The sequence below is a fragment of the Pomacea canaliculata genome, linkage group LG2, assembly GCF_003073045.1.
Source record: "Pomacea canaliculata isolate SZHN2017 linkage group LG2, ASM307304v1, whole genome shotgun sequence".
Lineage (NCBI taxonomy): Eukaryota > Metazoa > Mollusca > Gastropoda > Architaenioglossa > Ampullariidae > Pomacea > Pomacea canaliculata.
Genome location: NC_037591.1, coordinates 27,402,004 through 27,522,252, shown reverse-complemented (window position 1 = coordinate 27,522,252; position 120,249 = coordinate 27,402,004). Strand labels below are relative to the sequence as shown.

General features: G+C 41.6%; 5 protein-coding genes and 3 long non-coding RNA genes across 19 annotated transcripts; 4 read left to right on the top strand and 4 right to left on the bottom strand.

Moving 5' to 3' along the window:
• Positions 1 to 16,928: 16,928 nt before the first annotated feature.
• LOC112556919 (paired box protein Pax-3-B-like) lies at positions 16,929 to 43,007 on the bottom strand. Of its 4 annotated transcripts, none has more exons than XM_025226368.1 (9): positions 42,499 to 43,007; positions 29,305 to 29,446; positions 28,581 to 28,752; positions 28,056 to 28,290; positions 20,589 to 20,773; positions 20,064 to 20,232; positions 19,347 to 19,477; positions 18,332 to 18,482; positions 16,929 to 17,988 (listed from the first exon to the last, which is right to left on the bottom strand). In XM_025226368.1, the coding sequence occupies exons 1-9, from the start codon at positions 42,563 to 42,565 to the stop codon at positions 17,843 to 17,845; spliced, it is 1,398 nt and encodes a 465-aa protein (XP_025082153.1). In that variant the 5' UTR covers positions 42,566 to 43,007; the 3' UTR covers positions 16,929 to 17,842. The 4 variants fall into 4 exon arrangements, with proteins under 4 accessions (XP_025082153.1, XP_025082155.1, XP_025082154.1 ...); XM_025226370.1 differs by lacking the exon at positions 42,499 to 43,007 and adding an exon at positions 34,522 to 34,782; XM_025226369.1 differs by lacking the exon at positions 42,499 to 43,007 and adding an exon at positions 34,009 to 34,280 and having other exon boundaries at positions 28,056 to 28,269.
• Positions 38,935 to 40,785, top strand: LOC112556921. The gene is made up of 3 exons (XR_003097859.1): positions 38,935 to 39,693; positions 40,054 to 40,192; positions 40,626 to 40,785. It is a non-coding gene; the product is annotated as an uncharacterized LOC112556921 (long non-coding RNA).
• Positions 43,008 to 54,317: 11,310 nt separating the features above from the next.
• Positions 54,318 to 59,600, top strand: LOC112556920 (signal recognition particle receptor subunit beta-like). The gene is made up of 7 exons (XM_025226371.1): positions 54,318 to 54,475; positions 55,075 to 55,169; positions 55,639 to 55,716; positions 56,255 to 56,334; positions 56,890 to 56,949; positions 57,175 to 57,306; positions 57,609 to 59,600. Exons 1-7 carry the CDS (start codon positions 54,337 to 54,339, stop codon positions 57,820 to 57,822), a joined length of 798 nt encoding a protein of 265 aa, XP_025082156.1. The 5' UTR covers positions 54,318 to 54,336; the 3' UTR covers positions 57,823 to 59,600.
• Positions 59,601 to 61,963: 2,363 nt separating this feature from the next.
• Positions 61,964 to 73,583, top strand: LOC112558018 (transmembrane protein 163-like). 5 transcript variants are annotated; one of them, XM_025228200.1, is made up of 11 exons: positions 61,964 to 62,216; positions 62,821 to 63,048; positions 66,253 to 66,358; positions 66,772 to 66,897; positions 67,206 to 67,249; positions 67,581 to 67,675; positions 68,019 to 68,115; positions 70,637 to 70,705; positions 70,907 to 71,021; positions 71,414 to 71,555; positions 72,175 to 73,583. In XM_025228200.1, the coding sequence occupies exons 2-11, from the start codon at positions 63,037 to 63,039 to the stop codon at positions 72,233 to 72,235; spliced, it is 867 nt and encodes a 288-aa protein (XP_025083985.1). In that variant the 5' UTR covers positions 61,964 to 62,216; positions 62,821 to 63,036; the 3' UTR covers positions 72,236 to 73,583. The 5 variants fall into 5 exon arrangements, with proteins under 5 accessions (XP_025083985.1, XP_025083984.1, XP_025083988.1 ...); XM_025228199.1 differs by having other exon boundaries at positions 62,772 to 63,048; XM_025228201.1 differs by lacking the exons at positions 61,964 to 62,216; positions 62,821 to 63,048 and adding exons at positions 65,214 to 65,306; positions 66,053 to 66,057 and having other exon boundaries at positions 66,251 to 66,358.
• Positions 73,584 to 73,861: 278 nt separating this feature from the next.
• Positions 73,862 to 75,571, bottom strand: LOC112558020. The gene is made up of 3 exons (XM_025228204.1): positions 75,312 to 75,571; positions 74,566 to 74,841; positions 73,862 to 74,238 (listed from the first exon to the last, which is right to left on the bottom strand). Exons 1-3 carry the CDS (start codon positions 75,370 to 75,372, stop codon positions 73,964 to 73,966), a joined length of 612 nt encoding a protein of 203 aa, XP_025083989.1. The 5' UTR covers positions 75,373 to 75,571; the 3' UTR covers positions 73,862 to 73,963.
• A 1,457-nt stretch (positions 75,572 to 77,028) lies between these two features.
• On the bottom strand, positions 77,029 to 80,466 carry LOC112557969. Its single transcript, XR_003098036.1, has 3 exons — positions 80,205 to 80,466; positions 78,534 to 78,754; positions 77,029 to 78,174 (listed from the first exon to the last, which is right to left on the bottom strand). It is a non-coding gene; the product is annotated as an uncharacterized LOC112557969 (long non-coding RNA).
• A 198-nt stretch (positions 80,467 to 80,664) lies between these two features.
• LOC112557970 lies at positions 80,665 to 86,162 on the top strand. Of its 2 annotated transcripts, XR_003098038.1 has the most exons (4): positions 80,665 to 80,767; positions 82,055 to 82,072; positions 84,212 to 84,422; positions 86,038 to 86,162. It is a non-coding gene; the product is annotated as an uncharacterized LOC112557970 (long non-coding RNA). The 2 variants fall into 2 exon arrangements; XR_003098037.1 differs by lacking the exon at positions 86,038 to 86,162 and having other exon boundaries at positions 84,212 to 84,558.
• Positions 83,340 to 98,490, bottom strand: LOC112557967. 4 transcript variants are annotated; one of them, XR_003098035.1, is made up of 4 exons: positions 94,034 to 94,139; positions 84,204 to 84,272; positions 83,800 to 83,889; positions 83,340 to 83,615 (listed from the first exon to the last, which is right to left on the bottom strand). XR_003098035.1 is itself a non-coding variant. In XM_025228143.1 (4 exons), the coding sequence occupies exons 1-4, from the start codon at positions 98,365 to 98,367 to the stop codon at positions 83,562 to 83,564; spliced, it is 243 nt and encodes an 80-aa protein (XP_025083928.1). In that variant the 5' UTR covers positions 98,368 to 98,490; the 3' UTR covers positions 83,340 to 83,561. The 4 variants fall into 4 exon arrangements, 3 of the variants coding, with proteins under 3 accessions (XP_025083928.1, XP_025083927.1, XP_025083926.1); XM_025228143.1 differs by lacking the exon at positions 94,034 to 94,139 and adding an exon at positions 98,338 to 98,490; XM_025228142.1 differs by lacking the exon at positions 94,034 to 94,139 and adding an exon at positions 91,827 to 92,370.
• Between the last annotated feature and the right edge of the window lie 21,759 nt (positions 98,491 to 120,249).

Sequence of the window (120,249 nt, the reverse complement as noted above, 5' to 3'; positions counted from 1 at the left end):
ACCCAGAGGAATGGGAATCACTTTTGGCCACGTGCTAAGGCAAAAACCGTGTTTGGAATGTCTGCACGCAGGATTCAGGATGGGCTTCCAACATGCAAACTGGCGTCTCCACGAGTTCCCCGCGAAAGCATCACAGTAATGGGCGGTGGCTTGCGGATCAAGACAGGCTTGGTGTATACTTGTTCTCCGGTAACGTTGGATTTCATACATTTCCATTTAGAACCACCTGTCAATCCCTGTTTTCGCAAGCATTTCCATTCTCTCTGTCCCCGACAGTCATCCGTTAAGTATCGGCGGTCATCAAGCAAATCTGACCCAGTAGAGTCCTCAGGCGTAGTTTCCGGTCCTAGGTCCTCACCGCGGGTTCTTTCCACAGCCTTCGCGATGGCCGAAGGAATTGTTGTATTTGAAAAGTTGAGTGGAGCATACTATTGTCGTGAATCGCACCACTTGTTGTCCCGAGTTGATAATACTGTCATCGTGAGTCTTTTCATCTAGAACACCAAAGGATGGCCAGGTGCCTAGTACACAGCGACTTCAAACATGTTGGTCCGATGACGGTCGATGAGTCTATCTCTGTCGATTCACACGAAACGTTTAGGAACGTGCCACGTGCTTCTAAGAATTAACCGTTGGAGGCTGATGCGGCCTGGACTGTAGGCGACCTTCAATACTCGCAACCCAACTCTCACCAGAAGCGTTATGTCTTGTTCTTCACCTTTCTGGAATGCGCTAATAGAATCCCGTCCACTTTTGATGTTTGCCCCATTTTCGTTCTTTTTTTTTTTTCTCATGGCTTCATGCTTGCTGCCGTCCCGCTAGCTTCTTTCCCTGTCATCATCTTTGCAGCACCGTTGAGATGGCCTGCGCAATGGCTAACGCAATACGCAATTTCAGCTTTGCTGAAGGAGGTCCTTTATGGGCACAATTATCTGCGTATTCGATTTCGTTCCTTCGTTGGTGAGATTGATGACGAGGTGTGACGTGGGTTTCGAATGGGCTGGCGCCATCTAGTGATAGAGATGCTTTGGCCTACGATCGATCAGCAGCATCTCGTTCATGGAGGACTGTAACAGTCGTCTCTCTGACCAGTTCACGTGCACAGGGATGGTAGTAACGAGAGATGCATAGCCTGTGTTAGAGAGAGACTATCTTCGTCCCAGATGTCATTTGATCGCCACCTACGTTAGAGGTTTGTCGTCACAGCATCTATCTAGGTCTTCTCTCCACCCTCCCAATGACCGTACTAACGGACGAACACACCGTTCTTCCACTTTGTACCATCAAGACTACTATGTATCCAGATAGGATTTCTGGTGAAATGTTATCTGGTTAATTAAAGACCTCCGGATCAATGTAGTCTCGATATCTGACTGACGGTATAAGCATCAAAGTCGAGATTTGAAATACATGACACAGGAACTCTGACGTCGTCCTCTCTATCCTACCAAAACAAGCTCATCCCTTTAATTGTCGGCTTGTGTCTGTGGTGATGATTGTTAGTGTCTGTTCGGTAGTGCATCAACCATAATTCTCCTACACGCATCTCCCTAACAGCCCACTGTGTATTACCCTATCTACGGTCGTTTCAAAAGATCCGCAACAAGTCTTATTCTTTTCTAGTTTCTGTATGGGCATTGTTCAGACTGCAATTTGATGCTGTCCCTCATCTCCAGTTTCTGGCAATACGCTCTTCTACTGCCACTCTGCAATATTTTTAATGCAAATCTTGAATAATGTATGTAGATCCTTGACAAAAATATTTTCTTTAAATATTATTCATGCTTTGACAGAAATGTTATTTAAATGTACTGGCATTGACTTCTTAGAGTTATGCTTTCCCCCCTCTCCTCTCTCCCTCTGGTGTCATATCACTGTGTAAAATGCTTGCAGTTCGCTGAGAAAAATCGATGCAGTTACGATGGCTGTCATTTTTTTTCACAAATACACATAGAATTGTAACAACAAGCATCAAAACGGATTTAATGCTACCAGGCCATGCACATTGATATATAAATATAGAATCCTGTGTCAAAACAGAAATCCACGCCCTTTCAAGGTCTGATGTTCCAAAGGACAAATAAACAAATTTATTTTGCTGTTGCCTCTGTGTCCCGTCTGTTTTCTGTCTTCGAATCTCTTGCTTCCTGCTCCATTTGGTCGTTTGTGGTGTGTGTGTGTCCGTCGTGTGTCGTGCGTTGTGTCTGTGTGTGTGGGCGCCGTGCATGTGTAAATGCGCAGGTGCTGCAATGATGAACAAATTACTGGAAGAAAACTATCAACACTAGTAGAACAAAACATGGGATACCTAATACCTTGTTTGACTTGAAATTGTGAACACCCTGTAACCTAATAACAGACTATATCTGTTGTTTTGAACCATACAATCCATTCTTTATATTCATGTTCGGTGTTGCACCGGATTAGTTAATGTCGTGATGACGCAAACCATTTTGCTAATCATGCTAGGCTAGGGACGATAAATATCATGTCAAAATACTGCCTCTCTCTCCCTATTCTTTTCTCTTCTCTCTCGATCTGGTATTTCTCCCCAATCTGAAAGTATAATATGCACACAAGCTCTTAGCAATTTCTCTTTCTTTGTTCCTTTTTTAAAGTCTGTCCGTGCAGTTGTAATTCCCTTTTTCCTCTTTGTGCGTTGATTGTCTTATGCGCTGAGTGCTTGCTGCAGAATTGCGCTGGGGTCACTCGTGTCTTTTTACCAGCTGCAAGACACATCACTTTTCACACTCATTGCGGGCACAGGCCAGAGTTGCGTGCCTGCCTGTGGGACCATCCTCCTCAATGGTTTGTGTGTGTCACTGCACCCACCCATGCGCCGCGCCCCGCCACATAAATATTATTCTTTATATCGGAGCAAGGGTGCTCTGTGGATCCGTCAATCTTGAGTCTGTTCTTAGTCTTCTTTGCTTTCTCTCCATTCTCTCTTGTTCCCCACTTTCTTCCCTCTCGACACTCCTCTCTTTTATCACATTTGCCATCACATGCAGCTGTCACGCTGCACCGGAGCGTTTTTGCTCAGAAAAAAATGTATGAAATGTTAATTACACCATGACAATAGTTACATGTTATATTATGCTGATAAGTTTTCTTTACAAATACACCGTTTGGTTTTGTGGGATGGTAAATGAATTGGAATGTCAATGTTTTTGAAGTTTTAATATTAAGATTGACAGATTGTTTTCACCCAGACTGGGCAGATTAAAGTCAACTCAATTGACCTTATCCTAGTAAGTAAGGTTTTTACAACACATAAATCACATAGCATGATAGGACATTTTTTTTACAAATTAAGACTAGAGGTTTCTATTTAAACTCTCACAGGATTTCGCTATTGCACAACAGTAACAACTTACTAGTGTGATTTTTGTATGGAAGACAAAATTGAAATATCGTGTGTGGGTTTTTTTTTTCTTATTTATCTGTCAAGATATTTCAATTTGACAAGAAGATACATTTCTCAGAAAATTTTACAGAATAATTTCACTTTCGATTCTGCTTTTTAATGTCAAGATAACCGTACTAAAATAACCACAGTTTAGCGCATTAGAGCAAGGGGTGGATTTGAGAGAAAAACTTCTAAATAGTCCGACTTCACTTTTGTTTATTCTTGGGGCGCTAGTGTTTGTTCAACTGCTTATATTAATAATGTCTTTACATTGTTTATTTCTTTGTTTGGATTGCTTGAATTGTATGTATAGCATTTTTAAGATGTGTAGCCATCTTTGATAGATGTTCACACCCTGGCTGGAGCTCTGTAACAAAGATTCAATCAATCTTGGATACACTACTGAAATATCTACTTTTTAATCAGAAATCTTACATTTTTGAGAAAGAATTGTACATTACCTTTTTAATTTTCTTATTTAATTATTTGGCTATGTATTTAATATAACCATCAACGGCTTGTAGACAGTGTTTAGTACAATCTCACTTACTGATAATTGTTTGATTGGGTAAGATAATCATATGTTGTTGATGTAATCTTACATAACTGTTACCACTGAAAGTTTATTTTTTTCAAATATTATTCCAGACTCGAGTCTATGAAGATTAATGATGACAATAATGATAATAATTTTCCCTTTGCAAATAATCTCAGTCTACTCAATAAAAATTTTAGTTCGAGATTCTCTCTCATCAACATCCTCACTGCAATGCTTTTGAATTACAAATGGGACTGAGTGTACACTGCATTTACCTCTTGTCAACGACAAAGGAGTTTGTTAAAGAGTCTGTTTGTGTTTCTATGCTAAGTAATTTGAACTGTAGGAATTGATTATGCTAAACCTACGTGCTTTGAGTCAACTCAATGTGCTCGTGAAACAGTAATCCAACGAGTCCCTCTGAATACAGGGACAGTACTCGTTTGAGTGACATTTCAGTTGTTCACTCATTCACTTGCTGGGCCAGATAGTCCTGCTGGTCTCTCTCTCCGCTCTCCTTTATTTCTCTATTTCTATCTCTTCGTTGTGGTGTAATTTCTCCTATATCTGCGGATTGTTACTTCATTGTTTGTGCTTCATATATTTTGCTTTTTCTTCATTTGTTTTTCAATGTTCTAACGCTAACCCTCAGGAAGCCGCAGTGGACAGTAAGTCCATTCATTCATTAATTCAGTCAGTTTTATTTCCTTATTTACTTTTAACTCTTCGTTCAGTGGTTCTTTCACTCTCTCTTAGCCTGTCTGACTCTTTCAAACTCCACAGAAGACACGAAGCATTATTATGTATGTCACAAGCGCACTCCGGAATTGCAAAATATTTTTTTTTTCCTTTATTGCTTTATTTTGGTAAACAACGGGCTGCGCGTGGGTCGGGGTCACGGCAGGCGATGGAGGAGGAGGCCCCGGGTCCGTCAGGCTGCAACTGTTACATTCCTCACAAGGTGAGGGCCATGGCTGTGCGCAGCTAAGCTCTTACAACTGATGATTTAGTTGCTGACACTTCAAGTGTTGTCAGATCGTGACTAATGTCTCGATGGGTCTCTGAGGCTGTTTCTCACCAAAGTTACTGATTCGCTCTCCAGATAACACACACACACTTCTCAAATGTGTTCTGTTGTTTTTGTCAGCCACTCTAGTCATGATGTCATCGCGTAGAGAATGTCTCACTGTCTCAGAGCAGTCTCATTTAAAGATGTCGGGTACTTCACAAGTTTGCCGCTCATCTTCGGCCTCCTTACACTGCTGTTCATGCCAGAATTTGTTTAGCAAATAGAAGTTTACATGGGAGAATTTATCCTGACACTAAACAGTATTTTCACCTTGCGCTTAAAAGTAGTAGAACAAGGTCTTGCATGTGAAGCTTGTCTGGCAGTGGGTCTTTAACTCCAGTCCTGACTAGGCAGCAACCCGTCAGGCTGTATTTCTCGTCTACTGGCGCTAGAAACGTTTCCTCGCTGTTTTCATCGTCTTCGAGAATATTTCATGTCATCAATCTTCACCACCTTTCGTCTGATCAATACATTTACAACGTCAAGCATGTTCTGAAACTGGCCATACTCGATATGACTGTTCACTAAGTTACTCATCGGGGAATGAAGTGCTGATAGTTCATTTGTTGTTTGTGCTAGATTTGCATACATATGTGTCTAACCCTTAGGTGCAACCATTATGTCTACTCATCTCTCTACTATTAGCAGCCCCGACATTCCTTCATACATTTATTCATTGTATTAAGTTCTACTCTTGTACTTCCCCTTTATGTTCTGCAGTGTGCCTATGCCTATCTCACCGTCCATTGTCTGTTACCTAATGCTCATATGTTCATTGTTATCATTACTGGTCAGCACAGTGATGGTCGTGATGCTGTGCAATACAAGTGCATAAATTATTATTATTTGTTGGGAAACTCAGCCACCTCCAACCCGTGATGCTACTGGAGATATCTCTATGATTAATACTCTTTGGGAAAACATTTTAAGGTCCATAACTCTACTACATGAGGTGAGTGCGTGTGAAGACAAGCGGCAGACGCGCCGCTCGTGTAGACGAAGTCTGATAGTATTTGTACGCTTGCCGCTTGCCGCGCTGCCGCTTCCCACCGCCGCGGCTCCTGCCACTCACAAAGTCTGTTTAAACACTCATTGACTGGAAAGAAGGACATTTAATTAATCTGCTATATTGATACCGGAGGGTGTGAAGCACAAAATCCAAAGGAAATTGAATACTACCTTGAAGCATTCCGTGTCATGTTTTATTCAATCTGAACATCTTATACAGAAAGAAAAACATAATTTAAGTTCGCAAACATCTTTGTTCATGCCTAAGACATTTTATGTGCCATCCGTGATTCGGATCACGGATTTTAGTCTGTGGCAATTCGCATGCTGCAGATGCTGCAGACAGGATGCCTTTCATTACACAGCGGGCCGCGGAGAGAAAAGGTATAAAACAAAAACTACGTGTGGTGTATATAGATAAACAACATAGTTGGTGGCTCAGAATCTTAGACTGGTTCTCGGGTGGTGGGTTGGGGTGTAGTTCTCTACCTTCAGGTGCCTTCTGACGGCTTCCTAAGCCTGTCAAGAGCTGGTACTGAGCATCCTGCCCTGACTCCATGCCGCTGTCAGACAGGTACCCGCGGGCTTCACGCCCTGTGTTGCCTGTGATTGCCTTCGCATGTCTTCAACTCCACAGCTTTCTCTTTGCACATTGTCCTGGTGTGTCATGAAGACAATCAAGGCCTGCCTTTGTCACACCAGTAAATAGCTTTGTCACCCAAGCTCACCATGATGTATACAATAGAGGGCTTTGAGCTGCTGAGGCTGCTAGAAGGGATGTGGGAAGCAGGGAAATGTCAGATGTTGGGGGGAACTTTTGGAAAGGTCCATGTCCATTACAGACCAATTGTCTACTAGTCAAAAATTATTGTAAAAAAATTTTTTTTTAATAATATATTCTTTCAGAAATATAGTTCTATCAATAGCACTGTGCTTACAAGAAAATAAAATCAGTTTGTCTCAGTACACGACACTGAGCATCAGCATGAACATTGTAAGCTCAGCAGATGCCACTTGCTGTTGTTTTCCCTCCTCGTGTATGAGCACACCGGACATTCTCTCTCTTTCTCTCTCTCTCACACATAGAGGAAGAAAAACTTGCACGCACGCTTTAAAAGGCAGAAAGATTTATTCAGGAGAGATGAAAGAAATTTTCTAGGAATAACTTCATTAATCTGGGTTGGGTGGCACGCGACATCATCAACCTCACCGTCCTGACCCAATTACAAGCGATGCGAGGAAAGCTAACCTGCCCTATGACCTGCACATTACAGGCAGTTCATTCACGTGACTCAGCTCCATTCCCATTTTCCTCTCTTTTCATTGTGTTCAGCTCCACTCCCCTGTGTTCAGTGGAATCGCCCCTGATACCACTGCTCAAGTACCTTTACCTGGCTGAGAAAGTTTAGTTGTCACCTTCTTTACCTGTAACAGGTAAACAGTTTACAAAACATACTGACTGTGGTTGTTTACCATGTGATACGCGTGGGTAAGTATGGTGTCCACCGGACAGATGAGTCGACATCATCAGCACGGAATGTAAGAGTCACCATCCACCACTACCAGGTGACCACACAGTATCATCTGTCTCTGGCTTGTAGTTGTCGACTTCATAGTGGTGTCGTGAGCAGAGCTCAACCTCAGCAAAGGTAAAGAGATGTTGCACGCACTCTGACTGCTCTCCATGGCGCAATAACTTTCGGTTAGCGCCTGCTTACAGTGAAGTTGGCTGTCATTTCTCATTGTCTGCAGTGGCATCTTGCGCCCAAGTTGCTACAGCGGCGTAAAACACAGAATGCACCCCACCCCCCCCGCGAGAGTCGACGAGGTCTTTCCAGATGGAGCGGCGACCCTGCTGGTGAAAAACGTGTTGAAGCGATCGCCGCCATATAGGTTTTTTTCCCCCCCTTGTTGATACATCTGCACCAGTCCGGAATTATCTGTTATCAGGCGTAACTAATTTCCTCAGCCGACGAGGGGAGTTCATTACTTCCTAATCAACATTTTTCTTGTTCATTTTCTCCTAGTCCATCATCACCCTCATTCCATCGCCGCTAATATCCTCCGCGTCATTATAAGCACCCTGCTGTCAAGATTCCAGATATTTGCCCCCATAAAGGAGCGTTGAGAATAAAATAAAAAATAAATGAAAAAAAAATACTAGATCATATATCTGTAATCTCACCCACTCTTCTACTCTCATTTTTTGTTATCTCTCACACACTCTGCTCTCATTTCAAATCGTCACCACTTTGCAGACATCGTCACCATCATTTGAATAGATAATACACGATATATATAGAGAGAGTAAACGAATGGAGGGTATCTTTTATGAAACATATATTCATTTTCTCACTTTCTCCTCTCATTTCACATTAACATCACTGAATGTAAACATCGTTTTCATATCAGAATAGATAACAATATAATACAATGTCAGGCGCTCAGAGAAAATCTTTGGAAAAGAGCTCTACAAATCCTCATTATTACTAACATAATAAAATGTATATACAGTAAAACTTCATTCAGACCTTTTGTATTGCGATCCCTCTAAGTTACGACCAAAAAAACTGACGGACGTATTTCGCTTTATAAAAGCCATCTCTACTTCGACTACCTCCCAGTGCGACTTCCACCAACAGTTTTGTGGTCTGTGCAGATGTCGAGTATTAAAAACATATTAAGTACATACTTCTGACTGACACCTAACCCTGTATCATGACCTGCTTGTTCACTGCCGATCGTTGTCGACCCAAAGCATCCACATCTACCACCTGCTTCAGTCGAATCATATGCTAGGACCACATCGTCCCACGGAGGTATACAAGACATCGTCCCAGCATAAATGGACGGACCCAGGCCCGAAGGACCACTCGATCACCGTTGACACAAAAGCCAGCTATTAACGTCAACTATTGCCAACGTCATGCGTTGTGCGAAGAAGCTCAGCCACCATCTTGCTAAACCAACATGGCCGCCTGTCAATACACATTTAAAGAACAAAGCTCATAATGGCGCACAAACTCGATTTCTCTTGAATACTTCTTTTTAAAAAACGCCTTTGTTATCATTATTCTTGAGTTTGGAGTTTCTTATGTGTTTGCAGACGATCGGTTGCTATCAGTCGTCGTTACTCGGGCGTTCATTCAGCCAGGGCCTGAGTCGATGCTACTCTCGGTGTTGGGACGATGAGGTCTTACGTGGGACGATTTGGTCATAGCAGGGTCGACTCGACCGAGGAGGTAGGTTGATAGTGCTGGGGTGGAATGGCTTTTAGTCAAAATGACTGGTCCCCGTTCATTGATGTCTGTGTTTCCCAGCACACATCAGATGACTGTTCTACACTTGTTTTGGCAGAAGTCACGTGATTATAAAAAATTAGGGTTTTTGTGAGTTACTGTTTGTGCTCCTCTATTGCGCCATATTGTAGCTATCACGTTTAAAAATGCATTTTAAGAAAGCATCTTTGTCCACCATGGCACCCTTGTATTGATCAACCGCTCTTACCTGGAGAATTAATTCCCCTGGAAATCTTCAATCAAATGCGACAAAGGCGGATTAAGTGAGCAAGATCAAACGAAAGCGAAAAGCACGAAGAAAATCCATGTGACATGATTTCTAATAGCTTTATGCTCAATACTTAGAGATATAAGCTTTGGATTCATATGTGTTCGATGTCATGTTCCGTGGAATGAAAGAAGAATGGTTTATTTCCCTGCATTGTCACCATTCAGTCAAGACCTGATTTTGGTGGATTTTAGTGACGTTTGATGAAATACTTTTATTTAGTAATGAAAGGCAGTTGGCTTGTTTAAACACTTTTCCTCTTATTTAGGGGGAGAGAAAAGCTCTTGGAAATCACAGGCATTAGCATGTTGGGGGCGTGAGTGTTTTGGTTTGAGAGGTTATTTGAGTTCTGTAGTGTCTAATCTCATGGCCATGAACTCTTCAACACGAAAGCACGCGCGAACTCTCACACCACCACACACACACATTCACACTGCCTATCAACTGAATTTCCATTGCAACTCAGCCGAGATGTCCAATATGCTAATTCAAAGGTCATCCCGAACGTTCCACTCTCCGCCAGACCAACAACCAAACCTCTCTGGAGAACTCAGAGGAGACTTCCTGCGTCCCCCCGTTTCCCAATCAAACACAACCCCCACAGATAGACTCGATGGCCAAGTCCAGAGAGAGGTGCAAAACATGGAAAACACACTAGCACTTGCTAATCTTGCCCATTGTCCACAAAAGACAGGAGGGATGGCTGGGAATGAATAATATTAAAACTTCCGGTGTTCTGATCTTTGTGTCAGGCTGCAAGAGAAGAAAAACAACTTCGTAATTCATTCTTTATGCCGACATGATGGATGTTAACGTGTCAGAAAGAAGAATAAGTATTTAATTTCAGTGGAGATTTCTTTTCTGTGTTTTGTAGAACCTATCGGAGAATCTAGTGATGTTGATCACCAGCAATAATCGTGGGCTTCATAACAGGTTTCTTGTCATTTATAAAAATTAAAAATGAGTTATTCGGTTATTTATTGTTATTTTTATATTATTATTTGTTTTTTAAGCTGGTATCCTGATAAATTATCGACGACTAAGTTTAAAGAGGAAACCAAAGAAACGCCACTAAGTGTTCAAGATAATATTATCAGTCATCTTTAATTTACTTGAGATATTCTGTATTTTGATATTTCCGATTGCTTCTTTGTTTCGCACTTTATCTTTTTCTTAGTTCTTTGTTTCTCTGTCTCTCGCTCCTGCCACTGTTATTGTTTGTGATCCTACCTTACCGTATATTTGCAATTGTTTACCTGTTGTATACTTCATAGCGTCTTACAGTCTCTCTCGTCCTACCTCAATTGTGGACATGGCAGTGTAAATACCTGGATTTTAAAAAACAAGACTCTACGATGTTGACATAATTTATGTACCAAACGATGACTTCTTAATGATGTTGCTGTTTTTTAATGAAGATCGTTTAACGCTTGTTTCCTGCTCGACAAATGTTTGCGATGCGTTCTTTTTACTTCATTTATTTATTTTAGTCCAAGCATCACTGGTTAACGAAGGCTTGATGATGTTTGCTTCCACTCCATCGTCACGCCATCCTGCGAAGAATGTTGCGAGGAAAGGTTTACAAAGGTTGTGTAGGTTTTCATTGGCCTCGTGCAGAGTGAGTGGCTGTAGAGCTGCGGTAAATTCTCTCGGCAAGCCTTTGATGTTCCCAGCATCCCGCCAGCTGACATAGTTTGGGTTTTTAATAATCTCCTGGCGCTGGCTCTTATTTCTCCCTTGCGCATCATCACCGACAGAAGCTCAGCATTCTCTCTACGTCCTCGCAAGCTGGCGGAAACGCTGAGCACACACAGGCGTTGTCTTTCGGTCACCAAGCGAAGCCAGACTTACCAGCGGATAGAGAGAGAGAAAAAAATCTGTTCAATATATTCATTCATCTGTGACATTAAGTGAAATTTTTGTTAAATGTAAAAATGTTTTATTAATAACAGATCAGTTGTAGTTTTTCGACTACCAACTCGTATTTTATCAATCTATTCATGAATCAGGCAAGCAAGCAAAATATAAATGTAGGTCAGTTTGCCCGCTGTTTATTGCTGTCTGTAGACTATTCCCCATGCTCTCTTTTGTTTGCAATTAAAAACACATTCCAGCCTCCACACTGCGCTTTCATGTCCCCTGCCTCTTCTTTTGCCGTTAGTTTCCTGTTGTCCAGTATTGCAGAGCAGACATGTCCACGAGCTGGTCTATGTTCTGTTAGTTGTGTCAGCACATTTGTATTTGTGTTTGTTCATGTACAATCTTGTGCCTTGTGATGTGTTTGTGTACGTTAGTGTATCGTTGTGAATGTTCCTTTAAGTGGTGAGAAATCATCATGTGTGTGTGTTGTGTGTGCGCGCGCGCGCTTTTCTTTCTTAGTGACTTTTTTTGTCCCTCTAACCAGCTAACCCTAGATGTTGCAGAAACAGATATGAAAAGCATATCATATCCTAAATGCGTGGTCATCAATACGTTTAATTATTGAACATAAATTTACAGCGTGGTCACGAAATGTTACACCAGTCATGGCCACTTCTCTGCACGCGCCTGATGGAGAACAGCAAGTGGACTACAACCCATCAACCAGCTCCAGAAGCAGCAGTCTGTATCGCAGCGCTGCCTCTCAGGCCAAGGTAAACAGTAATTTAACCTCCATTAGTGTCATTTACTGAAGTCAGATTTACTAGTTTGCACTTGATTAGCTGGAACTACATCGATGTAGACATTGGGAGACAAGGCCTCGGGATTGAGCCACACGTAATCCAGCTTTGGACAATGGAAATGTCTGAGGAAGCTGGTTGAGTGAGTGTGTGGCGATGCAGACGTCTTTGTTGTGATGACAAATAAAAACAAATACAAACTGGTGGGACTGGACATCGTTGAAAACTTCTGTTGCCGTTTTTTAATTGATTACTAGCTTGGGTTGGGCACCTAGGATCATCGTGGACTGGGTAAGGCCAAGAAAGAGAAGAAAGAGCAACTTCCTCACAAACGGTGACCCCGAAATAAGCGATAGCTCTCACACCTCCCTCCCTTACATTAGATCACGTGACTTCTTTTCAAACTAACTGCTCAGACACTTAAGCTAGTCAGACCCTGCAGCCATGCGACGAGGACGACAAGACGGATGGAGGCTGAGCTACACTGCCAATATATCAAGGCATCGTGCATCACGCTGCTGTTGATGCCAACGACTGCGACAATGTACCAGACTCCGTGTGAGACAAGTTGTTTGTGTTTGGTAGACACAACACACCACGAGGATTGAATTAAAGTTTTCCTTTGGTCGCGACCATAGATTAGCTTGCCAGTCTACAGTTATTGTTACAAAAGCTCCTTGTGGGCGACAATAACAAGATAAACATCATCGAACGCTTTACCAAGGTTTGACCAAAGGTGAGTATGAAGCAAATCAGTGGCTTTGGGGCATTGGTCAACATTGTGAGCTGACCAGTTTTGTTTGCCAATACATTGCCAATATATTTGCTGTATGCAAAAGATACATATATATTTATACATAGAGAGAAAATAAACAAACAATTGTTAGAAAGAACATAAAAACGACAGAAATAAAGAAAAAAAGGAAACAGCAAAACAAACTAAAGAAAACAAACGAAAAGTCACTCCACACGACAACTAAACGTCTATCATACTGAGTGACCTCGTTGCGGGCTCAAATATCCGAGATGTTCACAGATTGTCTCAGACACTCCCATTCGCTTTAAAAGCCTTCATCCTCCCCTCCCCACACACACCCCATCTTTCTGCACCCCCCCCCCCCTTGCTGTGATGCTACAGAGAGATAAGGGAAGGAAATTGCCTTGCAGAATCATAAGAAGGAAACGAGAGAAGGGAGTCAATCGCCGCCTCGACCTTAACTGGGCAGGTTGATGTTGTTTAGTTCCAAGAGACACCTCGCCCTTGCGAGCAGTAATCGTGAGGTGCTGCGCTCTCTCTCTCTCTGTGCGAGTCCAATGAAGCGGCAATCCTGTCTGAGGCCGGAGGGCACAAATTCAACTAAACACCGCCGCACTTTATTGGATCCCAGCTCTTGGCCTGTTTGGTAAAAGAAGGATCAACAACAAATCGCTTTCCAAGCTTTTAGGCCAACGTGAGCTGCAGATCGTGCATCTCCAGAGCTCGTCCACAGCCCGCGTGCGGATTCCAGACCTTTCACTAAGCCCGAGTGGGCACGAAAACAAACAGAGTGGGAGTAAAGGAAGAGAGAATTCTGGAAGAAAAGAGAAACAAATTAGTCTTTTTGCGGAATGTACTACGGTCTTGTTTTAAACAGATCACGTATGTCGTGTCCTGGAGGGTCACCTAATGTCTTGATTAGTCACTGGAGTCTTGTCCCGAGTCCTGACTTGTCCTGTACTGTTCTAGAAGATTCACTTATTTCTTATCCTCGAGCTGAAAAAGTCACTGAAGTTTGATTCTGGAGAAGCCACTAAAGTCTTGTCCTGAAGTCTTGTCTTAGCCTGTTCTGTTCATAGTGGACGATCCCCTTATTTCTTGTCCTGGATTTCGAAAGCGATTTGATTAGTTAGGAAGGAGGCAGACAACTGTATCAAAAGAAACAATTTTCCTATCCTCTCCTTTATTGTTATCTCCCTTCCGAGTTTAAATATCTTAACAGTTTTGTTCTCCATTACTTGCTGTAAGATTCGATACTGCTTCCTCCTGTTATTGATGCACAGCTAGCGACTAACACCCATTCTGCAGCCTCTGTACCACAAGGCAAGAACACGATGCCGTAAAATCTCTCTTGACAAGGGCAGGTCACTGCGATGGGTAGTTAGTTGTCCTAGCGATTTCCGATGCTGCTGCCAGGCGGATGGACTGAGAAGAACGCCTGAGCCGCGTTCACTGAGAGTAAGGATGGAGAGGATTACCCTGTCACAGCCTCCCTACCCAAGACTGGGTCAAAGGTTCACTCATCTCTGTCACAACCTTTCAGTCTAAGTGTCCATGGAATCGTGTTTTCGTCAGACTAACAAGAATGCCTATAAAATATAAACATTTTTTTTTATTCCTTCCTCCTCTTATTTTAATTTCTCTCTTTCTTGTTCTCTCCGTGTCTGTACGTTTATCCTCCCTTTTCCCGTTTGTCTGTCTGAAAACTTGACTCGCTAGTTGTGAATCCATTTCTGACTGAAGACAGAAATAGTCAGGACATTCAGAGTCATTGCCTTCATTGTGACAGGTGCTTTAACACCTAATGACCTGAAGACCATCTGTCGATTCGTGATTAATTAAAGTTTTTACAACACGAGTTTCTCCATGAAGTCGTAGCATCAGATATCCTTATCCTTTCTCAATATCTAATTAGCTATCAGTCACCTTTTGGATTGCTTATTTGATAAGCATTTCTCGAGTGTCTGGTACAATGCCTGTTTTTATATTTATCTACTCTACCACGTCCACTAATTGTGAAATGTGGCCTTTGTAATGGAAACTTCTTCTCTGTGCACATTGACCATAATTCTTTTGTTGATTTCTTTGCTCAGAATTTGTTTGTCAAAGGACATCCTTTATGTATTGTCCTGCCATTGCAAGGTAAGTGTACGATTTTGCTTTTCGAAAGAGTATGTCTGGTTAATGATTAAAATTTCCTTTTCTCTCTGTTTTCTAATTTCCTGGAGTTTTCTTATCAGTATTCATTCCTTTGGGGAAATGTGAGAATGTCGAGTTGGAAGCAATAGCAATCTGTTTACGAGTGTTTTCGGAATGCGTGTGACGGTGTTTATTCACTCACACCAGCGCGAAGAATCCCGTATGACATGGCAGCTGTAAGCACAACCTACAGATATCCCAGGATAATATCACCTCAGCGTGAGGTAAGGGTTTAGCGATCACCTTCATGTCTAGAAGTCCTACTCCCAAGACCCTGAACCAACCGCTATCGCGTAAAAGAGAGATGTTAGAATGATGGCATACCGCATCAACGTGAATACACTTTCCCTTCCCTTGTTTTGTGGTTTTTACGGGGTGGGGAGACTTTTTTGTTTTGCTTTATAGTTTTTATGATAAAGATTGCCTTTCAGCTTGCTAAATAATACACATCTTTGCGCGAGAGTCGTAATCTACCGGAACATGACTTTTGCTATCAGTTTCTACGCAGACTCCAACCGATGCTTGGAATTCGTTTTTGGTGTCCTGCTTGGCGAACCATAACGGAGGAGACTCCTGCCAACACAAACAGGCCTGTTTTTGCGGGGATGCTGCGTTTCTGACTGCATGATATGTACTGGTGTGAGAAACAGAGGCAAGTTTGGCTGATTAGACTAGACAGACATATCTTGCTTGCAGAGTTCAACAAGGATTGTCACTCACCTCTTCGCGATCGCATTAATCATACCGACTTTGCGTGATACTATTACACTAGTTGCCGCAACCTGTGCGCAATCGTCTCCCTTTTGGAACTACCGCCTAAGTATGCCATGAACATCGTCCAAGGCGATGAAGAGAACGGAGAGCACTGCTTTGTGTTATTAAAGGCGTGATGTTCTCTCCCCTGAAGAGACGAACGCTTGAAGCTTTCTTCATCGCCACCAGTAGTGTGCGGCTTCGTCTTCGCCACTAGCTGAAAATGATTTCGTGTAGGATTTGTATTGTTCCCACAAGATGAAACAGATAAACGTTTCACACACTCTGAAAGGGAAAGAGTTCGCTGACGCGGCATTGACAAAGGGAGACAATCTCTCCAAGGCTTTTTCATGCTTTATGCTCATTTTTCGCAAGTAGCCTCCCTTAGGTGACGCGTGTATTCTTCCACTATTATTTCCCTCCACCACTCCCTAAATTCTACAGGAGAATGGCATTGTTTCCCGAAGACCTTTATTCCTTTCCCTCGATGTAATATTTCAGGCTTATAAAATTCTACAGCTAATTTTCTAGTGGCCATTCTGCAAATGCTACTATAGCCTAATGAGCGTTTCCGATAAGTCCAATCAATGTTATCGATAACTCATTCGTCCTGTAATATTATTGTTATAAAAACTTATTTTTGCATTGTCGGTGTTAGTTCACAAACCCTGCATCCCACTTCCGCCGTTCGTCTTATTAGTTCATTACGAATTACTGTGGTAAATCTATCTGTGCATTACCTTCCATACAGCAAAATGCGAGGGCTCTTACAGAAATAAAAATATTTAGCACATACCACATGTGATTTTATGACCTTAAGTTTGTATGAGAAATATCAAGGATTTATACTAGCAAGCCTTTTCTGAGTCTTACTGTCCCAGTCCTGCTGTAAAAGTAAAAATATAGCACGACATGTATGAGTATTTTTAGCCAGTTGGAAACTAAAGAACAATAACTGCACAGTGAAGGAACGAATACAAAATGTTTAATATTTACGAATACAGTTGTACAAATGTTAAAATTAGAAAAAGGAATAATGCGTTGAAAAGGTAGGCGCTGAAGGCACATATTCATCTTCTGCTGAAAATTGTCACATAGAGTGACTTTTTTTTAAAATCATGATCTCCCCCGGTATTAAACGGTTTGTAGGAAACCTCCCAAGGCTTTGTTAGGAAAACATACTGCGTACGAGAGCTTTCACACACACGGACACACACACACACAATGACAGAACCGGACGTGCTCTATCCCATGAACACGTCTGTCTTCACGATCTGTTCGACTGTTATTATATGGGAGGCAACTAACATACACTTCTTTTGAAGCTTGAGTTACCTCTCTTAACAGCTACTCACTGTCGTACAAACCACAATAAAATATTCCCGTGCCTTCATCAAGAAGAGCTTCAAGTACATATACAGGTATAATAGCTCCAGCTATAGTAGACGCAGGTGTGTAGGCTCAACTATTTAGCATGTAACTAACTCAGCTATTAGACTGGACTTTGATTATCCATTCAAATATTCTACAAAATCAAATTTCATGAGTATTGCAAAGTTGCACAGGTTTCACAAACCAGCAAACAAACCAAATGAAAAACAAAACAAATGAACCCAAAGTTATGATGATGTCAGTGTCAATTGAAGATTTTAAAAAGCATAAATTCTGAGGATGTTCCCGTCATATCTTCAGAAAAATGTCATTAGCCAGTCCTCGAAATAAGAGTTTTCTGATACTAGCGCAGTTTTACAAACTACGAGCGGTGCTGAACACATGGTCGTTTGTAACGACACACGCTCACAGTCCGTCCCGCCCTTCTAAGGCACCTGCGTGTTGACGAGTCCCTCGACCTCATTGTGTCTTCTGACCTCCCCAAGGGACATCAGAGAGGTTGGTAGACGTTGCCGGATCGCAGCGGGTCTGACTGCAGCAGGTTCAGCATGGCGGTGTGTTCCCGTGACCTCATACGCAAGGTGGCTAATGTATCGTCCTGCGGGCAGGGCTTGTCCATCTGCAACGGGCCTGTCACTGAAAACCATATCATAGATGTACGAGATAATTAAACAAAAGGTATAAATAACTAAATATAGGGACAAAACGAGAGAAAGCTAAAACAAATTATCACAAACTAAACTTCATTAGGAAAATAGTACAACAAACAGAAGCATAACAAATACTTAGTATTAAAGTCAGATGACTAAGAAAATTTTTCATGAGCCATCCTAGCACGAAATCATAAAAAAAAGCTAGATGTTTTTTTTTTGTTTTTTTTTTTGTTGTTGTTAAAAGAGCAACCGCAAAATTATAAACATCATAAATCTTGCAACACTTGAGGTGGGCACGCCAACCATTATGTCGGTTTGAAACAAACCTTGCGCTGCTAGCGAAGCCGGTTTGGTGACGTCATGAGAGTACGGCGCGGGGGGCGGGTGGTAGGTTGAAAGTGGGGTGAGTGAGGACGTTGTAGGGGTACTCCAGGCGCTGCTGAAATGTGTGGTGGAAAGGTTGGTGTATGTTGGCACCTGCATAAACAAAACAGATCAATTATTGAAGGCCACATCAAGCCAATCTTCAGAGCAAAAGCCTATTTTATAAAATTAATTCAAAATTTTGAGTTCTCTCTTCAGTGCTCTCCCTTATACCTGAGTTTGTACGGTGGACCCCAGAGGCCACATTACAGCCACTGACTGTGGAAATGGAGGGTAGGTGGGGAGATCGGGTGGATAATGGGCGGGGTGGATGCACACGTGAAATGAAATCACACTGCCTATGGTTTCACTGACGAAATGGATCGACAACAGCAGGAGACGGAGGAGTATGTTGCCAAACGTTCACTGTCTAGCAGCCGTTGAAATACAGTCGATCAGGAGACATAACAGCTCTAAGAGGCAAGGGGGTAAAGAAAGCTGTAAAAACAGAAGCCTATCACAACATAGTTCATAACAGTATCTGGGCTTCGGCCATTAGCTTAAGAAAAAATAACAAAATTGTTGGCAACAGTAGGGAGTTAACACGTGTCGACACGGGGATGTCACGAGAACTTGGCAGTGCACTTGGTTGATTTGTACTTTTCTTGTTTTATTTTGTGTTATTTTATTGGAGGGGGGGGGATTGTGCACATGAGAGACGAGTGAGATTTTTTCCTTATGGAGGGGGAGGGGTAGGAATTACCATCGTAATGCCGCATTGTGTGTGGGAGGGAGTGGAAGGAGATGGGCAAGTATAATCCCTTTTTTTTTTTTGATCCCAAGTTTCACTGTCTCTAAAGACGTTACTCAAAAACGTGTGGCTTTATACGTTGACACACATACACGATGAAAATGCAAGAATCTAGCTGTAAGCCCAGTGAGTTGTTTCAGGTATACGCTGTTTTCTTTTGCTTTTACCTGAGACGAATGCGAAAGGTAAGAGTCCATCAACGTAGCGTACGTTACTTCCGGTTTGTACGCAGGCGGGTGTGAAAATGCCTGATGCAGAGAAGCTGCGGACAGCTGTGGTCGGTGATGCCAAAAGCCTTCTGAATCAAAGATATTGTAATAATTAGTCAAATAAAGTATTCCACAACAAAAAACAATAGAAAGGACAAGACAGTGTAATGAGGACCAGCCTTAACGTAAATAGAAGAGACGAGAAATTATGTTTCTGCATGATTGCGTGCTTACATTAGTGTGCGCCTTACATCAGAGGGTATACAGACGATGATGATTAGTAATAAATTATGCAGTAACTAAGTATATACCAGAGGAAGCGATGCTCATTTAGCGTTGCAGACTTCCCCCTCTCCCCCCACCCTATATAACCCAGCTGTTGACCCATCACAGGGTTGTGGAAGGGAAGACAGTGAGGGACAGGAGATGTGCACCTGTCCTAGAGAAGATGCGGACTCTAACACCTTACTCTCCAACGACCACCAGGTAAGGCAGACTATCTTAACCTTTACATGTAAATTGAGAAGGTCATGACGCCTTTAGGTAGGGACTGCATGAATTAGTATTATTATTGTTATATTTTGCATATTTGAAACTATCTTTAAAAGATTCTGCGAACGTTATTTGCCTCTTGTCATCTTCCTACAGCAATCCCATATGGCTATTTCATCTTACCTGGAGCAGAAGGCAGGTGATATCCAGACTCTGGAAACATGTACTGCGCAGGAGCGGGTGCAGGCGCTGTGCTGGTGTTCTGTGGCAGCTGCAGGAACGTGTTGATGGCGGACAGCTGGGTGCTGCCCACTTGTTTCCGCCACCTGGCTCGCCGATTGCTGAACCATACCTGTGAAGCAAAACAAACATCAAACACGAGTGCTAAAACAGGGCAGAAATACTGACAGTAACTGGCGATGCGTGTGAAACGTGAGATTAATGTGGCCGTCAATGTGCACGACTCGGCTGGCTGGCTGATAAATATTTCTTTTGGGTTAAAACGTGAACGACGATTGCTTTACTCAAGTCAGCCATGATGCTCTCCGTACTCTTAGAAAGCAAATGAAAAGCAATGACAAACTGTTTTACTTCTCTCCTTCGTTTTTTCTGTCTGTCTACCAAATAGTCTAGCTGTCTGGCTGGCTGGCTGGCTATTTGACTGTCAAAGATTTGTGTTGAAATAATTACTGGATAAAATCACGTCACCTGTACTCTGGCCTCTGTCAGTTTGGTCCGCTGGGCCAGTTCCTCTCGTGTGTAGATGTCCGGGTAGTGTGTCCGCTCGAAGGCGCGCTCTAGCTCCTCCAGCTGCTCCGCCGTGAAAGTAGTCCGACTTCTGCGCTGCTTTCGTTTCACTTCCAACCCTGGCTCCGAGTCACAGTCAGAGAGATCTGAAAACAGACAACACAAACTCTAGTTTATTAGAAGCCCGGTCTTCCCAAATACCAGTTTCATTTTTCTTAACGAGCGGTCATTCGTAATCGTAGCTGCAATGCTAAATGACCTCATCATCGTCACATTCTTTCCAGTTGCAGAAATTCATTTCTTTTCTTTCTTTTTATCTTCCTTTTTTTTTTTTTTTTTTGCATCTGTCTGTATATGAGAGAGAGAGATTGAGAGAGAAAGTCTGTGTGTGGGTTTCGGCTGTGAGCGCGCGCATGCATGTAAACTTGCCATCATATAATTCTATATTCTCGGAAGAAGATGAATGAGAGGAGTGGATGGAGGTATTAGTAGGAGTGGGGATAGTGGAGGAGTAGGAGTATTGGTACGAGGACTCGGGTGAGTAGGAGGATGTGATGATGTGAGAATACTAGAAATGAAGTTAAGCAGAGTTACACCGAAGATGGGTAATTAAACACTATTCCGCAATTTGTTTGTATACCCCTCTCTTCCTTTTCGTACTAGAACGAAAACTACACAACACATATCTCATATGGCATCTCCGATGTATAGCACACTGCCCACCATAACCCTATACCTGCCTACACAATTTCACCATCAAACGTGCGCAGCCGAGTACATGATACTTGACAAACATTAAAAACGAAAGGAAATTAATTCCTCAGACACAACACGACCGCCTTGCTGGCCAGCCAAGCGATACACTAACGACGTTTCCATGACAACGCCATTGATGACTCACGGAAAAAGAATGGCGGGCAACTTGGAAAGTCTTTCAAGACGTCGTTGTCACTGTAAGGGTTAACAACAACAAAAGTCCACAGAGTCAAAGAGCAAATCTGTTTCTCGTGTTGGGGAGTGGGGAGAGTGGGGAGTGGGGAGGGCTGCTGCAAGCACTATAGATCGTGCAAGAACTTTCATCGCCAATCTATTCACGTGATGTACACCTCCATTTCGCTCGCCGAAAAAAAAAGACTCGGTAGGGGAGAAATAATTTCTGTGCTCGTCAGAATGTCTCGTCAGTTTATCGTGCATGAAATCTGCGGGCTGTGAGGAAGGTTCCCCCCACGACACACACACATTCACTCATCCACTCACCCAAAATGAAAGAAATCACTTCTCAAGCCATGGAGCCAAGTACGACAGAGCAGAAACCGAAGTGTGCAAGGCGACGCGTACCAAAAACCATTTTACAGTCAGGGCCCCCATGCTGAGGCGAAGCGGCAGAGGAATCAAACCTGGAGCTCTGCCCTTTTGGGGGGTGACTCGGAGATCCGGTTTCAAAGCGAGGCTCTCGCGCTGGGAGACGCCGCCTTGAATGCGCTCCCCTGCCGGCCGCGAACGGCGAGCCGAAATGGCGTGAGACACTTTGCGATCGCGGGCGAACGCTCGGGGTAAGTCAGCCCTGGAGGCCCACCGCTCTCCTGCCGTTCCTTTCAGCGGGGGCCGGGCGATGGTGATGGCTCGCCTGACGAGGAAAATGACAAATTTATGATGAAAATGTCCCCGTAAAGCCCGCGCCTGCGCACTTGCGTTTTGATATGGCTGCTAAATCGCCTGACTGTTTTTGTGTCGGCGCTGAAGTCGGAGAGGCGACCGCGAAGAGGTACGTGATTTATCATTCGCGTTCCATTCTCCTCTCCCATCGCGCGGAAAATGCGAAGAGAAATTAAGCGGCTTGGTGAGAGGCTGCCACAAACATGCCAACAATATCGGAAGTGTCCTGCTGTTTCGGTAATAAACTTCACTGTTAAGATTAAGCCAGCGTGTTTTTGAAGGTTTCTTGGTTATGGAAAGAAAAATGAAATGGCTTAGAAACGGATCTCTTTCGATCTTATTCTGTAGTTCTGGGTTCAAAAGAGAGAAAAAGGGAGAGAGAAAAATATAATGTGACAAGGAAGATAACGTCATAACTTGAACTTGATCTCCGATTAAATCATAATAATAAACTGAATGACACAGAAGATAAATTAGCAAAACAATAAAACATTGGAAATGTACTAACAGGATAATGAGGTTACAAGTTTCTAAAGTAAATTAAAGTAAATTAACCGGAAAAGGTTTATAACATGACTTGAAGAACAACAAAAAAAATCTTCTTGACATAATTTCTTCTCTACTTGTAAGAATCTTAAATAGAAAGAAAGGAAGACATATTGACAGCAGTTAATATTCGCTGTATACAATACAAAGATCCGCCCCTCCCCGACTTGGGTTCATTATAACTGTTGCGGCGCCTCACACTCACAGCCATACAGCCAGCCAGACACAGAAGAAGAGATCCAGGGTCCCGCACTTCAATCTAAATGCAAATAATTGGCTCGCCTCCTTCTTGACATCTCCAAAGTGCATGCGCCTGCATAAATTACCGGATTGACCGTCCCCCTCTGGCGTGACACGAGCCCCACATTACGCGCGAGTTAATTTTCGCCAGAGCTCGCGACCTTTCTGTGCGCATGTGCGGGAGGGATGGAACGGATACCAAGCGCAAGCTGGGAAATGCAATGTCTGGATTTTACGGTAGCTGAACGTCTCGGTGCGCTGAAGGAAGGGAAGAGAGTGGACGTGGTTAGAGGGAGGAGGGGTTCTGAAGCTTCTTGTTATGTTTGCCGAGCGGAAAATTTTATTTGTGGATGTCCGTACTTAAAGCAGCGAGCTTATTGTCTTATCGAGTGTCCTCGCTAACGAGCCTGTGACGACAATGACGTTCTTCCGCAGCAGGAAACATCGCCCAGCGTTTTGATTGGTTCAGCTCACGCATGCGTTGTTTCTGCTCCGCGGTTGCCGTCGGAGGAGTTCTTGCCCATGCACATTTGCTCTGTCTTGAGTGGCTGTAGCGGAAAATTTGCATGAAACTGGGAGTCATTTGCTACCACTGCAACCATGGAGTAGGCGGAGTTTACATCAGTGGCGGCGGGCATTACTGTGTGCAGTCAGTCCTCTGGGAGCCATGCAGTGCCAGCCACAACTGCAGCGGCCTCGCTTGCGCCTTTTAATGTCGTCTTTTAATTAATTTCCCTTCAACCACACTCCTCACATGAGAACAAATCTATACTAATCTTTCCTTTTAATTCTTCACCACGAATGACTTCCAACTCTTCCGTTTGGTTGAAGTAACCTGGTGTTTTGTTGAAGCTTTATTTATTGTTTATTTGTTTGCAAAGACCAAAATTTCTGGGGTGCAAATCTATACTTCCCCCTTCCTAGAAGCCATAGTCTCTAAATTCCCTTTAACAACTTGCCGATGTCACAAAGGATTGTCATGAATTGTATATATTTCCTGGAAATGATTTCTGTTCCACATTTCCCGGCTATTTTCAAGTGGACGCATAAAAAACTCAAACCAACACTCGCTCCATTAAATCTGACCTCCCTCCTCAGATGACCCCCAGATCCTGACCGTTCAAACCGAACGTCGTATCTGTCAGCTTACAGCACCAGTTGGCTTTATTGCTAATCAATAGGATCATATCCACCCAGCAATAGTAACATATCCACCCAGCACGACTGCTGTCGCGTGAAACGAGTCACGGCCACTGATAGCGTGACGTCATTGATTAGCCAAACAAAACATCCGGGCACCAAGGTCCGAACACGGTACAGGTGACAGGAGGATATTGTTTCATTTTATCATATGGCCAAGATATGTATAGGCCTTTGGATATATATATATATCTTTCCTGCTCTGTAATTTTACACTTGGCTCTTGTTCTTTGTCGCAATTTCACGCTGTACTGCTCTTGTCATGGCTTTTATTAATGGCTTCTTATTTTTAAGTATGAGTCACAGGTGCTTCTAAGAAATTCCGAAGCCAACTCGACAGGTAGCATCCTGGGCTTCAGGTGGGCGATGAAAGAGAGACGACACCTGGACGCCGACCGGCCTTTCTGCTGCATGACGACGTTCGCTGGCTGTCGCAGCAAGGGGGATGGTGCTGGCTGAGCGGACCGCTGCCAGTAGCCGTTTGATGTCTGTCGGGGTGCCATGAGGATAGCGGCTGGGGGCCGATGGGAAGGGTGACTTTCGAGATGTGTCGGCGTTTTTAACGATGTTTTCTTTTGGCACCTGTGGGCTATAAAACCACCCCAAGACTCCGCTCGTCTGAACAAACCACATCCTTGATACGTTTGCTTCCATTTGCGAAAATAGAGACTGGGTGTCCTGGACAGAATTTGTCCTTTTGCCAGCACACCTTTCTGGTCTCTCTCTCCTTACTCTGTAATCCATCAATATTTCAGCATGATCCATTATTTGTTACCTGCTACAGTACTACCGCGTGTGTCATCTGCATTCGGAGAAATGCCCCACGTGCCTCTGAAGAACCAGTATCGTGGGTGTGGCTCCCTGTCAGCGATTATTTGTCGTTGTCACTGCCAGTACAAGTATTACTAACTAGAACTGTCTTTCCTTTATTCCCTCCTACACAGCTGGGTTAACAGCCTCACTAGCATCGCACATTTCAATACATTCATTTCGTACTAGGAAGGGCTACTCAATAAGCAGATAATACATTCTCAGTGTGTGCGGTGATTCAAAAACATCTCAGTAAACCTGCCAAACTGGATGCGTGTTTTGTGGACTTAAAAAGGGCTTATGACTCTGTCCAACATGCGACATTACTGACAGCCCTTATTAATTCTAGAACATCTTGCCTATTTACTAAAGCAGTAATGTCAATGTATGATTCTCTAAAAGCATGTATTCGAACGAATAACGGAATCACTGATTTTTGTCAGTACCTCCGAGGCCTTCGACAAGGATGTAGAAAAGGTTGTTTCCTAAGGCGAAGGGAAAAATGGTCTATTGGAGAGAATCCGCTGTAGGTGGTTAATAGCTATATACAGGGGGTCCAAAAAGTTTCACCCGATTTTATATTGATAACGAATGTAGATTTTTCTGACATTCGACCTGTGTATTGGCTACAGCTACAGAGAAAAAGTCTGTCATGTGTTATAAAATGACCATGATAATTTTTCCATATCCTTGCTGGAGATATGCTGTTGTAGCACAAAGCTTCAATCAATGTATTTCTCTCTCTCTCAGTTTGGTGTTAGCTGTTTTGGTCCGTTAACTTTGTTCAGCACTGATCTTGAATTATGTGTGTCTTGTGCATGTGTTTATTACAGTCAATTTTAAATAGTTGTTGTTTATAATTGGATTATGTTGTAAGATGTGTAATGATAGTGGCAGATGCTAAAAATCAATCAATTCCGCCCCTCCCCCCTACACCGATGTTAGAATAATGGTCGACAGAGGTCCAGTCGTTACAGTAAGATGAAGGAGGCGATCATCACTGTGGCTTAAAATTGCTACAGAATAATTGTGAATGTGTCTCCTCCCTTTATCGAAATCCCAATGCCCTTTTCATCAATTCCATCCTTCTTGTTTGTTGAGACCGAGTGTGCGAATACAGGTATGTCTCTTTCCACTCGCCCTCCCCTCCGTTCCGCCTGTGCCTCCCTAGCCGAGGAATCCCCTAGCCACTAACCCAGTTGCTCCCATTTCCGACATCTCCTGTCGTTTTTTGTCTGTATTTGTTTGCCCACTCTCACCACCTTTGAGATATCCGTGCTGTTTCTGGGGGTAATCTGATTGATGGTGCTGTATAAGCGACTGTACCCAGGCGAACGATGTTCCGCTTCTCTCATGCTGATGAGGCAAGCGGAGCGCAGCGCCTTGCTCCGTCCCTGTTACTTGTTGCCGTTGGCCCCTCTTTTCTTTTGTACCAACAATCGCAAGTATGATTTGATGAAGATGGATTTCGCCTCGCAGGCCCACCTGAGTTTGTCGACGGCTAGCACGCGGGTTTTGCATGCGTCACGCATCGCTGAGTGGGTAACGAGACGCGTCGAGGTGTTCGTTTTCTAAGCGGTCGGCGTGGGGGGGAGCTGACAAGAAGACAAATTGGCGCGCGGTGAGCCCCACAACGGGTGTCCGAGGTGAGAGCAGCCCACGCTGAAGCTCGCGAGTTCGTGATAGGCTTGTTTCCCACCATCCCCTAACCCCCCGTGCTCAGGTACAGCTTGTCTGTAACAGGTGATGGCTCAAGTGCCCGTATGCCGCCCCTCATCCTGATGCCGAACTTTAATGAAGTCTTGAAGGTGTTCATCTCTGTGCGCGGCGGCCAAACGGAGTCTGTCTTCCGTCATGACAATGAAAAGGCAGTCAATCTGCCTCACTCCCCTTCCCACCTGATCACTTCTCGTGATGTGCTTCGGAATCTCACCGCATCCAGCATAGTGCGAAATCACCAATGGTGGAAGCATTTCCCTCAACACGAACAACTACCACCATCTTTGGAGTTTGTAAGCACTGTTATAGACCTAAAGTAAATCAAATTCTTCTGGTAGACAGGTCTTTTTTTTAAAATTAAAGAGACAATGGACAATTACAAGAACTATGGGGGTAAAAACTAGTAGCTGACAGGTCGTACAAAACACATTCACCGATAATGTTGGATATGTGTATAGTGCTATTCATCATTCTGCAATCAATCAACCAATCAATATTTTATCGCACTGATCAACGATTTAGAATATTTATAAGACTTATTTAGATAACAATAATAACCCACACGTGCAGACCAGGAAGCTTGTAAAGGGAATGTATAACAGACTGTCTTCATATTTGCTTTTCTCTCCCTCTCCTCGCTTTTTCAGGAAAGAGTATTACGGGGTTTCTTCCTCAAACCACTTTCTAACCCCATTTTATTGCAGTCAAATCGCTATGATCTAAATTTTAGTCGGTATAGCAGCCTTTTGCAGGCCCTAGAAACCGCTCATGTAACCTTTTTTTAATTCTCGTGAAAAAAAAGTTCAAGGTCCTGGGCGCTTTCACAGCCACCCGAGTGAAGTAAGGCCTGTCAACTACACTTTGTCACTGTAAGCGGAGGCGTACTCTTACCAAAGCGTCGACGTAGGGTATATATTTCTTTAAACTATCAACCATAATATATCTCTCCTCTCTGCCTTGTACTCTTAGTATTCTTTGAGTGATGTTGTTTACATATAAACACTTGGTATACATATACACATGTATTAATGTATTGTGAATACATGGCCGGCCTATTATTGCCCGAGTCTAATTTCAATAACGTCGTTGATAGGAGGAAATCTTGTTGCACGGCAAACCTTCTAATGTACTTTTAATGTCTGCCCTAGTATACTTTCTTTATATTAGATCGTATGCTGGCCAACAGATCCTTTCCTTCTGTCGTTCTTTCAAAGTGTCTCATTCCTAGTCTCGTGTTAGCCGTTGAGTACTACTCACCATCCCCGTCGTCATCATCATGAAGGCTGCTCGACTCGTCCCCTCGCTCTCCCCCCTCCCTGCTCAGCACGTCAGGACCGGACCTGCGATGGACTTCCGGCTCCCCGCCTCCACTGTAGTCCGAAGTCTCACCCTCCGCGCCTTTGAAGCGTGACCGGAGGACACGGCTGATGGAACTGACGCTGGGCACAGTACTGCGGTCGCACATCCCTTCCTGGGAAGGAACAGCATCGCCCTACGGGGTGTTAGCGCCATGGTTAGTGTTTGACAGGATTGCAGCTTGTAAGTTTTTTTTTTTTTTTTTTTTTTTTTTTTTTTCTAAACACAGCGACAATATCTTGTGAAATAGTAAGTTACTTCCTCGTTGATAGAAAGCTGATTTTTTTTTAAAGGATCCAGATCCTTGATGATGATGAGGAGGAGGAGGGGGATCATTCTCTGATACTATGGAAATAATTAAGGTTGCCATGAAAACCGAACATTCTGACAGCCGATTAGCTCAAAACGCCTCGAAGAAACAATCACCTTCAGCAGCTTGTCGCGAATCTCCCAGCTAAAGACGCCAGGGTTGTCTTTCTTGTACTCCTCAATGCGCTTCTCCACCTCGGGTGTCGCCACACGCGGCTTGCTTCCGCCGATGACACCTGGCCTAATGCTGCCTGTCTCTTGATAGCGTTGCAAAATCTTTGAAACACACCTGTGTGATGTGAATAAACACAGCAAACTAGTAGTGCTTACACTAAATTATCACCTAACTACATTCTCCGATTGTGAATGAATAATTAGAACTAATTTCTAGGCAAGATCATCTCCAGGGCCTGTATTAATTATTATGACCCAAAATACCTCTCAAATGAAAATGAAGCATTCAGTAATTAAAGAGAAGTAACATTCACTGACAGAAACAGATTAAACTGATCAAGTTCTTGTCGAGTCTTCATTAATTCATCAACTGCCAATGTTTTACTTAAAAATAAAGTCGAATCTCTGCTCCGTATGTAAAAGGCCTAAAGAGAGGGAAGGGTTCATATAGTTAGTATTATGAAGTGTAAATAAGGTAGATGAAAACACTTGTGCAGTCAAGATGTCTTGCACATTGCATTCCCGCTCCAAACTTTTGTACAAGTAGCTCCTCAAAATCCAGTTCACTGTATTATGTCAAAACTTCGTATGTCAATTCCTACTGACCATGCCGCAATTAAAAATGAGACAAATAATTATGTTAAGTAATCATGAACATGATACTTACCCATGTGAGACTCGGAGCTGTCTGCTGATGACACATGGTCGGATTCCCTGGGCAGCCATCTCGACAATCTTCAGCCGAATGTGATTTGGCAAGGGCCGGCCATTGATGAAGACTCCCCCCAGCTGGTTGACACGGCCCTGACCTAGTGTTGTCCAAACACAGAATCAAAAGAGTTGTTTGTTAAACGATACAAACATGCAGCATACAACTATCACATACATACAGGCGAAGTACACGTGTGCCAACAGACAGGCGAATTGTGACACAAAGCAGGGTAGGAACCTCTTACAGTAGCCCTATAAGGTAGAGCTTACCTGTACAATGCCTTGCAAAGCTTGCTACAGCTAGGGATTTACACATCTAAGAAAAAAACGTTAGAATCGATTGACAAGCTGATATACAATACATTGTTATTAATCCTTTTCAGGCAATTGTTTTGTCTGCCAACAGTAGCATTAGAACAGCACATTCCAATAAACATCGACACAAATTCTAAAAGAACATAAAATGCCTACATCCAATCCTAGTTCTTCACTTGTAAGAAATGACAGTGGCGTTTGAAGATGTTTATCTTTGTGGTGGTAGTGGTGGTGGTGTTTGTTTGGGGAGGGGGGGTTTAGCAATCTCCATGCTGACAGTGAACAATGTTCACGTTCTTGCCTCCTCCTCAATATCTTTTTTTAATACCCGTTCCCCCATTTCACATTATGCCGGTTCCTGCGCCACTAATTCATATTGCCACTCAGAACAAAAAACATCCATCAAATATGAATAAGCAAACGCTCCGGAATAGAAACAAGCAGTATGTCATCTGAATTTATGTGCGTGTCCTGCAGCCCACAGTCACCGATGTCACTGTTACATGTCTCGGTAATTTGTAGCTTTCTCCTCTTTGGGTGCCTGTATTCAGCTGAAGCAGGATGGGTTTTTTTCTTTTAAAAAATAAACATCAAAACTCCAGGAACACGCTTTTGACGCTGACAAACCTACTGCGCTATTGCAGGCCCAACAATTGTTCCCGTGTCAGTTTTAAATACTAAATGTCTGCGTACATCACAACTTCAAATTACATACAGCGTGAAGAGTGACAAATTTATGTCACAATTTACGGAAAAGTTACCGTTTGTGTGTGTCTGTCTGTGTGTGTTTGTGAGAGAGAGAGAGAGAAGAAGACAGTTAAAAAGAAAAAGAACTGAATCGTACACTACTGTTTAGGCCTTTGGCCCTTGACAAGGGACGTAATAAAGAAATCGAAAAAAAACAAAAAAAAACATGGTTAGTAAAAGTTTTTGAATAATTAATTATTTAAGTTTTAAAAAATACAAGAGAAAGGGAGGGGGAGCTGAACTGTTGTCCGTTTAAGTGCACAAAAAATTAGAACGACAGAAAAGGAAATATATATATATGTGATGTGTGTGTAGGCTGCAGGAGTTTCCGTTCTGTAAATGGAAGAAGAGGACCTACTGAGCTAATAAGCGAAATTCTGTCACTGAAGTATTCTGTGACTGCCTCACTCCTGACAAACACTGTGACAAAGCATGGACTCAGCACTAAGCTAACGGTGAGAAACGCTCTAGATATCACTGCAGAAATTAATCAAATAATATTTAAAATCATTAAAATTACCAATCTGCCACTAAATGTCCTACTTTGACTGGTACCACCTGAGCATGGTGCATGGTCACATTTATTTATCTTCGGCGACGTGAATGCACATCAGACCAAACTTGCTACTGATAACAAATATTTTAAATTAGATGTCAAGAGTTAATCACGCAAGAGAAGCACATTGAAATAGTTGTGGTTTTTGAAAATACCTTTGCAAATTATAGACAGCACAAGAATAATTTCTCTATTTATAGAATACAAATGTGAATTATTTAATAACATGGTGCGCACATTGCTGGAGTATTTTATGTAAACTGATCAAAACACTTATACAAAGCAAGAACTGAGATTTAAAGAAAATGTTTACAATTTATGAAATACATTTTATGTAAGGCAAAAATGAAATTAAAAATTGTACACTAGGACTGTAAATTAAACTAGTAAAACAAACATTTTACTTTATTTATAGCCAAATCATATCAGAAATCACGCCCTTAACGTGACATTTTTTTTTCTTACGTTAGACAATATGAGAGCCGCGGAGAGCAGTCGGGTGGTGGTGGGAGAGGAAAAGAGCTAACATTTTAAACACGCACAAATAAACAGAACTACTCATGTGTACTGTATAATCTACATGGTGACATATTTTTAAACTTAGTGTCTCGCAGAAATAAATAACTAAGAAAGAAGTGACTTATAGCCAATAGACTAACACGGGTGGCTGTTAGCAATATTCTCTTGAGTCAATAGTATGAAGAGGCAGCAAAGTCTTTATTGCCCTCTTGGGACATGGAACTGCTGAATGGTTTGAACTGAGAATGGCAGTGGGTTCCGTAGCTTGGATCCGGCATAAATAAGGATCGCTCACCAAGCCCTTCGGTGCGAACTTTGCTCAAGAGCGACAGTCGCTTTATGTTAGTGTGCGATGATGAAAGACGACAAAAACTTTCATTGCCATTAGTTCCGCTACGATGTGAAGGCAGCAGGCGTCTTGACTCTCAGCATTGTTCTCGCGACAGAAAGTCGCCCGTTATCGTCTGCCAAAGTCAGTTATCACCCCTCCCCATCCCATCCACCCCTTCCCTCTTTGCCACAAGACCCAAACGAGTTTGGTGGCGATCCGCCAGGTGTCGCGCCGGTCAGCGGAAACCAACGAAGCGGAACGCGGCGCCGTGGGTGCAGTGCACGGCTGCACTCGAACAAGGAGTCGATGGACAGGCCGCGAGGGACAGGCAGTGTGGGAAGTGAGAGAGTGGGTGGCGGAGAGATTGAAAACGTAAACATCAAAGGTGTTCAGGTAGACGTAGAGGCATGCCCCTCCCCCCTCTCTCTCTCTCACCACAGTCATCAGATGATGGGATCGAGTGTTGCGCTCTGTCAAGGCGTATAGAGGTGTAAGAGTACCTACTTCCCTTCCTAAACGAGTTTCGTTCATTACAAGGTACTCTTGATACAGGCCAGGCAAAAACTTACATGAAAATGCTGTCAAGACTATTATAAATGGTGAGCGTAATTTCACGATCATACACTCTAAAAATAGATTGTGCCTTTTTACCGCTTTTGTTTAAATAAAATTGGATTTATTTATCTACATCATAATTTTATTATCCCACAAAACGCAGTATCTTCCAAATCTTTACATGACGGACTGTCTAGTGTGTACACCTGTGTCCGTGTGTGTGTGTATTTGAGTTTGAGAGAAAGAGAAATAGCAAAAGATTTATGAATATATAAATGCGTGAATGATGGTGAATAAATTGTAAGACACGTTTGATGCCCACGTTTCATTTTTACACAACATTGCTTGTACAGATACCATGGCAAGCACTTTATGAAAACCCAACAGAGAAGGAGCCTACCATAGTTTCCCATTTGTAAAGCAGGTTTGTGTTGTTTACAAAACCAGCTTCAAAATAGAAGGTGTCCATAAAGTACGCGTGCAATTTGAAATAACTGTAACTTTGTAAGTATATCTGAGAAAAATAAACTGCAAAAAGGATTAGAAAGATGATGCGTCTAGTTTTTAGTCATTAAAAGTTTAATTTTTAAAATGAAACTTAAAAGTTATTTTTCATAATCACTGGTGATTCATGACTTCACTAGGAGAGAAAGTACATTGTGTTTTATGCTTGGCTGTACTAAGATATGTTAATGTTGTCTAAAGGTCTAGAATCAAGTACAAGAAAGAAGCACCACACAAGAACTTCATATCAAAGTGGATATAAAAATTTGAAGAAACAGGTTCTGTCGATGATGACCCACGTTTGGTGAACAAACTATAGCATCCGTAAAAGAAACCTTTGAGGCAAGTCCAAAAAAGTTATTAAAATCATTACAGATGGGGGCGGGGGACATGGTAAAATTAATGTTTATTAAAAACAAACCTCCATCTTTAGATGACTTTGGATGTGATTGCTGATAGTACTGAAAATCAGATTGAAAATGTTTTTCGAGAACTACAGAACCCTTTGTATGAGTAGTGATGGTGGATATGTTGAAAATTAACAAAAACAATAAAAGTTTTAAGTATTTATTCTTTCTAGTCCTTTTTACAGATAATGTCACATTTACTTACAAAGTTACAACTATTTTAAACTGCACACGGACTTTATGTATTTATAGACAGGGCATCCTGCTTTTTAGGAAATAAGTATAGCATGGAACCATATTGGTCCCAGAAGAGCAATTCTTTGTCATGACAATGTAAACCTTTAAAAATTCTTTTTTGAATGTAAATATGTATAAAATGTTAATAGTTAATGGTTTTGCATTATAATTTATACAGTTCATTATAACAGTTCATTTGGTACATAGGAAATGTACTACGCGATGTCTATCCATTTTATGTCATTCACTATCATACATTTGTCGTTTATCAAAGAATGTATAGCCTCCTAAGATTTGAATTATTTTCTCCGATCGGCAATGCAAGTACAAGTTTGTCCAACCAATTAAACCTTCACATAGACTCGGACGAGCACTAGCTGTAAAGTTATGGTGACAGACGTGTTTATGTTTACCGCTCTGGAAAATCGTCCTTCTTTGTGACAACAAATAAGTTGTAGGGGAAACAAACATTTGATTTCTATCGCCCACCTTTCAATAAAGCTTCTTGCTCCATTCGTGAATACTCCATCCCGCCTTGTTCTACGATGGTTGGCTGGTACATTGCTGCAGCTTCCAACTTTACCAATTTTTGTTTTCTTTGCTAGAAGATGAAAGAGACAGTTGAGTATCCGCCAGCCGCTGTTGCTACAGTCATATGGAGAGGCCTCTTCCCGATACGCAGGCCCGACCGCCTGACAAGTCTTTGAGCGACTTTCAAATGACGGAACACGACCCGTGACACCAGCTTTGTCTCAGTTCGTTCAGCCAATCTGCTATGCACCGCCCCCCATCCTCCAGCCCACCCCACCCGGCCCAACTCCCACCCCGATCCCACCCCAACCCCTCCAGCTCGGTTACGTGACGTTTCTCGTACTTTCCTTTGAGGTCATCAGTCACTTTCTACCTCTATCCGTACCCCTAGCCCCCTGCTGCTTTTTGCATTGGACAGTTTGTTCCTCGACGTAGAACCTCGTGACCTTTACCAGCCTTGACCCTACTAACCTTTTTCTCGACAAGATCATTGCATCCGACCCGCGAGGGTCATGAGATTCGAACAGGCGCAACTCCGCACGGCCAGACTCAGAAGGCTTCAAGGCTCACTTGCAACTGAAGTCAGTCTAGAGCTCAAAATAATACCCTGCCAGTAGTTTATCAGCTTAATGTACCCGACGCTCCTTTCATCAAATCAGATCTAATCACAGACACCGTCCAGTTGCAGGGTCCCCCTCCACTCTCCTTCCCTCCCCGCTGCTCCTCCTCGCTCAGATCCCAGACGGTTTCTCACAAGCGGCACCCAGACTGGACCCCGCCGTCTTGACCCCTACCTGCCTATCGACCCCGAGGGATGTGAGCTGCCATCTCAAAACGTCTCCTCAAATGCAAATGAGGTCTTAAACAATGTGAGGAGTGCTGTAAGACAATGCCTGTCTGGAGCGACGCATGTGTCGAGCTGAAAGATGAGTCAAGTGTTGTGAATTTGTCAGCATTTGATACCCACTACTGTACCCTACCCGGACGTTATAAACAGTGATTGTTTTAGTGAGATTGACGAATGGACGAAAAGACGAACAGTCAGAACGTCAGGCTAAAAGATAGGAAGATAATGCTTTTGATTTGTTCCTCTTTCCATGGAAAAAATAATCTCTTCCTTTTTTTTTCCTTTTTTTTTTTTCCTTTGTTTGGTTGTTGTTTTGTTGGGGTTTTTTTTTTTTTTGGGGGGGGGGTTATTCCTTTAATTTAATTTTCTTTCTGTTTCTCTCTCTCTCTTTTTCATTGCTATTCTTTTTTCATACCTCAAGATCAAGAAAGACAAACAGGAGGTTGCTGCATAAGACGCGGCAGGAGAGGGAGGCAGACCGAGGTGTGTGAAGGGACCAGTGAGTATTTTGAGAACGTGAAATCGTCCTTCATTGCGTCAAGCCTCTTGTAATTCAGTAGACCCTGAAGAAAATGCCGATGTTCCAGGATAATTGTTGCGAGAGAGAGTTATCAACTCGTGAAATCACACTAATGACCAAGACACCGTAAGTAGGCGGCCGCCGCCATTTTGACAAAGAGGACTGTCAGAGCAGTTGTACACTTCTGCTTCATGTAAGCCTCCTCAACGAGAATTCTGTCCCTTTCTTTTCTTTCCTCCGTTCGTTCAGTCCCCCTATTTACATTTTCAGCTTCTTTTCTTTAAGTTAAAATACCTTCCGAACTTTTCTAATGTTAATTTTCATTTACAATATGCTGTATTTGTCAGCCAGCGACAGTTCAATCCTCTTTGTCAGGAAGTCCGTCTATAAAATCATCCCTCCCAGCTGCTATATCACATATTGCATTTATTCCTTCAATTTCTGTCGATTATGAAATATGAATATACCAGTAGCAGCAACATTTACCAATGACAACAACAGTGCCCGTTAATTCTCAGGTTTGTCAATGTATAACTGTACGGATGTCATGGCTAGATTAATCTCTTTCCGCTTCCAGAACAATTTTTTGAGTTTGAAAAGTCGGGTACAACAATCTGTTACCGCTGGCTCAGGTCTCTTGAAGCTGTCACAAATAGTGTTAGATGTAACACGCCCTACGCAACATGTCGTCTGAGAAGCAAACATTTTTTTCTGAAGGGATTGGGGTAGGTGGCTGGCAGCTTAGGAACATTTTATTCTTAGTTTGGAGTCATAAATGCACAGCCATGTAGTCACAAATTAACTTCAGCCATTCAAAATATATTATGCATGTACAGATCTGACGGCCATCATAGAAGGGTGCAGAAAGTACACGCATTCACCGACTAAAGTTCATGACCATAAAGCTCGTGGACACAGAATTGTAGCAGCTTTTCACTTATAGCGCTGTGAAAAATATTGCAGGAGTAATATCTTGCTGTGTGGTCTGCTGCACGGTGATGCTCTAACAACTTCTACAAGAGTTCGGCTACAAGAGTTGTCACTCTAAAGACCAGACAGGTGTAGCGCCCCCTTATTACTCGAAGGACTATATAGGTGTAGTATCTCGCTTTATCGCTCTAAAACAGTGGTTCTTAACCGGGATTCGATCGAACCCTAGGGGTTCGGTGAGTGGGTTTCAGGGGTTCGGCGGAGCCTCCGCCACGGAGGTCAAGACACACCCGCAATTCGTGATGACACTAAAGAAGGGTTCGGTGAATGTGGATATGAAACTTGTGGGTCGGTACCTCAAGCAAGGTTAAGAACCAGTGCTCTAAAAACTACTACATTATGGTTACTGAATCATGTTATAATGGCACCTGGGCGAGCTCAAAGCCTGCAACGTGAGTAGCTCCATACATATCTATAGTAAGTAAAAATGAATTTGTCAAGCAGAAAATGTGTTTTCTGGCTGGTGAAGAAATGGTCTTTGGCCATCTTTCCTTTGTAGTTGCCATCCAGGGGACACCCCTTAGTGTGCGTCACAAGGCCAAGATGCCGGTAACTATTTTTCTTGACGGCTGTAACTCACCCTCGTTCAAACGAAAATGTTTCTGGTACACAGGGTGTGCTATTCTGAGGCCGCTCTCTGAAATGATCCATGTCGAGTTTCTCGTCATTCCTGCAGATGGTGGATTATTACTGCATATGCGCTCTTGTCTCTCCTTTCTCTGTCTTTGTCTCTGTCTCTCGATAACATTCATTCCCCAATCCACTCACACAAAATTTAATATGTAAGCTGCTCTTGTTGGCAGATGCTGACACCAGACGCGTCCTTCGAATTACCTAAAGAGCATACAGCCTACTCCAGAAGCCGTCTGTCTGTGAAAGCTTCTCACGACATACAAAATGTGCGGAACGCATATTTTCTGTTAGACTTGGAGCAAACTCTTTCCGCTACATTTTGATTTGAAGCCATTAAAATTGAAACTTATGTAACTTTGATTGTAGCAGAAATAAAATAATCCATAAACTACATTGGTGGAAAAATACAAATTCAGTTTTCCCTTTTTATTTTCTCAAGAGAGAAAAAGACACTTAGACCAAAGGTGACCGACTACCAACGATAAATATTAACTGGAGTCTAAAAAAAACGAGAGGCTGATAGCAAGTTTATTTATCATATTTCATATAAAAATCAAACATTAAGTCAAACATGCTTGGCTAGATATAAATTCTAATTACAGACATTAAAGTAGGTGTTTTAGGGAATACTGATTGGGATGCAGGAGGTCAGACAACAGTCTTGTGAAATATCACCATGGACTAGCCTGTTTACCCATTGAGTAGGTCCGGACAGTATGCTCGCACCAGTCTACCTCGCCGCCACCTGTGCCGACTGGACATCAAAAGACCGGCCGTTAACGGTCTCCAGCTCGGTGTCCGAAGGGACGTGCAGCGATCAGTGAGGCAAATCGCAGAAGGGTCCTTGTAGTGTGACATGAACACAAGGGGTCAAGGGTTCGTCTAGTAACGCGCTCCTCTGAAGTTGCCACCTTTGACGACTGAGTCGGCATCGTTAATTGATTCCTAACGAAGGGGTATCATCTTCATGGTGGACAGTTTTCGGCAAACCCTTCTGACAAATGTCGAACGATGCTGGATGTCCAGCGCTATCTTGATTCGTGCTTGTTTGCAGTCTGCATAAATCACGAAAAGCTTGCAATCATAGGAAAAGGTATAGCTTACGAGAAATATAAACAGATTTGTTTTAGTTGCGTCTTACTTTTCAACAGCAAGGTGTTTATTTGTGTGCGAGGCTCTGTAAAAACTCTACTGTACAATACCTCTCAACGCAAAGTCACACCGAAGGTGGTTTGTACAGCTTTGCGATGGCCGTCCTCTACCGTTGACAGATCCAACCCGACAACTTCTTTTACAGCGACTACCTAATCGAAGCTTGCAGTGGCAAACGTTGAAAGGCCATTTTACTGTTTGTAATATTATCCATGCCAGTATTTACCAGTTCAACTTTATATCACTGCACTACCTCCAAATCGAGGATGACGACTCATGCTCCGGGACTCGATAGTCAGCTCTCGCCTTCGACGATTCAGAGATGACACTCGACAACACAATACAGAGGCCTAACCTACTTAAACAACCTCAAATATATATATACACACACATCGAAACTACTAATCATTTTCTTATTACCACCTTCACCAACAATGGCGCTAACGACAACGAATATGTCGCAGGAGAATCTGGAAAAAGTACTGCCTTTAATTTTTATGTTGTTCCTCCTAATCAGTTGATCTCGCTGTCGTGGCCCAGTGAGTCAAGGTTCACCTAGGTCTGAGACTAAAATCACCCCGCCCCCTTCCCACCTTACCAACTATTCAGTGTGAAATCATCATCGGGGAAGGTAAATCTCAACAGAAGTGTGCTTAAGCCATTGGAGGGTAAAACTGAACAGTGTGTGAAGGGAAGGTAAACATCAATAGTAGTGCTTGAAATTAAGTCAACGGAAGGAGAAACAATTGTTTTATCATGGCATAGACATGTGAGCCACTTTCAGTTCCCCCTGACAGGTATCGAGATTTTAGATGAACGGGTGACATCGGGATGTCTGACTCATTAACTCTCTCGTTGGCAAGCTCACACACACGCACACGTATACACGTCTGCACAGACACCATAAACCCACCCTACACACACAGATTTACCTTATCATTTCTTACATGAGTTCTGACTTACTTAAGAGCATATTAAACTTTGCTGTTGGGTTACAATGACCATCCTGTGGCAGGTCACTAACATATAATCGGACCCTCACGTTTCACGCGGCTTTTTCTGCTCTTCTCTTCCTCCCACCTATCCTCTCTCTCTCACCCTCACCCATATCCACTTTCAGAACACACTTGCAAGCACGCCACAAAAAAACTTATTTTGCATCCTGCCATGTGTGGAGAGGAAACGTCTCCTGGCGGAATGTCCGCTATTCAGATGAGGTGGGCCGAGTTAATTTTTGAAATTAAGGGAACGCACACACGGGAATAATGAGATGTGGGTTGTGCATTTATGAATATCTATTGCGCTAGCTTCTCAGCATACATTAAAACGGTTGCCCGCCCCTTGTTTGGTGCAGCGCTCTTCGTGCGTACATGATAAAACGGATTGCCTCCTCCTGGCTCGCCTGCAACCCTTTGATCCCCGCCAGCAGCCCGTGAACTTTCCAACACAAACGGATACGACCGCTGCTCTTTTTCTGCCATGGTGTTCTGATGTTAGACTGGTAAGGTCCTAATTACAATGTAGGGGCATTAGACGACGATGGTTTGTGAGGGTACAGGCCACGTTTAATGATTTCAAAAACGATTCTTACTTCAAAATCTGCAGACAGGCTGAAATGATCAGTGAATGGTGATGAGCTGTGGGATTACTGAGGATAAAATACAATCTCTTGTGGTTTGTTTATAAGACTGGAAGGAAAAGGGAGTAGTTTGTAAATTCAAAGTTTAAATGTTTGTTGTTCATTTTTAAGACGTATAAAAGGAGGAAATTCTGTTGTCACAATTTATAACTGACATTGCTAAGACTAAACATAAATTATGTGTAATTGAGTGCATAGGGGCGTTTATTACTCCACTAACAGAGAGACAGAGATAAGGACAATTCTTTACTTAAGAGGCTTTACGAGAAGCACAACCTGAACTCTTGCCTTGAAGAAGGAAAAGTATGCTAAGATGCTACACAGCTACGACAACAAAAGATCTGATATTAAAAGAGAACAGGTTGGTGAAGTATTAACTCATATTAACAGGAAGCTTAGACAGTCATGAAGTGGTGAACAAAAGCTTTCTGACCATGAATTTATTTCTTATGCAGTTCCAATGCGAAGCATATTTCCAGGCTTATAGTGAACGTGTGTGTGTGTGCGTGCGCGTGACAGAGGGACAGAGGATGCCAATAGCATCAGGTTTTCTAAAGCTTAAGTTCCAAACTGCCAACAGTTTGTTAAAAGGAAAAACAAATTTAATTCCGGCTATGTTTAAGGTAGGAGGGGGACAGGTACAGGGGAACCACAGATCTGAACTGATGTAGAAATGTTTTGTTTTCTCGCACACACATCACACAATAGCTGGCACATTATCAAAATGTTGTTAGTCCTGAAATGCTCTTAACATTAATAGCCCTAAAACTGCAGAACATCTCTGTGTGTGACAGGCAGGCAGGTAGGCAGGCACACAAATATACAGACTGAAGGGTGGGAATTCGAGACTCCTGTCAGCAAGAATAATCGACTTTTGAGCGATGCCCTTGTGTCGGCGGATAAAGGAGGAAATGGAACGTGAAAGAGAAAAATATTTGCACATAAAATACACGTGTAAGCTAAACGCGAACGCCCGCGCACGCAAGCCACAATCATCTTCATCTTCATTATCCTCATTATTGTTCTTATACATGTTTTTGAAATAATTGGTTTTTCGAATATTGGCTTCTTCTGCTTGTTTTTGTCACAACTGTACTCACCAAACAGGTTTATTTTACAAAAAAAAAAAAAAAAAATGATTTTTTTTAATTGTCGGCAGATCAAATTATGTTAGACCAATGTGCTTTGTAAATGTTGTCTTCACTGTTCATAAATAACTTGTTAATTGTATTATTATGACAGAGTAAATTGTGGATATTTATTTTATGCCAGAACCTTAATAAGTTTAAGGTTCCCATTGTTAACGAGATAAAAGCATAGATTTTGATAACTTAATTTATGCCAGAAATAAAATGATCTGTGGGAAACTGCCTATTGTCGGCATGTGCACCTCTGCTTGTTTTAATGGCTACATTTTTAGTGGAAATAACTTCGCCATGGGCCTGACACATGTTACACTTAGCCTAGCAGACCTCATTCAGTGATTGTCATCCAGGTGCAGGGAAAGTCTGCTATCACTCACATATTTCATGTTTCTTTCATGAATTATTTATCATCTCGGTAGAAAATAAGCCGCAGTTCTCTTGGATTGCTCCCCAAAATAGAGAGGACAACGGAAATGATTGGAGATGTCTAAACGAGCAACAGCAAGACTTCATTACCATCAATCAACAAATAAACTTCTAGATGAAGCGTGAGTAATAGGATTTTAAAAATATTTTAACTACCTAACAATTTCAATCGGATACCAAAATGCGCGAATACATAAAAACGTGACACATGATACTAATAAGATGTTTTTTTTTTTTTTTTTTTGTAACCGGGGTCACCAAACTACAAAAGCCACTTGAAAATATGTATAAATAAAGGAAATTTGTGTGCATGCATATGTGTGTGTGTGTGATAGAGAGAGAGACACAGAGAGAGAGAGAAACACTGATTGAGGGAGTGAGGTGGTGAGAACAAAGAAAAAAAGGAAAGATAATAAGTGTCAGCAATATACATTGGTTTAACAGTTAACGATTACCACAACCAACACTAGTAGTCGCAATATTCTGTGTAAACAATCACCCCCTTTGCTAGTTGTATCATATTTCAATCCGCGCATACATTTACATAAAAATAGATTATTTTCAACGTTTTTATGGTAGCTTAGCCATGATTCCATTTAACGACAATGAAAATGTGAATTTAAATTCCTGGCTTCTACTTAAAAAGTGTCAGTGGAAAAAATCGGCAGACTTCGCACACAAATTGCTGAAAGCTATGTAATGAGATGAACCAAGTATATCTTTGAGACCGCCTGAGAACTATCGAGGTCACGCAACTAGTTTATACACACTGGTGATTTTTATTATAATGTAAAGATTATTATAATGTAAAGAAACATTTGACATCCTCTTAACTTTAAAGTACTTGTACTCTGTTTTAAGAGGAGATGAATAAAATTGATGACTTGATATTTTAAAAGATAGCTTACAAAATACTTTGCCAAATATTTACCAGATACTTATAAAGATATTTTACAAACATGCCCACTATTTGGCAACCAGACTGCGGAAAGAACGTGTGCATGTATGGTGGGTAGCTAGTAGAAGTATGGATACAGAAAGAAGTAAGATGGACAGACAGACAGATAAACAAACAAACAGACAGACAGGCAGGTACCTTCCATGCTGAGTGGGCGAAGGAAGCCAAGCCCTGCCAGGTGATAAGGCAGCACAGGCCCCAGCATTTTGAGTTTTTCACCCTGTTTAAACTCAACTGTCCCTGATTCTAGTGAACACCCACGACGAGCAGACGACCACAGCACGCAAGCTGCAGACGATTGGCACAATTGTATCCTCTTGTCCAAAAATGTCGAGTGCTTTTTTTCGGAAAAACAGCGTCAGGCTCTCAGTCCACCCTTGACAAACAGGTCTGGGTCCGGACAAGTAGAGATCCAAAGCAGCATCGTCTGCTCTCGGCGACCACAGAGAACGCAGACTGCGCTGGCAGAGTTTGACTATTGGTTAACTTCACAATGCATCAAAATAGTGGTGCATGGATGATCATGATGATAATGATAATTCAAGCATTATATATCTAGTCCAGCTTGGTTCTCATTGGTTAGGCATAGAGTTAAGGACTGAGGGTCTTTCGTTCAAACGGCACCTCTGTTCTTGCTTTGTTTTGTTTTGTTTTTTTTTTTTGCAAGCGAGCCCGTCAACAATTCTTACTTGCAATCGTGTCTAATGGTGGGTTAGTCATCCTGCTAGCAAACACCATTCATGTGTAAAGTGAAATGTATACAAACACACACTAGCTGCACACACACGCTGCACTCGCGTGGATCATCTCCCACTCACAGTATCTCTTCTACCAGCTTTCGCCACCTTCTGCTACGACCCGGGTAGACGCACACGGTGGGAGATCGTTAGTCTGAAGCTCAGAAAAGTAGTAAGAATTTATACGCACGACGAGTGCCGATACGCCGATTTAAAACAAGCAATTCTGCTCCTTCACTGATGCAACTCGGGACCAAAACACCGATGCTGACGGTCGCTGCACAGTGCACCCGGCGTTGTCGTGTGAGCGATGTCTATCCGCCTGTGTCGAAGCGACAGCGTCAGAACTGCTCGACGAGAACGCCAGCGATTTCTCGCACTTCTTCCGCGGTCCTGTGCATGTCGTTGGCTTGTCGGCCTCCCTCTTTCTCCGCCTCCCTTCCCCCTCCCTTCACCGGTACCCACCCACCACTCCAGCCACAACACAGCGGTCCTTTCTTCGCCACGGTTCGTCCTCCCCTCTCCTCTACCCTTGTCCCCACTTTGTCGCACGCAGCTTAGTTGCTCACTGTGACGGCAGACGGGGCGGAGGGGACGAAGGAGGCATGAAAGCTGACGGTTGGCTAAGCGTCACGTGTTTGTCGTAGCCTTGTCGTTGCGCATGAATGATTTCAACAGCCTGGCGACACAACTGCGGCCTCACCTACCTCGTGTTGTCATTATCCTGGAGGCAAAGAGAAAGTGGACTAGCTGGACTTTGATTAGAACAAGAAGAAGATGATGATCGTGTGTTCCATTGCCAGATGATGATGATGATGAGTTTATGTAAAATCATCCCTGTCGGTTGCGGCAGCTGCGACGGATGCTGACCGTTCAAGCTGACCACGCACTTTTGTTTTGAGGATGTAAAAACAGCTTATTAAAACAGTTTCCTTGCAGAAGACGAATTGCTTTAATGACTCTTGGCTCTCTCGACCCAACCATTCCTGTTGATCCCTCCCCACTTTGTTTTTCAGGCCATTACAAGAAGATAGACGAATGTTAAGTGACAGGAAGACCAACTTGTCACGACCAGCAAAATGTTCGTCATGGAATCTACTTTATGCTTAACCTGTTTACATGGGTATGTTACACATGATAAAGGAGTGTCGGATACGGCTGTAGGAGGGCGAGGTGTTAAATCACTTATCAAATTTTATTTGTGAAGGTGGTGCCTGTCTAATCTCATCGCTGTCTTACTTTTACCAAACCTCTACGGTCATGTGCCCCCTCCACAGTCCAGTCAATTCAGGGTAGTATGCAGCAGCACAAGGGTACCAAACTGACTGTTGTTTGTATAACGAAGCCAGTGGTTAACTCCCCCAATATAACCTGTGGGACCGCAGTCATGAAGCAGCGACAACTGGAATAGTTGCAGGAAATGGAGATAGATTGGTATTTTACCCCAAGCCAGAAATTAAGATACTCAAAACGCCCGATCATGTAAACAGAAGAGTTGTAGCAAAGCAAACACGGTGGAAAATAATTGCACCTATTGTTTCTAACTACGGCCTATAGTGATGTATCCTTCTGAAGAGTTTTTACAGTAAAGTCCATTAGTTTTCAAATAAAAAAAATGAAAACTCATCACACAGGTTGTCAAGTCTAAAATGTTTACCGAATTTTCCTATGGTGATAAAACTGTCAAAGCACTCGTTATAGTAATTTTCTTCAGATTTCTTTCATCGACAGATGAGAAAAAGTGGCCCAACACCTAGTCCACCTTGTTTGCCAGATTATTTTTGGTAGCTTTTTTGGCTTGTGAGGTCACGTGTTACGTAAAACTGTTGTTTTAAGCAAAAGGTGTTGTGGAAAAGTTCATATGACAAAAAATATAACCAGTACCTTAACGCTCGACAGCCTCCAGGTCAAAGTTACTTGGTTACCCGACAATTTATGAACCAGACGAGTTCAGTGCAAAGAGTTAAGATTAAGCTCGATGAGTTTCACAATAGCTTCACTATGTTTTGCATCAAAAGTGATAGCTGAAAGTCCAGCACTACAATTACAAATTAATAAAATAAGAACAGAAACCTGAAAATCTTACAACTGCAATCAATAAAAGATGAACAGAAAAATAAAAGTCTTATGTTTCCAAGTTTTGAACAAAAAACAGACTAACTTTTTGTTGTACCCACCCACTATTTCTAATTTAGATGTTACAAATTTACATTTAAATCTAAGGTGCTGACAGAGTTCACCGAGTATTAACAGCTCACACGTTTTGTTTTATTTTGCCTATAAATGTTTTAAGCTGCATGATCGAGGTTTTTTTTTTTTTTTTCTTAGCAGTATTCTGACTCATTCCATTATTAACTTTGAAAAGTAAAGCTTATATAGCAGATAAACAGCAGATGAAAATATGATTAAAGGCATTGCGGTGCTCTCGTGTGATTTTGCGTGTATGTGCTGGGTGACCTTCGGGGTCAAGGCTCGTTTGTTTGCAGCGACCTTTGCTTCCTATTGTTCCAGGTAAGGGATGTGAGGCACGATGCTTTGTTAGCGCCACCTATTGTCTCGGGTTTATAGAGAGTGAGAGCAAAAGCCATCCATTGCAATGATAAATATAATTCTTATATTATTCTTATTTCCCGCAACCATTCTTCTTTCGCCAATTGTAATTAAATAGTCATACAGTTCCTTTATATTCATTAATTGTAACTGACATATCGTTTACAATATAAATTCGTAGAAATATAATAGCATACATATGATATAAATATGATAGCATCAAAGTGTAACTTTATTCTAATTTTTAGATTTGAAAATTGTGTTTTATTTATCTGGACATCTTCAATACAGATGCGAGTTTCTTCCCTCAAAGATACAATGTGTGGGGCAACTGTTACAAATTAAAAATCAAACCTATTAACCAAATGCGACGAGTGAATATTGTACAGATGATTTTTAGGTGTAATATTCTTATGCAATAAATATATTGCTTACATAAAGATAATAAACACTGCTAACTGATAGTAGATCGACTTGCCATTCATACCGTGCCCTCTAAGAGTGTCTCCGTTCACTCGCTGGCATGAGCGCATGTATTTAATAAAGATAAGAGGAAATGAGTGACAGAGAACATGTTAATTTCTTAACCAAATTTATTACTTATAAAATTAAGAAGATTAATTACTTATAATGTTAGGATTATTAATTATTTTGACATACCAAAACGATCTGATAAAACTGTTTCGAGAAAATTAAGTCAATACTAATCACTTTGTCAAATTATAGTTCCTACTGGATAATCACTGTTCACGTTTTTAGTTAAAGTATTTAAATGTGCTGCAACTTAAAAAAAACTAATATATAATAGGCATGAGAATATAGCTTTAAGACAGCCCTAAAAATGTTAAATTAAATAAAATGATGGCGAACTGACCACAAAGTACATTTAATACTCTTTTTCGTATGTGTCAAGGTATTTTCTAATATTCACTATTTCTATGTTAATGTGCTGTTGAATACAAAACAAACCTTTCAAAATATTTTATAAATTAAGTGATTTAATCTGTTTTGTTTTGAGACATCGCGGATGTTTTTCTCTAGCGATATTTTCAGTATTGATACTAAGTACGAATATTTCAGATAACTTCTAGCATCGAGATTGGCAGCACTCATAAAAATATTTGTTAAAAAAATGTAATCGTAAAAATATTTCATACACTTGGCATGTCATTGCTCAGCAGTACAGTAACTTAGGCCGACTCGTCCACAGTGACATGGTCAGATATGATTAGAGTTTTATTGTTGTCGCCAGTGAGGTATTCGCTTTGACCTGAGCGAGCAGCCGACTAATCAAACTTTTCCACATAGTGTCGTATCTCGTTGTGGGGGGAAAGGTTCTCTGAATTCCATTAAATCATGCAGAGAGTAAATCTGCACTGTTTAAATCGGTCTGACTGAACACACTCGTCAGACACCTTGGCACCTACTTGCACGGACGGCAACAAAACCAAAGCTTAGAAAACCGCCATAGCAATGCAAAATGGAAAGTATGCCTTCTCTTGTCCGACAAGAAAAAAATATAAAAATGAATGTACCATTTGAGCATGAGCTCAAGAATATAATCAATTTACACCGCCTTCCCGAGTTAAATGGTTTCTTAGTTTCCATTTCGACTCCTTCCTAAGACACGCCCGAACAAGTCAGCGTGGCGCCAAAAACAAAATGGCGGCCGACGGTCGACAGGGAGCATCTATTGTGCCCCATTGTTGGGGAGTCTCCTCTGCGTCATCACTGGGCTCAGCATGAGTACTCCTGCAGACGACCTGCGGACAAAGCACCTATATTTTGAAGGCCCAAGGACAGGAAGAAAGCCAAGTTAATAACGACATCCAGAAGAAATTACATTTGTAGAGCTGATTTTTTTTTCACCGGCGTGAGCAGCAGTCGGGCGGGAGTAATCCCTCCTGTCGCCGACAAAGCCGCTTATGTCGTCGCCCAGAATGGCTGCCTAAGCATGTAGTGTCATTTTCTAGCGGAATCACAAATTTCACGGTAAGTTAAGGGCCGCAGTTGAGGATATAATGCGTCTTTTCAAATGCCTTACTAGGCTAAGCACAGCGCACACATTCATACAGAAAGCTGGCAATTGACTCGACGAGAGACTGAAGTGGCGCGCTGACGACACTGGCAACCACTGGCAAAGGTTGCTGAACATTGCCAACGACGTTGGCAAAGGATGGTGAGCGTTGGCATAGGCTGGGAAGAGAACGGTATATGCTGATGAAGGCTGACAAAGACTGGCGAAGCTTGGTAACATTTAGGCAGTACAAGAAAAACGTTTAAATCGGCGATAAGTTTTATTCTTATTTGCTGGTGTCATGCATGGCAATGCGACAGTCTCGGTGCATGCTGTCCTTTGGCTGGGACAGCAACATACTTTGGCACTCTTTGAACAATGGCGTTATATTTTAATCTGAAGCACAGATGTGCACAAGGGTAACGCGATTCCTAGCATCAATAAATCTCTTCACACTACATGACCAGCACGAAATATAATATTAAAAAAATAAAAAGCAACATGTAGACAGCTGTCGTTCCTCAATGAAAAGCGTGTTCGTTGGCATTTGCGTTTCAGTTGAATATGGTTAGCGGTGTGAGTGGTGAAGTAAGGTAAAGGTAAATAATTATCATGTTTAGGTCCTCAGGAGGTGAGGTGTTAAAGACCACTTTCTCGCATTAACCCTTTAGTGAGGGCGGTATCTGTCTCCTCTACCTCGCTGCTTTAGCTTTTCCAAGCCTCTATAGAGTCAGTTTCACATTTCCGCCAGCTAGTTCGACAGGGGAAACTTCGCTGCGCGATACGGGTATCGAATCGGCGCGCCACAAGGTTCGAACGGCAGTGCTCTCTTCACTCAGCATGATTATCGTCTGGACAAACAAGACTATATCTTCGGCATTAAAGATTTAAAACTAACTACAAAGACGAAAGAAAAAGCATTGTACTCTCCACAATATTTCTTCTCTTTTATAATTTCTTCGGGTTTTTTTTTTTTTTTTTTTTTTATTCTCTCTCTCTCACTTCTTGGTTGTCTATCTGTATCTGTCATCCCCCCTTCCCCACCAGCATGAAGATCTCGCCTGTCGCCAGCCTAGACATTGCCTCTTTGCTGAAGAGACTGGCAAAGAAAACTAAAGTTTAGTACTTTACTAATGACTAGGCGTGGATTGCACGAGTAGTCAAATCTCGATTTTCATTCTTAAACTTATCAGAAAGCAAGTAATTATTTACAAAAAATTACGAGCGTTTTCTGAATGCTAGTGAAGCCATGAAAACGTGTATGCAACCCTAGGAGAAGCCATTATTTTGCTGAACTCTGGCAGCCATTTCGCTTCAGCTATGAGTGGTTTGTTTTTTTTTTTTATTATTATTATTAAAGTAATTTTTAAAATGATAATCTCCTTGCGCTTTTATAAGCCTGACGTGTTGGCGGACGCGATTACTTATAAGCATATTTTAATGTTCTATGCATATGAATAAGAATGGAACATTTATTGTAGACACCGTTTTATCAATCACGGCCTAAGAGCCGATGGGTTGGGAGTTTTGCCTTGAACCGAATGCCCTTACTACAATGGAGTATATAAGATTAATTTTTTTTTTTTTTTTTTTTTTGGTCCTCTTTTTCCACATTGTGCAGCACTTGGCCAATCGCAAATCTTCGAGCTGTCGTGGCGCGACAAAGTTCAGAAGAGTCATCCAGTTCTCTCCACTCTACACTGGCATGCTCTGTGATCAGGCCATGTAATCGATCCCAACAGGCTTGCCAACAACTGCTCTGTCGTCTGCCACGCGTGCACTGAAGGGGCGGAGCGAAGTGGGTAGAAGAGGGCGGCCTCTTACAGACGAAGGGGCATGTCGGTGAGGTCACCCTTTCCCCAGCCAATAGAAAGAGGCTTTCGGCAAACGTGGAAGTTCTTTCCCCACTCATCGCCTCCACCACTCGACTGCTAAAGAAACAGTAATGCTCGGGGACCCATAACATCGACCAACAGAATCCTCGAGTCTTCTAACAACACGACCTTTCCTAGATAACTTTCTTCGAGAGAGTTTAAAGAATCTGTCCGTGTTAGCTAGAGGTAAGTGTGCAGCGGGTTTTGAGAGGGTAAAGGTGGGGTGTGGGGTGTGGACGAGGGAGGGGAATGCACCCCTAATGTGAAATGGCTAAAAAAAAACAACTTAGATTGGCCAGTCTGTGAGACAATTTCCAATCTTGCACGACGTTGTGTACAGGGAAATACAGAGGGAGCATACACACTAGTTTCTCATCCACTGTACTCCATCACTGACAATCATCAGGAGATGTCTGGTTTGCAGTTGTTAGCCGCATTTTTCAGCCAAGTTTCTAAGCGCGTCAGTCGCATCCATTTTAAGATGTACAGGATGCTGTACTACCTGTCTTTGGGCTGGACAAGAACCATGGAAGTGTCGTCAAAAGACTGTCCGAGAGTTGTGTATTTTGTGTGTGTGTGTGAGAGAGAGGCACAGACGCACATTATGCGAGACAGGTTGACCAATATAAAACAATGTGCAGCCTTTCCACACAGTCCACACGTGTTGTCACAGCGTGAAGTGCGCAAGAAGTTTTAGCGACTCAGAAGGGAGACTTTTTGTGGAATTAGTGGAATTTCTTTTTTTGGGGGGTGAGGGGTAACAGACCCGTGTGTAGCATAAAGGCGAATGAGACATGTTGATTAAAATCTCCCTTAATATTAATAAAAACAAGGATTTTCCAAATAGCACAGGATGATTAAAATGCGTGATGCTTTAATAAAAACAGGACCTTCCGCGTCGGTAAGTAGTGCCTTTAATCAAATCATATGGCTCAGGAGAGCGAAGTCAGCAAATCCCCCCAGATGTCGCCTTCAAAGGTCGGCTATCGGTCAACATTACAGCTAAAAAATAAAACAGCTTGAAAAACAAACCTTGTGTGAAAAATACTTATTCATTTTCGAAATACAGAATATAAAGTCAGATGAAGGCAACCGTTTTAGTAACATGCTAGAAGGTCGAGGCCATTATTTATTTAGCACCAGTTCCAGCGATATGTTTAGCGTCTCCTGCATTCAGCTGCATCTTAGTGACAGAGAGAACTTTAAATGGCATCGTTTTTGGAGATACAGTCTAGTGCCAGAAACCTGCTTAATAACACTTTCTATGTGTACATAAACTACAAGAGAAACAATTTTCTCGCTCCTTATAGCATCTTTTGGCGACTGTCATTTATCTAACACTCGTCACCATCGAAAATAATGTTCCAGACTTGACTCTCTTTATTCATCTCCATTTCTGATTCCAGCAGTAGTTTTTGTTTTTTCATCTTAGAGTGGGGGTGTGGGCAAATGTTCGTTTTTTTCTGATTGCAATGTGTTTTCTTTATTGTGTTAATTTTATTTCAACCGCTATAACGTTGGGAAGAGTCAAAGATGTCGTCACTCCTTAACAGATGACCGTTTACCCGTACTTCTCTCCTCAAAAAATAAAAAAAAAAAGACAGAATCCTGTAAATTTATAAATGCAAACAAAAGGATTTTAAGATTAGGAACAGATGTAGAGCTGGTTGAAATAATAAAAACAGATGTGATAATAGGTTTAATCCAGAAAAAGCCGCTATATTTGTTCGTGGAATGCACATAGTCTTGCCGCCAGCTATTTCAGGGCGTTTTGCTAGGCCTCGCCCCATCAATTAGCTGCATCGATTGAAGTAGACAACAGCCGTCAGCTGTGACAGGTGGAGTATGTTGGGGATCTAAAGACTGTTTTCCCCCCTTTTTTGTTTGTTTATATAAGGTTTTAATTGTTATGCACAGATCGATACTGGTATATCTTGTACTCTTCACTGATAAAGATCAAAACATGCGGTTTTATTATGAAAACGCAAATAAAAAACAGAACATGTATGACATACTTTACAGTACTCTTGTCTACTAACTTTTCTTCTCTTTTTCTTACGCGCTTTCATAAACGTAGTTTAGTGCTTGATTTACATAATGCCACTCATATTATCCTCTCAGGTTTTAAATGTATTGTTCCGAATAGATCCCGTGGTACTACATTACATGTGATCCAGATATACAAGCTCTCGAAAACACTGACAACATATGGGAAATTCCAAGGTAAGCATCCAAACACTTCATCTTCCCGTTGAAGTGCATATCATTGGAAGAGCATCAACGTTCTTTTATCAACGTCATTAATCTCGCGCTGCAGTGCCCGTGCGCTTCGATGATGGCAAACAGGGGGCAGACAACGCCTCGTACACCCCGAGCGAACAACTCGGAAATCTGTCGCCCGTGTCTGACAGAGGCACATGTAATTGATAGCTGAAGGGAGATATTTATCACGTGGGCCGCAGGGGGTAAGGGGCAGTCTCTTGTAAGCCGAATTGATTTCGAAACACTTTCGCAAATTATTTCCCCTAACAAGCCTAGGCGGATTGATTCCCACCAAACATTCAAATAGATGCGCTCTCTTATATATATGACTGAATCGATTCCCTTTCCCATGAATGTGGCAACAATAGAAAAAGCATGTTAACCCCCGATGACCTTTTATGCTTCATTGGTTGAAAGTCTGGCGCATTCTCTTGCTGCACACAAGCGCTACCCCAAAGCGAGAAGCAGACAACGGGTATATGAGGAGAATCGCTCTTCTCCGCACAGACAACTGTTCATTTAGCACTAGCCGGGGTGCCCAGTGATGCGCCGGGATGTAACAGCACAAACTGTTTGTCACGGGATTAATTTCTCACGGGAACTTTTGCAGCTGTAATGTGATGTGATTGTCAGTAAATGGAAAGCATGAGCTTGCACACCACCCCCACCCCCACGTCCCCATCTCCGACCCTCCCACTGTCGGACGGGAGGTCTGTGATCTTACTCCTACGAATATTTTAGAGCCACTTGTAGGAAGAATGTTTTCTTCGCTCCAGGTAGTATGAACGTCAACGACGACTGCTGACACACCTGACAAAGACAGACGTTTTCAAGAATACCAGAAAAATGTTCTGTTCAGAACATGAAGCCCATGTGACATTCTTTCCACATTAGCAGGGATTAAATTGAGTCAGTTCAGCAGGGTAACCTTTTGTCCCACGAACGAATCAAAGCGACCATGCATGTCAACCAAAAATATCTGTTTGTAGACGAAGGACGAAAATCGATATAAACGGCAAGGATAGTAAGGGTTTTTTTTTTTTCAAAGGAATTTTATCTATTATGGAAAGCAAATAGGTTCAATTAAGAACTGTACCAGTTATATGTTCACATCTAGTTTTCATAGTTTTGTTAGAAATAAAACACAAACATAAGACAACCTTCTCTATACGTCTGTATGTCTGGACTTACACACACGCCCAACCACATATATATGCTTTCTCCTCCCCCCCCCTTATTCTCTCTCACATACACACACGCGCGCGCGCTCACTCCTGTATATCGTGTATATGAATATTAAAAGAACCCAATCATTATGAACCTCCATTCAATAGTGAACATACGTTCACACTTCGATCTGTACCCGTCACCAAATATGCGAACGTAAGCAAAATATTATATCAATAATAATAATGTGTAATAAAGGATCATAATAATTTCTCAACATTCTTACAAATATTTAATAAATATGTTAATTTTATATGGGAGTATACTCCCTATAGGAGAGAAAAGATAAATGAAAAAGAGTGAATTATAATTAAATACCTTTAATACCTTAATTATATTTTGAACTCGGGGTTTTCATGTACGTGTCAATTGTCATATAAGTATGCATTTAAGTCAGGATTCAAAGGACCGTGCTAATTAATAAGTCACAGGTAGGTCCTGAAACTGAACCATTGCATGATTTTCCGAAAGCTAATACAGTGCTTACTGCTTATTATTTTAATTAAATAGCATCATACAAAGCGAGTGACAAACAAAGAGAAAGCGACAGAAATAGGAGAGGAAGGTAAGAATATTCTCTAAGATGTGGCCTTGATAATTCAATCAAGGTCCTAAAATGCTATTTAAAAAATCAATACTATAGTATCTTCGGTTCTACTGGGAGCACAAATGCAGGGGTAATATTGTATAGTGGTTTTTGAAACTACGAACATACGAAAGAAAAAAAAAAGTATAACTCACAGACAGTACGTCTTTAAGTCTTTCCTTTTGCTTGGGAGCATCCAGCTAGAAAGCCGGACTATTATTAAATTGTCCATTGTTTCGAGGAGATGGATGTTGAGCAAATCTAACATTTGATTTCCGTTGAAATTTGTATCCCATCAACCCTTTCGTCAAAGTGGCTACGCAAACACATAGAGTCATATTTACATCCCTGGACTGTCGAAAATAATGAAAGAATATATAGCAGTTTTAAAACATTGTAGTTTTATCCTGTTATGTACACTTAATGCTCTGTTTTATTTATTTGTTCGGTTTGGGTTGAGCTAAGGTGTACTTGTGTAAGGGAGAGAACTGCATATCACACAGTTGATGTAGCAGACGACACCTCAATAACGTTTTTTTTTTTTCTGTGTGTTAGGTTAGTGTGTGTGCTCGCTCGCAATTTTGTGCGTATGTTGCAATACTTTTGAAAAGTTGAAAAAAATATTCGATTTTTATGTAGGAAACGGTACCTTCTATCTATGACGATGTAGATATCAGGGTACGTTATTCAGCGAGACTACGTAAGAGTAGCGGGTCTTGACGGATGTGGCTGTCTATCGACAACATGGCCGTTCCAGAGCAGCTGCATGAGTTGGTGGCATATGTTTCTACCGGTCTGAAAAATGGAGACCCTACTGTCATCGGAGTGCTAGTATCTCTAGCCGTAGTTTTTTTGACAATTGGTTTGTCTTTTTCATTCACTTTGTTAATCAGAATAAAATAACTGTAATGTGAAAAAAATTGCTGTCTGTAGTGTTATACCAATATCAATTCAAGAATTCCCTTTCAGACACTGTGCAAAGAATATAAGCTCACGAATTCTATTTCAGTAGCAGTAAAGTTAGAAGAATTTTAATATATATATATAAACTAAGTCTTTTTAAGGTTTAAATAACAGTTTTTAAATGTGTTTTATAAAGTAAATTTTCAGGAGAAATGCTGTTAAAAAACCAATGCAAAAGTAAATTTTTCTATGTAATTTATATGTCCTTAGAAACTACTTAGAAAATATTATTTACTAAGATTTTAAAATGAATATCATTACTGTTTTAATAATTCCATTGACTGCATAGTTTACACCCAAAGAGATTAAATGAGGGTAATGATGTCCCAGATTGGAAAGTTACTTAGTAGATAATGACTAAGGTCAGTTACTAGTCTTTTACAAGATATTCAGTCTATAAGAATAAGATGGAAAGATAAGTGATACATATAGTTATGCCACATCTTAGATCAGTATAAAATAAATTCTTTATTTTCTTATTATTTTCTTTATTTATAGTCTTTCTAACCATTAGAGGACAGAAAGGAAGCAAACGGCAAGGAATTCTACTGACTGGAATATGTGATTCAGGAAAGACATTACTGTTTTCGAGGGTAGATATCCAACTTGTTTAAGAAACAGTTTTAACGTAAGACAAACAAGTAAATTTAAAGCTCTACAGTATAATACTTAAAAGTATATAGGTTCTGTTTGTGGAGGGATATAAGAGAAACACATATGCTAAAGAGAACGGTAAATCACATTTGGCTTGGCTTTGTTTGGAAATGCACCTATTTTGACATGACACAATACTGATAAAGTACCATTTATTTCTCACTCATCACACTGTATTGATTTTTCAGTTGTTTTCCTGAAAATGTTTAATTTTTTTTTTATTATTCTTCTCATCGTCTGTTGACTACTGTTTCTGCATTGGGTTCTTGCTCTATATTTTACCCAGAATTGACAATGAAAAAACTTGCTAAAAATGCATCTTTAAACAGCAAATGTTTTGCATTTGTTTGAAATGTTACTAACCTATAGTGATGTCTGTGATATTGTGTGTGTGTGTGTTGTTGCAAGCTGGTATACAAGAGCTTCAAGACAACCTTCACTTCTATTAAAGTGAACAGTGGTACTTTGAAAATACCTGAGAAAAATGTAAGTATTTTTTAAGTGGTAAATTTACTGAAAATCTACATCCCAAGAGTAATGTTATCAGAAGCATATAATTTTGTCTAAAGATGTGAATGTGACTTAAAGTAAATAGACAAAGTACAGTTATTCTAAAGATATTTTGATATATGATATTATGTAATGAGAATGGAAATAATATTTTCCAAGATCACTGCAAACCTCGAATTGAGTCCTAAAGTACATCTTTGAAGAATTTCTTGGGGTCATAATTTAAAATATATTTTGATATGGTGTTTGTAATTGTGGTTGTTATTGTCAAGAACAGGACTAAAGTATAAGTTAAGATAAAAATTCATTTATTTGAACAAATGATAGTACAAAAGGAATTTGACGTGATGATGGCATCAATTATTTGACAAAATACACTGTTGGTTATAGGGTTATACAACCCTGTAAATTTCTCAAGTACAATTTCCGATCACCACACCCACATTGACTGGACATGACCCACACAAAATAATGCACTTATTTTCTGAAATTTTCTTTTCTTTTAATTCTATAGAAGAGCATCCCAGTGGTGGACCTACCTGGTCATGAGCGTTTGAGATCACAGAATTTAGATGAACACAAGGGATTGGCCAGGTGAGTGAATGTTCATAGGGGAAGCTACTCAATTTCAGGGGCTGCAGAAACAATCATACAGGTTACAATCATGACCTTTTGTAGAAATCTAAAGAATCCTTTGGGATGATACTGAAGTTTCAGTGTTCTTACAGTAAATTTCCTTTTCTTTACAGTGCCTTCTGTTTCAGCTACATGTATAATTTTAGATGCTGCAGGAGACTTCAGCCTTTATAAAGAGATATGTTAGTATGTTAAACTGTAACAAGGTCTGTTGTTTTGCTCAAGCCTGTCCTTCAGCAGTCACTATCCAGAAATAAAATATTTCAGTTTGTCATTTGCTAGAGACATAAAGAGATGCAAATATTAAGGAAGAGCACATTATGTTTGAAAATAACTGCACAACGTAAATTTAATATACAGTCATCTTAACGGTAGCTAACCCTAACCCAAGACCTTGTATCCAAGCTTATAATTTAATAAGACAAGTAACACTGATAACATATCATGTTCATCAGTCCACGTGTTTGTTTCAGTTTTATATCTTGAACCATTTTACTTTATTGTGTATCTCAGGGGTATCATCTTCATGGTGGACAGTGGGGCTGTGCAGAAAGATATCAAAGAAGTCGCTGAGTAAGTAAATGTTGTAAGAATGTTGTAATAAGGAATAAAAAAAATTACATTGAGTATCATAAAGACATTGGACATAATAACAAAGCAGCTGAAGCTGCCCATGCCATGTAAATTTTCACTTACAGATTTAAGAGTAACTTTGCAAGGATTACAATCATCAATAAAAAATCTAAAAAATAGTGTGTCATGTATTGCAAAGACTGTCATGTAAATTTTTGTTTACAGATATCTTTACACCATCCTTACCGACAATGTGATATCAAAGAATTCTCCACCAGTCTTAGTTGCTTGCAATAAGCAGGATCTGACCCTCTGCAAAGGAGCCACTGTTATTAAGAGCTTGCTGGAGAAAGAGTTGTAAGTTGCATCATTTACCAAAGTGCCAGTTAAAATGTATCATTGGTTCCTGTTGCAGAGGAATTTGTGTAATTAGCATTGTTGTTGCATTCTTCAAATTACTTGATCCACCTTTCACTGATATCTAAGGGAGGCATTCACACTAATATTTTCTTAACAGTCAATTTACTACCACCATATATTTGGTCATACATTTTTTGAGGTGCTTGTGAGCACATTTAGTGCTGCTTGCATGTTTGAATTCTTAATTTTAAAAAGTATGTTTATATTTCTTTTGTTATGATCAGTTTTTTCCTTTTCAGGAACACACTGCGTATGACCAGAGGAGCAGCCCTGCAAGGTACTGACAACTCAGCAAATAATAATGTATATCTTGGGCGACACAACAAGGATTTTGAGTTTGCAGATCTCAAATCCTTTCAAGTTGAATTTGTTGAGTGCAGTGCTCGTGGCAAAAGTGAAGAATCTAATGGAGACACTGAGTGTGTGCTGGAATGGATTGCACGTGTTGCCTAAATTTTTTCAGATTGAGAAAAGCTGTTTCATTGTTTGATTTGGCGAAAGAAACCTGGAAGGATGCCATACATGTCAGACACTGCATTTTTGTTTTGAATTTGTAAAAGTGATTTAAGAACGTTTTCTTTTGTCTTATCTTAATTATTTGGGTGTTTTTGGTTTGAATGCATTTTTGTATTTTGGCTATATTAATTATATCTTAGTTTCTGCATTTTTTGAAAAATACCATAATTTTTGTTTTGATGTAAGGTTCTGCCTGTTCGGTGTTTGAAAATAAAAAAGAAGACAACAGAATTTGTGCCAAATCCACTCAAAATTCAAAAGCCTGTTTCTGTAATTCCAGCTAGGATAAACAGCATTTACTCTAGAAAGAGAACTTTAAAAGATATATATATAGGGAGAGAATTTGTCTATTAGCTCCTAGTGACTTTATTGCTGTGTTATAGTAAGTCATTATGAAGGAGGGCAGGTCTTCAAATTGAGAAAATGCTGGTTAAAATATGTTATGAAGTATACAGGTTAGACACATCTTCTTGCTGCTAGTGATCAATACTCAACATTAAAATATTTAAAAGAAGTGCAGGTGCTGGATTTTAAAATATGCTTCATGATTGCTGTATATATATATTTTAATGATGCATTTTGTTTAGTGGAACACAGCTCTGTAGTCAATCTCTGTATAAAAAAAATGTTATGTACCTATAGGTGCATCTTGCATTCTATTTTGTTTTAAAAAGACGAGTTTATGTGGCTAAGGGGAGAGCATCCAAGTACAATCTTTGCATCATCTTACAGCAGCTATTTTAAGTACCATCCATTGAGAAAGCTTTAATTGACAGCAGATTTGAGAATCATGTATACATGACAATGTAGATATACAACATTTTTTTCTTTTTATCAAAGATAGCTGCTACTTGCTGCTTTTTTTTGGATATAAAAGACACGAAGAAGCTCATAGTTTTTTCATCTAGAAAAATATGATAAAAATCTTGTTTGCAAACAAAAATGTTGATGGCCTCTGAAGAGAGGAATTGATGTTGTGCAGACTGGCTTGTCAAGAAAGAAAACCCACCAAATGTTCACAGTTTTCTTAATGATATTACAACTGTCTATCACATTTCACATAAAGTGTCATTTTTCATCTGCTATGGAATTGCTTGACACACATTGTGATAGTGCTTCAGCTATTCTGTTATTCGTACCCTTAATAGATTTAAAAAAAAAATTGCAATTCCTGTAACCCACCTCATCATTCTTATAAGGGATTTGAGGGGTTTGTGATCAGTGAAAAAGACGCATTGCTTGATATTGAGAGTTTGAGGACAGCCCACATCATCGCTAAAGACTTTCTACAGTGCTGTACCGGGTTTCTCTCTCCAGCAACATTCAGCTTATATGCACATCAGGTATGAAAGCTGTCTTCGTGTGTAATAGCACAGCACCCAGTCTCACTGCGCTAGCATCTGTAGGATAAACAGTAGTAAAAAGTTCGGTAACTTCAGGATGGGGCAAATGAAAACATTTTGAATTTTCTCCAGTGCAGATTGGCACTCTGTAGTCCAGTGTGTAGAATGAGAACTGTCTCCTTTAATCAGATCTGATATAGATGTCATTGTTTTAGAGAAATTGGCAATGGAACGCCTATAGTACCCAGTGAGTGCGAACAGCGAGCTTTCTCTCTGAAGTCTTAATGTCTAAGATCTTTTGGAAGAGAACACGGTCTGGAGTCATGACTCCTTGTCCTCTCTGATGTCCTAAATAAAATATCTGTTGATGGAGTGAATCTTCGATGGTGTAGGTGTTCGCAGATATATCAACACACCGTTAAGGGGGGATACATGGTTGTCCCACGTGTCACTCCCTGTAATCAGATCGTCAAAGAAACAGTTGGTAGCGTGTTTCTCTAACTGCAATAGCTATAAGAAGAGTGACTGTCTTTGATATTCTACTTTTAATTTACTAGATTATTTGTTAGGAGCAGAGACACGGGCGCATGACTGACACTACTAGCGTAAGTCTACCCAAACTGGGTCCCTTCGTGTTCCTTTATGATGAGCTAAGACTATCACATTTAGTGCACCTTTTTTTTTTTTTTTTTTTGAAAGTGTTTTAAGAAAAATCTGTCCCCAGGCGTCTCTATGAAATATGTGAAATGTTTCAGTGCATGTACTTTCATTGCTGAATTGTTGAATTTTTCTGGGACACAGCACATCGTGAATTTTGTTTTTACAGTATAAAGAAAAAAAACCAGCCACATGGTTTTTAATCGCAGAAGAAAACAAAACCTGAGTGAAGCAGAAAAAAGAGGAGATGCAGACACTTGAAAAAACAGTAGCTGGCTCGCCCCTATGCAATCGCAGAATTAAAGGAAAGAAATAAGCGCCAGACGTTCATGGCGTGCTCTTCCATTTATTTACCTCGCGCACTTTAGTGATCGCATGATCAATGAGTGTGGCGAGTACACTAGGGTTAGATGGTGAGAAGAGTCGTACTATTGTTTATAGCCGAACTTGTGAAATGCACCAAATGATAATGAGATCCCCATCACGAGTAAAAATTAATGACACTCCTACACACTTCCGTAGGAACCGGTGAAGGGCGGTCTGCTGGCGCAGCCAGTTGTGACAAGAACGGGGACAAGGGTGAGCTGTGACCTTTTCCCCGACACACCTGATCTCCACCTGGACGTACGTGGCACCTGTTTACCATGTCGGACTTGCTTGTGGTGGTGCAATCTGCGTTGTTGGCGTAAAGCAGGCCATTCACACCAGCGGTTATCGCTTTTTACGCAGATTTTTGTTATTAATATTATTTTAGTCGACAAGACGTTTCATCAATCGCTAGTAGACTTGACCTTTTTGTTTTCGCGACAGCTGCTTTAGTCCAGACAGCCATGTAGGCCCCGCTTATGGCAACCCCCGTGACGTCACAATGGTGTTGCCCGTATTCTTCAGTCTGGAGGAAAACAAAGGAGTGAACATTGTTCTGCAAGTGTTTGCGATCGATGCACAGAATGTTATACTGCGAGGCAGCCGCCTGTGTAAGCCGTGTATGTGATTTTCTAAACACTAATGCAACCCAGCCCAAACAAATAACATGACATACAAGCAGTTACAGGATGCGAGCTATTAAACAAAAGTAAAATGCAGACATCACCTGTAGAGATGACAAAGACATTTACTTCATGTTTGCAGTTAAGCTCAATGAACCTTCTCAAGAGACAGATGTATGGGGGGACACTGGCGGTTATTACATCTGTGCATACATCTGAACAAGTAGTAGGTCCAATGGCGCAGCTTGTCATCAAGATATAAGGCATAGAAGGTCTCATTTCCCGGTACCCCTTTCTTCCACTCCTTCCAAGGGTCGCTCGATTCTTCTGTAGATGACACCCGCATCTTCATCGTCATGTGACTGCATATTGAGCACCCACAACTAAGCTTTGCCTTCATTTTGGTTTCCTTGCAGCTGTTCCCCTGTACATGAGTGTTGAGTGTGTGGTCCTCAGAAGGGCAGCAAGATAAGCAGTTGACAAGAGTTTAACCATGTCCTTAACTTCCACTTTAGTTCTTTTGCAGTGTGCAGCTGGTGTGTTCAGAATATAAAGGGTAGTGAGGGTTAATTATGAGGTGCTTATCACAAAACTCAGCATTACATCTTTCACGGAGACATTAAGGCTTTTACAGAGTATTTCTATCAGGAAATCAGCCTATGAAGGAAACAGGGAAAGAGAAACATTGCGCGTATGTGCGTGTGCTTTCAAATTTATGTTGAAATTAGTGGGTTTTCAATGGGATTTTCTGATTATTTTCCAATTTTTCCAAACTAACTGATTTTAGTTGTTGTTGTTTTGGGTTTTTTATTTTTTTTTTATCTTAGACTTGTCCCTTGAATTTAACTTTCATTGCAGAAATTTACTTCACATGCAAAAATGATCAAAACTGTGAAATTATTGTTGACCTTGCATATTACATAGTCAACAAGTTTTACGTGTAAACATTTGTGATTACAAAACTTTACAAATTAATCTTTTTACCCTTTCTAAATCAATCTTTATTTATATTCTTTTTTCTATATTTTTAAAAAGGCAACGTAAAAATATTGCTGTAGAAGAAACAATAGGAGACAGACGGACGGGCTGAACGAAAAGGAAGAAGAAGTGATGATGGGTAGGGTACTCCAGTCGATCAATATAGAAAGTATATTAAGTACCCCCCGACAAGTACACCTGTGTAATGCAACTGCCGACAGCTGTGGCTCTGTGGGCATTTCTATTATAAATAAACAGACGGCGCACATAACTGTTTACAGCGGTTCATTATCCACTTGATCTCTGCAAGGAAGAGCCATTGCCTGGTGCTGCGCCTTGTCCACAGTCTTCAGCCGGTGCATGGGTGAGTATCAGTTAAAGTGTCTCGCCAACTGAATTCAGATGAACCCATTTTGTAAGGTTCTTTCATGTTTGGGTTCTAGAAAAGCTAGAATCAATCATAAAATAAGTTTATGTACAATATGCTTTTTTATATTATTAAATATTTTATTTTACGTTTAAATTTATTAATAAGATATCAGTGATTTATGGACGAGTAAGATCAAATAGAATGGAAATGTTACCGGGCCGTGGTAAAATATTTTCAATTTTAAGTTCGGCATACATCGATAAACTGTTTAGCTAATTTCTCTTGATAGGAGTTTATGACGATCATGCTATTAAGGTTTTATATTTTCACTAAACTATACTTCGAGTATCTGAAAGAAGCATTTTATTGTTCTTTCTTTCGTTGTTTGTTTGTTTGTTTCGTTGTTTGTTTGTTTGTTTATTTCGTTGTTTGTTTGTTTCTTTCGTTGTTTGTTTCTTTCTTTCGTTGTTTGTTTGTTTGTTTCTTTCATTCATTGTTTGTTTGTTTATTTCGTTGTTTGTTTGTTTGTTTTCTTTTTTTCTTTCAAAGACCTCACTTCTAAGATCGCCCCAGTCGAAATCTTGTGTCTGTGGTCCAGGGCAAAGTTGCACAATGAGCGGCGAACTCTCTCCGAGGTGTTGACACCTTTCTCACCTGTAGAGCGAGGAACTGCCCGTCAGGCTGCACACAGGGTCATTCATTAATCTGGATGACTAGCCTTTTAATGATGCGCATCAAGCTGACCTTTGACACAGAGCATTAGAACTCTTCACTGGTCTTAATCACCGTACTGCAACTGTTTGGTGTATACTGTATGCACTTTCTGGTAAGCTTTCCCTCCATGTCTGTCTGTTTGTCTGTCTGTCCCCATTAAAAATGACGATTCACGTACAGACATGACACTGACAATGAAATCAATACGTGTACATAAGTTATTGTGAGATGCTCACGGTCGATTTCATACAGAAGAAGTGTATGAAAGAAAGACTAAATCACAATCTTTCCGAAATCAATCATCTCTAGCGCAGATGTTAGATGACGCATTTGACGATGACGAAGTTAACAAGGACAAAGAGGAGAGTGATGGTTGAGGAATGGCCTGAAGCAGTTTAGTTTGTTTGCCATAACCTTCCTTCTTCCCCTTATCTCCTGACATTGCACACAGCTTTAATGCGAATTTGAACTCTACACCCTTCTCGCCCACCAACACGAAGTGAGAGAGCTGCACCGTCTGCACACGAGAAGCCTATTCAGCTTCACATCTGTTTGTGTGTGCGTGCGAAAACTCGACCTATCGATGACTGATGGCAGTGTCGGCATGATCTTATGGTGCGCCGAGTGCGTGCGTTAAGGTCATCTGCTGCACAGTTATCACACAGTGTGTCCTTCAATGATTTCTTCCCCGTAAACATTTCTGATGACATCCCCCCTTCAAGTGTTTAATAGTCCGCTACAGAAAAACTCGGCTAGGTTGTTTGTTTATCTAAGTAATCTTGACCTAGCGAAGCCCAAACGTGACCAAGATGCTTTTCAGGTTTTATAGTCCAGGTGATTTATACACATCCTACTGTTGTCCGGCAATGCTGATATTTTAACTCTGTTAGTAATATTCGTGGTCTTCTTGTGAAAAGTTGCTTCAACTGTAAAAAAAATGGCGTCACTTTGTTTGAAATCTGTTTCCGCGGGTTATTTGTTTTCAAGAAAGAAAAGTAATTGCTGATGTGAGCAGTCCATTAATCCTAATGCTGCTCCCATGATCGCTAGTCTTATTCCCATGCTCGAATTTTCTTGAATGCAGAGTCCACATTTCGCATCCATAATGGAGGATCGGTAATACAAGGGATTTCTACATACGGTACTCTTGAAGCAAACCTGATGTTATTATGTCTGCGCCAGACCCTGTCCAGACTATTCATTGGCGGTTTTGTAAAGTTTGTCAGTTTGAACAAAGAAATCCAGTTCGATCTCACCAAACAGAAAGGAATGAATATGAGCAGACTTAACAGAAGGGAGTGTGTCGTGGAGTTGTGTGCCGATGATGAAATGACTGTAATTAACCGGGTGGTAGAGAAATTTAGGTATTTTTTTTTTTTTTTTTTGCATCTAGTAACATTCGACCCAGACTACGTGACTAAATGTGAAGTTCCGAATGTTGAGTGGAGCTTTGAATATCAAACTTGTTCCGCTCGGCTTCCCCACAACACCCACAACCACAACAACCTCCACAACCTGATCCTGTCGAGCATCGGACCATCCGGCGCAGATGTCACAGCCGCGATGCGAAGAACAACAGCAGCAGAGCGGGGGAGAATTAGCGGAGGATTTGGCTTTGTAACAGCTTACCAAACATCATCCATCGCTTTGTCTTTTTGTTTTGTGAAACCCAAACTTGCTGAGCCAAACAGTAGGCGGACAGGCGAACGACAGCAAAGCAGGCGTGTAGCGTGGCACTTAAACCAAACAAAACGTTTGCTAAGCTCTTTTATTTATTTATTTTGAACCTTTCCTTTTATAGAAGTCTAGGACAGATGCACTAGCGCCCCTAGCAATGGTGCGTTTGGTCAGAGAACAACAGTAAACTCCTAACAGTCGAGTCGTCTGGTAAGGTTAACGAATAGCAAATAAAATAAAATGACACCACGTGCCACAACATTGTTGTAGTGTCCACTATTTTCTTATGACTTTTAATCAACTTTGACCATTTCACGATCACTGCAGGATTAGCCTCGATTTGAAAGCGGATGTCTTTGGTTGACGTAGGTCACCAGACCAGCAGGAGGCGTGTTGAAGTTCGGGTGGACTTCGATTTGACCAAGAGCATGGGTCTGCCATGGACTGATAGGATTTACTGACATCTGATGCTTACACAGTTTGCAAGAAATGGCAGTGTGTGTGTGTGTGTGTGTGTGTGTGTGTGTGTGTGTGTGTGTGTGTGTGTGTGTGTGTTTTCCCCGTGCTAATTTAATTTTCTGACTCCAGTAGACCCACCTGTCGCACAAGGTACGTCACAGACAGTAAAACCATATAGCTGGCTCACGCATGCGCAGTGGAGTCAGGCTGACAAGTCTCTCGTCTGTGTGAAGTGTGCACAGATCACTTTCGCTACCTCTGTGGTGATGTATGGGAGAAACTAAGTATTCACACTCTTTATTTGGTGATGCTATTTTTCAATTTTTATTTCTTGCTTTCATAAGATCTTCCTGGAAATTTTGGCTGCACAGAAGTAGGGAGTGGGAATTTTTGGAAGAAAATACATTTAAACAAATAAAGTTGCTCGCGTTTATATTTTACCTGTTTGCTTTGCTTTGTCGTTAGTCAGCTAGTAAAGGTTACACGCGTTTCAATATTGACAATGTACAAAATGTTATATAAGTAAAGTAAGTCTTTTCAAAAGGATCTGATTCTGCTCACACACTTGCACTATCATTATTATGGGACAATCGCTTTGTTCTTAACTTTAAAAAAAGATTTGAGACTGTTAGCTTTGTTGAACAAAAGAGAAACTGAGGTAAAATGGGAAGAAACACATTCAAATCAGAATCTGGCCGATGAATTAAATCGTATCCAGAATTAAAATTATATTAAACTATGTATCACAAAATGTTTACACCAGTCTGTAAAAGAAATTGCGTTCAGTCTATTAAGTGGGTTTTACTTGTTAAAAGAAGACTGTTGCCTCTTAAATTTTCCCTTTAAAACGTGTATTGGACAAACACTCATAGAGTACTGTTACTACTTGACAAAGTTCCCATAGATGATGAACATGAATGGCCATTGGTGGAGACAGAGAGAGTGACAGAAAAACTGGACTACAGATGTAGGGGATTGAGTTCTGAAATATCCGTTTGTAAGCACCTTGCTTGTGTGTATGCCTGTCTGTACGTATGTAGTTGTGTTCCAGAACCAATAGGATTTATTTAAACAGGACAAGGCGAAAGATTCAAGTCATTGCTGAACTTGGTGCTATCTGAAGATACTATTACAATTTCAGTGATCTTGAAATATCAAAAAGAAATGATTTTCATGACAGAAAATCTCAACAAAGTCCTCAATGGCTCAAGACAATTATGGAACGACAAAACTGTCATCTAACCCAGGGCTCAAAGAACAAAACGGACTTCATGAAAAAGAAAAAGGTAAGTTTAATCTTACTCATTATTAATCTCGGTCAGTTTCCAAAATTCTTCAGAACTTTCGAATACCTTCTGGTCTATTACTCATTCAAACAATAACAATTACACATGCATTTCTTGATTTTTTCGGTCGAGCAAAACAAAGCCAGCAAAGTGCATTAATCATTTGTTAATAAACTGAATCTCTTTAGGTGTGTTTACACCTGTTTGCAAAGCTTTCATATCTTATAAGTACAGCAGTGAAAGTTAATACTACTACTTTCATCTACGACGACTAATTTTGGAGCAGCGATGCTTTCGCCAACTGTCATCTAAAATAAGAAATACCAACCATTATTAGCTTTCTATTTTCTTGCACAAAGCAATAAAATATACCACCAATGTTTCTCATTCGCGTGTTGATGCTACCACAACAGACGACCTGCTCCATCAAGATCAGCACAACATTTCCAAGAAGACTGCGGGCAGACTGCGAGTGGGTGCCGTTGTCATCTCATGGCTCTCAGTTGTCTTCTCTTTCTCCACCGGAGTTGCCGGCCTAGGTACTGGTTTCCTCTATCGAGATGGAGGTTAAGAGGTTAAAGTCTGATGCTGCATTGTTGTGAAATTATAACTTGTAAACAAGTAATGTTAAAGGAAATTTTATCCATCCACTTTTTCATCTATTCTTTCAGCATATCTACTAGTATACTGTATACTTGGTTACATTGTTATTTTGTTGTCTCAAGCTAACCCGATGTGGAAAAGGAATGTGACCTTATTTTATATTATCAGTGTTGTTTGGTCTTCATAATACTGTGTGTGTGTGCGTGAGTGTTTTCCACTTGACTGGTTTTGGGATTTCTTTCAGTTCTTGGCAGCATCGACAAGAGCGAAGCTCTTTTCGGATATGGGGTAAGTAGTTTTCACTCCGCTGCTCCTATTTCGTGACTTCTCCCTCCTTCTTTTTGTTCGTTAAGCAGTATTCTTTCCTCTTTTATAATCTCAGTCTCTCATTTTTAGTTATGAAATTGATAATTTAGGTGAAGACCCAGAAAACTGGCATCTTGAAGCCAAGAGTCAAAGAACTTGACAAGACGACACTAGTTAATGTCAGATAATAAACAAGAAACAACAACAGCCTACAGCACGACACTGACAGTCGAGATGACATATTTTCTGTGACCCTCTTGCCAGTTGTTGTTGTTGTTGTGATGAAGCAAGAGGCTGGTGTCTGTTGGTGCAGCTGGACGCCACGCTGGACGGCCTGTCGTCTGTAGCAGTCCTGTGGAGATTCTATGGTGACGTCAATGACATCTACTCGCAGACGAAGGAGAGAAGGTCAGTATTTGCAGACGACCGAAAACATTGCAACGCACTTTATTAGAGCGAACTTTGAACTCTGAACCTTTAACCAATGGTCTATGATTAGAGTATTACATCACGGGTAGCCTAACAAACTTCAAAGCAAAAATGGTGTTGAGTTCAACTAAATACGAGTGTACATAGAAACCCATTTACTACCTAAAATATGTACAAATAGTATATTTTTGGTATCGGACAGACAGAAGGATGGATAGAGTGACAAACGGAATAAATGTCTGAAACTTTTTGTATAGTAAATAATGAAGTGTATACATAAGTAGTGTACATCTTACCACAGCTGCTGTTTGGATGTCTGTAGGGCCTGCATCGTGATAGGCTCCTTGTTCATTCTGTCGGGAGTGCTGCTCACAGGCAAGTCCATTCACGGCATCGTCGCTGAAGTACATGAGACAAAAGTGAGTTTGTCGAGACTTTTTCTTCCGTGATTAATTTTCTTAAAATATTCTAGAAACATTTTCTTTTCTTTGTGTGTGTCTGACTATGTGTGGCGAGGGTGAGTTGAGGTAGGGATGGTGTAAAGGTGTGCGCGTGGTTTCTACCTAACTAGACTGTACTTGACCCCATCCACTTGACCCTTGAGAACGACGACTTCACTGTGACCCTGTCTGACCCCGAGCTTGCATAACGAGTGTCTGTAAATCATTTGTGTGTGAGTGGGTGTGTGTTGCAGACGTGAGTGTGTCTGTTATATGCCAGTGTGGGTGGATGGTTGTTGAGGATTTATTCTGTGTATGAGTTAAGTCAAGCGTTAAGAGCAAATGTTTGGAAAACACTGCATAAATCCGTGTTATTAATAATGATAATATTATGATTGTTATCCGCCAAAGAGGGGAGGTTCGCTTATGCAGACAATTAACACCTGTCGTCAGGAGTAAGGATAAACTATTAGCGAGCAAAACTTTAGGCAAAAAAATTGAAAAACGAATCTTAAAGGGAAAAGTCAAATAGTAAATTGAGTTTCATTAATAGATACAGGTAGTCCTCGGGTTACGACGGTCTCGAGTTACGTCGTTTCGTGGTTACGACGCTCATTCCGACTTATGAGGTAAGTAATCAAAGAAAAGGAGGGCCATCACCATGGGGGTGAAAGTGGATATCTGAGGCAATCTGATAAGGGGGAAACAGCAACAGAAATTAGCAGGTCATTAGGACTTAGTCGTTCGACTGTCGCTACGATTATCAAGGATAAAGATCGCATCCTTGAACACGTGACAGGATCTGCTCCTATGACAGCGACAGTGATAACAAAGCGTACTGTACTGTACTGTACTGTACAATATTTTACTGTACTTCTGCTTATTGATAATTATGTAGGGTACTGTATTAGGCTAAGTGTTTGCAGTACTGTACTGTTATTATGGTACAGTACTGTATGAACGTATGATCCGACTTACGTCGAAATTCGGTTTACGACGCCGCGTTAAGAACGGATCCCCGTCGTAAGTCGAGGACTACCTGTACTGAGGTTCGGAATCCTGTCTCATCAAAGTTTCGGGTTGTAAAACGATCGTTTACTTACATCTGTGTCTAAAATACAGCATCGAATGGACTCATGAAGGTTGCCATGTCTGTGGACTCTAGCGCAAATGAAAACAGACCAACTGTTATCCTTGTCGTAGAATAATAAAAGTGTCGGACGATGCTTTGATGGTGCAAGAAGTTTTGCCGACTGATCAGTGGAACCTTAAATTATAGTTTGTAATGTGCCAGTCGCACTGAATGCTTGCAGTTATGGAAAGGTATTACATAAGAGACAAACTTCTTTTGGTTGCATCCTACCTTTGAAAAAGCACGTATTTGTGTTCAATGACACGTACATATTTTACATTTAAACCAGACCTCACGCATGCCAAAGTAAGTTCGTGTACTTGGATAGCACTCCTTTTTTCACTTATTCCGACAACTTTCCCACGATGCTTGCCATATGGAAGCATGCAGTAGATGTCTTAGAATCTTGTCACTGTTTGTAACATTATCCTCCGGTTCTGCCAGTATTCTCCAATTCGTTCAACTTTTTAACACTGTGTTCTTTGTATCACTGCAAAACCTCCAAACCTAGATGCTATCGTGTTTACGACCTCTACAACTAACTGTCTGTGACACTGTAGAGACACACCTTGACACACCATGGTGGCCCACGTGACCTCAACCCGTGTTTTAAATGCGATTAAATGATCGTTTTGAAACTATGAATCTGGATCAGATTGGATTCACAGCATCGACATTTTTCTTTTCAACCTAATTTGCTATTTAACTCGCCTTTCCCTTTAAACACAATCTACTCTGGATTATTAACCTCTCCAGCTGACACGATATGACCCGCCCTTGACCCTGCACATACCGTGTGCCCTGCGCATCTCACCCACTGCAGATGTTGCTACTGATGCCTAATACATCTATTTGAGTGACAACGACAGCTTTTAAAACACACGAAACACTTGCGATTGGCCGTGAAGAATAATTCCAGTCACATCCACAATTACTAACTCCTCAACGTGAATACCTGTCATATTGGTTACACTCGATCACACACCTGTCACTGTGAATACTGTGTGTGCCAGGTATACAGGCCAACTGTCATCACGTAGTCAAGAAGACATCAGCCGAGAAAAGAATGCAAACAATTAACAGTTAAATTATTTTTATCAGTTTAATTTACAATTATTTCAAAATTCCTAAGATCAGTTTGCAAAAACGACAGGTATCACATTTGTTAAAACAAAAAAACAAAAAACAAAAAACCGAGAGACATATGTCGGTCAGTGAGTACGTGTACACCTTTAGATTAATTTTAGAAGGGCAGAGAACCATTACTGAAATTTTTCTTTGTACAATTAGATAAAGAGAAATAGTGAAGTAATATCAAAATTTGTATGATCTTTAAAGACCAACCTGAATGGTTTGCGTTTTTTGCAGGTGTGGGTTGTGGAGGATGAGCTGTGCATGTTGCAGCTACTGATAACTGAAATAACACAAACCGCTCAGGTTGGTCTTTAAGAGAAAGAGAAAGTAGGAAGGACAAGAAGATACTTTAAAGCAGCCAGAAAAGTTTCAATGTATTCATTGTCGTCCTCTATCTTTATGTTGCATTGATGTATCTTAGATTGTAATGCCATCGTTCTTAGGATGTATGATATATATATATATTAATTTCTCAGGTTTGTATGGTATTTATTAATTTCCCAGGCTTTAGTGATGTATCTAAACTTCGCCTTGATTACTGGTGTTGTCTCCCTGTGCCTGGCTGTCGTCAAAGTCTACCTGGGGTGTCAGCTGGGAAGCAAGGCTCTGGCAACGGACAGTGAGTATACAAGAAACAAAGCTCTCTTCTTTGCTTCATTTTTCCTTCTATCGTATTTTCTTGTTTCATCAGACTTTGTTGAGAGCTGCAAACGTTTGTGAGTGAATTTTTTTAACTAAATTTATTTTTTTCTTCTTCAAAATCTTGTTGTTATAATTATTATTCCTCTTTTTCCTTTGTTTCCTTTTCTTGTTTCTTCTTGTCATCATCTTATTTTCGTTCTTTTTCCTTCAGTTTTTGTAGTCTTCTTCTTTTGCCATTTTTCGCAATTTCCTCCTTTTTTCATTTGTTTTCTTCTTTTCTTTTTCTCTCCTTCTCTGCCTTTTTTTCTGTATTTTGCTAGTATGTGGATGATGTATTTGTACTCAGGGGTGAGTATTACAACTCTCCAGGTATCATTACTTTCGTGGGGGCCGCCATGAGCTTTGCCGGAGTGGCAGGCCTGGAGATGTACGTCCAGAACACTTCTCTCTGGTTCATGGATTCTGTCTTTGGCATCACCTGCGGTCTCTTTCTCTGTGGCTTTGGAATCAAGTGAGTTGTTGTATTATGTTACCTGCATAAGTAGCTACACCAAATGGCGTTTATCCATCTAAACTCAGGCTAGTCAAAATTAGAAGAAATAAAAGAAAGAAAAGTGGGGCGAGGAACTATATTAACATTTTAAGTAAGTTATTATTTACTGACAACTTAGGGTGTTTGAATTAGACAAATCAACAAGTTTATCATAGTTATTTTCCGACACTTTCCAAGATGGGGGAGGGGAATAAAGTAATGTGCACTTTTAGAATAGCCTCTTCTTTATTTAGTTAAAAATCTTCAGTCTTAAATCATCTTAAGAATACTGTTGTAAAATGTGAACAGTGTTCTTGTCCTTGTTAGGTCTTTTAGAATTTTCATTGAAATTTGTTTTATCATGCAAAGTATTGGTTTGATCCATTTGTCACAAACTTACATTGCCTTTTAAAAAGATTCATTTGATTCTGATGTAGGAAAGAGTTAAATGTTTATTGTTGTCCTCCAAAAGAAAAATCGTTCATGGTGTTTGTTGTAAGCTCATTTTATTAGTCCTAAAACAGATTAAACTGATAATCAGACCTACAGAGACAGCCGGACCCGTTAATGCTAGTTTGAGTCCTTTGTCGTTTTTCAGGCTGTTAATAGAGATAGTGTGGCTGAGGAAGATGAACGACGAACACATTGAAATAAAGTGAGGTTGGAGAAAATAAGTTCCAGAACCGAGACATGGATTGCTTGACCATCCCTGCTGATCTCTTTCTTTCTAAAGAGACAACAGAGGGACCAGCAGATGTGTATGTCTTGGAGGTTTATTCATCTCCAGCTTTTTGCCAGTACGTGTCACGGAGAAAAAGAAAGACCTCAATGGGAATGAGCACACAAATAATATATTTTTGCCTGCACAGTTTTTATTCTTCCCCCCTGACTGTTCCCAGGTCAGTCTGTCCCAGCATGTCACATTCTTGTACCTGTTGTCTGTTGTCACAGTACTTACATAAACAAGCGGCGAGAAGGTTGACACCTTGACACATTGACAGACATGGTACTCGTAGTTGTCAGGAAGGAAGAAGGATTGAAAGAGTTTATTTTAGTGACGGTGTTATTTTGTGTACTTATTTATGAATGAAACTTATCAGTTGTTGATAATGCTGATAGGGGGCGCAGCATGTCACGGTGACTCGCGCCCTGACAGTTCGGGCAAATAATTTATTTAATTTGTGCAATTTGGGGGTAAGGTTTGACAATAGCCACCACCACCACCAGCACCACCACCACCACCACCACCACCACCACCACCACCACCACCACCACCACCACCATATTCAACTTACGTGAGATTGATTCCTGTGTGATAATGTATTTATATGTACATAACGTTAGATATTACCTTCCAACTGTTTGATTACATTTCTATCTTAAGTGCCCTCCCGACACACGTTCCGTCTTGCAATTTCAAAGAACCAGGTGCACCCAGTGATATGAGAAAGGAAGTGATTTTGTTTGTCCCTCAAACGAAATTTATGTGCAACCCACATAGCACGATTGTAGCAACATACTGAGACAGCAAAGGATTTGAATGTATTCATACAGATGGTTACACTGAGTGTATATCAGGAAATATTTTTTCTCATGGTTCATAATTGTAATAGATGTTCCTTACAGCCAATATTCTTGTATTATTGAAGTAAATTTCAGAATTTATTTTATTCGACAAATTGCAACATTGAGAGATTTTGTTTATACATCATGCCTCTAAAGCAGCTGAACATCTCCAGGCTCAGTATCAGATGTCTAATTTGTTCATCATCCTCATCAACCTGTTCATCAAAATGAACTTTTTTTCGCTGCCATTAAATCACATAAGATTATATGCGTATGTACATTAACAAATATTGCTCACATGTATGTTAATGTTATGTTAATGTTAATTGAATTAATTCATTAAATAGTATTACAAAAAGGTCAATGCCACCCATGAGTTTTTTTTTTTAGGTTCAACAATTAAATCCTTCGTTTTTTTATGCGTATGGCTTCCACGCTTTCAATTTTTTTAGAGGGTTGGTGACCAGAACCAGTCTACCTCGACACATAACCGTCAATAATAAACACTCTTAACTAATTCTTTTTGGCCTTGTCTATTCAATAACGCTTTGACGATAACTTAATCCTGTAGTAAAAAGATTGATGACGAATTGTCTTTCTTCATCCAGCCATCGAGCCATCCAGCCATGTACCTACCTACCTATCCCCACTCCCACACACACACACACTCACGCACTCGTCATTTCGTAGCCAATCTCTTCAACAAAATGAAGAATAAGTTGATGTCAATATTTACATTTTCCTGATGTTCTAGAAAAACATTTGTTTTTGACTGCGATTGAGAACGATTCTATCATGAAATGTCTTTTGCTGGATTTTAATTATACTAGCGATGCACAAAATAAAACAATTAACAGAGCTAATACACAGCTTTTCGAAAATGTTTGTGATGCTGAGCTGGCTGTAGGGTAGACAGGGCCGTTGCAGAAGTCCCCCTGACACAGGCTGAGACACACCTGTCCCTTGAGGTGAGCGTCGAACCAACACCGAGTTCGGTTGTCTATGGAAGAATACTCCTTCTGAATGTTCTTGACATCGAAGGAGAACTGTTTTCCGTCGGAACAGTCACGACTGAAGCTTGAGGAGCCATTCTTTGCTGTATTGGGAGGAGCAGTTAAAGTTAATTCATGGCTGCAGCTTCCAGGTGATGATATACAGGCGATAATGGAGATGTATAAAGGTATAAGAACAACAACAAGTATTATTTTTTGAGCCTATTCGTGTCTTACAGAGCAGTTCATGGAAGATAAAAGACTCACTAGAGTGATTAATCTACTGAGTAATCAAAGCCAACCCACCCACCTGACCGACTCAAACCCTCCATCCCTCACTTCAATCATCAACATGTTAGACACCCAGATCATTCCCTACCCTCACCCTCTCAACTCAAAAAATGAAAAGTTGGAGCAAAGCGATCTCATACCTCCCAAAAAGATCTCCTGGATCATGCAGTATTCGAACCATACTCCACAATTCACAATCCCGTTCCCACGGATGCCGTGCTCGTTCCGCGCGATTCGACTGCGAGCTGTGGCCTGGCTGCTCAGGAGGAACGACCCCACGGCGCATGCGCTGTCATTCGAGGTCGCGTCCTTGCACTGGTAACACCATGACCCCGCAAGGTCAGATGAGTCCTTCGAGTTGTAAACACTTTGTCGTTTATCCAGGTGGTGAGAGGAGTCTTCTTCTTCTCCTTTTGCTGAAACCATTTTTTTTTACTACCTTTGATGGATGTATGGAACGAGTCTGTGAGTGACATCGTGCCTGTGAGCGAATCAGTGAGTGAGTCAGTGAGTCAGCGTATGAGTCAGTAAGTCAGTGAGTCAGTGTATGAGTCGGTGAGTCAGTGTATGAGTCGGTGAGTCAGTGTATTAGCAAGTCAGTGAAAGATATATGAACAGTTTGAGGTCTTCTGTGTTAGTAATTTATTTTCAGACGTTGATCAATCAGATAGTCACATTTCTTTCAAACATTCTATCGGTCTCTATCCATTTAACAGACCTACCGACCTACCAATTCCCACACCTTTAACATCAACCCTCGACTTGAAACTTCTGTATTCATACCAACACCTGTCCGTGCGTACAAACATGGACCCGAAAGAAAAATACTATATTCCGTTCCCTTCATCAAAGGCGCTTGGAAGCAGAACCTCAAAAGAAAGGTTACCTGAGAAGTAGGTGGCCAGATGCAGGTAGACGACCACAAGCACCACACACCTTGACCTCATCGTCCACCACGTCCTCGTCCACACACACCAATACCCCCGATCAGACACAGTCGTCAGACCTCGCGGCGAGCGGGTGTGGATGGCCGCGCCAAGCTTACGACGCAGCGGGGCGGGCGTCTGTCTGGCAGGACCGCAGGTGTACAGGTGATTAGCAACACCTTGATTTATCGGTGCCCTGAAAGGGCCACCATCAGCATGGGAACACGGGGCGATTTAAATGTGACACAATGTTAGCTTGACATGCTAGGGTACAATTAAAGTTACCAAAGGTTCATATCCAGCGTGTTTGAGTACAAAGTGAAGCCATGATTGTGACCTGCTTTTATCAATCTTTATGAGAAACATTACACAGAATCAGTCTCTTGATTTTCTTGGAGTTGTAAGTTGTTGGTTCACAATACGCGTGCTTGAGTAATATATCACAAAGAGAAATTAGAACACGTATGTGTGTTTGTAGGCTTGTGGGGGTTAATACGTGTTAAAAATAGCATAAAATGAGTTTTCTGGGGTGAGAATATTTTTTTTGTGCCCGCTGCATGTGTGTATGTGTGTGTGTGTCAGTCGTAAAAAAATGGGTGTCAGGGCAGTAGTCATTAATGAGAAAATTAATGCCGATAAGATGGTGAGAGCAAACACTGGCCACACACTCACAATGCTCCATGGCCTCCTGCGGTCTCATTAATCCAAGGCGGGTCTGTAGCCACTGGTTATCTTCAGTTCAATTCTATCGTTTGAGCAGCTGAGACTTAACTAAAGACTTTCTTAAGAAGTCACACGTCACATAGATTATTCACTTCCTGATGAATGATATAATCACAATAGCGTACGTCACCCAGGTGGTACACAGTGGAAGTGTTCGTTAGCTGTGACGTACCGGAATATCCAAACTCTTTAAGTGATTAGTTTATGTCTTGTGAGTCGAACTCCTGATGAATATCTGATAGTTTTATGCTTTGCACAAAGCTAGAAAATGTTTTTCATCAAACATTGAGACGTATTTCAGTGTAGGAGGACAATTGGTAAATGACCAAGAAGACTGTTCGTTCATTTAATGTCACGATCCATTGACGCATGCTCAGCGGACAGCTCAACAGAAATTTAGTGTACCAAGCGCTAAAGCTAATATAGCGTATGCTAAATGTCTGTACATGCCGATGTTTGAAATCTTGGTCTCATCCACCCCCTGTCAACCGTTGTGTGACGTTACTGTGGAAGTGACGCTCAAGCTGGAATTGGAACAGTGCACCGCTTATCTTTTAATTTCTTGATGAGAAACGTCGACAAAGGGTCGTATACACATCGAGAGTGTCCTGACTTGTTATTTGAACAGTCTTATCTCCAATGAAGAAAATCATTAAATCTTCCTTGATAAGCAATGGTGGGGTAAGGGGAGGGAATATAAGGAGAGGGGGTTGGTGCTAATGCACATGGACGCACAAACACACACTCACACACAAAACACTTTCCGTCAACCCCTCCCTCCCCCGCGACACACACACACACATACTGTCCCCTCTGTCAACAGTTTTTCCAACTCGATCCTTTCTCTGTTTTTCTTTTTTTTCCCCCTCTCTCTCTCTCTCACCATGCTTCCTTATTCACCAGTCAGGCTTCTTGAAGGTAAAAAAAAAAAAAAAAAAAAAAAAAGAATTGAAGTATAGGTGGCAAGTATAATTTATTTGATAGGGTCAAATTGAAAATCAGAGTAGTCGCATATCTAGCACGTTCTTATCTAAGAACTAACAGGCCTGAATGTTTCTGCTTACACATGACTTTTGACAATCAATGAAAAATACAAACTTCTCAGTTACACACCATTTTGGGATTCACTATAACAAATTTGTTCGACGTGAAATAAAATAAACGACTCATGAGTAATCCTACTTTTAGTCATAGATAGAAAGTAACGGCGTCACTTCAGCTAAGTTGATATAAATGACAATATGTTTATATGGTATATTACAATTTTCTAAAGTTTATTCCAAAATACGCCGATTACAAAAACAATCGTTTGCGCGCGCACACACACACATATATATATATACTTAAACATCCACATCAAAGCACTATATTTAAATATATAACACGTATTATATTAGAAAAAGTGCACACTACATGTATGTTTATATATTTAAATCTCACCACTTATACATTCACATCAGAAGCACTATATCTACACATATACTACGTATTAAGGATACCACATGTATGTTTATGTATATGAATATCTCTCTCTCTCTCACTCTAACACACACACACCCTTTTTCGATTACTACTCCTTTTGTCCATCATCTCTGAAGGTTCTGGAAAACCTGAAAACTTTTGCTATGCAAGATCGGCAAGTCTTTTGTGATATTCGTGAAAGAGCTTTCAACCATTGCAGGGTTCCTCTCTCCCGTCAATAAATAAAGTGTTGTTCATGTCCAAGATCCGGGTGTACCCTTGTTTCTAAACATGATATATCCATGTTGTATCCATCTAAACCCTCTATGTGACTTCAGTACTTTTGTTAAAGATCCCATTATAATTGTCCTTGGCTGCTTGTCTTCAAAGCGCATACTTCGCGAGGACAACAAGAGAAGACATGTGGGAGACCAGTGTGTACCCAAGGTGGTGCCGGCGTTGTTTGGTCCGTTACAGAAGTGTCCGCTACAGAGGGTGATGCACACTTGACCCATGAACTGCAGTATGAAGGCACAGTGGGTGATGTTGTCAGGCTGGGGGTCATCTAGTCTGCTGCCGTTGATGGCAACAGAAAATCTTTCGCCGTCAGAACAGTCTCTGTAAAAGAGCTTGACATATCTAGAGAAGAAAAAGAAAGATGGTCAATATTTGTTCTGTAAGTTTGCCTTTAGGTCCTTGTGCCAGTTCTTCAGTTTTGCATCAGTGAGTGATATTTCAGATATTTAAAGGTTTTAAATGTATGTTAATAAAATAAATGATAATTCTTAATGTTTTCATGACAAAACAAAATGTTATTTCATATTGTCCCAACTCTTTTTGCATCGGTAAGCAACCTCTATTTTGGGTAGTTGTAGCAGCGGTGGTGGTAGTGGTGGATGCGTGCGAGTGGAGGATACTGAGCTGCTCGCTGTCAGTAGTGTAGTAGAGGAGAGGATACACATAAAGGGATGTAAAGTCTGCCGGCAGCAAAAACTTACTATCAACGACGATTTCCTCGATGGTGCAGTAGGGCAGGGAGGGGGGACAGAAGCCGACGTTGCTGACAGTTTTAGGGTCCGTGCTGTTGTCCCCATATCTATTATGCTCTCCACTTCCAGTCTGGAGTCGTGCAAAGAGCCGGGATTGGACATACAGTCGTTGGAGAACGGAGTCGTGTGACACACGTAGCACCATTGTCTACCTTGTGCTTGGGCGACTGCTGTGGTACAGACACACGGACCACTCAACATTATGATTGCATGTGCACTCTCTTTCTCACACACACACACACACAAATAAAATGTTCAAATGTTCATTCTCACCCCAACACACACACACATACACACACACTCGCTCACATACATGCTCTCACTCACACTCACACATATTGTCACTCATACACACAAATATTTTCACTCACCCACACATATACTCATACACTCTATCTCAGACAAACCCTCTCACTCACATGTACAAAACACACTCACACACATATTATATATTCGGTAAAAGGTTGTGCAGGCTGGTCTTGCCATACAAATCTCAAACTTTTTTTTTTATAAAACAGGGTTAATGTCAGGCCGCAGCTCTTGCTTCCGAAGACTTTTAACAATGTAGACATAATGCGAAACTAAGGCAATGGTTTCCAGTTCATCCCTGTGACCCACTAACATCTCAGTAGTCAGATGTCGCCCACTGCCCCTCCATTGTCCTTTGATTGTTCACAAAGCTAATGGAAGCCTTCAGAGCTGGTGGTGTGACTCTCACCATGTCCAGCACTCAACAAACATCACCCGCTCCTTTCTTCAGACTGTCATGTCCCGCGAAGGTCTATCTTGTGAGTAAAAATAAAACTTAGCCTTGTTTACATATACTGTTAAAATAAGTTAAAATCCCCGTTAAAATAAGACCACAAATTGAAATGTTTGTAGTGTGCTATTCAGTACACCTTTCGTTTATCTTTCGTTTTTTTTCGTCATAGAACACCTTTATACTTCCTGCTTCACATGGACGTGATTGTTGCTGGTCAAACAGTCGACAAAAACATTTTTACAAACATGAATGGAAACAAGCGCTGGCACGCACATAATTATTCTTAATCTTCAGTTTATTTTATTTTATTTTCTTTCCTTTTGTTTCCTTTTCTTGTTTTATTGGATTTACAAGACATTGTGGAGCAGTTTGCTAGTGTACACAGTCACTCCATCCCTAAAGTTCGCGATAACAGCTTTTATCTGTTGCTACCTCACCCACTGAGTCTGTCCCTACAGATGACATGATTGCTCTACAACACAGGTGAGCACGAAGCACGCTGGGAATGAGAAAACAGATAAACATGTTTTGAGATCCTCAATATATTTATGCATCAGTCTTTAACAGTCTCAGAACTTGCAGATGGAACAGTCGACGATTTCGCAACATTGAAACTACATGGAGAACAACAAGCATTTCTTCTGTCGTAAATTGTTGTTTTGTTTATCAATAAATGTCATTAATATCACTTATTGCCAACACTGACATCATGTTTGCCATCACAAAACAAGCCTTTCTCTGGAAGTTTTTCATGTTTTCGTTTCTGTCTATCTGTCCGCTACAGTCCATTGTCTTGCCACTCATTATGAAATACGCAGGTGCTTGACGATTAACAAAAACCAGAAAAGATTACTTACCGATGTCAGAGAAGAGGAAAATAAGAGACAGGAGGACACCAGCGGCAGCCATCTTGCAAGCAGGACTTCGGAGAAAAAAATCCTCAATCATCTCCGCCGTCTGATGAGGGATGCTGACGTCGGGTTTCAACGGAATGACAGATGGCGACAGATTTCCTCCAGCATTCTGAGTGGTCGTCAGCTTTTTTTTTTCTCTCTCTCTCTCGTACAGGTAACTCACCCAACCTTATTGTATCAACTCTGAAACACAGTTCTGTACAAGGAACCGATGAAATGACGAATAGTTTTTACAGTTATCTCCTTTCAGCTCCTGATAACGGAGCCACGTCACGTGATTTGTGGGTGCGCACTGAGATAAAAGTCCAGACAGACTTTTTACTGTGGCAAGCGTTGTGTGGTTACAGCTAATTGTGGTGTAGGTTGTAGCGGCAAAGCAATGTTGGCTTAGTGGTGACGTAGACGACGACAGGTAGGGGTGGGCGCGAGATAACCGAGGGCGCCTACAGACCGAGTCTCGCTACCTTCATGATAGAGAGAGAGGAGAATGGTAGATGTTGCCACAGGTAACTGTGCTTTTTTCCCTCGCGATGACGTTATCAACGGTGACAGACGTGTGTAGCAGGATGTAATGAAACACTAGTTCGCGCACTAAGTATGATTAAGTGTTTGGTGATAAAGCCAAGACGAGGTAGACAACGATTATGTTGTAATGGTGGTTCTGTGGGTGGTGGTGGTGGTGGTGGTGGTGACTACAGCATTAGTAATTAATACCACAAAAAAAGCAGATACGAGATAGCTCCTCGTGAGTCATTGAAAGAGAAAAAAAAAGTGTTCATTTTAAAGCAATGTTTTCTAAAAATATAAATGATTAAAAAGTGAGAAAATTCAATTAGCGCAACAGCTAGAACCATGCAGAAAAAGTTCTGATTTACACGAAATAAACAAAAGGTTCTCTAGTGTTAATATATATATATTTTAAATCTTGGCTTGTTCTTAGAAACCGAAACGACGTTTCAAAACGAAAGCAAAATGCCGGTTAATCAAATTTTTTAAAAAATGTGAAAAGCGAACCTTAACACTGACAAGCCGAAATAAATGGCTTTTGAAGAAAAGATAGTAGTTAAAGTTTTAAAGTTAAGTAAAATTTCTCTTTTAACACGTGTTGTGTTTGTAGATTAAACTTAAAACAGGGATGATAATAGAGACTAGTTCTGTTCGTCCATCACGAAGTAGCTAAAGGGATACAACTGCGTTTTGGCCCCACAACAGTTGACTTGCAGTGAGTGCCCTTGGTTTAGACTAGAGACTACTCAGTCAAGCTCGTTGTGTTTGTTTGATAACATCATAATAGTTTTTTTTTTTATTTGCTATAATGTTTCTCTGCCTTTTCTGTTTTATTTATCTTCTTACCCGCTGCTAGGTGGTGATCTCACCTACCTTAGCCTGACTGGTCCTTGTCCGAACGATGAAACGCTGAGTTTAAACGAGTCACGAATATCCTTTGTTTAACTTTAATCAGCGCTTTTAATTTCCCTCTACCTTTTGTTTGAACAAAGAAAAGCTTTGACTAATAAAACTACAAACACTAAGTTGAATATTTTCTTGAACCCGCGCTTCTCGCACACAATCTTAAAGATGTTTTGTTTCCAAACTTCACCAAAACCCAAGTTACGTCGACTTTCTTTAGTATTACCATGATAGTTTTCAAAATTTGTATTAATATTATACCGGGTGTGTGTTAGAGATGTGTGTGTGTGTGTGCACGAAGTTCACATGCTAGGAATGTGTTAACAAGGGAAGCAACACACAATAAAAACGTTTAATAACAATTCAAATTGTCTTTATTCCAGAAAACAGACAAGTGCAGGGTATGTATACACAAAGTACTCTTTCTGTGTGATATCATTTACTATTATTTGTGTAAACAAGATAAAATAGCATATGTTTAAGTGAAATCCTAATCCAATCCATTAGTAATGAATTTTGAAAAACGTTTTAATATGGAAACACTTTTTTTTCAATCATTTTGGTTGGTTCAATTTCTTTTATTTTTTGCGGAGTGATACACGTTTGAGCGCCTTACTGTGTAGTGTCTTATAGTCGATATCTGCACAAACCCGACTCTGAGCCCTCATGTGAATCTGAAAGCAATTGTAGCCGTTACAGTCCTCGTGACACCGAGCAAAGAGTTGTCTGCTCATAGCCGCAATGGTTGCTTGTCCAAGAGTGCGGTGCCAGACACGCTACTGACACAAAATATCATCTGAAATAAACGAAAAATGTGTGGACACCAGGAAGCAGCGGCTAGTGCGGACCCCACTGGCATAAACATACCTACAGATAGTTACACAAGCTTAAATGAAACAACTGTTATCCGTTGCTTAGCAACAAGTCGATGCACAGGTAAAATATCACAGAAGAAAAGTGCACGTATACAGACCACAACAGTATTTGGCAATCGACAAATACAAGGCATGCGGTTACTTTAACAGGTAAGTTAAGGTCTTTAAAAAGACGAACATCTAACAAACTTTCAAAACATGTCTTAAAATGTTTGACAAATAAGTTGGGATGAAGATAAAACAAGATTCAAACAGTATCCTCCAATTTAATTTACTCCACTTTTATTTTAAAGATATAGTCTTTCATTTATAGTAATAGGCAATGCCAGAAATGTTTTGACCAATCTTGGCAATAGGGTAAATAAAATATTTGGCACGGTAACCTTTATAGTTAGGGTAATAGTTGCCATTATAAAATCATACACGAGTATAGCTTTTAAAAAAAATAGTGTACACCACTTCCTCGACTTTTGTCGATTTTAATTGTCTGCAGATCTTCTCTATAAATGAATGGTTGCAAATCTAGTTAATTTTCTTTTGGTTCATTTTAAATCAATATATATATATATAGATGAAATATGTTACGCAAAGGTGACACAAAGACAACAATAAACAAGCGCACGCTGGGAAGAAAGGTAACTATGACGAAAAGAGGCCAAAGGAGTTCTGTATCTTGATATGTACGATGGAAGCAGTCACCTCCCTTAGAGTGAAGTCCTGCATGGACGGTTACAAGGCAGCCAGACACAAGCAGACAAGTAAAACAGACAGTCTGACGCCTGAATGACGCCTGTCTGACACCTGTATGATGCCTCTCTGACACCTGCTTGACGCCTGTCTGACGCCTTCTGATGCCTGTCTGTTGGCCTCGTCTGCTGAGCCAGGTCTCAGGCACGTGTGCAGGACACTAAACAGTCCGGTTGTAGGTTGTGGGGTGAGATTAGCGCCAGGTGCTCAGCTGTACGATGGCTGGATATTCACCTGGATGATGACCAGATGTCGAGCTGGATGTTGATTAGATGTTCAGCTGGATAATGACGAAAAAATATGACACCACCACGCTGACAATCTGGAAAATAAGATGCCATCAGAATTTTAAAAAGTAAAAATGTTTATGATCGTCTGTAATGAGCAGATCCGAACTTACAACAAAGAAGCTACGGAAAAGTTGGAGCTGTTACCCCGTGTCAACAAAAATAAAACAAAAAGCAATACTTCTAACTACGTGGACCGACAATTAGGTAATTCATTACCGTGAGGATGGTGCCCTTGGTGATGACGAACAGGTCCATAACACTGATGCCCACATTACCGTGAATGATAGTCTGAATGAACAGGTTCAGCTGCAACAGGACAGCCATCGAGTTACAAAATCCAAACTGTTAGTAAAAAGCTATTCACACGAAAGGAAGAAAATTGAATAAGCAAGAGAATGAGTAACAGAAAAGAAGAGAGAAGAAGAACACAAAATCATGAATTCAATAGACTAAAGGCAAAACAGGAAAGAAGAAAGGAAGATAAAGGTTTTATCAATTTCTCATTCTGGTGAATATTTTACAAAAATTACATGTTTAGAGTCGTTGTCTCAATATGTGTGTGTGTGTGACCTGTAATCTGTAAACTGTCAAATATTTGTGGACTTCAATCTGTTTCTAACCTCTGCAGCGTGCTGTGGGTTCTTGCTTGCTGACTGGACACGAAGCAGTGTTTGTAGCGGTGCCTTGGCCTGCAAAGAAACACAAGAGTGGTGCATAGGATCAAAATTACCAAAACTATTTTCAGCAGAAACTCTGTGACCTGTCCCCGTTGATGATGGATTCTTTTCGTGTGTCAACAGCATACAGTAGTGCAACCGTCTCCAACCACAGTTAAAAGGGTGAGAGCTGTTCAGCAAAGCTGAATTATGAACATGACGTCACTTCCGAGGTGTTGCTAAATTACAACATTAGCAAACATTCGTTAATCTGTACTGAAACATTTCCTTAACGATAACAAGGGGAGAGAGAAAAAATAATTTTATAACAAACCTAAGACTCAACCGGATTCAGACGGAAATGCAGTTACGGGATATCACTGAAAAATATCACGCGAACATTCTCTCTGTGCCTCTTACTCTGTCTCTCAATCTGTCTCTGTGAATAGATAAAATTAAAAAAGAAACTGTGTACTAAGAAGAACAAAAAATATAATCAAAACACAATACCCCTGCGGTGGAACATTTAAACAGGGGCACGCACACACACACACACAGAAAATACACGCAAACACGCAGAAATAGACTCGCAAACATCCACAGACAAGAAAATATACCACCTGTAGTTACCTTGCTCTCAACTCTGCTGCAAAGGACTGAAGTCGCAAGAAAAACAATGGCACAAACTGAAAACCACGCAGACACAACGCAGATCACCCAGACCTTTAAGTTTAGCTTGAGAATTATGTAGTTGACGAAAACGGCAATGACGGAGTTGATGAAGACAGCCACGGCCATGATGACCCGGAGATACCTGTCTACCAAGCAGGTGACACGGGACAAATCAACGTACAGGTTGGAGTAGTCCCCCAGACGACTGACAAACCTCTCGTTGTGAAGGCGATGATCGGCGATGCCGACTGCCAGCTGGTGGAAGAGATGTCTGAGTGTGATGGTCAGGATGCAGACTAGCTCATAGCCAAGGATCCAGCAAGTATTGTTGATCGTTAAGAGCAGAGGACACAACACCCATGAGCTGGAGCTAGGAATAAAGGGGAATGCCATTTTGTCAAACATGTACTTCACTTCAGACACAAATAGTAAGAGAAGAAAAACAACGCTGCTAAGAGACCTTGCGAAATCACAAAAGCCCGGATGTTGCGACGAATGCTCTGATATAACCGAGGTATGGTCTTGTCATCGCAGACGTTCAAAGCCATGGCTGCTAGATGAAAGTCTTCCAGGCTTTCACAAAGTGTGCTCAACCAACCGGAAAACCCGATCCTGTAGAGAACGGTTCCGTTGGCTGCGCACTGCAACAACCAAAGCGTGCTGGTGATCCGCAGGACAAAGATTCCCTCCTCCGTCCTGCTGTCCAGCCAAAAGGAAAGGACAGTCTGCAGAAGGCTGGCCCATGTCACTGCCACCACCAGAAATCCAGAAACACGAAAGAAATATTTTTTAAACCCGTGTCTCTGAAAACCGTGGGTGGGGATGCCTTGTGAAGGCGTCTGTGTGTCGATGGAGGATGCTGGACCACTCACTAACAAAGTCGTGCTGTGTGATGACTGGACTCCAGTAGTGTCTCTTATCTTGTTAACAGAGGAAGCAAGATTGTTGCTGATGTCAATTCCACATAGTCGCATCAAGAAAACTAAACTACCGAAAACATCGGAAATATTATTATAAGCGGAAGCCATTTTCACTTTAAAACAAATTCCTATTGCTTCAAAACAATTCTATCTTTTATTTCCTGTCAGCCTCGGCATAAAAGCCTCTTTGCACATCTGTTTCCCAGTCACTCCAAACCCATCTGTCGATCTGCTCTTCTGGCGAGAATCTTTAATGGCTACTCGCAGACTACAAGAGCGCGGTTACCAGGCAACCGTTCGTCCAATGACAATGAGGCTGAGCCAGCGGGCAGTCGTGTGGACCTGCGCACAGCTTGTGACGAAAAGTAGGTCCTCTTGACTCCATGGTTTTTCCGTTAAATTCTCTCTCTCTCTCTTTCAATATCTCTCTCTCACACACACACGCACGCACTTGAATAAATATAATAAAAACGACAATGAATTAATTACCTTGCTATGAAGAAAGCTGCATCGCAGACCCACCGCTAAGAACCACAGTATGTTGATTACAAACCACACACTCAGTAAAATCTTAAACCAGATTAAAAGACTGTGCTTGAAGATTATCATATAGATGACAAAAATAGTGATGATGCCATTGGAGATGACAGAAATGGCGGTGGTGGCCTTGAGGTACACGTCCGCCAAGCCAGTGATGCGACACAGGTCCAGATACATCCTGTGGTAGGTGGCCAGACAAGGCAGAATGTCGTTATCACTTTCATCGAGGTGAGAACTGATGCGATTCGACAGCCGCTGGAAAAGGTGTGTAACGACGATTGTCACATCTGAGAGAAGTTCGTAGCCGTAAAGTGAGACAGTGCCACCGAGACACATGAGTGCAATACACAGGTAAACACTGCCAGTTGTGGGTCCGAAAGGTAAGATTAGTTTAGTTATCAGCTGTTGTACATCTGGCAGAAAAAACTTCGACAGGTACACAAGACCCGCAAAAAACACTTGCGCAATCGCAAAGGACCAGGCCGAGAAACGAAACTGTGCTTTCAGTCGACCTAACATCTTGTCGTCGCAGATGAGTAATGACGTGGCCTTCATTTGAAAGGCATTCAACTCACGAAATAGACTGACAAGCCAGTTTGTAAAACTCATTCTGTACAGCACGGACCCGCATGCCGCGGAGTGGAGGGTCCAGACCAGGTACGTCACCCGAGTGACCAGGAGTCCTTCTTCGTTTCCGCCATCGAGCCAGAAGGACAGCAAAGTCTGGACAAAGCTCAGCCACAAGATGGAGATCACTAGAAATCCATAAACACGGAGGCAGAATGTTTTGATCCGCTCATTTTTGTTTTTGTGTTCCACACGGTTGTAACTTGAGACTGTTTGTTGCTGTGTCGCTTGAGGGCGAGACCTGGTCTTTGTCTTCTCGCATGGTCGTCAGGGAAGTAGTCCATGGCTGTGTCTGTCTCATCAACAGGAGACGTTGTGTCTGTGACATCCTTGCTTAAAACACTGTCAGCAGCTTTGTCGGTGACATCCTCGGTCTCGGACATTAAATTAAAACCACATAAACGCAGCTTAAAGAGCAAAATATCAAAAATATCTGACAGATTGGACACACTGAGCTTAGCCATGATTTTAAAGTATCCTGTGATGATTACGCGTCCGAAAAATAAAATAATGTGGAAAAAAATAAAATCGAAGCACTGACTAGTCTCGTCTCTGTCTGCACTTCGAAAAACTGACAAAACCTTTAAACAGAACAAACTGAGCCAACCACCACGGTTTCACTGGGAAAAGTTTGTGCTGAACAAGATTTTCAATGATTTATAAAGTCCTCCTGCCTTCGGTTGATTAACGGTGCAAATGTCACTGACCTGTCGGATGACTTGCTTGTACAATGAAACTTCTTCCATCACTCTGTTGCACTGTTTGCTGTCGACATTTTCGTCTAGTTGCACACACACATCACTGACGAGTCAACATCCAAACATATTAGCTGCGGGACATCGCAATCCTTCGAGAACACTTCTCCGCTGTCCTGCAATCTAACACAGAAGCTCCTGGGCTGAGTGGTTTTAGCAGCTTCTACGGTCCGTCAAGCCAGGAGAGCAGTGTAAACACTGTATGCACCGATAACAAACCACGAGCTGTTCAACGTTGTTATGACAATGCGGTGTCACGTGACGAAATCACCTCGCCCATGCACGCTCGATGTTTGTGTTTGCGTGTATTCGTGTGTGTGCGCGTGTAGGCATGATAGTCAATGTGTGTGTGTGTGGTTATGAGGCTGCGTGCGCGTGTGTGAAGCAGACCGAACGTGCACTTTCTGCACGTTGAATGCGCCACGATGTACGGACACAGAAAATAGAGACGGTAAATATCAACATCAGCATCTTATGATTCCAGAACGATTTTTCCCTCTCCTCCTTTTTATTCTAGGTCATAATGAGGTCTATTCTGAGCTATCCTCTGTCGTTAAGAATTAGTTAATCTCTCCTACAGTACGACATATGCATATAAACATACACAAACATACACTTATGCAAAACAAAAGCAAGCAGATGTAAACAATAAGAAAAAAGGCAACCAACAAACAAATAAAAACAAATAAAGTGAAGTCATGAAGTACCTTGCTATGCAGACTACTGCAGCGAAGAGCCACCGCAGAGAATCCGAGGACATTGATTACAAACCATAAAGTCAGAATAATCTTCTCATTAAGCGCCACATCGGTTTTGACGAAGATAATATAGAAAACAAAAACTGTGATGACGGAATTGGAGATGACAGAAATGGCTGTGGTGATCTTGAGGTACGTGTCCGCCAGGCCAGTCATGCGCAACAGATGCAGGTACAGACGATGGTAGGTGGCCAGACAGGGCAGAAAGTTGTCATCGCTTTCGTCAAGATGAGAGCTGATGCGACTCGACAACCGATGAAAAAGGTGTGTAACGACGACGGTGACGTTTGTGAGGAGCTCGTAGCAGAGAAGACAAACTGCGCTTTCCAAGCACAGCAATGACGAAGACAGGTAAACACCGCCGAGTGTGGGGCCAAAGGGCAAGGCTACCTCATTGAGCACCTGTTGGATGACAGGATTGATGAGCCCAGACACCACACCAGACAAACAAAAAACAAGTGCATCATCACAAAGACCAGACACCTCAGACGAAACTGGACTTTCAGTCGACCTAACATCCTGTCGTCGCAGACCAGTGATGACGTGGCCTTCACATGAAAAGAATTTATCTCCTGGAACAGACTGACAAGCCAGCCAGTGAAGCTCATCCTGTACATCACAGACCCGCATGCCGCGCAGTGCAGCGTCCACACCACGTACGTCACCCGAACTGCTTTGATTCCTTCTTCTTTTCCGCCATCGAGCCAGAACGACAGAGAAATCTGGACGAAGTTTAGCCACAAGATCGCCAGCAAGACAAGTCCATAAACACGAAAGCAGATGGTTCTGATCCACTCATGAGAGGACGAGGGCGGCGCGGGGTTACAACGTGTCGTTGCCCTCTGCTGTGTCACGTGAGTGCGGAGGTCAGAGGTTCGTGTCCTGGCAGAGTCCTCAGTCAGGTAACTCACACTTGTCTTAGTGTTCATGGCAGATGTCGTGTCTTCCGCGTCCTTCACTAAGGAGCCGTTAGTAACTTTGTTGCTGACATTCCTAAAATCAACTAAGTTCAGTCCACATAAACGCATCTTAAAGACCAAAATATCAAAAATATTAGACAGTTGAGACATAGTTTGATTTGCCATTCTTTGAAAATGCTTTGTTCGCTTGTTTTTAAATACACAAGAACTTTTAACAAATAACAAACCTATCCTGCCAACCCAGAATTCTCTGAAACACTCGTCGCTATACGAGGTCGAATTATTTATAAGGTCCTCGAGCTCGATGGATTTAGTGGAAGATAAACACAGAATGTCATCCACTTGCTGTAAGAGCCGTTTATCCAATGAAGGTGTGAAACATTCTGTGGCACTATTTGCTATTCACTTTTTTCCTTTACTTGCATCATCTGTCACGTGACAACATCAAAGTACACTAGCAGTGAAGGACAGTCAACGACCGTACAGAAGGTGAGTCCCTTGTCCAGAAACCTGGTCTGATGCTCCAGGGAGAAAGGGTTTTACAATGTTATGTTTAGGGAGGCCACGTAGAGCAGTGTCAACACATCGTGCTTTGAAAACAGATGGAGATGGACTGACTTGTTATTAACGGGGAGTGGCGTGATGAACAAAATTCTGGTACGCATGCGCTTTTGGAGCAAGAGTGCGCGCATGCGTGCGTCTATGTAAGCTCGGCTGTGTGTTGAGGTCGCCTACATGGGGTGGGGCAAACCTGCAAACTGTCCCCCACCCCACATGGTCCCACCCCGCTCTCATTAACTACATGACATTATGCAGGCACTGAATCCTGTCTGTACCACGTGACTGATTTGCCACACTAAGAGTATGAGATAAGTTTGAGGAATGTCTGTTTTTGATCATCGTTTGGAGCGAGTCATCACCTCGTGACAAACACCATCTGCGCATCGCATTGTTATAAACAATCCACATCTCATCGCCAGTTATCAATAGCTTTCAAAAAATCGTTTTTTCTCTCGTTTAATGAGCGTGTTGCCGATGTTTATACGCGCCGTCAAATGAACCCAAACATCGAGTCTGCTTACGTGTCGCAGCTTACTGTGGTGGTAGTAAAGGTTTGAATGAGGAATGATCAATGTTTCTGCAATATATCGTGTCGTGTCACGTGGGGTCGACTCCACCAATGTATTTACTGTGACGTCATCAACTGAGCCTCCATGGCCGAGGAGGGTCCTGAGAAGGAAATCACTAGCACAGAACTTCCAGAACCATCGTTGGCACTGACGTTCTTGTAGAACATTGTGACCCGAAACTTTATACAACTTTTCACAAGCTTGACGAACGTTCTTTCCTTTATGGAAGTAAAATAGCAAAACACGGCGAAAATGGACAGTTTGATGTTCCAATATTCAACTTGTAAAATCTCTAAAACTCAACCAAATCGCTCAAATTCTCTTTTAAAATGAAGCTAGAACTGTCAGCTGTCAAATGACTTATAATAATGTAGATACGAATAAATCTAGAACTTTTCCAAACTGAACTAGCGCCATCTGTTAAAAACATTCGTCATGACATTTCGACATCCCAATATTTGCAATTAAACATTATCATCGGCGTTATCTTTAGTCTCCTAGAGAAGCGAACATCTCTCTCACGCACGCAAAAACGCAAACACACACACACACACACACACACACACACACACACACACACAAACACACACACACACACACACACACACACACACACACACACACACACACACACACACACACACACACACACACACACACACACACACACACACAAACACACACACAAAACACACACACACACAAACACGCACAAAGATGAGTTTCTGGCGCGCAGACGTGCATGGACGCTATGGCTGTCTTTTCTATCACGTGACATCACACATCATAACAACGTTTAACAGCTCGTCCTTTAATATCTGTGATACAGTGTTTACACTGCTCTAGTCGCTTGGCAGAACGTGCCTACGTGTATTTGTGTGCGCATGCGCAGTGTGGACGAACTTTAAAAAGTCCGAACGTGCAAACTCTTAGAATCAGACAAGGTGTTGTCTCCTCCATACAATCACAACAGCATCCCTGCAAGCTTGAGTTACTATGTGATTATTCCACAAGTGCTGGAAACTTTATTTGGTCACCCTAATATAATGTAACATTTGTAGAAACATGTCACCACTTTAAAAAGATGCAATTTTTCTTCTCCTCCTCCTCCTCTTTATTCTAGGTCATAACCAGGTCAGCTGCGCTTTTTTCTCCGTCCTTAACAAGGAGACGTAAACAAACGCACAGACTCATACTCATACACTTAACTAAACGAAGACAAATAACAATCAAATAAAAACAAATAAAGTGAAGTGATGAAATACCTTGCTGTGCAGAAAGCTGCAGCGAAGAGCGACTATAGAGAACCCGACTACACTGAATGTGAACCCTATGGTCATCGTAACCTTCTCCAACACTCCCACGTTGCGCACGACGAAGATAACGTAGATAACAAACACGGCGATGACGGAGTTAGCGATGACAGAAATGGCTGTAGTGACTTTAAGGTACGTGTCCGCCAGACTAGTGATGCGAGACAATGCAGGTACAGACGATGGTAAGTGGACAGACAGGACAGAAAGCTGTCATCGCTTTCGTCAAGATGAGAACTGATGCGACTCGACAGTCGATGAAACAGGAGTGAAACGAGGATGGCCACGTTAGCAAGGAGCTCGTAGCTGAGGATGCAGATGAAGCCCTCCAGACACAGCATCAACACACACAGGTAAACACTTCCACCTGAGGGCCAGAAGGGCATTATGACCTTATTCATCAACTGTTGTACGTCTGCTGACACAGAGCTAAATGTCAGAGCCGCTAAAAACAGTTTCCCCATCACAAAGGCCAGACACCTCAGACGAAACTGGACTTTCAGTCGACCTAACATCTTGTCGTCGCAGACCAGTGATGACGTGGCCTTCACATGAAAAGCATTTATCTCCTGGAACAGACTGACAAGCCAGCCAGTGAAGCTCATCCTGTACATCACAGACCCGCATGCCGCGCAGTGCAGCGTCCACACCACGTACGTCACCCGAACTGCTTTGATTCCTTCTTCTTTTCCTCCATCGAGGAAAAACGACAGCGAAATCTGGACGAAGTTTAGCCACAAGATCGCCAGCAAACAAGTCCATAAACACGAAAGCAGATGGTTCGGATCCACGCATGCGAGGACGAGGGCGGCTGTGGGTTACAACGTGTCGTTGCTCTCTGCTGTGTCACGTGAGTGCGGAGGTCAGAGGTTCGTGTCCTGGCAGACTCCTCAGTCAGGTAACTCACACTTGTCTTAGTCTCCATAGCAGATGTCGTGTCTTCCCTGTCCTTCACTAAGGTGCCGTTAGTAACTTTGTTGCTGACATTCCTAAAATCAACTAAGTTCAGTCCACATAAGCGCATCTTAAAGACCAAAATATCAAAAACATCGGACAGTTGAGACACAGTGGGATTTGCCATTGTTTTGAAAATGTTTTGTTCGCTTGTTGTTAAATACAGAAAGAATCTTTCAGCAAAATAAATGCTGTTTTGCTACCTCAGAATGTTGTGGAAGCACTCTTTGAGAGACTAGAAGTCGAATTATTTATAATTATTTATACACACTGAATGTCATCGACTTGCTGTAAGAGCCGCTTATCCAATGAAACTTGTGACACGGTCTGTTGCACTCAAGCTTACTTGTACATACACATCTCCAACATCAAAGCATATTTACAGTGAAGGACTGTGCGCGACTTAGAGAAGTCCGTTGTCCAGAAATCTGGTCTGATGCTCCAGGTAGAAAGGGTTTTATAATATTGTGTTCAGAGAAGAGCAGTGTCAACACATGGAGCTTTGAAAACAGATGGAGATGGACTGACCCTCGTTATTAACCGGGGAGTGGCGTGATGGAACAAAATTCTGGTACGCATGCGCTTTTAAACAAGAGTGCGTGCGCGTGCTTTGTGTGTGTGTGTGTGTGTGAGACTTAAATCATTGGTGCGTGCGTCCATGTATATCGACAGTGTGTTGAGGTCACCTACATGGGATAGGACCAAACCTGCAAACTGTCCCCCATCACACATGGTCCTACACCGCTGCTCTTTAACTACACGACATGATGCAGACACTGAATCCTGTCTGTACCACGTGATTGCCCGGCATTTATGTGATCACCCGTACTCTTTGGGAATCAGACGAAAATTAAATACAGTTTGTAACAACATCAGAATAACTTAAATGTCAGAAGGACCCAATGTCACATCCCTCCTCCATGCATCGTCAAGATATCAGAAATTAAACGAAGACGAGTTTCCTCATTACAGCCATAACCATCTTTTATATATTATTATCATTTATCTTTGTAATATTCAAAGCTGTACTTAATTATAATAATAAAATTATAAGATTTTCAAAAATCCGTCTATATGATACACAGACATAACTTTTGCTCTAAATGATCATCATTGATATTATCTTTTGTTTTGATGAACACAAGAATTAAATAAAGCTAGATGTGCTGATTATCTGTTAAAAATAAAATGATTCAATGAATTACCTTGCTGTGAAGACTACTGCAGCGAACAGCCACAACCAGAAACCCGAGAATGTGGACTACAAACCACACTGTTATAAAAATTTTGAACGACACTTCTAGATTGTATTTGACGATGATGGTGTAGATGACAAAAACCGTGATGACGCAGTTTGCGATAACGGAAATCGCTGAGATGACCTTCAGATACGAATCCGCAAAGTTGGTGATCCGAGACAAATGCAGGTACAGACGATGGTAGGTGGTCAGACGAGGCAAAATATCATTTTCATCGTTGTGAAAACTGATGCGACTGGACAGTTGATGTAAGAGGTGTGTGACGACGACTGTCACATCCGACAGAAGCTCGTAGCTGAGGAGACAGACTGTCCCTCCAGACACAGGACTAGAAGACACAAATAAATGTTGCCTCTCTCGGGTCCAAAGGGCAATGCTACTTTATTCATCAGGAGGGAATGTCTGGCATAATAAACTTCGAGATGTACAGAAAAGCAGAACAAATAAATTGCATCATCACATAGGTAAATGTCCTCCTGCGAAACTGAATTTTCAGCTGACTTAACATCTTCTTGTCACAGACGACCAGTGATGAGGCAAGTAGATAAAGGGCATTCAGCTCACTGAGCAGGGTGGTGAGCCAGTCAGAGAAGCTCATCCTGTACAGCACCGACCCGTACGCCGCGCATTGCAGCGTCCACACCAGTACGTGATCCGAAGAATCAAGATTCCTCCTTCCTCTCCGCCATCGAGCCGGAAGGACAGCATCGTCTGCACGACACTTAACCACAAAACACACACCATGATGAAGCCGTAAATGCGAAAACAAAGTTTTGTAAGCCTCATTTTGGACATGAGTGGTTCAGGATTAGGATTTGCGACTGATTTCCGTTCCGAGGTTTGAGTTGCGAGACTGGATCCTCGTCTTCTGACAGCGTCTTCAGGCCGAGGACCGAGCGGTGTGTCGATGCCAGCAACAGGACACATCGTGTCTGTGACATCCTTGAGTAAATCGCTCTCAACCACTTTCTTGGTGACGTCATCAATATTATCGATTAAATGAAGTCCATATAAATGCATCTTAAAGATCAAACTATCAAAAGTATCTGACAGTTTGAATGCGGTTGGGTCTGTCATGTCTTGAATGTGTCCCTTGACGATAAAAGTCGGAAAGATAATATTTACTAAAAAACCAAAAAGTTGTTTTTGAAGACGTACGAGTGAACGTTCAAGTAGAACAAATGGATTCTGTAACTCCGGCTTTACTTCAAAATTGTTTCGTTTTGAATTCGTTATGATTTCCTCTTTCTGCCTTCTGTTCCTTTTATGGTCTGAAACGCCGCAAAAAAAATTCACTTACTTGTCAAGTCCCACGATTTCTCATTGAAACTTGTCCCGTGACTTTGTTGCACTATTTACTGTTAAGTTATTCTCTATTATTTACTCTGACAGAAGCCACCAGGCGACATCCAAGCCAATTAGCGGAGAAATGTTTCTCGAGACCTGTGAGACCACGAGTCCGATGTTCGGCAAACTGAAGGTTGTGGCAGATGGTTTTCACAAGCTTTTACCCTCCATAACCCGTAGAGCAGTGCAAACACACGATGCACACGATGGTAAACGACAAACAAACCGAGCGATCTCATTAACATTAGTGTCACGTGATGTAACAACCAGCTTGTGCAAGCACGCATGCGTGCTCAACATGTGTCTGCGTGCGCGTGCGCGTGCGCGTGAGTGTGTCTGCTCTCTCGGTAACGCTCCAACATTGTAACGATTTTCTGCATCATGAAGGAAGTAGATAGGATTGATAGATGAAACATGAAGAATTCGATCATTCATAGAAAAAATAAAACCTCTACCACTGCAACAATCATCGTCACTGTAATAAAAATTAAAAAAGACTTTCTATTTCGATGTTAACAATCTTAACATTTTTAACGATTAATATTTACTCAAAAGAATGTGAACAGTATTGTTTGGTCGTCTTCAGCAATTGATTTTGGTTTCTTTTGGTGTTATTGCATCTATTTGTGTAATGTTTTATATATCTCTCTCTAAATGTCTTTGTGTTTTGTGTCTTACCTGCTCATCGCGATTTCTTACTTCGACGTTTTTCTTACCTGTTGATTGAGCGAACAACAAGACAACGAAGTCACCACGACGGACGAAACTGGACGAGCACCCAAACCAAGAGAACTAAAGTCGTTCCCACTTCAAAACGAGACTTGACAAAGATGTAGCCCATGAAGACGACTATCGTGATGCTGAGGAGATACAACATGGCGAAGACCAAACCAACGTATCTGTTGAGAACATTGGTGATGTCGGATATCTGGAGGTACAGTTCTCTGTACACACCAAGATTACCACAAAACTCTGCTTCATCCGCACTTTGCTTACACTTCATGGCGTCTGCAATGAACTGAAAATACTTAGTGAGGCAATAGGTCATCTCAACAATAAAGATTTCCACACAAATCCAGAATGCGAAAGGAAATTCGAACATGAGCATCAGGAAACACAATGGAACCGGAGAGATATCGAAAGGAAAAACCATGTTTTTAGCGTAGGTCTGACCCTCTGGCACGAGTAGCAGCATGATGGGTGGGAGGTCCAAATATCACCATTGCTACGATCATCAAGATGGTTAGTTTGCGAACCACTCTCCTCAGTCGAGTGTAAAGATCTGTTAAGTCAAGTTCGCATCTGACGCACTCTTCGTGGAACTGGCCAAAGCCCTCGAAGACCCTGGACAGCCAGTCGCCGAAGGAAGCTCTGAAGAAGATGGCGGTGTTTGAGGTGCACTGCATCATCCACACGGTAGTGATAATACGAATGGGAGTGATGCCTTCAAGGGATGTATCCAAGACCCAAATGGTGGCTGCGACTTGAAGAGTCAGGTACACGGTCAGCAACAGGTGAGCAAGCCCGTGGGTCCTTTGAAGAAGGTTTTCACCTTCCTCCCTTGTGTGCTGCCACGACCCACCTTCCACGTCAGGGCTGCCCCGAGGCTAAGATGGCTACCCTCGAGATTGACAGATCCTGTACTGTTGGTGGTGTATTCGATGGTCGAGATCTGCTCGTCTTCTAACGGTGCCGATGAGACCTTCACTCGAACAATTCGTGTTGTCGAGGAGCTCTGCTCGAAGCACACTTTTCTGTCTTCGCGGCTTGATTTTGTTTCTCCGTCAGCCGTGCTCTCACTCGATTGTTTCCCCAAGGTAAAGTAAAATCCCATTACATTCATCATTTTGAGAAGAGGACGAAAGGCCTCCATGAGAACGGCTTCATTCATGGCAGACGTTAACGATTCTGTAGATATCAACTGTCAACAATCCTAACAAACCTAACCCAGCAATCAAAGGTTCTCTAAATGTTCTTTCCTTTGGGACAAACAACAATTGTGGCTTCGATTTCGCTTGGATCAGTCAGAAACAGATAAACTCGATTGAAGTTAGGTTTTAAGTTGTATGTTTTTCCGAAAAAATACATTTCATCATTTCTGTCAAACAGCTGGCAATGCTAGCACATCATGAGAAGCAGGACCTTTCGACCACTCGAGATAAAATCACAATCAGGAATAAAATCTCTCAACCGTTCAGCTGCAGTGTACATCTCTGATGTCCAGCAGTCGCCACAGCAGCCAGTGACAAGTGCTGCGTTGTTGCCAAGTAACGGGCTTTTGAGATATGAAAAGCCAGATGACAAAATAATTCTTAAGTATGCCTCAATATTTCACAAATGAAAACTTTGGGTAAAGTTCTCTTGGCTTGTGGGGCCTTAACACTGCCTGACAGTATTTCTATAAAGTTCATGATACAGGGGAAAATCCAGAACTCTATTCTTTCTCGTCCTGCAGGACTGGAAGGTCAATAGGTAATGAAGACGAGCTGCCAATGGCGTTTGTCCATCGATCTGTGGGTGAGGTTAGATCAGGGTGGCATACCCGAGCTCGTGTTGAACAGCTCTGCAAATACCCCGCGTTGATGTCGTTCTTTGTTTTAATGAGCTTGTCAATAAACAGTTGTTTGAAAACGGTTGATGAATGCACATGAGCCGGATTCATTTTAACCAGCTTGATTTGATTTGTTTGCTTGAGCACATTGCGGATGTCTAAAAGCTTTATCTCTTTTGCGTGTAAATATAACTGTTACGAGATTAGTGGAAGATCTTCATTTGATGAAATCCTAAACCACATAGCCTGAATTTCCTTAATGTTTGAAAAAAAAAACCACGCTCCCTTTAACTTTTTACAACGTTAAGTGATTGAATGAAAATAATAATAATAAAAAAAAACAAGCTCATACCTGCTCTTGGAGAAGGCAGGCTTGAAACATGGTCACTCCAAACTGGACCAAACAGACGATCAGTGTCGGACAAACGGTTACAGAAGAGTTCGGAGACTTTAACCAAGGCGAAGAAGCCGAAGATGCTTGACAGAATGAAGACCAAGCAGTAGATGCCAAAAATCAGTTGCAATTCTTATCTGCCACGTGCACGATCTGGGCCAGTGTCTGATACATTTGGCGATAGCTCTTCACGAGACAGTAGAAGTCATCTTCATCTTTGGAAAGCTGAGCCGTGACAGCCGGGAAAGGAATCGAAAGTGTTGTCGCAAGATATACATGAGTAATGTCATAATTATCATTATATTGACCCAAGAGGTGAAAGAAAAACAGAGACCAGTCGAACAACAAACCACAAATAGGAAATGTAGAACTCCTTCATCCTAGTTGGCACTATGAAGGTCATAAAGTCTGCAGGAAACAATGAATTCGTGACAAAAGTGACCACAGTAATGATACCCGAAAGTACTAGCTGTATGGCGGTCACAACTCGAATTCGTCTTTTCAACCTCTGAAAAGTTCTTCACAATTCAAGCCCAGCTGTGTTGCTTGCACATGGTACACCTCCAGAAGACTGGTCATGGTGGACAACCAGTCAGTAAATCCCAGCCTGTAAAAGATGGCGCTGAGGAGGGCGCTGGGAGCTGCCCAGATGAAGGTGATGGCTAGGGGCAACACTTAAAATCGAAAGGATGGTCCGAAAGTGCGAAGGCGGCTGAAATCCACAGGACGGTACAGCAGATGAGCAGCAAGATAATCAAGCTGTATATCTTCTCCAAAAACCACCAGAAACGTTTCTTCTCCTCTTTTGAACTTTTCGAGATATTGTGTTCGACTGTGAAGTTTTATTCCAGGACTTGTATCCATAGTTCCTTCTCTTGCTTCATTTTCGTTGGAGTCGTTTCCATCTGCTGTCTGCTTTACTGGGTTCTCTATCGACTGAACGATGCTCGGTGCAGAATGTAACCCTCTACTTGATGATTCCGTGTGAAAAAAATTCTGCGTTTGAATGCCGACTCTGTTCTTTGTCGTGTGAACATTGAGAGACAAGCCAAGAAGTTTCATCCATCTGAAGTATGTCAACAACAAACAACCAGTGCCAGATGTGTCCTGCATGGTACCGCTCCAACGGACTTACAGATGGTTATTGGAGCAATGAACTCTAACGTTCTTTGACCATCTCTGAAGGTTCTGTATTCTCAGGAAAAATGTTAATTACAGGGTATGTTTGTGTGATTTGTGTAATGCCAATATGAACAGGGAAGCCAGTCGCAGCCAATGCGCGACACAGCGAGCGACAGCTTCACGATGCCTGCCTCGATGATTGGTCCCGTTGATACAAGTCAAACTGTGAGTGCAAGTCATATTTACTGAGAGGATCGGTCATTAGTCTTGTCATCAGTCTGACGAAACATATTACTACTGGTCCAACCTGGCGTGTAAGATAACTGTAGCTAATATACATAAAACACTTCTATAAACACTTCTATAAAGCAAGTCTAATCAAACCAAAATAATCCCTGCTGATAAAATTAAACCGACAAATTACTATTGGTACAACCTAACATATTAGGTAATTCTGTAAAATGTTAACAGACTCTGAAAATTTCTATAAAGCGTGTATAATCAGACCATGAAGACGAGAACAAGTCGACCGATGTAAGATGTGCTGCAATATTAATACTGGTATTAATTAATTAGTTTTTGTTTCATTATATCAACTTGATTAATATTCGTTGTGTATGATTTCACATTTGATAACTTTATTAATGTTTTGTCATAAATACTGTCTGACACAAGAATATGTCATGATAGAACTGGACTCTTGTCTTGTCGATACAGGACTGAATAAGAAATCAAAAAGTGAAGATGTAGAGGTAATAACATTGTGAAATGAAATCCATATAAAGAACTATGTCAGTGTCGTCACAACACAAGGCATGTCGTTTTAGCTTAGCAAAAGCTCTTTGTTTTGTTTGTTTTTTTTGTTTGTTTGTTTGTTTTTTTTGTTTTTTGTTTCTTTGTTCGTTTGTTTGTTTGTTTCTTTCTTTCTTTCTTTGTTTTATACTAGTACTACATACAAGGACAACACGCCCAAAGTCCTGTTCAAGTTTGATGACAAGAATCCAAACCTTGAAGCAATGGGAGATCGAGTTAATTCTTCTACGGCCTCGTTCTAGAAGTGAACACGTAAAATTGTCTTCATGCGGTCCTTGAGATAAACAATTATTATACTTTTCCACCAGAATAAACGTTTATGGGACTCTAAAGAAATGTTTGTATTTTAAGAAATATGCAGCTTCAAATAACTTTGATCCTTAAAATCAAATAACTGACGACAAGTGAACCATAAAATCATCACATACTTGTTCGTAGAGACGGCAGCCCTCGAAAACAGCGGCCCCAAACAGCACTGTGCTCAGAACGGCAGCAGCCATGACTATTTTCAATGAGTTCTGCACCCTGGCCATGGCGAAGAAGCTTAAGAGAAGAGTCCCTATGAAGAAGAGGCACTGGGTGCCGGAGATGAGGCGCAGGTACTTGTCCGCCACGTGCACTGCCTCCACCAGCGTCTGGTACATTCGACGGTGACTCCTCAACTGACGGTAAAAGTCGTCTTCATTTTCGGAAAGTTGCCTGTTAAGGACGTCAGACAGGAACCGGAAGTGATGCCTAAAAATATGTACGAGGATCGTCAGGAACACAATAATGTTTATCCACGAAACGACAGAGAAGCATACACCGATGCGGAAAAAGAGAAAATCCAGTGAGGAGTTGTGAGACAAAGTCGTCATTGGTATGTAGGCGGAGGTGTAAAATAGGGTCGGGAGGATCGCTATTCCAACAACTACGTTGATAACGGTCAGAGAAAAGATGTTTCTTCAGCTTTAGGAACAACTCTTTGCTTTTCAGACCCGCCTGGGAGGCATGAACGTGGAACAAGTCCAGAAGTCTGGTAATGTGCGACAGCCAATCAGAAAATCCCATCCAAAATACAATGGCGCTCATAATGGCGCTCTGGAATGTCCAAGTGGAGGTGACAATGAAATGCAAGTTGTGGACACTTAGTTGATGAACTGACAGGGCGAGAATTATTGAAGTCCAGCCGAAAGAAAACCAGATACACAACAAGACGAACAACTGTAGATTTTTTCCAGAAACCACCAGAACCGTTTTATCGCGATCACTTTTGAATTTTTCGAGGTTCTGGGGTCAGGGTTGTGGTAAGTCGGTTTCTGGACTCACATCGTTTGGCATCTTCATCCGCTGCTTCTACCACAAATGGATGTACCTCAGATGTAGAGGGTGTCACCGTTGTGTCAGAGCTAACTTTGTTCCTGACGGTGCGGACGTTAAGAGATAAACCGAGAAGGCTCAACCACCTGACATAGGTCAAGAATAACAGAACACAGCTTGGTGTTCCTTCCATGCTGACGTGCCAGCGTAGCCAAGGAATTGGCCTTTTCAATTTTTTTTTTCTCTGCCTTTATACCTCACGGTGATGTTTACAGCATCATCAACGCATCGCTCTGTTGAAATAGTTTGACAGGTGAATGTCTGCTGCGTGTCGCAGTGAGAGGACCGTTAGTGTCCAGCAGCGATGAGTACATGTTATATATACCGAGCCATATCACGTGACCCGACACCATCAGCCGTCTGCACCATCAGCACACCAGCCAACTACTCAGCACTCTGCTGGTCCCACTTTGTGTTTAACAAACTTTTCATTTTATTTTATCACAACTCCCGGGCATATTAATTCTAAGGTAATCTGTAATGAGTGTCAGTTAAAAAAAACATTTTGAGACAAAGAGCAAAATGATAAACAAACATCCTATTTACAAATATAACATTAACATTTGCATATTCTGTTCTCAAAGCATACTTTACAATCAACTCTATAACCTGACCATCTTGAACATTCACATGTTAATTACCATTATAGTGAATCTTCTCTTTGTGCATGTATATGTAAATATATTCCGCAGCCGCAGATTGATTATGCCTTAAGTAACCTGAAAGTTTGCTCTTTGTTTATTAAAACCTAATAAACCACTAATATTTGTGTCTGAGAAGTGCGGGTTGTGTATCCGATGATTTTATAGCAGGGTTTGCAAGTCCGTTTTCTATGGTATACAGACCTTTTTTTTATAGAAATGATTTCATTTTCATCACATATTTTTGAAAGTCAGTGACCTTTGCCAGTTTCTATGAGAGAGACGTTTCTTTAAGGCTAAAAATACTTGTTTAAAATATTTTTTCGTCACAAACGAAAGTTCTCATGTAGGTTACAATACCACCCGCTTAGGAAAGTAAATGGTTTACTTTTAATTAGACAAGCTGACACAATTTTTGTCTGAAATGGAAGTGAAAGCATATGAGTGAAGAACCCCATGACCACTCAAAACCAATGGTCAACTGGCTTACCAGAAAAACTGAGGTGGAAAAGGAAGAATAATCTTTGACGATTACAATCATGCACTCAACACGGCAAACCACTTCAGTTCACCAGTTTATGGGATCTTGGACTCCGACTCGCTCACGCCAGACGTTCAGTACTAAGTTCACGACCCCTCACCTTGACCCTTCCCCTTCAAGTTACTTTACCTGTTCATGCAGGTGGCAGCTTTGACACAGGGCAGTCCCAAACAGAGGCGTGCTGATCAGGACGAAGGGGAGGACTGACCGAAACCCGTCGCTGATTTTCGCCATGGCAAAGAAGCTGAAGAGGATGGAGGCGATAAAAGAAACGAAGTGAGTCGCTGAGGTCCAGCGCAGGCAGACGTTGGCCGCCCTGACCACGACCTCCAGACTCCGGTACATGTGGCGGTAACTCTTCAAGTGGTCGTAGAAGTCGTCTTCACCTGCGGCAAGGCGAGATTCGAGCGTTTCTGATAGCAACCGGAAGTGCTGTCCGAGGACGTATGTAAGTGACGTAGTAAACACCACGATGTTTATCCAGGAAGTACGGCGAAGATTAACCCCAGATGGTTCAATATCGGAACCTTGAAGGAATTCTGACGGAGTGTCTTTGCGGCGGGTACAGAAGATTCCAGAAGTTCTCTAGCATTCGGTATTCCAGAAAGCAGAGTGAGGGTTGTAATAGCAGTCGAAGAAATTAAGATGTGATCACAGTAGCCACTCGGAGTTGTTTTCTCAGCCTGGTCAGGAATTCAGTGTGTTTCAGGCCCGTTCTAGCAGTGCGGAGGTGATATATTTCTAGCAGCATATCAACTTTGGTCAGCCAGCTTGTGAACCCCAGCAGGTAGAAGACGGTGCTCATGATGGCGCTCTGGGTCGTCCAGATTAGAATGAAGACCAAGGACAGCAGATTGCCATCCAGGCGATGCTTCGACACCGCAACAGCTAAAACCACCCAGACAAACGAAAACCACACGATCACCAACACGATCAGGTTGTAGATTTTTTTCACTAACCACCAAAATCTCTTTCTTGTAAACTTTGATGACATCATTGTATAAGTTGCCTTTGTACATTTGCTCTCAATTCTTGGTTCAGTTACAAGATGCGAAGATTTGACATCCTTTTTTGGAGCGTTTTCCAAATCGATGAGAAAGACTTCATTGTGATGTAACTCGTTGTAAATTCTGTTGTCCGAACCTGTGACATCAACACTGAGAGCCACTCCGGTGAGTTTCATCCACTTAAACAGAAAAGAGAACAAGATTGCAATTCGAGGTTTTTCTCGCAGAGTCTCGTTAGGTCGATCATGTGGCTTCTCCATCTTGATATTGTCAGATCTTGCACAGGTGTTTGACATTAGCTTCGAGCCTCAACAGAGCCTCAGCCTCGTGTTGTAGTCGTGGTCTAAACTGACAACGAAGGACGAATTGCAAGAGCAGCCATCATCTGGAGACCGATCCTTAAACACAATCATTTATCAGATAAACAAAGGATTGGTGACACCACTATCACTCGCTGGAAGTTTCCTCGAGAGTAATGACATCTCAGTCGTTGCTGGGTACTAGGATTCCTGAATCACTGCAGGATGGAGCCCAGTAATATAAATTACCAAAATGTCCAACTGAAAGAGCTGAGCAAACGGGAGTTTTAATGATGCTAAGAGAGACTCGCACGCCACCTTTTAAATTGAACATGAACAATAATTAAAAACATGCACTGAAGGAAATCCACTTCCTGATAATTGCAGATGATCGAAAAATGTGTTAGTCTCGTGAAATATCACGTGCACTTCAGGTAATGCAAGGGGTTTTTTTTTTTCTCGGTGTTTTTCAAAACTTCGGCAAGTATCTGCAATAAATTGTAACTGCGGACTCGGTATTACCTGCGGTCTAGTGTTTACTACAATCTAGTTTTAACTGCGGCCAGGATTAATAGCGATGAAACATTATGAAGTGCAGTATTAAATGCAGTCTGGTGTGACCTACTACTTGGTATTAACGTGGTTAAATTTTGTCCCTGTTTGTGCTACTGTAATGTTCCATGTCTAATGTTCCCTTTACTGATTGTCCACACCTCAAAATGAAACATAACTTCATTCAATGAATTAATTTATTCAGCTTTTCTTATGCGGTGTATCTAAGGAAATCCTTATACATCTTCCAGATTTTGGGAAACTGACAAGTTTTTCAAATTTAAATTCAATGAATTTATCGGAAACCGTAAACAAGTGTTTGCGACTTGGCAGGTCATGGCATCCTATTTGCACTACATTTACACACGACTGTTCACCTGTAACAGGTGATGAAAGTGGAACAGATGACAAAAAGGTTAAACTGACACATGTAATAAAACTGATGAAAAAGTTCTTAATTATTTGTTTTTGATTGCATTCTCTGTCGTGCCATATTTCAGTGTTTGTTAAGTCAGAAAAGTGCAAAGTTAGAGGCAAGCTGTGTATGAGACAGAATTTAATTCATTTGCATTCAGTAAAATCTAGTTTGCAAGGTGACAGGCAGATTTAAAAATACTTAGTGTTTAGTCTCGTTTTGTAAATACGTTAAATCTTCATGTTGACAGCAAACTAATAATACTATGTTAATAATAATAGCGAATTTAAAGCCGAATGGCGCAGCACAAGGGAGATAACTCTTCTTAAAAAACAATAAAATTAAATCTAGATAGTCTCCCCTGCACCAGAACACCTGTCTGATGTAAAAGATCGGCAGATTTCAATCGCCACAAACGGTTTCATCTTTTGAAAATTTTGTGTGATGAGACAAAATGCGACTGTCTACGAGGAGCGACAACTGAGTAAAGATGTGCAATGAAATAAATGGTAGTATTTAAAAAATGATTTGTAAGACTGGTGAAAAAGAAAAATCTTGTCTGTTAAAACCTAGATCGATAAGAGGTAAATAACATTCAAGTGCAAATAGCTAGATAATGGTAGCCTGAATCTTAATTAAGTATTTATCTGATCGTTCATCATAACAAACTCTACCTTTGCGTGCACTTACGCGCGCGCGTTTGTGTATGTGTGTGTGTGTGAGAGAGAGAAAGAGAGAGTGTGTGAGTGGGTAAGAGAGGCCTTTGAATCAGTAAAGAATAATCATTACGAACTACCGCTTTGTCAGTCCTCACATCCAGGTCAAATTTCAGAAATTAGTCCTAGAAAAGTCGGCCTGAGACCTTCGAGTCTCCATGTTGGAACTTAAATTTCCCTCTCTACCCTTGTTGTTCTCGAGCTGGTGACGGACTTGTTTTGTCTGTTTACTTGCTGCTATTTATAGTCTGTTTGCTACCAGTGGAAGGTGTTGTCTGTCACCACGATAACCTGTCCACCAACGTCTCGACATCGCGCGACTATCGATCTTCCTGTTCTTCGAATAGCGACTGTTCACTCCGTGTTCCTCCTCTTCCTCCACTCTTTTTTGCTGTCTTCTCGGCTTCTAGCTTTCACTATTTTGTAGCTGGGAATATTATTCTTCTTTAGGGTGAGAGCTAGATGTAACAAACTAAACTGATTTGATTTACACTCATACTTGTCTTTGTCATTATTTTTTCTTCTCTCCTTTCTCCAATTTTCCATATCAATTATTTTTAAAACCTCTGCCCTCCTACAAGCCCTCTCCCTATTCTCTTCCCTCTCACTAAGTCTTTCTTCTTCTTTCTTTCACTTGCTGCTGAATCTATTTATGTCTGTGTGTGCTGTTTATTCTCCTTCTTCACTTTTCTGGGTCATCTTGAATAGTAACACACACACACTATTTTTATGATGGATGGAAGAAAAAATGTGACACAGGTGCCTGTCGGGATTAGTGTCCTGTGACCTAGACCTTACCAGAAGGACCAGCAAGAAACCGTATAAACCTAATATGCGACTGTGTAATCAGCCTGGATATTTCAGTAATGAGATTTAGCGTCTGTCCAGTGCATCGGTGGACAGAATGACTGCTGACCACGAAATGATGATACACCTTGGTCTTAGTGGTAGTCGGGGTGATGGTGATGTGAAGGTGATAGTTGTAGTGAGGGTGGTTGAGAGCAGAAGCTGCTGCTGCTGCTGATGCTGATGTTGATGATGATGATGATGATGATGCGGAGGATGGAGGAGGAGGAGGAGGATGCAGACAAGATTCAAGATTCTTTATTAATCTGTCACCCTCTAAAGGATACTGTGATATTCAAAATATACATGTACATATATTCAACACATATTCCTATCTTCAGGTCAGCGATGACATTATTCTGGAAGTGCAGAAAACCTCTAATAAAGAACCTGAGACAAACGATCATTCGTCCAGACTTAGGGTACCTGCCTGAGGAGGACGGTATCCAGGGCCTGCGTCTAACCCCCTCTAACTGTCAAGAGCTTTTCACCCGGCGGGTTCCCCCCTCGAGCTGGAGAAAAGCAAGAATCGATTGGTAGACGGTCTGCAAGCAGGAATCGTGGATTTTCCTCCCCTGGCTAATGGAGCGGCCCGATACACGGGGAGGGGGAGACAGAAAGACGGGTCACGGTGTTTCCCGAACGCTCATAGAGTGTGTGAGTCCGCTGACAACGCTCCATTCCTGCTGAACGTTCAGATTGAGAGACAGAGACAGAATGAGAGAGAGAGAGACGGAGACAGCGGCCATTACAACAATGACATGTCCTGGCCAGACACCGTCCCTACCTCGGCTGCAGCTACTTTCGGTTTGGATTCTGCCAGATTCAGAGGTCAAATGTCACTCGTTTTTACTTCTTGAACTTCATTTTTCTACACTTTTACAAGCTAGCCATTTTTTTTTCACCTCTTTTATATGTCCTGACCTGTCGATAGAATGAAGGACACAGTCATTTTTTGTGAACTGTTGGCCCCCCCCCCAACTTCTTCCCACCCTGTCCTCCCTGTGGCCACGTCTGGAGTCGAGAGGAATGGAACACTGAAGTACCTGTTCATTGGTTTCATCTTCAGTCCAGCAAGGACGCTTGACTGTGTGGCTTGACTTTATTATCTGCTGTTAATTGCCTTACTTAATGCCAAGGCCAGAATCAAATACAACTTTTTATTGCTGTCTGCTTAATTCGTGGCTGAGAGGCCTTGGCCACAGACAGGATGATTGTGCTATTTTTCTCTTTCAGATTCTTGTCGATGTGGAAAGAGTTATTGGTACTGGTTATGTATAGCCTTTTCTCGCTGACATTTATATGTCTGAGCTGGCGGGAAAAGAGCTAAAAGAATGTATTTTATCTTCTCTTATTATCCTTCCAGGCTTGATATTGTTTTGGTTTGTTAGTCTCCTTAATAGGAACGCGGTCTTGCAGGTCCTTCAAAAACCGATAAGAGCAAGGTCCTCTAAGCTTGTACACTTCTTGGGGTTTATTTTATCTGCTGCTGAAAACGATTGAAATTACGATCCCCGTGTTTGTCTTTCCAGAAGAACAATGTGTTCTGTTCTGTGTCTTGTCCATGCTCTGTGTACTGTTCATCCCGTTCTTTGCTGTCTTGTTGTTGGTGTTGTCAGGCCAGGCCGAGTCAAATGAAGCTGTCTGCTCCAATCCTCGTCTCGTGGCACCGCCAGCTCGCCCAGGGCCACCTCGTGGTTCCTCTGTCTCCAGAACAGACGCCGGGTGTGTCTGACCGGTCTCGATGTCGGGACAAGCTGTTGGCGGTACAGTTTTCATCTCGCCTTTTGTCCACAAGACGAGGTGATTTTCCTTCTTTTTTGAAAGAGAAGAAAGAGAAGAGGAATGGCATAGAAAGAGCCAGCTGTAACGGAGATGTAAATGAATATCAATCAATTGCGTTATTGGGGTTATGAGGGGAAGAGGACATAAGTATCTTCCTTAATAGTCGTCACTGCTTTTCATTAGAGAAACATTGTTAGTTGTATCTAATTAAAAGGTTACGACTTTAGATATTATTAGATTATTTGGATATCTCTGATGGAAGATATTTTTCTGTTAGCTGAAATTACCAAAATAGAATATCTATGTTGGGGGTTGCCAAACATTGCTTATCTGCAAGATGTGCAGATGGCTGCTGTTGCCCTTTGATCCAACAAGAGATGTCTGTACCTGCACGGACTTCATTGCCCACTCTCTCCATCCAAGCGTCCAGCCAGACCAGCAATTACCGTTGACTAACGCTGTTCCTCATGCGTCTGTATTCCTGTTTGTTTGATTGTTTCATTCGAATTCACAAAAGGACACGACCTAGGAAAATAAACTCTACTAGCAAACATACACTTAGTAGGCACAGACAGAGAGCTAACACGAAATACGCTTGCTAAGCAATTAAACAGACGAATACAAATTAGTTAAACACAAAAATCACTGATTTTATTAAGACATTTTGGCCTTGACCTATCAACCCTTGTTGACCTGGTCTTACTGTGTTAACGACAGTTTCTAGCGATGGAGGGAGCAGGGGGCTTTAACACAGTGTGCACCTCCGCCAAGCACGAACACCAGAATAGTCTGATTGATTTCTCCAGCTCCTGTTACTGCCAACTATTCCGGGAGGTGTTTCCGCCCTTCGGGAGAAGTCTGATGGCATTTCACTTTGATTCCTTATTTAGTTGCTGTTCAGGACAAAGCAGAATTCATGGCTTCTTTTGTTCATCTTCCTGGTGCTTGGAACAAAGTCTGGAACTTCTATCCAGAACAAAAAAAAAGTTGCCTGTGATGCGGTTGTCACAGCAGATACAACCATCACGGTTATCTCTTGTGATCGAAGCAGGCGGGAGGAAAGGGGAAGAGGACATCGGCGTTTCGTCTTGTGTTGTTTTTCGTTATAATAATGTCCATAATATTCAGATGGTATTTCGAAGATAGCATGTCACTGAAAATATTCTGATTCTGTTTTTTATCATATTACCTTAATTTTTTTTAACCACGAACCCGTTGAAAAATATCTTTACTAGGTCTTTCAAATTATATTTCGTTGAATCGTTAACTTTAGTTAAAATTTAAAAAAGATGTAAATCGGTGAAAATAGAAATTCTGTTGTTTTGACCAATTTACCGAAAGAAAATATTTCTGCTGAATCATTTTTGTGAAGTGTCTTTACGGGCTAAATAAGGAAGGTTGGTTTTTGGGGGGAGGTGTTGGACTACATCAAACTGCGTTCTGACTTTTGACCCAGAGCTCACTCCCGTGGTTTTCACTCTTTGTTCGTTGGTATCCATCTCGAGACAGCCCGGAGAAAGATGAAGGAAGGTAGAGACAGATGAAGGAAGGTTATACCACTCCAGACAACTGAAGTATCTGAGGAAATTGTCTAGTCACTGGCTGGACCCAGCTTCTAGCCCTCGACTTCTCAGTTGAAACTACACTAACCACTCAACTTTCAGTCTGTGCTGGACCTTGTACTGTCTCTCATTGTCTGCCGCTTCTTTGACAGAGGACAGAGAAAAATATTAACAGAATATTACAAAATCCTGGCACAGACAGAGTTGAGTGAAATAAAATTGACAGGACAGACAAGGAGAAGAAAACATCTCTGGATACACATATGGAAGAGAAGGAGGATTGGTATTTTACACCGAGTCACCAAGGCTACATCACCACAAAGCAACCAGACCTGGAAACAGGTTTGAGGGGGGAGGAGGAGGAGATCAGAAAATTGATAGTAAACATCTTGGGACACACAGAGGGAAGAGAAAAAAAAGGGGTGGAGTGGGTTGGGACTGAGAAGCTTCGCGGGCAACAACATTAATTTCCAGAAATTGATTGGTCTCTCTCCGGTGGCTCTTGATTTTTTTTTTAAATGGAATTCCTCCCGGAACTCCGGAATTCGGTTCAAGAATTCAAATAGTGACGGTGGTTGTTAGAACAGCAGCGGGGCGGGGAGGAGAAGACCAGTGCGAGATGGAATAAGATAGTTCCACATTCCACATGAAATGCTGTGGACATGATGAACCACTTACTGGTCATTAAATATAGTCGTTAAGCTTTGCGATTCTTTCCTGGTTTTACTGGTTTCCTAATAGCTTAAGATCAGTGACTTTCGATATGTTTCTCGGAGCAAGTCGCTCATGTAGTAAAAAACATGAACATGTTCATACTTTTTTTTAGTATCATTCACCTGTCATTCGTACGTTTACTGTAGACTGTCCGTAGACGGATTCTGCTTTGTCAGCGTAGGATGTTGAATGATGCATCTGTTCATCTGTCTCTGCCTTCCATCATCTGTCTCTGGCTGTCTCAAGATGGGATACTACGAACAAAGTGTCAATAAAGACATTGTTGCTTGTTGTGGGTCCAGATCTTGACTTTGCTCTTCCCTGGTGATGTCTTCTGGACTGACCTGCTGGAACTAAACTTTCTTTGCTGCTTCATCGCAAACCACAGTCAGTGTACAACTAAACACTGGGTAACAGTGATTAAAACAAATATTTACAGAGTGCTGATCAGCCACAAAGTAGCTCAGATGAGTTACACAGCAAGACAAAGAGGAGAAAGAGAAGGACGGAGTGCTGTAAAAGTGACAAAAGAGTTTGACATCGATCTGGCCGCGCGGTCTGTGGATTCCAGACTTCATCGCCGGCGATGGTAAAGAATATCGATAGGACTACAGACGGACAGGACCGGGCATGGCGGGGATACACTGGACTGTGCAGTGCTGCCTCCACAGGTTACACATTGAAGAGCTGGTGGGCCCCCGGGGTAACGGCCTTCCCACAGATTCTCACTGAGCAGGGGAGGGGGAGGGAAGGGTAAAGGTGTGGAGGACCTTTGCCATCGACTTGCTTTTTCTTTTTTTCTTTCTTTCTCTGTTCTCTCTTTTTAGGGATTCGATTTACGTGCTAGCTTGAGAACACCTGTGTGTTTATGCAAGTGAGACCTGCTGTAACAGGCATCAGACTTGTCAGGTAATACAGAAAACTCAAGGTGAGCCAGGTCATGTCCGGTAGTGCAGTGAGTACAGATAAGCTAACACACACTGTGAGAGTAACATGCAAACACACAGTTGAATGAACGAAGGTTCGTCAAACACAAAGAAAAGCACAAAATATAGTGTATGGCGTATTTTATTTCATCTGGATATATATCTATATATATATTCTTTTCTGTATTTTATGCATATCATCCCTGTCAACCCTGAGCTCACAATTTGTAACTATTCTAGAGACATCTAGCGGTCCTGAGGTATGAATAATAAGTAGACAGGCAGACATACGGCACAGGCCGGTGCACCAGGCTGTCGGTCAGACTGACAGACCGTCGGACCTGAAAGCCCAGCTATCAGAACAGACACGTCTCTAGAAAACCCAGCTTTTCAAGGAATAAGCCGTCTTCCCTAGGAACTCTTTAGCCAGACTCCTTTACCATAAGCACTTGTAAAAACAAATTAAATGAACCAGCACCGAGTAAACATGCAGACAAAAGTGTAAAGTGTATCTGTAGACATTTCCAGCCAGTGCTACGTGAAACACTAACATACCAGCCACGCCATCGACTGGCTTGCCTCGCCGACCTGTTGTGATGGATGATGGCGACATCCTCTAGTGAGACAGATGACTTGTAACACAAGACTAATGGAGATGTAGCAGCAGAGACATTCTTAGTGCCATGGAAGTTGTTTGTGAGATCCAGCGTCTCTACGATGTGACAGGAGACCACAAAATCTCTTGCACAGGTCACGTGACAGGAGAATCGAATCCAGGTCCACGACCTCTGCCAAAAAAAAAAAAAAATCCTGGATCTTAAGAGAAGTGAACCTTAGCCAGTAGTCCGTGACGGCGAGTTATTTCCGACAACTCTCGCAGACCTTTTCCTTCTCAGGTTGGTTCCTCTCCCAACTGACCAAACATTTACAATGTGTCTATCGTAGATCGTTTGAGATTTTAAATTAAAGTTGGGTCATTTCCAGAGCCGTTATGTGGCCTCACCATCGCAATTCATGAAAAAACGAGAAAATCGTTTTCCAAGGCACACCATGGGTACTGTTGCACGAGAGAGGCAATCACACTGTCCTCTTTTTTTCTCTTCATGTACTGACAAGGATGAATAGGCAACAAACCTAAAAAGAAACAAATACAATAAAACTGCGGAGATGAGGGTAAATCTGGTAAAGCGCTCGGTAAAATTAATTTTCTGATGGCCGAAAGCTTTATCTTCTCTGTTTCCTATAGAAAAGCATGATTGTGGGAGATGAAAGCAGCCCAGTGGACGCCGCAGTATTTCTTTCTTTGTCGAAAAAAATGCTTATTTCTTCCGCTCGGTCTCTGGGGAATTCAAGGATATGAAAAAATAGTTTATCTCTTTATTTTATCTTAGCATTGCACTTTGAAATTTGTTCCGGTGTTTGCCGAAGTACATCAGATTGCGGTTTTTATTTAGAGAATTTTTTTTATTTTTTTTTTTTATCTTTAAGACAGACAAATAACAGCGTTTGCGAGGTCTTTACCATCGACAATGTGGAGTAATATTTCTGTATGATATAATTTCTTTCTTCACTGGATTTTTTAAAACTGTTTTCTTATTTCTGATTACGTTCTTTTCATTTTCCAGGAAAATTTTGTTTTCCATTTTGATATCTTGCAATTGTTTTGCTCCAGTTTTCTTCTTTTAAGACTAAAATTAATGTAAGGAAAAATTATTTTCTTTGCCATCGGACATCTGATAGCTTTTTGCTTCCTTATACTGGTATAAGTGAACATTCAGAATATGTTTTAAATCGAAAAAGGAGTCAGTGATGGGGAAACTAACAGTTTCACAAAAATACAGCGTGTGTGAGAGAATATCAAAGATAAGAGAAAGAAAATGGATGAAGTAGAAAATTAGAGCATTATCTGATTGGTGAGGTATCTAATTAGGGAGAAGGTGAAATGATGAAAGAAATCTGCTAAAATGGACATGGAGAGAATATCTCCAATTTTTATTGAGTAGGCCTGAGAGGATAGAGAGATTGTGAAAGGAAGGAAAATGTATTTCTTTGCTTCTATTATTTATAGCAGTTTATTTTGTTGTAGAATCTTTATACTTTTTAATTCTGTTGTTATATTTAAGTCAGTGGTTTTCTGTGGGTACTCCTTCACGTGTGTTTGTGTGGGTGGGTAGACACAGATAGACAATAGGATTTGAATGATGGTGAACTTGTAGGACACTTGGTAAGACAAGCCGCCCTGTAAATAAACACTTCTCATTATTAATGGTTGTAGTTCTTTGTGGTGATATGTTCAGTAATTGCTGCTCCTGTTACCTGTAGGCTTTGAGCTGTTATTCTAGAGCTCAACTATTTTTAGTATTGCGGTTCGTTCTTTCACAATATCGGGTGGCGGCCTTTCCCATTATTAACCATTGCAGAGCATCTCCCAGCAGGCTGTCAGCGCGGCTAAGACGGCTACAAGGAAAATGTCGGCGCAAATGCACGTGAGGAACCCTCCTGTCCCCTCCCCTACTTCCTTTTCCCCCCGATATGACGAAAGGAATGAATAAAATGTTGCTGTTGTACAAAAGAAAGGCCTGTGTCTCATCTCTCAGGGGATGGTTTGTTCTTGCTTCAGTGGTCTTCTCAGTGCACAGATCCATGCACCGCCCACTCACTGCCCTCACTGCCCACTCACTGCCCTCTCACTGCCCTCACCGCCCACAGCATCAAATAGTCCATGGCAGTGGCGCCCGGACTCGCTTGGCCAAGCGCGACGTGCGATTCAGCCAAATGATTTAATAAGGCCCCCGGTGCCCCGAGTGCCCTCCAAGACTAGCAGCAGCCCTTTGGACCTCCTGCTACTTCGCTCCTGCGCACATGAAAATGTCATTTGTTCAGCGAGCTCCTGGTGGCCGAAGGCAACGCAACGCTTCAAAGGGGGAGACAAGTCTGAAAAAAGGGGGAGGGAACAAAGCTCAAGAGTTGACAGAAGGGTCCGCTGGGAGGACGGGAAATAAATTGTGCGAGGATGTTGTGGATGTCAGTGGCGAATGTCTCTACTTTCTCGGTCAGTGGCGAATATCTCTACTTTCTCTCTCTTCCTGTCTGTATGTGTGTGTCATCCGGTTAACGAGCGTGTAACCTTTGTCTTAATGATTATTTTAGGTGAGATTTCTATATACATACATGGAGATGGAAATTAATATATACACAGGTACATACCGATAAAAATACATATACTGTATATAGAAGAATAGCCCACCTATATACACACATACAAACACACTTACACACATCCTATTCACACAAGAATGGAGCCTGTGATTGAGTTCAATAGTACTCCCATGGTGTATTTTCTGGTAATTTTAGAAATCAGCTGGATGTCCGGGTGATGCCGCTGAGATCCTTACTGCCTCTGCTTAATTGGCAGCCGACTGCTGAGGCACTTCACCCTGTCTGTCTGGAGTTTATAGAGCCAGGCTCTCGCCGAGGTGTAAAACCTGCGGTGGCCAGACAAGGAGATGACGTCACTGCCGGCGGTTGATCGCAAGCCAGTGGCCGGAGGACAGCGAGCGCCGCCAGGCCGTACACCACTGGGCTCACAAGTTAACAAGCGACGCAGAAGAGGCAATTCAAAGCCCCTGGATACTTTTCTTTGATATAATTACAGAGATGTAATGCCATCAACAATTTCCCTTCCGACAGGCTTTTGATCCAAGTGCGTGTGCCATTTACGTACTAATCACGTACCAGTCACGTAGTACTCCTGTAGCATTTGTTCCATTCAAGTATTAATCACGTATTAATCACGTAACATCATAAATGACTTCCATAAGCATATATATAACTCAGATTATTGCAGCAGCCGAGATGTGGTAGATAAAAGCATCTGCAGGTCTGTATTTGCCAGCATCATTAATAAACTGTATTTGATTGAATTTTTTTCTTGGAGCCGAAAATGGGTTGGAGAAAAAAAATGGCGAAACCTTGAGTGTAGATGTGACCTCAGTAAATGTGTACATCTGGCTTTATTTTTAGTATCTGTTCAAGTCACCAGCCTCCTCTTCATGACAAGACAATCCCTTCAGCTCTGCCTCGTTTGTGGCCAGAGAAACTAAGGTCGAGAGAAAACAGGTTTGTGACAACAACAACAAAAAAACCGTCCATCAGTCTTGATTATAAAAAATTCCATTTCTCCCCAAGGAACTCAGAGAAAAAAAACTGTACAACGCGTTGCTGGAAAAAAATTATCCTCGAATTCTCTTCTTTCTCAATCTTTTTTCCCTTTTGTTGCTGGTGTTGTTTTTTACAGATAGCAAACTAGTTCTACACCACTTGCTTCTGTGGACACGATACGACCGCGTAGGCTCAACATAAGTGTGTATGGATCATTGGCTAACCTCCACCCCCCAAGTCCGGAAGACAGGTCAGAATAGGCTCAAGGAGCGGAAGTGCTAATTCCAGTTTCCTATCCAATGGCGCTCATCCTTCCAAGCTTGAAGATAAAGTCGTTGGACCAGACGAGAAAGCGTTAGAACGAAGAAGAAGAAAAGGTTGGACAGGCAGCATCATAAAAAAAATCCTCTGACCAGTTTGCCACACGCAGAAACACGTTTTTCGTTTGGTGGTGGAGGTGGTGGTGGAGGAGGAGGATGAGGGAGTGCAAGGGACTGGGTGCGCTGTGAGCTATGAGCGAGAGAAGGATAAGCGGATTGTGTTATCCTCTAACACGATAATTATCTAGAGAGACCATCAAGAGGGCCGTAACGACGGAGCTGAGGAATACCAGAAGAATCCTCCCAGAAGCGCACAGGAGCATGGCAGAAAAGGATGGAAAAGTGCATTAGACTGTAAGTGGGGGGAGCATTAGAGGGGGACCACGTGGTTTGTTGTTTGGAATTGAAATAAATTTGACACCAAGCGCGTTACTTTTCAGACAGGCCTCGTATATCAGCAACATCCAAGAAAAGACCTGCACCCACCAGCAGCCCTCCAGTCACATGCACGTGTCGTCATTTCCGGTCGTGAAGTGGGACGAGAACTGACCGCCATCTCGACCCAAGTATTTATTCAATTCGACCTTCTAGAGAGATGGGGGTGGGGTTGGGGTGTTGGGGAGAAAAACTGGGTTTGCCTCCGCCCAGTGTAACTCGTTTACACTAATGTTGACCAAAGCTCTCATCTCGCGCGCTTGAGAATTACGGTGGAAAAGCTGTCAAGCCCATTTCTTCTCTCCCCTGGGAAATGAACATCGATTATTTTGTGGGCCAGAGTTATCTTTTATTGCGTAAATGGTATTTGTTGTAGAGTGTTTGTGGGATGCTCGTACAATGAGCGTGTGGATAGATGGATGGATGGATGGTCTTCCATTAACTCCATTCCCACTGCAGTCTTAATTTATCCACAGTTAATATGTGTATAGTGTGCGTGTGTTTGTGTGTTTGTGTGTTTGCGTGTGCATGTGTAGTTCCTGCTTTGTTTACCCTAGTTTACCTTCCTAACAAAAATCAATCTACAAAACATATCTCCTTGTCTTATTAGTAAAAACTTTCTCTCATCCAAGAGTATCGAGTGTCAGTCTGTCTGGCAATCTCATTTTCTGTCGAAATAGCAAGCTGGTCTCATTCTAATACTTGCACCAGTGTCGTGTGTCAATCGTTAACATTTCAATCTGACAAAAAAAAAAAAAAACACAAAAAAAAACAGCCACTCAATCCGTCTACCCTTTCACCTGTACTGACTTACACCTTCTTGTTTCTTCAGATCAAACTTGCTACAATGTATGTACATGTACTAAGGTAAGTTCTCTACCTTCCTTACACAAGTATTCTGTGATTCTTTGTGAGTTACTCTTCTGTTGAGTCCAAGCCAAAAGTCTTTCTGTAAAAGTAGTAGGAAAAGAGAGGTGGATTCTATAAATACACTTTACACGGGATTTATGTTTACTTTGACTTGTCTTAAATAGGTTTGACATTTGAAACAATTAATTTTCAAGCACAAGAAATCGTGTTGCTGGTGTCAGATGATAAGTCAACACTTGGTAATCCTAAAATATGTTTTTATAACCGTCCCAGAAAGTTGTTTTTCCATTATTACGATTTCAGATTGTTTATTAATAACCCAACAAGGGTTATTTAGAACAAATTGTATTAAACATAACACAATGAACAATAACAAAATGTAGGATATCTGAAAAACTAGGTATAAAACATGTAGTATAAATATAGATAAATAAATAAGTGTTCTCTTCCAATAGAGCAGCAACATTAATCTCAATTAGTATTCTCAATTATGCGTGGAAAATCTGCAATTATAATTGTTATAAATTGTATTCAATTATTTTAAAAAATTTAGCTCTACCCAGTAACTATTAAAACGGGTATACTTTTGTATTTGAATACACTGGATTTTCTAAAAGTTCTGTTTTCTAATCCAAAGAACATCATAGAGTATAGGGCTTGGTTTCTGTGAAAAGTTGCAATTCATGGTCAGTCATATAAAATTTATGGAATAATAACCTCTTTTATGTTTTGCTCAACCGGAAACACCTTTATTAACTTTTCAACAAAACTACTTTGTTCCTTCTCTTGTTTGTCTTTCGCCCCGATCGCTCTTGTGTCAGAAAGACTGTCAGGTCGCATGCGGAATATTTCACAGAGAAATGAGTTCCCTGCTTTCATTGGCGGACAAGAACAGGTTGTGCGAGAAATAGTGCCCGGAAATGAGTAAGTCGGACAGATCGCTGGTCTCCCCTGAGGAATAAAGATGGCTGTGCAAACTGTTTTACGGTCTGTTATTAGCTGCACCGTCTGGCAAACCACTTCTTGTGACTTCCCAAGATTCCTCTTGTCTGAGCCTTATGGCTTGCTTGCAGTCCTTCCGTCTCTCTTTCTCTCTCTCACACAAAGAAATAGCTTTGCACTATTTCAGTCTCAGTGCTTAGTCTTCCTTCTCATTTTTCATCTTCCTCTTCGTGAGACTTTCGATTAACAGGAGTGTTTATCCCTTGGCATATTTGCGAAAATAATTTATTCTGTTTCCAGACAGAATCTCCAGTCTTCCTGACACCACATACCACAGCGGCCATCGCTGCTGACAAGAATCTTGTTTTATTTGTAGAAGGCTCACCCTGGTGGCTACATGACTACAAGAATATGTTTTGTTGCTGCTGCTTTCTTTTAATCTGCGAAGTTAAAAGTAGGTAATTCTATACTCTCAGATCCTTTGTCATCCTCCGGTATCAGGTGACATGAACACGTGACCGAGACATCGACTAGTTTGCTGTCCAAACAACCACCTAGACCCATTCACACTCAAAGACATGGATCATTCTATATGTCTGTGTAAGTCTATAAGCCCATTAGGCAGGCTACTTTTTTTTTGACCTTTTAAATTTCTTGCCTGTCATGGCGAAAACGAAGACAAGTGCAATTGTATTTGGCGTATGTTCCAGGTAAAGTTTTTTTTTATATACTAAAAGCATATATTTTTTTCTTGAGAATAGTGGCATGAACAGGACTTGCCCATACAGAACGCTCAACTGCAATGATAATGATTACCAGTGTAAATAAGTGCACAGCATCAAGACCAAACTTCCCTCGTCAACACTTGCTGACCTCACTCACCAGCCCTCAGTTTGATGTTTGTGACAACAAATAGAATTGTTTAAGAAAGAAACGACCACGATAAACAGCACAGACAAACCGCACACGTCCACACACACTTACACAGAGGAGAAAGAATGTCTCACCCTCAGACGCGCACACACACACACTCTCTGACATATACACACACGCGCGTGCACACTAAATAATGAATGCATGCCTTCACAGATAAATAGTTTTGTCTTATAAGCTGATGGTCCTGTTATTGATGTGCAGTCAGCGTCTCTGGATTAATCGACCACTTAAAAGGGAAAAAGTGTTAACGAGCAGATAAGAAGCATCTACTTCCTTTGATGTGGCTTCAGATGTAAAGGGGAGGGGGGATGGTGGGCGGAGGACCAGACGCCAGGAGCAGGGGGAGGAGGTGGCTGTCTCAGGAAGGAGATGGGAGGAGGGAGGCTGCTGCCCTCACTGCTGCGGACAGCGGAAGACCACGGTGACTCACAGCGGCTCCCGTCAGCTGTCCCCATGGCAACGACACGCAGGGATATCGGATTCCCCCTACATTCCATCCCCCCTCCGACTGGCAAGGAGGTTGGTTGACGTGTAGCTCGTGACTTGTGGTGTTTGGTTACCGGATGTGACGTCTTGCTCATCGTGTGCTTTTTATGTGGTGCTCATCACTCCACACCGCCACCACCAACATCACACCTCAAACTCCAATTAATAACCCTTAAACATTTCCATTACCACATTATATTTTGTCAATTTTAATTTTTTTTGAATTTGTGTAATTTCTTTGTACGTTGTAACAAAACGATGATCACTTCCGGGCAACAGTAATGTTGGATAATGATCTTATCTGTTAACCCTTGAAAGATAATTACAGACACGATTATTGTGTAAAGTAAATCGGTCAAACGAGTATAAGAGTGAGTGGCACACAGGGAGATAATGTATCTCTTGTAGACAATCTCAACTGT

Excerpts from the sequence above, each read along its gene's own strand:
- LOC112556920 (XM_025226371.1), top strand. The coding sequence starts at position 54,337 with ATGTGGCTGTCTATCGACAACATGGCCGTTCCAGAGCAGCTGCATGAG. Across the intron at positions 55,170-55,638 it reads AGACATTACTGTTTTCGAGG|CTGGTATACAAGAGCTTCAA; the intron begins GTAGATATCCAA and ends TGTTGTTGCAAG. Across the intron at positions 56,950-57,174 it reads GATATCAAAGAAGTCGCTGA|ATATCTTTACACCATCCTTA; the intron begins GTAAGTAAATGT and ends TTTTGTTTACAG.
- LOC112558020 (XM_025228204.1), bottom strand. The coding sequence starts at position 75,372 with ATGAGGTCAAGGTGTGTGGTGCTTGTGGTCGTCTACCTGCATCTGGCC. Across the intron at positions 74,842-75,311 it reads TCTGGCCACCTACTTCTCAG|CAAAAGGAGAAGAAGAAGAC; the intron begins GTAACCTTTCTT and ends AAATGGTTTCAG. Across the intron at positions 74,239-74,565 it reads CCAGGAGATCTTTTTGGGAG|CAAAGAATGGCTCCTCAAGC; the intron begins GTATGAGATCGC and ends CTCCCAATACAG.
- LOC112557967 (XM_025228141.1), bottom strand. The coding sequence starts at position 85,316 with ATGTTTGACAAAATGGCATTCCCCTTTATTCCTAGCTCCAGCTCATGG. Across the intron at positions 83,890-84,203 it reads ACCCACAGCACGCTGCAGAG|CTGAACCTGTTCATTCAGAC; the intron begins GTTAGAAACAGA and ends GTCCTGTTGCAG. Across the intron at positions 83,616-83,799 it reads CCAAGGGCACCATCCTCACG|ATTGTCAGCGTGGTGGTGTC; the intron begins GTAATGAATTAC and ends CTTATTTTCCAG.
- LOC112558018 (XM_025228200.1), top strand. Across the intron at positions 66,898-67,205 it reads CACCGGAGTTGCCGGCCTAG|TTCTTGGCAGCATCGACAAG; the intron begins GTACTGGTTTCC and ends GATTTCTTTCAG. Across the intron at positions 71,556-72,174 it reads CTCTGTGGCTTTGGAATCAA|GCTGTTAATAGAGATAGTGT; the intron begins GTGAGTTGTTGT and ends GTCGTTTTTCAG.
- LOC112556919 (XM_025226367.1), bottom strand. The coding sequence starts at position 34,081 with ATGTACCAGCCAACCATCGTAGAACAAGGCGGGATGGAGTATTCACGA. Across the intron at positions 29,447-34,008 it reads GCAAGAAGCTTTATTGAAAG|GTCAGGGCCGTGTCAACCAG; the intron begins GTGGGCGATAGA and ends GGACAACACTAG. Across the intron at positions 28,753-29,304 it reads CAGCTCCGAGTCTCACATGG|GTGTGTTTCAAAGATTTTGC; the intron begins GTAAGTATCATG and ends CACATCACACAG.